The 114855-nt window shown below is 41.2% G+C and overlaps 3 protein-coding genes and 1 long non-coding RNA gene across 13 annotated transcripts; 1 reads left to right on the forward strand and 3 right to left on the reverse strand.

Annotated features, from left to right (window-relative positions):
• Window positions 1-671: 671 nt before the first annotated feature.
• LOC117660148 (cytochrome P450 2J5-like) lies at window positions 672-27059 on the reverse strand. The gene is made up of 9 exons (XM_087872420.1): window positions 26829-27059; window positions 14132-14294; window positions 10123-10272; window positions 9780-9940; window positions 8145-8321; window positions 5737-5878; window positions 3671-3858; window positions 3362-3503; window positions 672-1118 (listed from the first exon to the last, which is right to left on the reverse strand). The coding sequence occupies exons 1-9, from the start codon at window positions 26997-26999 to the stop codon at window positions 934-936; spliced, it is 1479 nt and encodes a 492-aa protein (XP_087728546.1). The 5' UTR covers window positions 27000-27059; the 3' UTR covers window positions 672-933.
• LOC148113000 (uncharacterized) lies at window positions 21815-39646 on the forward strand. The gene is made up of 2 exons (XR_015728558.1): window positions 21815-21932; window positions 35584-39646. It is a non-coding gene; the product is annotated as an uncharacterized LOC148113000 (long non-coding RNA).
• Window positions 39647-44078: 4432 nt separating this feature from the next.
• Window positions 44079-73601, reverse strand: LOC117679765 (cytochrome P450 2J5-like). Its single transcript, XM_060682890.2, has 9 exons — window positions 73323-73601; window positions 63978-64140; window positions 55719-55868; window positions 55350-55510; window positions 53726-53902; window positions 51180-51321; window positions 48198-48385; window positions 47889-48030; window positions 44079-44526 (listed from the first exon to the last, which is right to left on the reverse strand). The coding sequence occupies exons 1-9, from the start codon at window positions 73491-73493 to the stop codon at window positions 44342-44344; spliced, it is 1479 nt and encodes a 492-aa protein (XP_060538873.2). The 5' UTR covers window positions 73494-73601; the 3' UTR covers window positions 44079-44341.
• Window positions 73602-89230: 15629 nt separating this feature from the next.
• LOC132708857 (cytochrome P450 2J5-like) lies at window positions 89231-113329 on the reverse strand. 10 transcript variants are annotated; one of them, XM_060682887.2, is made up of 13 exons: window positions 113141-113300; window positions 112524-112605; window positions 111100-111356; window positions 110437-110599; window positions 105501-105650; window positions 103513-103673; window positions 100191-100367; window positions 99595-99648; window positions 98352-98493; window positions 93072-93259; window positions 92194-92335; window positions 89763-89969; window positions 89231-89676 (listed from the first exon to the last, which is right to left on the reverse strand). In XM_060682887.2, exons 3-12 carry the CDS (start codon window positions 111268-111270, stop codon window positions 89785-89787), a joined length of 1533 nt encoding a protein of 510 aa, XP_060538870.2. In that variant the 5' UTR covers window positions 111271-111356; window positions 112524-112605; window positions 113141-113300; the 3' UTR covers window positions 89231-89676; window positions 89763-89784. The 10 variants fall into 10 exon arrangements, with proteins under 10 accessions (XP_060538870.2, XP_087728552.1, XP_087728549.1 ...); XM_087872426.1 differs by lacking the exon at window positions 99595-99648 and having other exon boundaries at window positions 111135-111356; XM_087872423.1 differs by having other exon boundaries at window positions 89231-89969; window positions 111135-111356.
• Window positions 113330-114855: the final 1526 nt, after the last annotated feature.

The raw sequence follows: 114855 nt of genomic DNA on the forward strand, positions 1-114855 counted from the left end.
CAGATGCAACTGCAATTTCTAGGAGGCACCTGGGGAAAGGTCCCAGAAGCCTGGCAGGCCCTTCTGTTGGGAATCTACTCAGTCTCCAGAATGCAGGGATAACAAAGGGACTAGGCAGATTACTCTGAAGGGACCACTTTATTTACATTGATTCAGAGGAAGATCTTGAATCATCAAAGAATTCTGACAGAGGAATTGCCAGAAAAGACAACTGGAGCAAGACTGACAAAAAATATTTGGGGAAGGTTGTAGAGAAAGTGATTAGGCTGCAACTACAGAGGGCTTTAGATCACGGCTGTCAAACTCGCAACCTGCAGGCCGGATGTGTCACGCACTGGCCACACCCACCCCCCGGTTTGGTGAAGGGGATAAAATGTCATGATACGTCACGTGATGCTGCCGTGACAACGCAAGTGTGACACCCCTGCTTTAAATGAAGCTCATAATTAGATCCAGTTGAGGTTCAGCTGGGATGAAAAATGCATTGGCTGCTCTTGTCTTGTGGATGTTCTGCACTGGGATGTGATGGGAACATATTTTCTTCTTTTGCTAATTCTCTCAGCATCATTTCATCCCTTCAAGCATGGCATCATTTTGGTCTATCTACGAAATCTGGTTGGGGAACATGATCCACAGGAGAAATTTAGTAAAAATTAAAAAGATACCAAAAATAAAAGAAAATATGTTTTATTGGCACCCAAAAGGAAACAAAGATAAAGCATGATAACCTTAGTTTTTTTCACACACATCCTCCCAGTCTTTGGTTGACTTGTTAGGTATGTTGCATGAACCCAGCAATAGGTTGAAAAAGTTTCAGTATTGAGTAAATAGAAGCAAAACACAATATTAAGTGAATTGGTATATGTATGAAACATTTATCATACTGAACAGCTCTTCTGTATTTAGTGTTATGCTTTTTTGTGGTGTTTAGGTTTAAGCCTTTGTGGGAATAGCACACAGTTTATAAGGCTGTGGATGCATTGACACTTTTACAATAGGTTCTTCATTGAGTTCTTTCACTCCTTCAGGCAACTGGAAGCTGAAGGCCTTCAACAGGCTGGTCAGAAAGATGAAGATCTCAATTCTTGCCAGTTGCTCTCCCACACATACACGCTGACCTGTAGGTGAGACAAAGTATAAAGGGAATAATGACCACTTCTCCAAAATATACCCCATCAGCAAGGAAACATGAGAGAAGATTTGTAACGGATGAAACACATTTCCCTGTTGAATCTTGGTATCTTCTAGTATTGCTTATTATTTAGCATGTTATTATTTAGTCATAGGAATAGCTTTTGGGGATAGTGCTTTGAATCTGTTGGTGTGCTAAGCCATTGATCAAACTGCTTTGTTAAATCAGTTCATGAGCCATGATGACACAGTGGTTAGAATTCAATATTGTAGGCTAACTCAGCTCACTGCCAGCAGTTCGATTCTGACCTGCTCATGGCTGTCTCAGCTTTCCATCCTTCTGAGGTCGCTAAATTGAGGACACAGATTGTTGGGGGCAATATGCTGATTCTGTAAACCACTCATAGAAGGCTATAAAAGCATCATGAAGAAGTATATACTGTATTTTTCGGACTGTAAGACACACCTTTTTCCCAGTGGATGGAAATGTCTCTGCATCTTATAGACTGAATATGGCCCTGTTTTTAGCTTCCCAAAACATGGGGGGTGTTTTGGGAGGCCAAAAGCAGGGCCATATTCGAACGTCCTGTTTTTGACGAAAATGGGACACATGAAGAGTTTACAAGGCCTGCAGAGTGTTCCTGCAGGCTAGGGAGGGCAATACTGCATTTTAACCATTGCCCCACCATGGTTCAAGCTTTAGCTGAACTAAGCCACCTAAATTCTTTTTATTATAAGATGGATGGCATACTGTATTAATTACTTGTCTTACTATGACCTTGATGATGTATGCAAGATACTGCTTTTAATGATTGTTTTATAAAGATATGTATTTCCAAAATATGTATCAATATTTCTTTTTGAAATACATTTATTTTTCCCTGTTGAAGCATTTTGCCTTATTTTGATGGATCAAAAAGTTATTCAGTAATCTACCGGTCCCAAAGTCTCAGTTATCTGTAACACCAAAAAGCAATATTGAAACAGTTTACTCAGTCCCAAAATCATTTCTCAGGATGCCCAATATTTATAGTTATTTATAGTCCTCAACAGGTCAGTTTACTTCTAAGTTCTCCAAAAAGTTTTTTCTTCTTCTTCTTTCACCTCTTAAGCAATTATAAGACAATGTTTATAATCCTAGGTGATCCATCAGATTTCACCATGTCTTCTTAACTCACATAGTCAACTCTTCAATTTCAGTGATAATTCCTGGTATTTGTATCCACTCTACTTAGAAATCTTCAAAAAGTCTCACAATTTGTTCCCCATCAGTCGTGAACCAAATAAGTATAAAATAATATGCAAAAAGGCAGTCTTCCAGATGTTGTTTGTCTCCACTCTCTTTTCTGCCTTATCAGTCCTCAGATTATTCCAATGTTATTCCCAGCCTTGTAAAAATATAATATATATATTCTTTCACCAGTTGATTGTTGTTCCAATTTTCTTCAATTTCTTCCAATAATCAACCAAATATTCCCAGCATTTCAAAATGCCTTTTCAAAATATTACCAATAAAATATTTGAATCCAGTCTTTCTGTATTTTAAAACTTCATATTCTCCCCTTAGGTTTCACTTTCGCTAATCTTTCTCTAAGTATTTATTCGCCACTTTCTCACTGCTTTAGAGAGTCTTTGTTTTGGAATTTCTTTTCTTTGGAATTAGATCTCTAGTATAGAACTTGAAAATCACCCAGTTCCAGGCCACTGTTCACAAACTGCTCCAGCACATTTCCTTCTTCGGTTGTCCCAGCTTCTTGGTGGCCATAATGGGCACCTCTCCACTTCGTTGTTGGATGGGAGGGCACCTCGGATCAAGCAGAAGAGCCGCCGCTCTCCATGATCTGCAAGGGCCCCCCTCCTTTCTTTGTCATCCCTTCTGGGTGAGTTTAGTGCCTTAGGGCCCTCCAACGATGAGGATTCGGCCTAGGTTCACAGAGCCCCGTTACCCACGACCGTCCCGCAGCAATGCCAAACTGGAATTCCTAATCTTGTAGCTATCTTACAAAGCTCTACTGATTACAATCTAAATATAAAATCTAAATGTAATTAATATTTCTTTGTAGTTTAAACTTGGTAGCCCAAGAGGAATTTCAGACTCTCGTGGTTTTCAAACTAGAAGGAATTTAGATTCCTTGATTTTCTATTCAGTCCATGATGAATTCAGCACAACTCAATGATGGGGGTAGTGGGAATCTATAAGTGATAAACTGCTTTGGGTTCATATACGTACCCATTCCGAAGGGCAGAAACTCTTCTCTCTCTATGAACTTCCCATCCTTATCTAAAAAGTGATTTGGGTTGAATTCTTCAGGTGTCTCCCATTGTTCAGGATCAAAGAGAACAGAACGCAGGTCTGGGAAAATAATGGTCCCCTGCAAACAAAGAGATGATTAAACAGAGCAGTTTCATAAGGGAAAAAGGCAGAAAAGTTCAAACAATATTGATGAAACATTTGGTTTTAGTTTGCCTTTATGGACCCATATTTCTTCATTTCCAAAAACAGTTTCTGAGAGCAGTGGCTGTTCTTAGCATTTCTTACTTTTGGAATGTGGTAATCCTTCATCTTTACATCTTTTGTAGTTTGTCTGGGAAGCCCAGTTATCAAGATATATTTTAGACGCTGCATTTCATGAATCACAGCATTGGTGTAGGGCAGCTTCTTCCGATCCTGATAGGAAATTGACTGTGAGATGTCAAACACATCTTTAATCTCCTTCTGGACTTTCTCTAGAAAAAAAATGGAAATAGAAGCTTAATTTCCTTCATTTGTTTCCAAATTTTAATCCTTAGAGGCCTATTGCCACCAATGTTCTTCAGAGTATGTGATCTTCTCCTTCAATTTATTACTGGCTTCTGAATTCCTTATCTATTGGAATACCAAAGTTCACAACCCCAGCTAGGCCTCCAACCCCAGTTGCCAGCTCATTGACCTTTATGTCACCATTGTCCCTGGCCCACCTTACCAGAGGGCTCCAAATCCATCTCTGGTCTCTGGGTTTTGCACTCCTCCTTCCAATCTCTGACCTCTGATTTGGGACACATACTTCACTTCAAAGGCCCCTGTTGACTTTGGGCAAGTTCTTGCTTCCAGTCCCTGCCAGTGTGTCATCCTTCTGGGCTGGCTTCAGCTCCAGCTCCAAGATAGCTCTTCACTACATCTCTATCAGCCTTCCACCCTCAGGACACACTCTTTGGCATGGCTTCCAGCCATGCAACCCCTTCAGACTGGCACTAGATCACACTCTCTACCTCCCTCTACCTCCCACCAGTCCCTTAGGAGTGCAGTAGCACATGCATTTAGAATGCTGGGTTGAGCTCCTGTCATTTGCTCCAGCTCCTGCTGATGTAGCAATTTGAAAGCATGCAAACATGAATAGATAAATAGTTACCACTTTGGTTGGCTCATTTAGAGGATATGAAAGGCATCCCCAACTGGGCATCCCCCAGACAACAGTGATGGCACTGGTTAATACTTTTAACCTGGAAGCACCTCAGTACTTCCAACATTTTACGACGATGTACCTTGTCCCTTGTCCTGGTCATGTCCCTCAGTGCTTCAGACAATGGTCCTAGGTTGGCTCTCCCTCAGGGCCGGATTTAGATGAAAAGAGGCCCTAGGCTATTCCACTTATGAGGCCCTTTCACCTATAGTGAAAGTGTAATTTTAATTTTGCTAACAATTTGAATGTAGGGAATGTAGGCCCCTCTTGATCTTGAGGCCCTAGGCTGAAGCCTAGTTAGCCTATAGGAAAATCCGGCCCTGCTCTCCCTGTCCACCCCAAATCTTCACTGGTTGACAGGGTGAAAATACAAGTCTCAGCTGCCTCTGGACTCCAGATCAATCCCCTGTCTTTGCCAGGCCATCCCAGTTTGGTCCCTTCAGTCTCTGGACTCCAGTCAAATAGCAGGAAAGGCAGTAGCAGGGCAGGAAGAAGATAAGGTTAAGGGGAAAATTGAGGGCTTCCTTTGGTGCTCCAAGTGTTGAAGAATCTCCCACAATTTTTCCATACCTTCTCTTCATGGCAGGGAGCCTTGTGTCATGCATCTGCTTGCTCCCCCATCTTGATTTATTATGGTTTGGAAATTTAGTTTTGTATATGCAATTTAGTCCAGAAACAAGTAACAAATCTGAAAACCACGGTAGATTTCTATGTTGAACATGTTAGATGTTTCAGATTTGTATTGATTCCAGTTTTTAGTTCCTTGCTCAACATTTTATTGAGAAATCAAAGAAGGCTCTCAAATTCTTTCTGTGTATGTATATATGAACTCGATTGCAGAAAATATGACTTCAGCAACAGAATGGTCAATGCCTGGAATGCAATGCCTGACTCTGTGGTTTCTTCCCCAAACCCCCATAACTTTAACCTTAGACTGTCTACTGTTGACCTCACCCCCTTCCTAAGAGGTCTGTAAGGGGCATGCATAAGAACACCAACATGCCTACCATCCCTATCCTACTGTCCCCAAAAAGGATTTGTATCCTTTTTCTGAATTCATAATCATGTTTATACTTATATCTGTTATCTCACGTGTTTGACTAAATAATAAATAATAATAATGTTATGAGAATGGCACTTGTTCCCATTGCCAGATATGTCTCACCTTGGATGTCAGGATGATTGGTCAAGAGGAGCAGAGCCCACATCAGCGTAGTGAAGGTTGTCATTGTTCCAGCAGCAAAAAAATCAAAAATACACTGAGCCAGGTTTTCTTCATTGTAGGTAGAGTTGGGGTCCTTCTTGCTCTGATGTTTAAAATGGACAATGAAAATTACAACAATTCTAAGATTTTTTCTGAAATCTCAACATCTTTTTTGTAATGTGGTGACCAAAACTGGATGCAGTATTCCAGGTGTGGTCTTATTAAATATTTTTAAAATGGAACTAATACTTCATGTGATTTTGATTCTATGCCTCTGTTTATACAGCCAAGGATTTTATTAGCTTTTTTTGCCTCACACTGCTAACTCATGTTTAAATGATCATCCACTAGGACTCCAAGGTCCCTCATGGTTACTGTTTTCAGCCAGATTTCACCTAATCTGTACTTACTCAGGGGGGAACCCAGATTCGATAAATGATCATATGGTTCACTTAACCACTGCAGTGATTCACTTAACAACTGTAGTAAGAAAGGTCATAAAATGGGGCAGAATTCATTTAACAACTGCCTTGCTTAGCAACAGAAAGTTTGTGCCCAGTTGTGGATGTACATCAAGGACTAGCTGTACTGGATTCTTGTGAGATATCAATAAGCTTTCACCAAACCAGTGCAACATCATGAAGAGCTATGGGACAAATGACACAATGCAGTCCATCTGCCTATTGATGGAGAAGCATCTTGAGAAACAAAACACCATAGATACGGCAGTCACTGAGCTAGAAAAAGCACTTGATCATGTACCACATGACCTATTTCTTTCCCATCCATAAATGGTCCAACCACTCACCATTGCTCTTTATAATTAGTGTGGACACTGTGACCATAAAGCAACCGTGGATGCTGTTATATACTGATGATACCATGATGGAGAGTGAAAGATGAATTGAAGCACTGAACCATCCTTAAACCATTAATTCAAAGGTGGAAAATCTACCTTAATGGTTTAGGAATGGAGGTCAGTATTAAGGAGACTGTATATGGCTCAGTGGCTAAGACACTGAGCTTGTCGATCGAAAGGTCGGCAGTTCAGCGGTTCGAATCCCTAGTGCCGCATAATGGGGTGAGCTCCCATTACTTGTCCCAGCTTCTTCCAACCTAGCAGTTGGAAAGCACGTAAAAATGCAAGTAGAAAAATAGGGACCACCTTTGGTGGGAAGGTAACAGCGTTCTGTGCACCTTTGGCATTTAATCATGCCGGCCACATTACCACGGAGATGTCTTCAGACGGCGCTGGCTCTTCGGCTTTGAAACGGAGATGAGCACCGCCCCCTAGAGTCAGAAACAATAGCACATATGTGCGAGGGGAACCTTTACCTTAAATGTGGTGACCAGACCGATGGTCTACTCAAGACTGATAGTATCAAATTGTAAATAAAGTGATCCACTATAACTTCAAATCAATAAAAGTTGCTCTTTAAAAAATCAAATCTTTTTCTGAAAATGTTGGAGAGGAGGACCTTTAGTCCTTGTTTCAAACTGTTTTACATTTTTACTTATGGTCAAAGTTGTGGAAGGATCTGTCCTTTTCCGATCATTTCAAGATAAGTTTAAGTTTACTTTATTGTCATTGCACCTCGTACAGTGAAATTAAATGCCATCTTCAGTGTACATCATACATAAGAAAACTATAAATAAAAAAAACATCCTTTACATTCTATACAGTTAAATTGAGGACCCCTGATACTGCATTAATATTACATTATACAGTGCAACAAGTGTAATAAGTATGTGTGTATGTATGTATGTATGTATTCGTCTAGGGCAAATAATTTTTTTTAAAAATTATTTATTTTGTCAAGCATGTACAAGATAACAGGGATAAGTATAAGCATGAATAAAAAAGTACCCATTTCATGAATACATGAAATGGGTACGAATAAATGGGGACAGTAGGACAGGGATGGTAGGCACGTTAATGAGCTTATGCACGCCCTTTAAAGACCTCTTAGGAATGGAGTGAGGTCGACAGTAGACAGTCTTATGTTAAAATTTTGGGAGTTTGAGGATGTAACAACAGAATCAGGTAGTGCATTCCAGGTATTGACCACTCTGTTGCTGAAGAGGAAAGAGTGATAGGCATACATGAGAGGATTCAAACAAAAATAATTCTAACTTCCCCTTACAAAGAATTTCTCTTGTTTAAGTTTAAGATTGCAGAGGTACAATATAGCCCCCTATTTAGAAGCAATCTGAATTAAAATGGGCTAAATTCAGAATAGGAATTGAATGAAAAAGAAAAAAAAAATCCAGTGAAGACAATTTCAGTAGCCTTGCTTATAAGCCTGTTTGCTTATAGCAAGGAATATAGTGATTCCATTTTCATGTATTGAACCACAGTAAACCCATACCTTCTCCATCTGTAGAAGGTAGTGATCAATGAAATCTTGAGGCTCATGCAGAGCACTGGATTCCTTGTGTTTTTTTATTTCTTGCTTGGCAAAGGAATGGATTGTCTCTGCAGAAGCCAAGGCCTCCTTGTGAGGGCCTGGGAGGTAGTTCATTAATCTTGGGAACATAATAAACATCTAATAGAAATGGAAAAGGAAAAGTTTATTTATTCCCCACTACAAATAAAGAAGGCTCTCAGAAGCTTACAGTAATAGACAGCACTTAATACCTAAAAAAAACCCACTACAAGCACATTAAAATATGGCAAACCATGTTTTAGTGTCAGACTTCAAAAGTCCTCCAGAAAAGCTGTTCCCAAATTCTTCCAGAAAAGAATTATGTTAGAGGCAGATTGATTTTTATAAAGCTATTATAAAATTCTCTCATTCTCTCCAGGAGCCTTTCTAAATATGGTTAACCATGGCTAACTAAGCCATTCTTCAAAAAATCTGGATTCACATGCCAAGCTAAAAAATGAATTAACTACATGGATTGGATATTCGGTTTGCTAGGTTTTCATAAGAGAATAACAGAGTTGGGAGGGACCTTGGAGGTCTTCTAGTCCAACCCCCCCCCACTTTATCTGAAATGATAAAGACTCTTTATCATTTCAGACAATAGTTGTCCAATCTCTTCTTAAAAACCTCCAGTGATGAAGTACCTGCAATCTCTTAAGGCAAGCCATTCCACTGTTTAATTGTTCTTCCTGTCAGGAAATACCTTCTTAGTTCTAGTTGCTTCTCTCCTTGATTAGTTTCCATCCATTGCTTCTTATCCTGCCTTCAGGGGCTTTGGAGAATAGCTTGACCTCCTCTTCTATGTTGCTGCCCCTTAGATATTGTAACACTGCTATCATGCACCACTACTCCTCGTTTTCACTAGACTAGATATACCCAAGTCCTGCAGCTATTCTTCATATGTTTTAGTTTCCTGCCCCCAATCATATTTGTTGCTCTTCTCTGGACTCTTTCCAGAGTGTCAAGATCTTTTTTATATCATGGCGATATAAAACTGGATGCAATATTCCAAGTGTGGTCTTACCAAGGCCTTGTAAACTGGTACTAACCCTTCACGTGATTTTGATTCTATCCCTCTGTTAATGCAGCAAAAGAAGTTCTGGATGGAAGCCATGAGTTTAAATCAGAATGAAGCAGATGTTGGTTTGGTATTAGGAAAAAACTGTAAAAACTGTTCAATGACGGACTGACCCAGGAAGTGGTCATCTTTTCTAGAACTGTTTAAATATGGAATGGACAGCCAACTGCTGGTGAATATTGAAATGATGGATTCCTTCATTGGCAGAACCACTTTGGTACAGTGGTTAATGCACAAATTAGAAACTGAGTTTTAGTCCCAACTCAAGCACTCAATCAATTGGGTGAAACTGGACCAGTCCCTCTCTCTCAGACCCTGGGAAGTGGGCAATGGCAACCTACTTCCAAAATCTTGACAAGAAAACTTAAAGACTTGTCCAATCCACTGGGAATAATAGTACAAAAGATGATTTCCAAGGCTTCCTCCATGGATTCCATTCATGATTACATGAAAATACTGAGGGAAACAGCTTTGCCTCTTTAATAGAAAAAATGACTCACCAAATGAAAAAAGCGACCACTGAATTTCACAATATTTTGAAGGGCTTGAATTAATTTCTGGAAGTTTTCATCTTCAGGGGCAAACTGATGCCCAAAACTCAAAGCACATATGACATTAGAAACTGCATTTATTACTGGAATTGAAGGGTCAAAGGGCTGTCCTGCAAATGAAGATATTTCATAATGAATTATTAAAGAACAGGACTACTACAGGATGAAAAAAAAATTGGGAACTCTTATCAATTTTTTCAAAAATGTAAAAAAAAAATTCATATCAAATACACATTTCTTGTTCAAAATACACAGAATGAAAAAATGTGAGCCATTACCCTAAATTACATACCTTTTGTTTCTCTAAAGATCTCCACCAATGTCTGAGCTGCGTCTTCTATTTGATGCTCAATGCTTTTCTTGCCCAGGCCCAGCTTCCGCAGAGAAGTGATGCCAATGTGTCGCTGCTGTTTCCAGGTGTGGCCATTGGAGAAAATAATTCCTGAGGGCATCAGCAGACAATGATAAATGATTCCTTATAACGCTCATATTTTTTAAAAAAAACCTTATAACATTGTCAGTATTTGGAAAAGAGACCAGAAAGACAGCAGAATGGTTTGGGTATCTGGATCCGAGAGCAAAGCTGCAGCCAATAATCGTTAGCACATCTCCTGGCTGGACTTTGCTATGAGCAGCTCGCAGAACCTGTAGGTTGCGCTCACTGTAACAGGCTTTATATGCAATTAAAGCTCTCATTTTTTCCTCGATGGCTGGTGTCAACTCCTCCGAATGGGCTTCAAACCAATCTGCTGTCTTTCTGATCTCTTTACCAAATACTGACAAGGCGGTGTTATAAACAGCATTCTTGAAATATTCCCATCGTTCAGATACATTTACTTCAGCCTGGCCTGGGAGAGTTTCCTTGAGTGCTTGTGCAAATTCCTCCACTTTGCCCTGACTGTGCGTCTTGTTGATGTCAATTCGTGGTCTTCCCATATTCTTTGAGTGATGCAATATCTTTATTTGCAGTTTTATTCTGCTGCACACCAAGGAGTGGTCTGTATTGCAAGCAGCACCCTGATAGCTGCGTGTGCTTGTAATATTGGGGTAGTTGGAGCGCCTGGTAAGAATCAAGTCAAGCTGGTGCCAATGCTTCGATCTTGGATGTCTCCAAGAGACTCTGTGTTGAGGCTTTGTTTTAAAGTATGTATTGCTAATGCAAAAACCATATTAGCAGCAAAACTCCAGCAGGCATTGGCCATTTTCATTCATTATTTCATTCATAGGGCCTAGCTATCTCCGAGACCGCCTGCTGCTACCGATGTCCTCCCATCAACCCATGCGCTCCCACAGAGAGGGCCTCCTCAGGGTGCCATCAGCCAAACAATGTAGGCTGGTGGCCCCCAGGGTGAGGGCCTTCTCTGTGGGGGCTCCCACCCTCTGGAATCAGTTGCCCCTGGAGATAAGAAGAATCCAGGACCTCAATGCCTTCCGTCGTTCCCTGAAAACCTATCTTTTTCAACAAGCCGGGTTGGCTTAAGAAGAAATTTTAAAAAAATTTAAATTCTTTTAATTAGTCTGTGATTCTTAACTTTCGGGCCAAAATTTATATATATTTTTAAATGTTTTAATATTTGTATTCTATGTTTTTTATCTTGGCTGTACACCGCCCTGAGTCCTCAGGGAGAAGGGCGGTATATAAATTGGAAATTAAATTAAATTAAATTAAATCTTCCTGACACCGAACTGACCTAAACAAGTGGGCCAAGGTTTGAGATCAGAGTTTTCCTTCACCTACATGAGTTGCCTTCCGAGGCTGATGGACACCATCTAACTATTCCCCCCCCCCCCCGTACACAGCTAACAAGACTTCCCACTTACACTCAATCAAACAGCCACTCTCCCCTCCTCCTAGAAACAAGCAGATTCATTCATGAGGTGAACTGGAGCACTTTCCTCCCTGCAGTCACTTGATTCACTCTCTCAAACAGACACTCCCCTTTCCCCTAAAACAAGCAGATTTACCCATGAGGAGAGCAGTATTGACAGCAGTATTTCAGTATTTGAGGGGTTGCCACAAAGAAGAGGGGGTCAATTTATTTTCCAAAGCACAAGAGGGCAGGACAGGAAAGAATGGATGGAAACTAATCAAGGAGAGAAGCAACTTGGAATTGAGGAGAAACTTCCTAACAGTGGGAACAATTAACAAGTGGAACAGAAGTTGCCTTCAGAAGTTGTGGGTGCTTCAACACTGGAGGTTTTTAAGAAAAGACTGGACAGCCACTTATCTGAAAGTGAGCAGAGGGCTGAACTAGAAGAACAAATGCCAAACTAGAAGAACAAATGCTCTGTCTTATACATTGGCAAAAATAAATAAATAAATAAATCAGAACACCAAATACAAGCTGGGCGGATACGACTTCATAGACAACCCTCACTCTGTCAAGGACCTTGGAGTACTCATGTCAAATGATCTAAACACCAGAGCTCACTGTAATAGCATTGCCAAAAAATCATTAAGAGTTGTCACCTTAATCTTGCGAAGCTTCTTCTCCGATAATATTGTACTGCAAACTAGGACATACAAAACCTTTGCTAGACCAGTTCTCAAATACAACTTGTCTGCTTGGAATCCGCACTGTATATTGGATATTAATACAATTGAGAAAGTCCAGAGGTATTTCATAAGAAGAGTACGCCATTCATCTACTTACAACAGAATACCTTATGCCACCAGGCTTGAAATTTTCGGCTTGGACAACCTAGGACAATGCCACCTACAGTCTGACCTAAGCGTAGTACACAAAATTATCTTCTAAAATGTCCTACCTGTCAATGACTACTTCAGCTTCAATCACAATAATACACAAGCACACAATAAATACAAACTCAAGGTAAACCACTCCAAACTCGATTGCAGAAAATACGACTTCAGCAACACAATGGTCAATGCCTGGAATGCACTACCTGACTCTGTTGTTATATCCCCACCCCCCATAATTTTAACCTTAGACTGTCTACTGTTGACCTCACCCCATTCCTCAGAGCTCTGTAAGGGATGTGCATAAGTGCACCAGGGTGCCTAGCATCCCTGTCCTACTGTCCCCTTTTATTTGTACACATTTCCTATGTTCATATTTATGTTTATACTTATACCTGTTATCTTGTACATGTTTCTCTAAATAAATAAATAAATATCCCTTCCAGCTCTGTTATGATTCTGATTCTGATGTTATATGCTTAGAGCAACTCTTTCCCCAGGCAAGTTTTCCACCTTGCATTTATCAGAAAACAAAAATAGTTGATGCATCTGGGTGGTCATGGATGATGGAGAGTGCTGTTACTTTCTCATTCTGTCTGAGGTTTAGGAGCTCCAATCCAAGGTAAAGGTAAAGGTTCCCCTTGCACATATGTGCTAGTTGTTCCCAATTCTAGAGGGTGGTGCTCATCTCTGTTTCAAAGCCGAAGAGCCAGCACTGTCCGAAGACATCTCTGTGGTCATGTGGCCAGCATGACTAAATGCCAAAGGCACATGGAACACTGTTACCTTCCCACCAAAGGTGGTCCCTATTTTTCTACTTGCATTTTTTACGCACTTTCGAATTGCTAGGTTGGCAGAAGCTGGGACAAGTAACGGGAGCTCCCCCCGTTATACGGCACTAGGGATTCAAACCACTGAACTGCCAACCTTTCAATTGACAAGGTCAGCGTCTTAGCCACTGAGCCACTGTGATCCTCAATCCAAGGTATTTAAGTGTTTAAATTGTTTTCTTGATTTCAGGTAAAATAATTAAACTGCTGATTTTATTCCAATTTTGGACATTTTATTAGCTTAGAACAGATCTCAACTAAATCTAATTCTTATACATAGAAAGTACTGAAAGCTGATGGTTCTGTATGTGGGTAGTCAGTATGAAATTATTGCCTTTAGGTGGGTTGACCATATAGAGAGAATTGATAAAAATCCAAGCTGGAGAAAGTGGCAAAATTTGAAGGAAGAGGCAATTTTTTTTAAAAAAAGGCAAAATATGAAACAAAGGAAAGGATTGAAGAGGCAAGGGAAGATTGAGAAAGTTTTTGTTGAATGGGGATGATGAGAACCTGAAAAAGCAGGTAGATATTTAGTGAAAAAGAAGTCATGTCTAAGTCAATGTATGAATGTAATCGACAAGATAAAATGCAATTGAGACATATAATAATTTGGTGAAAACTGGATTATAGCTATATTTCTTTTGCGTACCTCATTACTTTAAATTATTTTGTTAACTATACCTTGCCTATTCCCTCCATGTTATGCATATTATACAAATTGTAACAGTGTGATGGTTTTTCATATACAATTCCTTATTATTTGCATTTACCCCTTTCTTTCCCTAAAGCAGTGAAGAAAGCATCATCTGATCGACCAGAGAATTCTTCTGGGAAGCTGGTCATTGTTTCTTTCACAGTTTTGAATCCAGACAGCACTACTACAAAGCGATGTCCAAGCCACATGGAGTATATATTTCCATATTGTTTTGCAGGCTGCCAAGTGAATCAAAGTTGAGAAATGTTACAATCAAATAAAACAGATTATTTATAGTTAATATGCCACTTACAGGCTTTCCTAAATCCTCAATTCTAAGAATTTTTATTTTTATTTATTTATTTTTTTATATTTACTTACTTACTTATTTATTTTTATTTATTTATTTATTTATTTTGTCAAGCATATATAAGATAACAGGTAAAACTATAAACATAATTTGAACACATGAAAAGAGTAAAAGTAAAAAGAAATATTAGGACAGGGACGGTAGGCATACTGGTACACTTATGCACGTCCCTTACAGACCTCTTAGGAATGGGGTGAGGTCAACAGTAGACCGTTTAAGGTTAAAGTTTTGGGGGTTTGGGGAAGAAACCACAGAGTCAGGTAGTGCATTCCAGGCATTGACCACTCTGTTACTGAAGTCATATTTTCTGCAATCGAGTTTGGAACGGTTTACCTTGAGTTTGTATCTATTATGTGCTCGTGTATTGTTGTGGTTGAAGCTGAAGTAGTCATTGACAGATAGGACGTTGTGGAAGATAATTTTATGTACTAGTCTGTGAGTCATATCCTTTGAACGCTACTGTTTGGATGGTTATCAGAGGCTTTCTCAATCTCTTTGCCTTCTTTTTTCAGCCATCAATTCCTCAAATTTCCAACTGCAGTTACATTGACAGAGCTTGGTGGTGCATGAGCCATGATGGTGCAGTGGTTAGAATGCAGTAGAATACCAGAAATTAGGCAGTTCAATTCTGACCGGCTCAAGTTTGACTAAGCTTTCCATCCTTCCGAGTTCGGTAAAATGAGGAACCCAGATTGTTGGAGGCAATATGCTGACTCTGTAAACTGCTTAGAGAGGGCTGCAAAATGATATATAAATCTAAGTGTTATTGCTATTCTAGGGATTATGGACTGCCCTGAAGAATTGTTCGTCATAGCGAGGGGCACTCCGACCATTACACCATCCTGCCACCAACATTGTTTTTGGGATTTCCTGTGCGGCCAGGGGGCAATGACCCACTTGGAGAGGGCCCACCCCTGGTCGTTTCAGAGGCTTCTCCCATCCTCCTTATGTGGATGGGGGTGAGCTAGAGCTAGAGGCATTGTGGACCCTATTGGCCGTGAAATATCTCTGGCCATGTCTTCCGTGCCTCGTATGGTCCATTTGCCTCTGTGAGGCTACTTATCACCTGGAGGTGACCTCTGGACAATATGACAGCTTCCTCCCATGGATTTTTGGCCTCCCGATCCGCCTAAGGTGCAGCTACCGGAGTCTCTTCCTGGCCTGGGGTCCTGTAGATTGGTGGTTGTCATCAATTGCTCTCCTATTGTAGAGGGATATACCCTGGATCTCAAGTCTGTTATGGAGTCGGACGATGACTGCGGTTCTTGGCCCTTCCCAGCTTTTGTGAGAGGCCAGCTGGTGTTGACATCTGGCCATGAAATGGCTTAAGACTCCATCCACTGCTGTGAGAGAGCAGTGGAGTTACTGACTTGGACATGATTGGATATCCCTTTTCCGGATTTTGGAACAACTTGATTGACCCCCTGGCCATGGGTGTCCCGCGATTATTCAGATGTATTCACCAGCGGAGCTTCTTATTCTGTGAGACTCCCCCCTCTCGCAGGTGTGGCCCTCCACTCTATCGAGGGCCTACCTTTATGACGGGCTTTGGCACCCCGAGAGGTGGCATGCTGCAAAAAGGGGATTGAGGGGTTTTCTGGAGAAATTGTTAGACAGATTTTTAAGGGGTTTTAAGGGGCGGGAGGGTTGTATGGGTTTGGGGATTAACCCACGGGGGAGGGATCTGGCTCAGCTGTCAGTCAGGCCATGGAGGGTGCGGTTTCCGGGGGTAAGGGGGGCATTAGTGTTCATTCTTCCGAGGGCTTTACCATCACTACGCTGAGTGGGAGGGGCAGATATGGCAGGAGCAGGGGACCATATCATGTGGTGGGGGCGCGCACTTGCTACCTTCGAGCGGTGGCACGCACCAGTCCCCATAGCCCTTCTCGTTCCCTAGGCTGTTCAGACTCTCAGGGCCCGAGCCTTCAGCTGTTGTTGTGCAATGCCAGATCTGTGGTAAATAAAGCCCCCCTCATCTGTGATCTTATTCAGGAGGGGGGAGCGGACCTGGCAGGCATTACGGAGACCTGGTTGGGCCAGGAGGGGGGAGTTCCCCTCATAGACATGTGCCCACCAGGCTTCCGCGCATTCCACCAGTCGAGAGCTCAGGGCAGGGGTGGGGGGGGGGTGGCGTTTATCATAAAGGAAGGTCTTGATCCGAGGGAGACCACTGTTCCACAGATAGCCAGATGTGAGTCCCTTCTTGTGAAGTGGGGCCATGGAGTGCAGATGGGTTTGTTGACCACGTACCTGGCTCCCTGCCATGTGGCAACGACCCTGCCTGAGCTGCTTAATGTCATAGCCAAGAGACAAACTGTGCATGTCCAAGATGGTGGAGTCTGCCTGAGCCGCAGTTTGTGGATGGGGGCTTTTGCCCCAAGGGTCCCTTTGGGGGTCGTTTTGGCAATTTCTGACCCCTGGTTCGGCTGGGGGAGTTCCCCACCGCCTGTTTGAGGGGGTTGTCCCCCTGGGAGATCGTGGCTGGATGGGACAGCGATGGCGGTGCCGGAGAGATCCGCTGCGGGTGCACCAGCTGGGCGGCGGCGGCATTCCTCTCTGCTGGAGCCATTTGGAGGTCGAAGCGGTGATGGTCCGCTGAGGTCGTCTGCGGTCCGGGCATGGCCCCAGGCTCAGAGGTTTTCCTGGACTCTCTGGTGACCTTGGGGACACTGCCAGAATTCCTCCTTTGGCAGCGGCAGTGGAAGCGGCGTCAGCGGTGGCTGCGGCTGCAATGGCGGCCACCTGGCGATGGCAGGGAGGAGAGCATCGGCTGTCAACCCTGCTGAGGTGGTCGATGGGGTCAACGTGGCAAAGTGGAACACTGACCGTCCAGGCTTGGCGAGGATTGGCGTGAGGGCTGCCCTGTCGATGGGTTAGTTCCTCACGGTCACTGGGAGGCCTCCGTTGGATTTTGGGGGCTGGGGGTGGGAGTTTTCTCCCCCCTATTTTTCCATCGTTCCCCTGACATCATGCCTATCTCGGACTGGCTGCCATTTACGGACTCACTGGCACTGAAGTTTGGCTCATATCCATCTGAGCCCCCCCTCTTGCCATTAAGGGGACTGTAAATTGTGTTGGGAGGTTATGGGAGCCGGTGTATTTCTTCCATCCCACCAGCAGAGGGGACTGACTATCCTACCAACCACTGTGAGAGGGTGGTTTTGGCTTTTGTGCCCCTCGGGCTGAGTCGATATGGTATTACCTGCATTTCACCAGCAAAGGGAATTGACTATCAGACGAACCATCATGAGAGGGTGGTTGTGGACTATTAGACCAACCACTGTGAGAGGGTGGTCATGGACTTTAACCCCTTGTGCTGTGTTTGATATTGTAGTGGTTCACTACTTCCATCTCACCAGTAGAGGGGATTGACCATCAGACCAATCACTGTGAGAGGGTGGTTGGATTGTATCCCCCTTGAACTGTGTCGTCTTGGCAAGAGATCCTACCCACTGTGGTGAGGGGACAATGGACTTTGGACCTTGGACTTTGGATGCCCCCATCTTATTTGTCCTCCCTGGACCTCTTATTCTCCATCTGGACCCTTGGGACATGGTCACTTATCCTCCTGTGGCAAGATGTATTTGGCAGCTGAGCTTCTTGTTCTGTGAGACTCCCCCCTCTCGCAGGATTGGCCCTCCACTCTATCGAGGGCCTACCTCGATGACGGGTTTTGGAACCCCAAGAGGTGGCATGCAGCGAAGAGGGGGCTGAGCGGTTTTTTAAAATTGTCATTTGCCAATTTTTAAGGGGTTTTGGGAGGGGGGAGGGTTGTTTGGCAAAGGATAGGGAGGGTGATTTGTTAGGGGGAGTGCCAGGCCCGGCACAGGGCCGCGTTAGGGGAGGTGCGGAGTGGGGATCTGAGGGGGTGGGTGTTGCGAGGGAAGAGGGCGATGTCATCAGTACTGTGGGTGGGAGGGGCAGGTATGACGGGAGCAGGGAGCCATATCATGTTGTGGGGGCACGTACCCGCTGCCTCCAAGCGGTAACATGCTCCAGCACCCAATGCTCTTCTCGTTCCCTGGGTTGTCCAGAGCCTCAGAGCCTGGGTCTTAGGCTGATGTTGTGCAACGCCAGGTCCGTGATTAATAAAGACCCCCTCATTTGTGAGTTGATTCAGGAGGGGGGAGCGGACCTGGCGGGTATTACAGAGACCTGGTTGGGCCAGGAGGGGGGGGTCCCCCTCGTAGAAATGTGCCCACTGGGTTTCTGCGCATTTCATCAGCCGAGGGCCCAGGGTGGGGTGGGGGGGGGTGGCGGTTATTGTAAAAAAAGGTCTTGATCCTAGAGAGGCCGCTGTACCTCAAATAGCTGGCTGTGAGTCTCTCCTGCTGAAGTGGGGCCATGGGAGGCAGATGGGCCTACTGGTTGTGTATCTGGCTCAATGCTGCGTGGCAGCGACCCTGCCTGAGCTCCTCAACGTTATAGCCGGGGTGGCGGTTGATACCCCCAGGCTTTTAGTCATGGGGGATTTTAATCTGCCTTCCATCGGTGAAGCGTCTGAGGTGGCTCGGGAGTTCATGGCTTCCATGATGGCCATGGACCTGACCCAATTAATTCAGGGCCCCACTCACATAGGAGGAAACATGCTGGACTTGGTTTTTGTCTCTGATCAGTGGTTGAATGGCCTAGATACAGGGGATATAGTCATTGAACCCTTGTCATGGTCAGACTATTCCCTCCTTAGACTTGACTTTCTAACTGTTACACCCCACCTCAGGGAGGCGGAACTGAACAGGTGGTTCCGCCCCAGGCGCCTGATGGAGCCTGATAGGTTCCGAATGGAGCTTGGGCCATTTCCTGAGACTCTGGCTCACGACTCAACGGAAGACCTGGTGGCCGCCTGGGATAGGGCGGCCGCTGGTGCTTTAGATCGGGTCATGCCTTTGTGGCCTCTGACCCGGCACCGAATCTGCCCAGCTCCTTGGTTCTTCGAGGAGCTGAGGGGGATGAAATGCCAGAAAAGACATCTAGAGAGTAGTTGGAGGGCCAGTCGCTGCAAATCTGACCGTACACTAGTGAGGTCTTATATCAAGACCTACTTAGTGGCGATAAAGGCGGCGAAGTGTAATTACTTTTCCGCTCTTATCGCGTTGGCAGATAATCGCGCAGCTGCCTTGTTTAGGGTGACCCGCTCCCTTCTCCATCTGGGAGTGCGGGAAGACCCCTTGCAAGGACGTGCTGAGGATTTTGCGCATTATCTGCATGATAAAGTCACTCAAATTTGGGAAGGCTTGGACTCTGACTGGGTAGGTACAGGTGGGTTGTCCGAGGTGTGTCTTGAGACTGTTACCTGGGATGAGTTTGACCCTGTGACCCCTGAGGACGTGGACAGGATGCTTGGGAGGTTGAACGCAACCACATGTTTATTGAACCCGTGTCCCTCCTGGTTGGTGCTGGCTACCTGGGAGGTTACACGAGGCTGGCTCCAGAGGATTATAAACGCTTCCTTGAGTGAGGGTTTCTTGCCTCCCACCTTGAAAGAGGCGGTGGTGAGGCCCCTCCTCAAGAAGCCCTCTCTGGACCCAGCTGTTTTGGCAAACTATCATCCAGTTTCCAACCTTTGCTTCTTGGCAAAGGTTGTTGAGAGTGTGGTTGCACAATAGCTCCCACAGTACCTGGATGAAACCGTCTATCTAAATCTGTTCCAGTCCGGCTTCAGGCCCGGATACAGCACAGAAACGGCATTGGTCGTGCTGGTAGATGATCTCCGGGTGCCGTCGGCCAAACAATGTCGACTGGCGGCCCCCAGGGGGAGAGCCTTCTCTGTGGGGGCACCTACTATCTGGAACGAGCTCCCCCCCGAGATACGGAGGATTCCGGACCTGCGTACCTTCCGTCGCACGCTGAAGACATTCCTATTCCAGCAAGCCGGCCTGACCTAAACTTCTCCTCTTTTAAATGGGAATTTTAAATTTGGTTTTAAATTATTGGGGTTTTAAATATGGTTCAGCCAAATTTATCTAACTTGTTTTATTTCTATTTTAAATTTTGTATTTATATGTTTTATTTCATGGCTGTTCACCGCCCTGAGTCCTTCGGGAGTAGGGCGGTATACAAATTTAATAATAATAAAAAAAAAATCTCTGGAGGGCTCAGGACAGAGGTTGTTCCTCTGTTCTGGTCCTATTAGACCTCTCAGCGGCTTTTGATACCATCGACCATGGTATCATGCTGCGCCGGTTGGAAGGGTTGGGAGTGGGAGGCACTGTCTTATGGTGGTTCTCCTCCTATCTCTCTGACCGGTTGCAGTCTGTGTTGGCTGGAGGGCAGAGGTCGACCTCAAGGCACTTGGTTTGTGGGATGCCACAAGGGTTGGTCCTCTTGCCTCTCCTGTTCAACATTTATGTGAAGCCGCTGGGTGGCTTTGGGGTGGAGTTCCATCAGTACACTGATGATACTCAGCTGTACATCTCCACCCCAGGCCACCCCAACGATGCCCTTGAAGTGATGTCCCGGTGCCTGGAGGCCATGCGGGCCTGGATGGGGAGAAACAGGCTCCGACTCAACCCTTCCAAGACCTAGTGGCTGTGGCTTCCGGCGTCCCGATATAGCCAGCTGGTGTCATCACTGGTTATTGGGGGCGAATCATTGGCCCCCACAGAAAGGACTTGCAACTTGGGCGTCCTCTTGTATACATGGCTGTCTTTAGAAGAGCATATGACGGCCGTGGCCAGGGGGGCTTTTTATCAGGTCCGCCTGATACGCCAGTTGCGTCTCTTTCTAGATCGGGACTCCCTACGCATGGTCACTCAAGCACTCGTCACTTCCCGTCTGGACTACTGCAATGCTCTCTACATGGGGCTCCCCTTGGGGTGCACCCGGAGGCTCCAGTTGGTCCAGAATGCAGCTGCACGGGGGATTATGGGAGCGACAGGGCACTCCCATGTGACACCTCTCCTGCGCTAGCTGCACTGGCTTCCTGTGGTCATCAGGGTGCGCTTCAAGGTGTTGGTGACCACCTTTAAAACGCTCCATGGCTTAGGGCCAGGGTATTTACGAGACCGTCTTCTGCCGCCAATAGCCTCCTACCGGTCAGTACGCTCCCACAGAGAGGGACTCCTCAGGGTGCCGTCGGCCAGACAATGTCGGCTGGCGACCCCCAGGGGGAGAGCCTTCTCTGTGGCGGCACCTGCCCTCTGGAACGACCTGCCCCCAGAGATACGCACGATACCAGACCTCTGGACTTTTCATAAGGCCCTGAAAACACATCTTTTTCACCTAGCCGGGCTGGCTTGATCCCATCCCTTCAATATTAATTTGTAATTGGTTTTAACCCGGGTTGTTTTAATTGGATAGCCAAATTATTTAATGTTTTTAAAATGCTTTTAATTTTTATATGTTATGTTTTACCATGGCTGTTCACCACCCTGAGTCCTTTTGGAGAAGGGCAGTATACAAATTAAATAAAATAAATAAATAAAATAAATAAATAAAATAAATCTGATGGATTGTAATCTGAATTAAAATTGGCCACAAGAGCAGTACTATCCATATAAATTATTGGGTGAGTAAGTTGTTAAAACAATTGATTCACTTTCTTTTTTTCAGTTCTATTTTTATTTTATTCAAAAGAAAAGTTAAAATACAAAGCTCAAAAAAAAAAAGGAAAACTACAAAACAAACAAGACATTTTAAAAAGTGCATTACAAAAAGAAAAAACAACTCACACACATAGACATATTATTCCCCCCTAGTTGTATACTGATTAATTCTTTTTTTTTTATTTTTTTTATTGAGTTTTAAACAGAGATATAAAGACAATACAAGAAATACAAAGACATTACAAAGACAAACGAGTTCCCACCACCAACCTACCCACACCATACTTTACATATATGTTTTGATCATCATCAGAATATATATTGCTTTATAGGTTAATACATAAGTAATACATTGTCAATTCAGATGTTTTAGATTGGAAATAATCTTGCATCTCCTCTTTATTTATTTATTTCCGGTTTTATTTTTTCTACCCTATTTTCTTTCATCTATATTTGTACTGATTTTCTTTTCCAGCCATTGATACCACTGGTGCCACACAAGATAGAATTCACTTTCTTCTTTATCTTGGAGTTCTAGTGTCAGTCTATCCATTTCGGCACATTCTGTTATCTTTGAGATTAATTTGTCTTTGGTTGGGAGTTGATCTGATTTCCAATTTTGCGCAAACAGTAACCGTGCTGCTGTCAAAATGTGTATGATGAGGTATTTTGTCTCTTTGTTGTGTTGTGTTGTTATCATTCCAAATAAAAAGAATTCTGGAGTGTTTTCTACTTGTTGGTTTATTATTTCTTCAATAATTTCCTTTGTGTCCTTCCAGTATTGTTGGGCCTTTGTACATTTCCACCAGGCATGGTAGTATGTCCCCTTTTTTGTTTTGCACTTCCAACATCGTGGGGAAGTGTTTGGATATATTTTGTCTAGTTTGGCTGGTGTTAGGTGCCATCTGTAAAACATTTTTATGAGGTTTTCTTTGTAGGGTATGGCTCTTGTCATTTTGATGTTCTGTTTCCCCAATTTCTCCCAGTTTGCCAGTTGGATGTTGTGCCCTATGTCCCTGGCCCATCTTATCATATTTTCTTTTACTGTTTCTTCCAGTAATTTATATCTAAGTAAGTAGTTATATAATTTGGTTATCATTTTTTGTTCTGGGCCTTGTAAAATCTTATCCAATTCGCAAAGTATTAACCTATCATCTATATATTATATTAATATATATATATTATATTAATGACAAAAAGTTAACAAGAAGAACAATAATAATAAAAAGGCAAGACTAAAGTTTCAAAATGCTTTGTAAACAAACTGTTATTTTAATCAACTCGTAGAAAATTTATCATGGCATCATGGCTATCCGAAATTTATTTATTTATCTTATTTATTTGTCAAGCATGTATAAGATAACAGATACAAGTATAAACATGATTCTGAATACAGGATAAGGATACCAATACATGGAGACAGTAGGACGGTAGGCACGTTGGTGCACTTATGCACGCCCCTTACAGACCTCTTAGGAATGGGGTGAGGTCAACAGTAGACAGTCTAAGGTTAAAGTTTTGGAGATTTGAGGAAGAAACCACAGAGTCAGGTAGTGCATTTCAGATGTTGACAACTCTGTTACTGAAGTCGTATTTTCTGCAGTCTAGTTTGGATCCGTTTACCATGAGTTTGTATCTATTGTGTGCTCTTGTATTGTTTTGGTTGAAGCTGGTAGGACATTGTAGCAGATGATTTTATGTACTATTCTTAGGTCAGACCAAAGACAGCAAAGTTCTAAATTGTTTAAGCCCAAAATTTCGAGTCTGGTAGCATAAGGTATTTTGTTGCAAGTAGAGGAGTGGAGGATTCTTCTTGTGAAATATCTCTGGACTCGTTTGATTGTATGACTGTCCGATATGCAGTGCGGGTTCCAGACAGGTGAGCTGTCTTCAAGAATTGGTCTGGCAAGAAAATTTTATGCCCTAGTTTGCAGTTCAATATTACCAGAGAAGAAACTATGCAAGATTAACAACTTTTAATGTTTTTTTTGCAATCCTATTACAGTGAGCTCTGGCCCTTAGATCATTTGAGATGAGTACTCCAAGGTCTTTGACAGAGTGAGGGTCATCTGTTAGGTTGTATCCGTCCAGCTTGTATTTTGTGTTCTGATTTTTTTTGCCAATATGTAAGACAGAGCATTTGTTGGTTGAGATTTGGAGTTGCCAACTGTTTGACCATTCTGACACATAGTCGATGTCTTTTTGTAGAGTAGCAGCATTGTCAGTGATGTTGAATAGTTTTACATCATCCACAAAGAGGATACAGTTGCTTATAATATGATCACAAAGGTCATTTATATAAAGTATAAAAAGTGTGGGTCCTAAAATGCTGCCTTGGGAGACACAGCTGTTAACAAGTGCAGGGTTTGATAGGGCACTCCCTATTTTGACTACTTGTTGCCTGTTTGATAGGAACGCAGCTATCCACTTGTGCAGGGATCCATAAATGCCATACATTTTTAGTTTTAGGAGTAGTTTGTTATGTACCACTGAATCAAAGGCCTTATAGAAGTCTATGTAAATTGAGTCTATTGCTTTGCCCTGGTCGAGTTGTGTAGTCCATATGTTTTTGCAGTGTAAGAGTTGCAGATTACAGGACAAATTTTTCCTGAAACCAAATTGTTTGTTAGAGAGTAGGTTGTTTGTAATTTAACCATGATAAATAAGAGAACACAGGAAACACAAAATGCTGAAGCAAAGTGAAGAAATAGATATTGAAGCAGGGAAAATATTTTCTGGATATTTCAATTTAAAGTTAAAAGAAAAATTTAAAAAATAAACTTCAAATATTTTGCAAATTAATAAAATGCAAAAACTCTCTGGTGAGAGTCAAATATAAATGTCAATCAAATGAAAGCACTTCCACTATCCACGAAAATGCTGTGTTTCCTTACAGAAAAGCAAAACTTATTCAAAACAACCACATAAATCAGAGGGAAAAAGAAAAAAAGAACTGATAAAGTCCGACAAGGGATTAAAATAAATCAGCATTCAGCCAGCCAATTAACTTTTAAAGATAAAAGGAAAGTGAAAGAAAAGATTCAAACAGTGAAGTTAAAACCCAGACACGCCTAAGAAAACAAACTGCTAAGAGGAAGATGGATGATCTTTCTGACTGCTCCCACAGGGACCTGAAATCTTCAATATTCCCCTTCCCAGGAGAGTCCATAGCTGTTCAAAAGCTGTCTTGGGTCATTCCTAAGTGATCTCATTCAAATCCAGGGAGCAGCACTGCCAAAGAACCAGCTTTGGCAACAAAATCAGCAGATCGTCAGCAGAAAAATGAGAAATTCCTACCATTCAGCAGCCGTCAGGAGGAGGAAATACTTCCTTGTAATACATGACTCATGCAGTTAGTGGAAACATTTGTCAGCGTTGAACACAGATCCATAAAGCTTTTGAAATCATTATACAATTGCAGAATTAGCAAGGGACATTTAGGCTATCAGGTTCCACCTATTGTCTACTGCAGGAATATAGAATAAAGCATCTTCAACAGAAGAATGTCTAGCTTCATTTGAGCAGAATGAAGGAGAAACCATCCTCTCCTCACTCTCTCTGAAGAATGGGTTCCATTATCAAACATTTCTTGGTAAGACTGAACTAGAATTTGCCGCCTAAAAACTTAGCCCCATTATTTCATATCCTGCTCTGTGAAACACTGATAAGCAGGTCTTGATCTGGATATACTGGCATGATGAGGAAAATAACCAAGTGTCATCACTATCATTTGATTAATTAAATTTCTCATTATGCAAAAACATTTTACTAGGTTAATACATTTGTATATAGTTATGGTACAGAGAAAATAACCGAGAATGTTTTTATATCATCATCTTCTTCTTCTTCACTTAACGACTCCATAATCCCTTGCGGGGTAGAGTCTGGGCAACTGAATGGAGCTAACTAAGTTTTTATGGCCAGATGCCCTTCCTGTCACCAATGCAGAATTTTTGTTCAGCAGATATATTCTCAGTGTGCCCAGAGAGAGAAATATCTGCCTCCACCTAGGATCAAACTCACAGCCTCCTGATTGTGAGGCGAGAGCTCCACCTCTAGGCCACCGCACCACTCCTGAGAATTATTTTATATATTGTTGGTTAATTATTTAGAACAAAATACCTTACGAAAATCATCTTCATGAACCAAAACCCATAAGCCCACAAGATCCCAATGAGAGGTAGAGCCAAAGTCTTTGAGCCCAAAGTTGTCTCAGGAAGAAGAGAATCAGCAGAGCAAGCAGCAAAACAAATAAAATTGTCCCTATTGCCATCATTGTCCAGTTGGTTCTTTTTCTTTGATGCTCATTAATAGATCTGGAGATGGTTGTATCATTTCATCTCATTCTTTTAACTTTTCTTCCTCTTTTATATACTTTATTCAACCCCGTTATTTCACACAGTGTTCTGTGAAACAGCTATAAGCAAATCTTACCTAAATATTCTGGTACCATGAGGAAAATGATCCACGGTGAGAAAATGAGTGGTTAGAGTACAATACTGCAGGCTACTTCTGCTGACTGCTGGCTGCCTGCAATTTTGGCAATTTAAATCTCACCAGGCTCAAGGTTGATTCAGCCTTCCATCCTTCTGAGCTTGGTAAAATGAGAAACTGGATTGTTGGAGGCAATATGCTGACTGTAAACCGCTTAGAGAGGGCTGTAAAGCACTGTGAAGCGGTATATACTGTAAGTCTAAGTACTATTGCTATTGCTAAAAAAACTAATCACATTCATCACTAGCACTTGAAGAAATGTATTCCTCATTGTATTTTACTTGATTAAGTACATTTGTCTATAATTTTGATATAAAGAAAACAAGTGAGAATTATCTTGCATATTACTGGTTAGAATTAAATACCTTAAGGAAGTAATCTTCACGGAGCCAAAGCCCACTTGCCAAGACAGATCCAATCAGAGGCAGAGCCAAAGGACCAGGAGGCAAATGTCTTCGGGACCAGAGTTCTTTCAGGAAGAAGAGAATCAGCAGAGCAAGCAACAAAACACACAAAAATATCCCTGTCACCATCATTTTCCTGCTTTTTCTGGTGGATCTGAAGATGACTGTATGCTTTTGTCTGATACTTTTTTCTTTTCTTCCTCTTTTATATATTCCATTGATGGGAAACTAATAGCAGCATGTGTGTCTCATTAGTGATGGAACTTTGTCAAGAAGATACTATCACATTAATTCGGGTTAATGAGAGTACCTCTGACCATGTGCCACCCAAATAACAGAGGAAAAAATTCAATCAAGGGCTGTGTAATCCCTTTTGCCGTAAACATGACAGCGTACCAGAATCATTTCAAAATCATACTGTATCACATGCCCATCAAATCTATCTGAATATAAAGGAGAATCTTTTTGGGCCAGGGAGGGATTATCTAGTCCAGGATTATGTCTCATGCAAAGTCATGTAAACCTAGCAGTGGGACATTATCATAAAAAAAACTTCACTCAACTTTGCTTTCAAACGGATTTGACCGGAAGCATCGCGGCAAGACAGATGGGGAACAGCGGGCTCTGATGAGCCTTGCGAAATCCCGGGCTGACAAACCACTGTCGAGGGGTCTTCAGACCAGATCTGTCCTGTAGGGATGGAGAAGAAGGAGAGGCACCTCGGACGACCAAGAGGAACAGGCAAGTTCCTCAGAGGTCAGAGGAAACTCTTCAACTCAGCGGCGGGGGCGGGGGCCATTGCGGCCGTCATAAAGCTGGTGCAACCGGACCACGTTTTGAGCAGGAACGGTGATTTGAATGGAGTACTGATGCTGGGTGAGTGATTGCCAGCTCATAGGCAAAAAATAAATATTTTTAAATTGTTAAAAGGTGCCCCAGTGAAATAACAGCAGCTAATGGGCCTGAGGGAAATGAAGGAAGAAGAATAAAGAGGAAGTTTAAAGTGGCAAAGCCTGAAACAAAACTTGATTTTTGGATTAAAATGCATAGAGATAATTAAAAAATTAGAAGAAGAAAAAAACCCATAATAGGTGTGAAGAAGATTGGAAAGAATTTAAAAAGATTTTTGTTGACTGCTGAGGAAAGAACAAAGGGAAACTTACAATTAAAGCTCTGTAATAGAAGATTTTTTTTAAAAAAATCTCCATGCCAGAGAGTTGAAAGGGACATTGGGGGCACAGTTGGTGATAATAAAGGGACTCATATTGGTTCTCTGGCTGTGTTGCCTTTGTGTCACGCCCTAGGTCATCACAGCTTATCTGTGTCATCAAGATCTTCTGAGTGGTGCAAATGGGTGTGGAGAACTTCTCCTTAGAACTTGAAAGGACTGTGTTGTACACTGGAGATAGATGATGCCATAACACTCTCCCTCTGTTGAAAGAGGGCGGTTCAATTTTGACATAGATGTCCTCCTTGACCCATCTTTCAAACCAGCAGTCCTCTCTGTCCAAACTGTGGACTTTGCTTTCTTCAGAAGAGTGGGCTTTTCTTTTAAATGAAATGGACTGCTGAATCTAGTCTTGATGGGTTTGCTCTTGTATGTTCTCCTGCAAATGACCAGCTGCCTGCAAGGAGTATAAATCCTTCCATTCCCCACCATCCAGTCAGAGCTGAAGAAGCTTCTTGGCTCACGGTCACTTGATCAGAATTCAGACGCTTGGCAACAGATGTCTATTTACAACAGTTGCAATGTCCCTCCATCATGTGAACACCTTTTGCAAGTTTCTGGCAAGCAAAGTCAATGGGGAAGCCAGATTCTCTTATCAACTCTGTTACTAAATTAACAACTGCAGTGATTCACTTAACAGCTGTGGCAAGTAAGATCATAAAATGGGGCAAAACTCACTTGACAACTGTTTTGTTTAGCAATGGAAATTTAGTACTTGATTATAGCCTTAAGTTGAGGATTACCAGTATTAATGATATCCCAAAGTCCCTCCGTTCAAACAATATGTTTATCCCCAGGATTAAAAATAAACATGTAAACCTTCTGTTCTATGCAGATGAGGTCTTATTAATGTCATGCACAGGTAGGGATGACAAAATTGCTGCACAGGTTTAGTTCACATTGTGCACCCAATGACATGAAGATCTAATGTAATTGTTTTGAGGAAGAGGTGGAGTGGAGTATGGATAATTGGAGCCTGGGTAGGGAATGTACACATCAAGTTAAGATCTGCCCACACAAAGGACTGGTTTTCACAAAAAGCAAGGTCTTTTGCTCCCACATTTTAAGAAAAAGGGCTACAGCCTGTGCCAATCCCATAGGGCAGCTTGTCAACTATAGTTACTTGTGTTGTCTACTTCCAGTCATCAAAATATATAACAGCAAAATAGTGTCAATGATGACAAATGGCACAGAGCTGTGGGAATATATAAATGCCCCTTTACTGGAAACGATGCAGTCTACTTTTCTGAAATGTATCCCGGGGGTGGATAACTCTACACTGTTTCCAGCAATAAGGGTTGACTTGAATATACCTCCTATACAGGTAGTTCTTGATTTACAACAGTTCGCTTAGTGACCATTCAAAGTTACAATGGCACTGAAAAAGTGATTTATGACCATTTTTCACACTTATGACTGTTGCAGCATCCCCAAGGTCACATGATTTACATTTGGATGCTTGACAACTGACTCATATTTATGACGGTCGCAGTGTTTCAGGATCATTTGATCACCTTCTGCACCCTTTTGACAAGCAAAGCCAATGGGGAAACCAGATTCACTTAACAACCGTGTTACTAGTCTAAGAACGGCAGTGATTCACTTAACAAATGTGGCAAGAAAAATCGTAAAATGGTGCAAGACTCACTGAACAAATTTCTTGCTTAACAACATAATTTTTGGGCTCAATTGTGGTCATACATTGAGGGTTATTTGTACAAAGCCATCTAGTAATTAAAGTATTCAACTAGAAAACTTGGAAAACATATTGTGGCTGAAGATCCCCGTCTGTAGACCCAGATAGATTGCCTGAGCATGCTACTTCGCAATTGGGCTAACCAGTTTTCAAAAGTCTTCACAATGTGGCTTCTCTATCCAAATTTCAGTCCAATTTTATCTAAAGAAGGAATGCCTGAATCCTTCAAACTAGGTTACTCCACATATATCTCTTAATAGAGTTAACATGGATCAATGGAATATCAGAAAGAGAGATTGTTTTATCACTAAATCAACATCCTGACAGTCAGAACAATTAATCAGTGGAACAGCTTGACTCCAGAAGTTGTGAATGCTCCAACACTGGAAGTTTTGAAGAAGAGATTGGACAACATTTGTCTGAAATAGTATAGGGTTTCCTGCCTGAGCAGGGGGTTGGACTAGAAGACTTTCAAGCCCCCTTCCAACACTGTTATTCTAATTCTGATTCTAATGTATGGTTGAGGAACTTGGTTGATGGATTATGAATCCCAGGGCCCTCTACCCTCTCTCTACCCTTTATCATATTATCTGGGACTTCATGGCACAGTAGTTCAGAAATATATTCAGAAATATGGAACAGCTTGCCTTCAGATGTTCTGGGTGCTTCATCACTGGAGGTTTTTAAGAAGAGACTGGACAGTCACTTGTCTGAAATGGTATAAGATCTCCTGCTTGAGCAGGGGACTAGAAGACCTCGAAGGTCCCTTCTAGTTCTATTTTGATTCTGATTCTGAAAATATTTGGAGAATTTTAGGTTTCCCAGTAACCAGTTCCTAGCTCAGAATATCTAAATCTAATAAGGTAAATCCTTGCTTATGGAAGTTGTACAAGACATCTCCTCTGTTAACTTCTTCTAATAGGCCCCAAAAAAGCAGAATGACTAGCCACTAAAAGGGAAAATAAGATTTTTGCTGATATTTAAAAGCTGTACTATACCTTGAATATATCAGGTCCTCTTGATCTCAGATCTGTTGATGATTGACAGAATGGGATACATTACAATCCATTCCTAAAAAGCTCCTTTTAGACAAGAGTACAAGTAAAGTAGCATTTGGAATTATTCAAGAGATCAATTCAAATTTATACATCTCAACAAATACACATTATTTTTAATGGGAGTAATGGTGATTTAAATGAGCTGTGTGAAATCCAAAAAGGGATGAAACAAGGATGCCCTCTTTCTCCACTGTTGTTTATTTTAGTGCTGGAAGTTTTCAACAAAGAAAAATAATTAAGAATGAAAATTAAGAATGAAACATATAACTGAGAGCTTTTGCTGATGATTTAGTTATTTTTCTATAAGATGTCAAAAGTGATATGGAATATCTGATGAAGAAGCTGAACAACTTTGGAGGTTTAACCAGTTTCAAAATAAACAAACAAAAAACAAATATGCTGGTAAAAAATCAAAATATCCAAGACTGGACTTCTGATGAAGAAGTCAAGTTTTAAGGTGGAGAAAAGAGTTAAATACCCTGGGATCATGCTTACAAATACAAATTCTAAATTGTTCTAAAATAATTTAGAACATTCATCAAAATCAGGTGTGCCACTCTCTGAGATTCTCCAGCCAGGATTTCAGCTCTTACACCAGCCATGACTCCTCTGACATGAGTCAGAGGAAAAGAGATGGAAATGATCCTCTGGGAGAACATTGTGGTATCAAGATGCTATGATCCTTACATAGCTGTTTGGGGGGGGGGGCGTGCCTAAGTTCCTAACAGTGAGGCAATTAACCAGTGGAACAGCTTGTCAGATGTTCTGGTGCTTCATCACTGGAGGTTTTTAAGAAGAGACTGGACAGTCACTTCTCTGAAATGGTATATGGTCTCCCCCTTGAGGAGGGTGTTGGACTAGAAGACCTCCAAGGTGCCTTCCACCTCTATTCTGATTGATTGAATATAAGGAATCAAGTATAAACTTTGAATACTGCTGCTGTACTGTCTTCCTTGTTGCCCAGGCCTTTGACCTCATTGCCCTGATGTTGGCAAATTCATCCAAATTTCTTATATTCCAAAATATCAGTCTCTAGGCCATCAGAGCAAGGTCTGAGTGACTCAGAAATTCATGACCACCAAGACAAAACCAAAAAGTTATCATGATGCTCATCACACTGGGAGCAGCATAGACTTGGTCTGGTCTTTTTCTTAACTAACATGTGATCTGAAGATCTAGGTCATTCATGTCACTCATGGTGAGAACACTTCCCCTATACCAGGAATCTTGCTGCTATCACCCACCACTTTATTTAGATCACATCATTCAGATTCAACTGGTTTTCAGGAAGCACTTGAGGAAAGGTCTCAGAAGCCTGGCAGGCCCTCGTTGGGAATATACTCCAGATTATAGGGTTAACAAAGAGACTAGGCAGGATTAACCCCAAGGGACCACTTTCTTTGCATTGATTCAGAAGAAGATTTTGAATAATCAAAGAATTCTGGAAGAGGAATTGCCAGAAAATACAAGCGGAGCAATATTGGGAAAAATGTCTCCTATAGAAAGTGATTATACTATAACTAGAAAGGGCTCTAGATGAGGCATTTGGATCCAGTCTACATCCCATAAGTATGGGATAAAAAATGCATTGGTTGCTCTTGTAGATCTTCTGCCCTGGAATGTGGGTGGATAGAAGCCCCTTTCTTCTTCTGTTAATTCTGTCAGCAGCATTTCATCACTTCAAGCATGGTATCATTTTGGATTATCTCTGAAGTTTGCTCTGGCTGGAGAATGTGAAGTCCACAAGAGAAATCTACTAAAAATGAAAATAAGTACTAAAACTAAATGGAAAGTAATATGTTTTATTGGCATCCAGAAAGAAACAAAGGTTAATAACAAGCTTAACGTCTATGGAGATTCCCAATCATCCAGATCGTGGTTATTTCAGAGATGCTTTATTCCAAAAGACAACTGAACTTAATTGGTTTTTTTTTTTTAATTTGAAAATATTTCACTTCTCATCCAAGAAGCTTCTTCAGTTCTAAACTGACCGGTGGGGAATGACTGCCAGCAGCTGCTCACATTCCCCACCTCACCTGCCACCGCTGCAGCTCAGCAGTCCGATTGTCCTGACTGAAGCTGCTCTGTCAGGCTGGTGCCCTCCGCGCCCCAGTCCACCTCTCTCTGAACCTCCATGGTGTCTTTCCCCAAAATGTCAAGACCCAGCTCATCCTCCTCCTCCTTTTCTGTTTCATGTCCAGAAATGAGTCCATATGCAGGTCCGTTACACTTATCCTGGTTGTGTCCCTCAATGCTACAGACAATGGTTCTAGCTCGGCTGTGCCCCTTCCACTCCAAATCTGTGGCCCGGGGTCTTCACTGGTTGGCAAGGTAAAAAAAATACAAGCCTCAGCTGGATCCCAACTCTGGACCAATCCTGTCTTCGCCATCCCATGCCATCCCAGCTCAGTGCCTTCAACTTCTAAGTCTCCAGTCAAGTAGCAGGCCAGGTAATAGTAGAGCAGGACCCCCCCCTTTGGGTCCAAACAAATATTTCCCTCCTCGAGTCCATTCAAAGCCAGTTCTTACGTCACCTAATGGGGTCCCCCCCCCCCCCCGTGTGAGCAATGCTGCAATCCGCCTGGAACTGGGCATACCATCACTCGCTACTGTTCTGTGGAAGCGTGCTATTGGCTACTACCCCAGATGACGTAGACAGGATTCTGGGTAGATTGAATGCGACCACATGTTTGTTGGACCCGTGCCCCTCCTGGTTAGTGCTGGCTTCCCGGGAGGTGACGCGAGGCTGGCTCCAGGGGATTATAAATGCTTCGTTGGGTGAGGGTGTCTTCCCCGCCGCCCTGAAAGAGGCGGTGGTAAGGCCCCTCCTCAAGAAGCCTTCCCTGGATCTGGCAGTATTGGCTAATTATCATCCAGTCTCCAACCTTTGCTTTGTTGCGAAGGTTGTTGAGAGTGTGGTTGAGCGACAGCTTCCCCAGTACCTGGATGAAGCGTCGTATCTAGATCCGTTCCAGTCGGGCTTCAGGCCTGGGTACAGCACGGAAACGGCATTGGTCGCGTTGGTTGATGATCTCTGGAGGGCTCGGGACAGGGGTTGTTCCTCTGTCCTGGTCCTGTTAGACCTCTCAGCGGCTTTTGATACCATCGACCATGGTATCATGCTGCACCGGCTGGAAGGGTTGGGGGTGGGAGGCACCGTTTTACGGTGGTTCTCCTCCTTTCTCTCTGACCGGTCGCAGTCTGTGTTGACAGAGGGGCAGAGATCGACCCCAAGGCCCCTTATATGTGGGGTGCCGCAGGGATCGGTTCTCTCGCCCCTTTTGTTCAACATTTATGTAAAGCCGCTGGGCGAGATCATCCGTGGTTTCGGGGTGAAGTACCATCTGTATGCTGACGACACCCAGCTGTACATCTCCACCCCGGACCACCCCAACGATGCCCTTGAAGTGATGTCCCAGTGCCTGGAGGCCGTACGAATCTGGATGGGGAGAAACGGGCTCAGGCTCAACCCATCCAAGACCGAGTGGCTGTGGTTTCTGACGTCCCGATATAGTCAGCTGGCGCCATCGCTGGCTATTGGGGGCGAATCATTGGCCCCCACGGAAAGGGCTCGTAACTTGGGCGTCCTCCTGGATTCACGGCTGTCTTTAGAAGAGCACTTGACGGCCGTGAACAGGAGGATTTTTCATCAGGTTCACCTGATTTGCCAGTTGCGTCCCTTTCTAGATCGGGACTCGTTACGCACAGTCACTCATGCCCTCGTCACCTCTCGTCTGGACTATTGTAACGCTCTCTACATGGGGTTCCCCTTGAGGTGCACCCGGCGGCTCCAACTGGCGCAAAGTGCGGCCGCACGGGTGGTTATGGGAGCAGCGTGGAGCTCCCATGTAACACCTCTCCTGCGCGAGCTGCACTGGCTCCCGGTGGTCTTCCAGGTGCGCTTCAAGGTTCTGGTTACCACCTTTAAAGCGCTCCATGGCTTAGGACCTGGTTACTTACGGGACCGCCTACTACCATCAATAAGCTCCCACCGACCAGTACGCTCCCACAGAGAGGGGCTCCTCCAGGTGCCGTCGGCCAAACAATGTTGGCTGTCAGCCCCTAGGGGGAGAGCCTTCTCTGTGGGGGCACCGACGATCTGGAATGAGCTCCCACCAGAGATACGGAGGATTCCGGATCTGCGCACCTTCCGCCGCGAGTTGAAGACTCTTTTATTTCATCAAGCTGGCCTCGCCTAAATCTTCTCCCTTTTAAGTGTAAATTTTAAATTTTTACTATATTTTAAAATATGGGTATTTTAAATTATGGGTATCAATTCAGCCAAATTTATTTAATTCATTTTATTCGATTTTAAATTTTGTATATGTATGTGTTTTATTTTATGGCTGTTCACCGCCCTGAGTCCTTCGGGAGTAGGGCGGTATAGAAATTCAATAAAATAAAATAAATAAATAAATAAAATAAATACTGGCTGACCCTGTGGGTCAGACTTCCAGATTACTGTTTAGGCTAGTGCTTATGGCGGGACGACTTCCACAGTCCTTGGGCCAGCAATATTCACACCAAACTTATGAAGATAGGTATTCCCCCTATTGAAGCCCTTATGCTTGGCCCAGATGCAGCCAAATCACTGATATTCCAGCGATTGGATGATATTGAAAGACAACAGAATCTGGTATTTGGTGTGGGAGTATGTTCTCCGTTTTCTCTCGGTATTACTCCCCGAACACACACCCCTAAATATCTCTCTATGCTATCCTTTGTCAAATACAGGTTGGACTTTCTAAAGGCATGTTTTAATGTGATCCCCTCGAATGTCCTAGAAAGCAAGTGCTTAGGAAGTGTGAAATCCACCCACTGTTCATGTGACGGCCGATCTCCGGAATCGTTGGCTCACATCGTATTTATATGCCCCCATTATCGGGAGGTAAGGTCAGAACTTATTTCTCCCATTTGCCAAAGATTTCCTGGAACATCTGAAAATCTTAGCCTTCTCTTCTTACTCCAGGATACTGATTCTAAGATTACATTAAAGGTAGCAAACATTTTTGCTGCAGTATTGGTATGTAAGAGTCAGGGGAAGGGACGGGCTGGACCCATTGACTGAGGAGAGCCTCACTGATCGTCAGCAGTTGAGCTAGCTGGTGGTTGTATAAAGTGCCGATGTGTAGATTTTATGCAAATTGCAATATAGTATTTTCTACCTATGTATAATTTTAATCAACCATAGTCCATATAGATTGGAGCTAAAAAAATTTATAACACATGAACTATGAGCTTGACAGAGTGGTTTTCTACCACTGATCTTGTTGTCGTTTTGCACTTCAGTCTGGTCATGTGCCAGCTACGTGCCTTGGATGTTTTGGTTTTTTGGTCTATGACCGCAATAAAGTATGCTGTTGCTGTAGAGCAGGAAAAAGGTAGGTTTAAGGAAAAGATTGAGGGGTTTGTTTGGTGTTGTGAGTAGCAAGAAACCCCCTACAGTTCTCCCATCTCTTCTCTTCATGGCAGGCAGCATTGCACTGTATAGCTGCTCATGCCCGCCATTTTGATTTTTTTCTATATTCATTACCAGTGGTGGGTTGCACCCGGTTTGGACCGGTTTGCAAGAACTGGTAGTAAAACCGGCGGGAGGCATGTGCAGAAGCAAGGCACGCGCGAGAGTGAAGCGGTTGCACATGCGCGAGCCCATTGTGAACCGGTAGTAAAGGTAAATAGAACCCACCCCTGTTCATTACCATGCTGAAATTTGGTCTTCTATATGTAATTTAGGCCAAAAGCAAGTAACAAATCTGAAAACCATGGTAGATTTCTTCATTGAAAATGTTAAATGTTTCAGATTTGTACCGATTTCCAATTTTTAGTTCCTCACTGAATATTTTACTGAAGATTCAAAGAAGGCTCTTGGTTTATTTATTTAGCCCAAGGCAGGCTCTCTGTATATACATTATTTGCTTTCCTTTAATCCTGCTAAATTCATACATCTGCTTATAGAATCAAGAACCTACATAGGAAAATTATTATGAAGAATAGATTTCAAACAATTTCTGTGCTTTTAGGACCTGAGAGTAACTCTTGTTCCACTAGCCATGTCTGTCTCACCTTGGATGTTGGGATGATTTGTCAGGAGAAGTGCCCACATCAGAGAAGACAAGGTTGTGTCTGTTGCACCAGAAAAAAAGTCTAAAATACACTGAGCCAGGTTCTTTTCATTGTAGGTAGATGTTTAAAATGGAAAATTACAATGAATTCTATCCAGTTTTTCTGTCATTTTTACTTCTGTATCTCAAGTCTAGAGAATAAATACATTCCTAGTGGCTATATAGGAATACCAATGCAGAAGAGTAATAATTAAAGTGGTAGATTCACACTGAGACACTTATCTTAAAATAGACAAGATGAAAGATAGCCTGAGGTTCTGAAGAACTTTAATGTGTTTTGTTTTAATTGATAGATTACTTCAGGAAATGTTTGCATGTGAAACAGTGACTAATCTGTACTTACTAGAGTGAGTCACAAAAATTCAGAAGCAGCATTACTAGAATTGCTGCATGCATTCAGACATTTAAAGTCATGCCCAAATTGACACCTATGACTGCTCTAACTATGAGATTTTGTGGCCATTGTGCCATATCACAATAATTTATGCAATTTTTAGGATACGGGTAGTCCTCGAGTTACAATCATTTGTTTGGTGATCGTACCAGCATCCCCATGGTCACTTGGCAACTGGCATGCTTTAATTGCGTTGTCCTGGGATAATGCAATCACCATTTGTAACCTTCCCAGCTGGCCTCTGACAAGCAAAGTCAATGGGGAAAGCCAGATTAGCACATGATTCACTTAACAACTCCAGTGATTCGCTTAACAGCTATGGCAAAAAAGGTCATTAAATGAAGCAAAATTCACTTAGCAACTGCTTTGCTTAGCAACAGAAATTTTGGGTCCAGTTGTGGTTGCAAGTCGAGGACTACCTGTGTTAGATTCTTGTGAGATAATATTAACCATGCACCAAACCAGTGCAATTTCACGAAGAATTGTGGGACAACTGACACAATACAGACCATTTGTCTAGTGATAGAGAAGCATCTTGAGAAGCAAATCACCACAGATATGGCAGTCACTGAGCTAGAAAAAGCATTTGAAGAATTATCACATGATCTATTTCTTTCTCAAGCACAAATGGTCCAATTCTCACCATTGCTCTTTATACTCAGTACGTACACTGAAACCAGAAACCTTCAATTGCAACACCCACGGATGCTATTATATGCTGCTGAACATGAAGCAACCTTGAATCGTTAATACAAGGGTGGAAAACCTGCCTTAATGGTTTAGGAATGAGGGCCTGTATTAAGAAGATTGTATATCTTGAATGTAGTGACCAGAACAATGGTACACTCAAGACTGACAATGCCAATTTGTAAATAAAGTGACCCAGCTCAAAGTCATTTCAAATCGATAAAAGTTGTTTCTAAAAAACAAAAAAATCAACTTTTTTTTCTGAAAACATTGGAAAGAAGGATCTTTTATCCTCGTTTCAAACATTTTACTTTTTTACTGATGGTCAAAGCAGTAAAAGTATCTGTTGGGGAAAATTGTGCAGCAGTTGTCTAGATGAAATCAGAGGCACTAACACAAAAGTGTAGTCTTTTATATGTGTACATAATATATATTTAACATTCAACATCCCAGAAGGAGAAAAACACAAGAGAGTCAGGAATATCATGAGGTAAATTTTGCAATATACAGAACACAGAGAAGAAAAAAGGCGGGAAAAATGGGAAATGCCCCCCCCCCTTTATACTTAAGGCAACCAATCATAGCGTAGATTGCCTCATGCATGAGTCAGCACCCTCTAACTAAGCAATTTTCAGCTACTAAATTCAATATCCTAACAGTATCTGTCCTTTTCCCAACTTTTCAGGGAAATCGTTCATTTAAATATGAATTAATCAAAAGTCCCTGTTAATTCTTTTCCTTCTTAATGGAATTTCTTTAGAAAAAGGGGAAAGAAGTGATAGGGAAACATGAGCCGATGGTGAAATGATAATAAATCTAACTTCCCCCACAAAGAATCTTCCTTGTCTAACAAGAGTTTAAGATTGCAGAGGTACAAATATAGTTTTTATTCAGAAGCAATTCAGAATAGGAGCTGATTGGGGGAAAAAAAATCCAGTGAGGATAATCTCAGTAGCCCCTCATTTTTACTTATAGCAAGGAATATAATAATTCCTTTTTCATGTATTGAATCACAATAAACTCATACCTTCTTCATCTGAAGAAGATAGTAATCAAAGATAGGTAGGTAGATAGGTAGACAGACAGACAGACAGACAGACAGACAGACAGATAGATTAGATAGATAGATTAGATAGATAGATAGATAGATAGATAGATAGATAGATAGATAGATAGATCGATCGATCAGAGTTGGAAGGGACATAATAGGTCATCTAGTCCAACCCCCTGCCCAAACAGGAGACCCTACACCATCCCCGACAAATGGCAGTCCAATCTTCCCTTGAAAGCCTCCACTGATGAAACTCCCACAACTATTGAAGGCAACTTCTGTTCCATTGGTTGATTGTCTTCACTGTCAGAAAATTTCTCCTCATTTCTAGGTTGAAGCTCTCCTTGATCTGTTTCCATCCATTATTCCTTGTCTGGCCTTTCATTGAAATTGTGTGGCTCGTGCAGAGAGTAGGATTCCTTGTGTTTCTCTATTTCCTCCTTTGCAACAGAAGTGATCACCTTTATAGAAGCCAAGGCCTCTTTGTGAGGGCGTGGGAAGTAGCTCATTAATCTTGGGAACACAACAAACATCTAATAGAAATGGAAAAGGAAAAGTTATTTATTTCCCACTACAACGAAAGAAGATGCTCAGCAGCTCACAGTAATAGACAGCATTTAATAACCAAAAAAAAAAAAAAAACATTGCAAATTCATTAAAACATGGCAAACCATACATGGTGTCAGACCTCAAAAATCCTCCATAAAAGCTGTTCCCAAATTCTTAAGAATTATGTTGTAGGCAGATAGATTATCATAAAGATATTATAAAATTCTGTTATTCTCCTATTCTCTCCAAGAGCATTTGTAAATATGGTTACCCACAGCTAACTGATTTAGACCAACTGGATTCACATGCCAGGCTAAATAATGAATTAACTACATGGGTTGGATTTTTGGTCTGCTTGCTTTTCATAACAGAATAACGGAGTTGGAAGGGACCTTGTAGGTCTTCTAATCCAACCCCCTGTTCAATCAGGAGACTTTATACCATTTCAATGTATACCTGTCCAATCTCTTTTTAAAAACTCCAGTGGTGGAGCACCCATTTGGAGGCAAGCCTGGTTATTCTCCTGCTCAGGAAATTTCTCCTTAGTTCTAGATTGCTTCTCTTCTTGACAAGTTTCCATCCATTGCTTTTTGTCCTGCTTTCAGGTCCTTTGCAAAACAAGGCTTGACTCTCTCTTCTTTGTGGCAACCCCTTAGATATTGGAACACTGCTATCATGTTATCCCTAGTCCTTCTTTTCACTAGACTAGACATACTCAATTCCTACAAGCATTCTTCATGTTTTAGCCTCCAGCCACTTAAATCATCTTTATTGCTCTTCTCTGCACTCTTTGCAGAGTCTCGGGTGTTTTTTATATCGTGGTGACCAAAACTGGATGCCTTATAAGGCCTTATAAATCAGTACTAACCCTTCGTGTGATCTTGATATCCCTCTGTTAATGCAGCCTAAGATAGGACTGTTTTTTTGTTTGTTTGTTTGTTTGTTTTTGGTGGCTGCAGCAGAAGTTCTGGATGGAAGCAATGGGTTTAAATCATAAAAAAGCAGATGTTGATTTAGTATTAGGAAGTTTGAAAGAACTGTTCAATTATAGATTGACCCACTTAAGACTGATTCTTGAGTTAAGACTGATTCAAGGACAGACACACCTATTGGGAATAATAGTACTGTCTACCCTGAAGCTGACATATATAATTTCTAAAGCTTCCTCCATGGATTCCATTCATGATTACATGAAATTATTGATGGAAACATAGGTTTGGGGGAGTTTTAATATAAAATATGACTCACCACGTGAAAAAAGCCACCAGAGAATTTCACAATAATTTCAAGGGCTTGAATTAACTTCTGGAAGTTTTCATCTTTGGGAGCAAACTGATGTCCAAAACTCAAAGCACATATGACATTAGAAACTGCATTTATTACTGGAAAGGAAGGGTCAAATGGCTGCCCTGCAGATGAAGATATTTCATAATTAATTATTAAAGAGCAGGAATTCTAAGGGGATGAGGAAAGAGAATTGGTTCAAAACTTTTAAAAAATAAAAAAAATACTGTACATCTTCTTTTGTTCAAAATACACAGAATGGAAAAAAATTCAGCAGATGGGGACTTGAGTCATTACCCCAAATTACATACCTTCTGTTTGTCTAAAGATCTCCACCAATGTCTGAGCTTTGTCTTCTATCTGATGCTCAATGCTTTTCTTCCTCAGGCCCAGCTTCCACAGAGAAGTGACGTAAATGTGTCGCTGCTGTTTCCAGGTGTGGCCATTGGAGAAAATAATTCCCGAGGACATCGGCAGACAGAAATAAGTGATTCCTTATAAATTTATGTTTAAAAAAAATCTGTTAGATCTGATCTTCCAAACATCTTTCTGGATTTCAGGTAGGAATATCAAAACCCTGTGACATTTTGCATTTTATATGATTCTGGCTGTTTTATTTTTTCTTTAAAAATATTCATTCGTTTTGGGAATCACAAGGACACGGGGTGACATATGTGGTATGGTGACCACAGGAGCATTGCTGGCCAACCTCTATCTTATATGCGTTCAAACTGCTAGATTGGCAGGGGCCGAGTCAAGTGATGAGAGTTCACTCCTTCATGTGATGGTAGGACTCAAACTGCCAGAGCACAGACCTTCTCTGGCTCCTTTTAAACCACTGAGCTTAAAATGGGGTATTAATTGTCCTTAAAACCAAAGTATTCACATGTCGGTCTTTTATCCACCTCCATAGAGTAGATCTGTTCTTTGTTATGTTGTCTAACTTTAGTGGTCTTCTGATCATTCTGGAACTCCATAATGAAATGCCTAATGCAAGAATTGATGTTTCTTCTATCATGGTTCATTAGTGATAGTCCTCAACGTACAACCACAATTAGGACCTCAATTGTTAAGCAAGGTAGTTGTTAAATGAGTCATGTCCAATTTTATGATTTTTTTTAATAAGGTTGTTAAACGAAGTCATTTTTTTTTTCAGTCCATTGTAACTTTGAATGGTCATTAAATAAATGGATGTAAGTGGAGAACTATTATAATTGTTCCCTTCTAAAGCTCTCTCTTTCCAGTCACTTTTCCTCTCACCTGAGAAGATTTCTTTGTACGTGTAGTCGGTTACATGCTCAGAACAATTCTTTTCCTAGGCCAGTTTTCCACCTTGCATTTAACGGAGAACAAAAATGATTGGCCTGTTTGGGTGATTATGGATGGAGGACAGTGTTGCTACTGTACTTTCTCCATTCTGTCAGAGGTTTAGGAGTTCTTACTGAAGGTATCTAAAAATTGTATCTGAAATAGTATGAGTCTTCTATTGCAATGTTACAAGAAACTTGTAAAGCAGAAATTTCGGATTTCCAGTCAAAGGTTAACATATACGCTGTATTTGGAATATTTTGAGTCTTCTCCTGCAATGTTATATTGTAAGAAACTTGTAGACCACAACCTACTACTTGGTAAGCTAAAAAAAAAGTGGGATATCACCACCAGATGGATGTGTAACTGGCTTATCAACCATACTCAATGAGTAGTCCTTAATGATACTATATCTACATAGAGGGAAGTAAGCAGTGGGTACCACAAGGTTCCATCTTAGGCCCAGTACCCTTGAATATATTCATAAATGAATTAGATGAGGGACTAGAAGGGGAACTCATCAAATTTACAGATGATACTAAACTGGCAGGAATAGCCAACACCCTAGATGATAGGCTCAAGATCTAGATTGATCTTGACAGACATGAACACTGGGACCTATCTAACAAAATGAAATTCAACATAGAGAAAAGTAAAATCTTACACTTAAGCAAGAAAAACCAAAGTTACAAGTATAGTTTAGGTGAAACCTGGCTTAATAGCAGTAACTGTGAGAAGGATCTTGGAGTCCTAGTGGACAATCAATCAAATATGAGTTAGCAGTATGTGGCAACAGCCAAAAAAAGCCAATGCAATTCTAAATTGCATTAACATAGCGATTGAATCAAGATCACGTGAGATGCTAGTACTGCTTTATAAAGCCTTAGTAAGCCCACACCTAGAATACTGCATCCACTTTTGGTCACCACATTATAAAAAAAGATGTTGACACTCTACAAAGAGTGAAGAGAAGAGTGACTCAGAAATTCAGGGCCACCAAGACAAAATCAACAAACAATTCGTCTGGTATGTTGTTGTTTTTTTCTTAACTAACGTATGATCTGAAAATCAAGGACATTCATGTCACTCAAGTGTGATCACTTTCCGTATACCAGAAAGCTTTGCTGCTACCACACACCTCTTTATTTAGATCATATCATTCAGATGCAACTGCAATTTCTAGGAGGCACCTGGGGAAAGGTCCCAGAAGCCTGGCAGGCCCTTCTGTTGGGAATCTACTCAGTCTCCAGAATGCAGGGATAACAAAGGGACTAGGCAGATTACTCTGAAGGGACCACTTTATTTACATTGATTCAGAGGAAGATCTTGAATCATCAAAGAATTCTGACAGAGGAATAGCCAGAAAAGACAACTGGAGCAAGACTGACAAAAAATATTTGGGGAAGGTTGTAGAGAAAGTGATTAGGCTGCAACTACAGAGGGCTTTAGATCACAGCTGTCAAACTCTCAACCTGCAGGCCCGATGCATCACGCACTGGCCACACCCACCCCCCCCGGTTTGGTGAAGGGGATAAAATATCATGACACGTCACATGATGCTGCCATGACAACGCAAGTGTGACACCCCTGCTTTAAATGAAGCTCATAATTAGATCCAGTTGAGGTTCAGCTGGGATGAAAAATGCATTGGCTGCTCTTGTCTTGTGGATGTTCTGCACAGGGATGTGATGGGGGCATATTTTCTTCTTTTGCTAATTCTCTCAGCATCATTTCATCCCTTCAAGCATGGCATCATTTTGGTCTATCTACGAAATCTGGTTGGGGAACATGGTCCATAGGAGAAATTTAGTAAAAATGAAAAAGATACCAAAAATAAAAGGAAATATGTTTTATTGGCACCCAAAAGGAAACAAAGATAAAGCATGATAACCTTAGGTTTTTTGACACACATCCTCCCAGTCTTTGGTTGATCTTGTTAGGTATGTTGCATGAACGCAGCAATAGGTTGAAGAAGTTTCAGTATTGAGTAAATAGAAGCAAAACACAATATTAAGTGAATTGGTATATGTATGAAACATTTATCATACTGAACAGCTCTTCTATATTTAGTGTTATGCTTTTTTGTGGTGTTTAGCTTTAAGCCTTTGTGGGAATAGCACACAGTTTATAAGGCTGTGGATGCATTGTCACTTTTACAACAGGTGCTTCATTGAGTTCTTTCACTCCTTCAGGCAACTGGAAGCTGAAGGCCTTCAACAGGCTGGTCAGAAAGATGAAGATCTCAATTCTTGCCAGTTGCTCTCCCACACATACACGCTGACCTGTAGGTGAGACAAAGTATAAAGGGAATAATGATCACTTCTCCAAAATATACCCCATCAGCAAGGAAACGTGAGAGAAGATTTGTAACGGATGAAACACATTTCCCTGTTGAACCTTGGTATCTTCCAGGGATGAAATGTAAAATTTGTTACTACTGTTTCTGTGGGCGTGGCTTGGTGGGGGGGGTAATGTGACTGGGTGGGCGTGGCCAACTTTTTTTTAAAAAAAGAGGTTGCAGAAAAAAATGCTTTAAAAGCCTCTGATGATCCCAGCTGTATTGTCTGATCATCAGAGACTTTTCAAAGCATTTTTTAAACCGCCTCTTCCCCGGAAGAAGTTGCAGAAAAAAACGCTTTGAAAAGCCTCTGACGATCCCAGCTGAGCCTCACGATCATCAGAGACTTTTTTTTTACTTTTAAAAGCATTTTTTCGGGGGAAGAAGTTGTAGAAAAAAAGCTTTGAAAAGTTTTTTTAAATTTTTATTTATTTATTTATTTATTTGTTTCCATTTCTATACCGCCCTTCTCCAATAGGACTCAGGGCGGTGAACAGCCAAAGTAAAAAACAGAGCATACAAAATTTAAAAACAGTATTAAAATAATTAAATATTTTGGCCGTAAATTAAAACAACCCAATTTAAAATCAATTTAAAATTTAACTCATTTAACTCAAATTTAAAAAGCCTCTGATGATCATGATGACACAGTGGTTAGAATTCAATATTGTAGGCTAACTCAGCTCACTTCCAGCAGTTTGATTCTGACCTGTTCATGGTTGTCTCAGCTTTCCATCCTTCTGAGGTCGCTAAAATGAGGACCCAGATTGTTGGGGGCAATATGCTGACTCTGTAAACCACTATAGAAGGCTATAAAAGCACTATGAAGGGGTATATACTGTATTTTTCAGACTGTAAGACACACCTTTTCCCCACAAAAAAGTGGGTGGAAATGTCTCTGCATCTTATAGACCGAATATGGCCCTGTTTTTAGCCTCCCAAAACACAGGGGGGGGGATGTTTTGGGAGGCCAAAAGCAAGGCCATATTCGAACGTCCTGTTTTCGCCAAAAACAAGCCTGTTTTTGACAAAAATGGGACACATGAAGAGTTTACGAGGCCTGAAGACTGTTCCTGCAGGCTGGGGAGGGCAAAAATGGGACACATGAATCGGGAGGCCAAAAACGGGCCTGTTTTTTCATGAAAATGGGCCCGTATTTCACAAAAATGGGATGTGCAGAGGGTTTGGGAGGCCTGCAGAGTGCTCCTGAGGGCTGAGGAGGGCAAAAACTGGATGTGTGGAAGCCAAAAAACTATTTTTTTCTCGTCATCCTCTTCGAAATCTAGGTGCATCTTATACTCTGGTGCGACTCATAGTCCGAAAAATATGGTAAGTGCTAAGTGCTTGCTATTCCTAAATAGACAGAATGCCAATTTGAGTAGACCATCTGTTTCCTGCTCAGGAATGCCTGACTATAAAGGTGATCCTTGCATAGGAAGGTTTATAGTAAGGAAGAATGCTATTGGTAATATTGATAAAATTTTAGTCTACCTTGTAACCTTTCACTTATAACCTTTAGCACTAGCTAAACCTTTAAGAAACCTATTGTTCTTAGTTTTATATACTACTCCATAAGGGTTTACTGCATTCTGGGAGTGATTTACAATGTCAGCACATTGCCCCCAACAATCAGGCTCCTCATTTTACTGACCTCAGAAGGATGGAAGGCTGAGTCAAATTTGAGCCAGTCAAGATCAAACAGCTGGCTGTGGGCAGAGTTTTCCTGCAGTTTTCCTTTCTAACCACAGCCACACCATGGTTCAAACTTTAGCTAAACTAAGCCACCCAAAGTCATTTTATTATAAGATGGATGGCATATTAATTACTTGTTTTACTATCACCTTGATGATGTATGCAAGATACTGCTTTTAAATATTGTTTTATAAAGATATATATTTCCATGATTTGTATCAATATTTCTTTTTGAAATACATTTATTTTTCCCTGTTGAAGCATTTTCCTTATTTTGATGGATCAAAAAGTTACTCAATAATCTACCAGTCCCAAAGTCTCAATTATTTGTAACACCAAAAAGCCAATATTGAAACAGTTTACTCAGTCAAAATTATTTCTCAGGATGCCCAATATTTATAGTTATTTATAGTCCTCAACAGGTTAGTTTACTTCTAAGTTCTCCAAAAAGTTTTTTTCTTCTTCTTCTTTCACCTCTTAAGCAGTTATCAGACAATGTTTATAATCCTAGGTGAATCCATCAGATTTCACCATGTTTTCTTAAGTCACACAGTCAACTCTTCAATTTCAGTAATAATTCCTGGTATTTGTAATCCACTCTACTTAGAAATCTTCAAAAGTCTCACAATTTGTTCCCCATCAGTCGTGAAGCAAATAAGTATAAAATAATATGCAAAAAGGCAGTCTTCCAGATGTTGTTTGTCTTGATTCTCTTTTCTGCCTTATCAATAATCAGATTATTCCAATGTTATTCCCAGCCTTGTAAAAATATAATATATATATTCTTTCACCAGTGGATGGCACAGTTGATTGTTGTTCCACTTTTCTTCAAACAATTTCTTCCAATAATCAATCAAATATTCCCAGCATTTCAAAATGACTTTTCAAAATATTACCAATAAAATATTTGGATCCAGTCTATTTTAAAACTTCATATTCTCCCCTTAGGTTTCACTTACGGTAATCTTTCTCTAAGTGTTTATCTGCCACTTTTCACCGCTTTAGAGAGACTTTCTTTTGGAATTTCTTTTCTTTGGGATTAGATCTCTAGTATAGAAGTTGAAAATCACCTCACCCAGTTCCAGGCCACTGTTCACAAACTGCTCCAGCACATTTCCTTCTTCAGTTGTCCCAGCTTCTCGGTGGCCATAATGGTCACCTCTCCACTTCATTGTTGGATGGGAGGGCATCTCGGATCAAGCAGAAGAGCCGCCGCTCTCCGTGATCTGCAAGGCCCCCCCTCCTTTCTTTGTCATCCCTTCAGGGTGAGTTTAGTGCCTTAGGGCCCTCCAACGATGAGGATTCAGCCTAGGTTCACAGAGCCCCGTTACCCACGACCGTCTCACAGCAATGCCAAACTGGAATTCCTAATCTTGTAGCTATTTTACAAAGCTCTACTGATTACAATCTAAATATAAAATCTAAATGTAATTAATATTTCTTTGTAGTTTAAACTTGGTAGCCCAAGAGAAATTTCAGACTCTCGTGGTTTTCAAATTAGAAGGAATTTAGATTCCTTGATTTTCTATTCAGTCCATGATGAATTCAGAACAACTCAATGATGGGGGCGGTAGAATCTATAAGTGATAAACTGCTTTGGGTTCATATACGTACCCATTCCGAAGGGCAGAAACTCTTTTCTCTCTATGAACTTCCCATCCTTATCTAAAAAGTGATTTGGGTTGAATTCTTCAGGTGTCTCCCATTGTTCAGGATCAAAGAGAACAGAACGCAGGTCTGGGAAAATAATGGTCCCCTGCAAACAAAGAGATGATTAAACACAGCAGTTTCATAAGGAAAACAGGCAGAAAAGTTCAAACAATATTGATGAAATATTTGGTTTTAGTTTGCCTTTATGGACCCATATTTGTTCATTTCCAAAAACAGTTTCTGAGAGCAGTAGCTGTTCTTAGCATTTCTCACTTTTGGAATGTGGTAATCCTTCATCTTTACATCTTTTGTAGTTTGCCTGGGAGCCCCAGTTATCAAGAAATATTTTAGACGCTGTATTTCATGAATCACAGCATTGGTGTAGGGCAGCTTCTTCTGATCCTGATAGGAAATTGACTGTGAGATGTCAAACACATCTTTAATCTCCTTCTGGACTTTCTCTAGAAAAAAATATGGAAATAGAAGCTTCATTTCCTTCATTTGTTTCCAAATTTTAATCCTTAGAGGCCTATTGCTACCAATGTTCTTCAGAGTATGTGATCTTCACCTTCAATTTATTACTGGCTTCTGAATTCCTTATCAATTGGAATACCAAAGTTCACAACACCAGCTAGGCCTCCAAACCCAGTTGCCAGCTCATTGACCTTTATGTCACCATTGTCCTTGGCCCACCTTACCAGAGGGCTCCAAATCCATCTCTGGTCTCTGGGTTTTGCACTCCTCCTTCCAATCTCTGACCTCTGATCTGGGACACATACTTCACTTCAAAGGCCCCTGTTGACTTTGGGCAAGTTCTTGCTTCCAGTCCCTGCCAGTGTGTCATCCTTCTGGGCTGGCTTCAGCTCCCGCTCCAAGCTAGCTCTTTACTGTACCTCTATCAGCCTTCCACCCTCAAGACACACTCTTTGGCATGGCTTCCAGCCATGCAACCCCTTCAGACTGGCACTGGATCACACTCAGGGCCACCTCTCTACCTCCTACCAGTCCCTTAGGAGTGCGGTGGCACATGCATTTAGAATGCTGGGTTGACAATCACAAGCCTGTGTTCGAGACCTGAGTGCTGCTCTATGCTTGGGTGAGCGCCTGTCATTTGCTCTAGCTCCTGCTGATGTAGCAATTTGAAAGCATGCAAACATGAATAGATAAATAGTTACCACTTTGGTTGGCTCATTTAGGGGATATGAAAGGCATCCCCAACTTGGCATCCTCTGGGCAACAGTGATGACACTGGTTAATACTTTTAACCTGGAAGCACCTCGGTACTTCCAACATTTTACGACGATGAATAGTCCCTTGTCCAAGTCATGTCCCTCACTGCTTCAAACAATGGTCCTAGGTTGGCGCTCCCTGTCCACCCCAAATCTTCACTTTTTTTTAATTTTAAAAAACAAACTTTATTGAATTTAAAAATTTAAAAATACAAAATTATACAAATTTTTCTCAATCATAAAATTGCATATACAATACATAACCCCACAGACAAACTAAATATATGTACCTATGTGTACATATATACATACATATATAAACAGTGATTTATTTCTTATTCTATCTACCTTATGGTGCTTATTTGTTACATTTGATTTTTCCTAAATTTAGTCTTTGCCCTTTTTTCTTTTGATCTATCCACTTATACCATTTATTCCATACTTCAAAATATTTTGAGTCTTCCTTGTCTTTTAATTTTAAGGTTAATTTATCCATTTCTGCACATGCGTAAATTTTTTGAATTATCTCCTGGTCTGTTGGCAAACGATCTGTTTTCCATAATTGTGCTAATACCAATCTTGCCGCCATAATTATGTGTAGTGTTAAGTATTTTATGTCCTGTCTAATGTTCCTTTTGATCATGCCTAATAAAAAGATTTCTGGTTCTAATTCAATTTCTTGATCTGTTATTTCTACTATCCATGTTTTTATTTTCCTCCAATATTTCTTGATTTCTGGGCAAAGTCACCATGAATGGAAGAAAGTACCCTGAGCTTGCTTACATTTCCAACAAGCCGAATTTACATTCGGGTACATTTTCGCTAACCTTGAAGGAGCTAGATATCATCTATACCACATTTTATAATGATTCTCAATTATACTGTAATTGTTTTCCCATGCCCTTTCCCATTCTTCTAGCTGTATACTGTGCCCAATGTTCCTTGCCCAAGCTATCATCTGTCCCTTGTCCTGGTCATGTCCCTCAGTGCTTCAGACAATGGTCCTAGATTGGCTCTCCCTGTCCACCCCAAATCTTCACTGGTTGACAGGGTGAAAATACAAGTCTCAGCTGCCTCTGGACTCCAGATCAATCCCCTGTCTTTGCCAGGCCATCCCAGTTTGGTCCCTTCAGTCTCTGGACTCCAGTCAAATAGCAGGAAAGGCAGTAGCAGGGCAGGAAGAAGATAAGGTTAAGGGGAAGATTGAGGATTGAGGGCTTCCTTTGGTGCTCCAAGTGTTGAAGAATCTCCCACAATTTTCCCATCCCTTCTCTTCATGGCAGGGAACCTTGTGTAGTGCATCTGCTTGCTCCTGCCATCTTGATTTTTTTTTTCTATATTTATTATTGTTCTGAAATTTAGTCTTGTATATGTAATTTAGGCCAGAAACAAGTAACAAATCTGAAAACCATGGTAGATTTCTATATTGAACATGTTAGTTGTTTCATATTTGTATTGATTCCAGTTTTTAGTTCCTTGCTCAACATTTTATTGAGAAATCAAAGAAGGCTCTCTGTACTTACCTGGCCTTCCTATAATGTTGCTAAATTCATTCCCCTGTTTGTAGGGTCAAGAATCCACTTAGGAAAATTATTATGAAGAATAGATTAAGTTCCTCATTCAATAGCTTAGTATTTCAAATTCTTTCTGTGTATGTATGTATGTATGTATGTATGCATGCATGTATGAACTCGATTGCAGAAAATATGACTTCAGCAACAGAATGGTCAATGCCTGGAATGCACTACCTGACTCTGTGGTTACATTCCCAAACCCCCATAACTTTAATCTTAGACTGTCTACTGTTGACCTCACCCCATTCCTAAGAGGTCTGTAAGGGGCATGCATAAGTGCACCAACGTGCTTACCGTCCCTATCGTACTGTCCCCAAAAAGGATTTGTATCCTTTTCCTGAATTCATAATCATGTTTATACTTATATCTGTTATCTTATGTGTTTGACAAAATAATAAATAATAATAATGTTATGAGAATGGCACTTGTTCCTATTGACAGATGTGTCTCACCTTGGATGTCAGGATGATTGGTCAAGAGGAGCAGAGCCCACATCAGAGTAGTGAAGGTTGTCTCTGTTCCACCAGTAAAAAAATCAGAAATACTCTGAACCAAGTTTTCTTCATTGTAGGTAGAGTTGGGGTCCTTCTTGCTCTGATGTTTAAAATGGAAAATGAAATTACAACAATTCTAAGAGATTTTTTCTGAAGTCTCAACATCTTTTTTATAATGTGGTGACCAAAACTGGATGCAGTATTCCAGGTGTGGTCTTATTAAATATTTTTAAAATGGAACTAATACTTCATGTGATTTTGATTCTATGTTTATACAGCCAAGGATTTTATTAGCTTTTTTGGCTGCTGTCTCACACTGCTAACTCATGTTTAAATGAAGTCCACTAGGACTTCAAGGTCCCTCTCACGGTTACAGTTTTTAAGACAGATTTCGCCTAATCTGTACTTGTTACTTTGGTTTTTCCTGCCCAGGTGTAAAACCTTGGTTTTCTCATTTATGTATTTTTTTTAGTCCTCAATTTATAACTGTTCATTTGGTGATTATTCAAAGTGTCCTCAGCACTGAAAAATGTGACTTATGACCACTTTTCATATTGTTGCAGTATCCCCATGACCATGTGATCAAAATTCAGGTGCTTGGCAACTGGCATGTATTAATGATGGTTGCACTATCCTGAGGTCATATGATCACCATTTGTAACCTTCCCAGATGGCCTCTGACAAGCAAAGTCAGGGGGGAACCCAGATTCGGTAAACGATCATATAATTCACTTAACCACTGCAGTAATTAACTTAACAACTGTAGTAAGAAAGGTCATAAAATGGGGCAGAATTCATTTAACAACTGCCTTGCTTAGCAACAGAAAGTTTTTGCCCAGTTGTGGATGTACATCAAGGACTAGCTGTACTGGATTCTTGTGAGATATCAATAAGCTTTCACCAAACCAGTGCAACATCATGAAGAGTTATGGGACAAATGACACAATGCAGTCCATCTGCCTATTGATGGAGAAGCATCTTGAGAAACAAAACACCATAGATACGGCAGTCACTGAGCTAGAAAAAGCACTTGATCATGTACCACATGACCTATTTCTTTCCCATCCATAAATGGTCCAACCACTCACCTTTGCTCTTTATAATTAGTGTGGACACTGTGACCATAAAGCAACCGTGGATGCTGTTATATACTGATGATACCATGATGGAGAGTGAAAGATGAATTGAAGCACTGAACCATCCTTGAACCATTAATTCAAAGGTGGAAAATCTACCTTAATGGTTTAGGAATGGAGGTCAGTATTAAGGAGACTGTATATGGCTCAGTGGCTAAGACACTGAGCTTGTTGATCGAAAGGTCAGCAGTTTAGCGGTTCGAATCCCTAGTGCCGCATAATGGGGTGAGCTCCCATTACTTGTCCCAGCTTCTTCCAACCTAGCAGTTCGAAAGCACGTAAAAATGCAAGTAGAAAAATAGGGACCACCTTTGGTGGGAAGGTAACAGCGTTCTGTGCACCTTTGGCATTTAATCATGCCGGCCACATTACCATGGAGATGTCTTCGGACAGCGCTGGCTCTTCGACTTTGAAACGGAGATGAGCACTGCCCCCTAGAGGCAGAAACAATAGCACATATGTGCGAGGGGAACCTTTACCTTAAATGTGGTGACCAGACCGATGGTCCACTCAAGACTGATAGTATCAAATTGTAAATAAAGTGATCCACTATAACTTCAAATCAATAACAGTTGCACTTAAAAAAATCAAATCTTTTTCTGAAAATGTTGGAGAGGAGGACCTTTAGTCCTTGTTTCAAACTGTTTTACATTTTTATTTATGGTCAAAGCTGTGGAAGGATCTGTCCTTTTCCGATCATTTCAAGATAAGTTTAAGTTTACTTTATTGTCATTGCACCTCGTACAGTGAAATTAAATGCCATCTTCAGGGTACATCATACATAAGAAAACTATATAAAAAAAACACACACACAAACATCCTTCACATTCTATATAATTGAATTGAAACCCCCTGATACTGCATTAATATTACACTATACAGTGTAATAGTATAATAAGTATGTTTTTAAGTAAGAATTAATCAAAAATCCCTGTTAATATAGTGAAGGATATGTGTTTGTGCTTTTTTTTATAGTTATAATGTACACTGAAGATGGCATTTAATTTCGTTGTACAATGTGCAATGACAATAAAGTAAAGTAAACTAAACTAATTATTTTCCTTCTTAATGGAATTTCTTTAGAAAAAAAGAGGAAAGAGTGATAGGCAAACATGAGAGGATGACAAACAAAAATAATTTTAACTTCCCCGACAAAGAATCTCTCTTGTTTAAGTTTAAGATTGCAGAGGTACAATATAGCCCCTATTTAGAAGCAATCTGAATTAAAATGGGCTAAATTCAGAATAGGAATTGAATGAAAAAGAAAAAAAAATCCAGTGAAGACAATTTCAGTAGCCCCTCCTGTTTGCTTATAGCAAGGAATATAGTGATTCCTTTTTCATGTATTGAACCACAGTAAACCCATACCTTCTCCATCTGTAGAAGATAGTGATCAATGAAATCTTGAGGCTCATGCAGAGCGCTGAATTCCTTGTGTTTCTCTATTTCTTGCTTGGCAAAGGAAAGGATCGTCTCCATAGAAGCCAAGGCCTCCTTGTGAGGGCCTGGGAGGTAGCTCATTAATCTTGGGAACAGAATAAACATCTAATAGAAATGGAAAAGGAAAAGTTTATTTATTCCCCACTACAAATAAAGAAGGTTCTCAGTAATAGACAGCACTTAATAGCTGAAGAAAAACACTATAAGCACATTAAAACATAGCAAACCATGTTTTAGTGTCAGAACTCAAAAGTCCTTCAGAAAAGCCATTCCCAAGTTCTTCCAGAAAAGAATTATGTTAGAGGCAGATTGATTATTATAAAGATATTATAAAATTCTCTTATTCTCTCATTCTCTCCAGGAGCCTTTCTAAATATGGTTAACCATGGCTAACTAATCCGTTCTTCAAAAAATCTGCATTCACATGCCAAGCTAAAAAATGAATTAACTACATGGATTGGATATTCGGTTTGCTAGGTTTTCATAAGAGAATAACAGAGTTGGGAGGGACCTTGGAGGTCTTCTAGTCCAACCCCTGTTCAAGCAAAAGACTCTATATCATTTCAGACAATAGTTGTCCAATCTCTTCTTAAAAACCTCCAGTGATGAAGCAGCTGCAATCTCTTAAGGCAAGCCATTCCACTGGTTAATTGTTCTTCCTGTCAGGAAATACCTTCTTAGTTCTAGTTGCTTCTCTCCTTGATTAGTTTCCATCCATTGCTTCTTATCCTGCCTTCAGGGGCTTTGGAGAATAGCTTGACCTCCTCTTCTATGTGGCTGCCCCTTAGATATTGTAACACTGCTATCATGCAGCACTACTCCTCGTTTTCACTAGACTAGATATACCCAAGTCCTGCAGCTATTCTTCATATGTTTTAATCTCCTGCCTCCAATCATATTTGTTGCTCTTCTCTGGACTCTTTCAGAGTGTCAAGATCTTTTTTATATCATGGCGATATAAAACTGGATGCAATATTCCAAGTGTGGTCTTACCAAGGCCTTGTAAAGTGGTACTAACCCTTCATGTGATTTTGATTCTATCCCTCTGTTAATGCAGCAAAAGAAGTTCTGGATGGAAGCCATGGGTTTAAATCAGAATGAAGCAGATGTTGGTTTGGTATTAGGAAAAAATTGTAAAAACTGTTCAATGACGGACTGACCCAGGAAGTGGTAGACCATCTTTTCTAGAACTGTTTAAACATGGGATGGACAGCCAACTGCTGGTGAATACTGAAATGATGGATTCCTTCATTGGCAGAACCACTTTGGTACAGAGGTTAATGCACAAATTAGAAACTGAGTATTAGTCCCAACTCAAGCACTCAGTCAATTGGGTGAAACTGGACCAGTCCCTCTCTCTCAGACCCTGGAAAGTGGGCAATGGCAACCCACTTCCAAAATCTTGACAAGAAAACTTAAAAGACTTGTCCAGTCTACTAGGAATAATAGTACAAAAGATGATTTCCAAGGCTTCCTCCATGGATTCCATTCATGATTACATGAAAATACTGAGGGAAAGAGTTTTGCCTCTTTAATAGAAAACATGACTCACCAAATGAAAAAAGCGACCACTGAATTCCACAATACTTTGAAGGGCTTGAATTAACTTCTGAAAGTTTTCATCTTCAGGGGCAAACTGATGCCCAAAACTCAAAGCACATATGACATTAGAAACTGCATTTATTACTGGAATTGATGGGTCAAAGGGCTGTCCTGCAAATGAAGATATTTCATAATGAATTATTAAAGAACAGGACTGCTACAGGATGAAAAAATTTATTGGGAACTCTATCAATTGTTTCAAAAATGTAAAGAAAAATTCATATCAAATACACATATCAAATACACATTTCTTGTTCAAAATACACAGTGGAAAAATGTTTGTAGACAGAGGTTTGAGCCATTACCCCAAATTACATACCTTTTCTTTGTCTAAAGAGCTCCACCAACATCTGAGCTGAGTCTTCTATTTGATGCTCAAGGCTTTTCTTCCCTAGGCCCAGCTTCCGCAGAGAACTGATGCCAATCCGTCGCTGCTGTTTCCAGGTGTGGCCATTGGAGAACATAATTCCTGAGGGCATCAGCAGACAATGATAAATGATTCCTTATAACACTCATGTTAAAAAAAAAAACCCATTAAAGTCTAGTTCTTGCTACACATCTCCCTGAATTTCAAGTGGGAATACCAAACTTTTGTGCAACCTTGCCATTTTGAAACATTTTGGCTATGCTAATTTTTATTATAAAAACATTTATTCATTTTGGGAGTCACATGGACACCAGGAGATACATGTGGTCATTACATATAGTAACCACAGATGCCGTGCTTGCCATCCTCTATCTTATATGATGGACATCAAAAGCTTCTAAGATGATGTAAATGTTCAGGTAAGAGAACATACATTAAAGGCACAAGAGACAAGATATTCTCAGGTGTGGCATTTGTAACTTCCTCCTATAAGATTAAAACTAACCAGCAAAAATGCCTTTTTTATTCACCAAGTTTAATCAAGTTACTAATGAAGAATATTTGTAGCTCAGGGTTGAAATGAGATGTCCTTGATGTTCTCTGAGCTTGGTTGTTTTCTTGCAGATGTTTCATTACTGAAACTACGTAACTTCATCAGTTCTCTCTTTGATAAGTTTCCAGTCATTACAAGTAGTCCTTGACTTACAACAGTTTGTTTAGTGACTGTTCAAAGTTACAATGGCAGTAAAAAAAAGTGACTTATGACCACTTATAACCATTGCAGCATCCCCATACTCATGTGATCAAAATTGGATACTGACTCATATTTATGACAATTGCAGTGTCCCAGGGTCCCAGCAAGTCAATGTGGAAGCCAGATTCACTTAAAAAACATGTTATTAATTTAACAACTGCAAGGATGCACTTAACAACTATGATAAAAAAAGCTGTAAAATGGGGCAAAACTCACTTAACATAAATTTTGGACTCAATTGTGATCGTATGTCGAAGACTATGTGGACTTCTTGTCCTGTCCCATGGTACCCTAAAGAACAATTCAAATCTTCAAGTACTGGAAGGCAATTGTCATGTCCCCCCTAATCCTTCTCTTCGATAGGCTATACCAGTGATGGCTAACCTTTTTGCCATTGCGTTCCAGGGGGGCAGGAGAGGTTCACACATGTGCGTGCCCGCACCCATAGTTCTATGTGCCCTGCCCTGTGCATGCGCATGCAAACACCACCCCCAGCTCCTGCCACGCGATGGCCTGGTAAGCCCATTTTTCTTTCTCACCTGGCTCCAGATCCTCTCTATGCATCTGGGGAGGGCGAAAACAGCCTTCCCCACTCCCTTGAAGGCCCTCTAGAGACCTGAAATGGCCCATTTCCCAATTCCCAGTTGGACAGGAAGTGACGTTTTTTGCTGTCCCCAGCCTCCAGAGCCTCTCTAGGAGTCTCTGGAGGTTGGGGACAGCAAAAAAAATCACTTCCTGTCCAACCGGGAGTTTGGAAATGGGCCCAAAAACCAGTTGGCCGGCGTGCACATGCATGCCAGAGCTGAGCTGGCGTGCCCACTGATATGGCTACGCATGCCACCTGTGACACATATACCATAGGTTCACAATCACGGGGCTATACATACCCATCTTTGTACAATTTAACCTCCAGATTCTTTATCATTTTTATTCTCTTCTCTGCACATGCTCCAGGGTTCAATATGTATCGTGGTGACCAAACCTGGATGCGGTATTTTATTTTATTTTTTATTGAAAAAGTTTTTCAAATACAAATTTTCCCCCCTTTCCCCCCCCCGCTCCCTAACCCCCCCTCCCCCTCCCCTCCCCCCATGGCTTCTACAAGATGAAATCCAAATTAATATTACATTATATAATACTTTACCACCCTTTTACACCACCCCCTATGTGCTAAACATTTCTTTCTAACATTATTATTATGTCCCCTGTATACTATACATTTCAAAACAGCATTTGGCGACTTCCGGTTTGCTGTTTGTCGCTGCCAGACGTTCCTTTGGGATCGTCAGCTTCCATCGCCTGTCAGAGCCGCCTTCACAACGGAATGGCGGCTCGAAAAAACTCCGTTTCCATGAGGAAACGGAGATAGAGCCGGCAGGGATGGGTAGAACTCTCTGCGGAGTCCCAAAAGTTTTTCCTTTACTTTTGGGACAGAGCGGATGAGATGCCCCGCATCCCCAGCCGCCGCTCTGGGCTTTGGGAGACCTCTGCTGATGCAGAGCCAGGCGTCAAAAGCAAGCCTGCAAATTTAACAGACTACTCAAAGAAAATGTGAGCTGGACCTGTAATACTGAACCGCAAGTATTTTACTGATTTTTTTAAAAAAAAATTACTTAAGAGAGAGGAGGAAAAGAAAGAGGGAAAAAAGCCTTTTAAAATGGCGTCGGCTGGAGGAGAGGCTGAAAGGGAAAGTCCTTCCGTTTTTTATTACTACAATGTAGCGGAATAAATACCACTGGCTACATTTGTAGACAAAACTTCGCTCCTGTGTCTTTTTCTCCTTTTTTTTTCCCTTGGAGACCTGATATTGTTGTTGATTGGAAAGAACCAAACCCACAAAAAGAAAAGAAAAAAAAAAGAAATAGGTGGCATAAAAATAGAAATTTCTAAATCAGGCAACAGTGAAGCCAGTGACTTTAAAATATGAATGATTATGTGTAAACATGGAAGAGGCGACGTATTGGTTAATATCATCCTGAGGATTGTGGCAGATCTCTGCATGGCCGTAATTTGGGGACGTGAAACGAGCCTTAACCTGATGGATTTGAATTATCCACTTTGGAATTTCTTTTTGTGTTGATAAACATATTATATTATCTTGAATCACAAGGCAAGAGAATTATGCTGGGGCATGCAGAAGATCGGGTTGTTACCCACTACAATGATGGGAATTAATAATCCTGATGAAACCCATAATTATTACTATATGGAATATAATTATAATGTCACTCGGGTGGTTGTTTTTTACTTTTATACATATAAGAAGATATTTACTACTGATGGGGGCAGATATGATTGAAGATCCTGAATAAACTGTTGCACCAGCAAGCTATGTTACCCGATTATGGATGTTGGTTCTATCAATCCAGTGGAAAGACCTCAAAGAAGATACTATATGGATTATAAATTTAAAGTCATTGTCTTTTCTTTTTTTTTTATTTAGATATATTGGAAAATATAGACATATTTTTAAGTAGTGTGGGCAGTGAATCAAAGATATTAAGAAATGTTGTGTATGGTAATTTTGCATGATAGTGGGTGAATAAGCTAGTTAGTAGATTGATTAGTCTAAGAAAAGGGATTTTTAAGTGATATATTTAGGGGAGTGGAGGAAATGGATAGAGTGGAATAAATGTTAAACTAGATTTTATGGGGAAGGCCGCTTTGAAATGTTATAGTAATATATATAGAAGATTAAATGTTAAAGTAGGACTTATCGTATAGTTAAGTGGAGAAGTTATTCTATAATGTTATAGTATAATGTCCTTTTTTTTTTCCCTTTCTTTTCTCTTTTCAGAAATGTATGGATAAAGGGGGATGTTATAATATTAATAATATTTTTAGTAATTAAAGGTCAATATTTAGAGGAGGGAGTAAGTAATCTGTTATGAATTAGGTTTTTTTTTTGTTATGAAGAAGTCACAGGGGGGGATGGGTGGGGAGGGGGGGTTAGGGAGGGGGAGGGGGAGGGGGGAAAAAAAGGGGGAAAAATTTGTATTTGAAAACTTTTTCAATAAAAAAAAACAGCATTTGGCTATAAAATTATGTAATAAATCCTAATTTGGCATTTATTCTACTCATAATCTACCCATTTCCTCCACCCCCATACATATATCTCTTAATTCAAATCTTTTAAGTATATTAATATCTAAACATAGCATCCCTTTTCCTAAACTAAGCAATCAGTAACGTTACCTATCACCTTGTACCATATCAATTTTATTTCACCCACTTTCCTACAGGTCTACCATACATAATATATTTAATATCTTTATTCTTCTGCCCATATCACTAAAAGATATTTCCATATATAAATAAAACTCTCAAATGACTTTAAATTTGTATTCCATGTAGTATCTTCGGTAATGTCTTTCAACTAGATTGTTAATTCCATCGACCATGTTACGGTAACATCAAGTCCTGCTTCCAACAGTATATTCAGTATCTTCAATTACCATCTGCCCCCATCATTAATAAGTATTTCTGTATATAAAAAAAAACCCCTGAGTGACTTTATATTTATATTCCATATGGTATCTTCTGTAATGTCTTTTATCTAGATTATTAATTCCGACAACCACGTTAGGGTAACAGCCAGATCATCTGCATGCCCCAATTCCATAGTTCTCTTGCCTTATAGCTCAACATATATGTAATCCATTTTTCAGAGAGTCCAAAGTAGAAAGTTCCAATCCGCTCAATCACAGGCCATCTTCCACATCCCAAAAACACCAGCACTGCAGAGATCTGTTATTCTTCTCAAAATAGTATAAGTCTGCAATTTGCCTCAACTATATTTTCATGTATCAGCCTTCTATAAATCCCGCTTATTATATTTAATCGTCTCTTAAATAACTGGCATTAATCTGTTGGCTAAAAAAGAATTGTAGTTTAAAAATTTTTAGTTTTGTAGAACCTGCTTCTTCTTTTCTTAACTTGTTGTGGTTTAGATCTCCACCCTGGTTGCCTTTCTAGGACTTGTATATCAGTTGATTGAATTACATGCTGGTCTTTAACTTGATAAGACATCAAATCAAGATCCAAAGCCGCCTCTCTTATATTTATAGGTGATCCAGCTATAGCCTCTGAAGGAGAATCCAAAAGCGACTCATCCAAAAAGCCCTCTATAGCTTGTCATTTTTCCATTACCTCCATCTCCATTTGCTTAGCCTGAGTTTCAATCTGTTGTTCATTTTGCTTTTCTTTATCCCCCTCCTGTATTCCTAACACTGATGGCATACGTGGAGATGTTGGGCCCATTTTAAAAACCTTGTTGTAAAATTCTTCTGCTTTTTCAACAGTGTTTAATTGACATCTTTCTCCTTGATATCTCAATATTATACCAACTGGAGCATCCCACCTAAATGGGATGTTTTATTTCTTTAGCTCAGTCACCAAAAATCCAAAGTCCTTTCTATCTTTTAACATCTTGGACGGCAGCTCTTTATATATCCAGATCTTCATTCCATTCATTTCTAAAGTGGAGTTGAAAGACTTTTGCACAATATCATTTCTTATTCCTTTATCAGTAAAATAAATCACCACATCTCTAGGCACTTGTCTTTGCTTTGCCACCCAGGAATTTATTCTGTAGGCCTTATCAATCTTACAGAATACTTCTTCAGAGCTGACCTTTAAAATCACAGCCAGAACTTCAGCAGACATCTTTCTCAAGTCTTCTCTGCTATTTTCCTGTATTCCCCTCATTCTGATCGCAAATTCCATAGATCTGAATTGCATCATTGTAACTTCGTTTTCAATCCTTTCCTTTATATTATCTACATTGTAAATCTTGTGATTAGCTTCCTTCATTTTAGACTCTACTTCTGAGCTATTTTCTTGAATCATTGTCAAATCATTTTCAATTCTTTGTATTTTATTATCCAAATTATGAATCTTATAATCAGCTTCCTTCATTTTAGACTCTATTTCTAAATTGATACCTTTATTCATCTGTACAATTATTTCTGAAAAGCTTTTCAAAGCTGTTACAATATAGCGCTTCAGGTTATCATACTTTTGTTAAACCAACTCTTTAATTTCCTGTCTAAATTTTTCAAGATTCAGGTTCATAATCTCATCATGTCTTGCCAACTCCTCCATAACAAATTCCTTTAAATCTTTAAAACCATTCTTCTGCATCTGCAAGCTCAAAAATTGCTCTTGTGATTTATAAATGGGGGAGCCCCCCCCCCACAGCTTGGTTGTCTGGCTTTGTCAGTTTTAACGCCATCCTGCCACACAAACAGACTCTTTTTAAAGAAAAAGTCTTCTCTCCACACAATATCAATATCAAGTCTCTAAGAAAGGAAGAAGCATGAAACAAAAATTTTTTCTCTTCTCTTGTAGCCAGCACTATTGCTTCAAATACTTTGTAACATATTAAACCATTCAAACGGAAAGACTTTCGCTTTCAGCTTTCTTCTCAAGCCTCAGCCAGCCGCCATTTTAAACTTTTTTTCCCCTTTCACTCTTTCTTCATTCTTAAAATCAATCATAGGGTTGTAACAAATACTTGCAGTTTAGAGTCCCAAATCCAGATTTCATCCTGCTTATTCAAGCAATCTGTTAGTTTTCGCTAATTAGGTTGGTCACATCGTCTAGCTCTGCAAAGCGCAGAGTTCTCCCAAAGCCCGGAGCAGCAGCGAGCTGGATAGGGAGCCTCATCGTGCTTCCTCCCCAAGAGTAAAAAAAAAACTCTGGGGATTTCGCAGAGGGCTCTACCTGCTCTTGCCGGCTCACCTCACATTTCCTTAAGGAAACAGAGTTTTTCGAGCCGCCTCCCAGCTGTAAAGGCGGCTCTTTACGGGCGGCGGGGGTGGTGGTCCCAAAAGACCGTCTAGCGACAACGGAAGCCAAACCGGAAGCCCTGGATGCGGTATTTTAAATGTGGTCTCACCAGAGTGATGTAAAGTGGTGATATCAGTTCTCATTGTCTTGATGCTACCCTTGGGTTGATGCAGCCTGGAACTGCATTCGCTTTCTTGTCAACTGCAACAAATCTCAGCTCATACTTAAGAAGTGGTCCATTAGGACACCTAGTAAGAGCAACCAGAGCCGGCTGCAGGTGCAGCCGGGCAGGCAGGTGCACATGCAGTGGGGCGCAGGCTTAAGGTGCCACCTCCATGCAGAGGGGCAACCCGATGGTATGGTAGGTGCGTTGCTGCCGCTGCCACTGCGCATCTACCGAGAGAAAGAGGGAGGGACTGCCTCCGACCGCTCCAGCAAGTCATTTTTATTTAATTAATTTAATTAAGAATGCTGCAATGGGCATCTTTTTTTTTTTTTTAAATTTTTAAATGTTTAATTGGTTTGTGGTTTTTTAAATTTTGGGCCAAATTTATATAGATTTTAATTGTTTTTAATATTTGTATTTCATGTTTTTAATTCTGGCTGTGCACTGCCCTGAGTCCTCAGGGAGAAGGGCGGTATATAAATTGAAAATAAATAAAATAAATAAATAAATAAATGATGACCGGTCAAAAGTGTGAGGACCTGTCAGAAATCACTTTTTTCAGCCCTCTGGGTAGTCCCTATGTGCATATGGACTACTCAGAGGGCTGCAAAAGTTATTTTTGACAGGTCCTGACACTTTTGATCAGTCCTTGCACTTACGACTGTCCTCACATTTTACCTTTTGCTCCCTATCTTGTCACCATGGTTAAGAGAAGTAGTTGTGAAATGACTGACATGGTTGTTAAGAATGCTGCAACGGGCATAAATGTGAGGATGGTCATAAGTGTGAGGACCGGTCAAAAGTGCGAGGACCAGTCAAAAATGACTTTTTTCAGCCCTCTGAGTAGTCCCTATGCACATAGCCATGCTCACCCGGTCACATGACCAGCTAGCCATGCCCACCCAGTCACATGACCCCCCCAAGCCACACCCCCAACTAAGCCATGCCCACAGAACCAGTTGTTAAAAAAATTGAATCCCACCACTGACTAAATCTAATTCTTATACACAGAAAGTACTGAAAGCTGATGGTTCTATATGTGGGTAGTCAGTATGAAATTAGTGCCTTTAGGTGAGTTGACCATATAGAGAGAATTGATGAAAATCCAAGCTGGAGAAAGTGGCAAAATTTGAAGGAAGAGGCAATTTTTTTAAAAAAAAGGCAAAATATGAAACAAAGGAAAGGATTGAAGAGGCAAGGGAAGATTGAGAAAGTTTTTGTTGAATGGGGATGATGAGAACCTGAAAAAGCAGGTAGATATTTAGTGAAAAAGAAGTCATGTCTAAGTCAATGTATGAATGTAATTGACAAGATAAAATACAATTGAGACATATAATAATTTGGTGAAAACTGGATTATAGCTATATTTCTTTTGCATACCTCATTAATTTAAATCATTTTGTTAACTATACCTTGCCTATTCCCCCCATGTTATGCATATTATACAAATTGTAACAGTGTGATGGTTTTTCAGATACAATTCCTTACTATTTGCACTTACCCCTTTCTTTCCCTAAAGCAGTGAAGAAAGCATCATCTGATCGATCAGAGAATTCTTTTGGGAAGCTGGTCATTGTTTCTTTCACAGTTTTGAATCCAGACAGCACTACTACAAAGCGATGTCCAAGCGAAATGGAGTATATATTTCCATATTGTTTTGCAGGCTGCCAAGTGAATCAAAGTTGAGAAATGTTACAATCAAATAAAACAGATTATTTATAGTTAATATGCCACTTACAGGCTTTCCTAAATCCTCAATTCTAAGAAATTTATTTATTTATTTACTTACTTACTTATTTATTTATTTTTATTTTGTCAAGCATATATAAGATAACAGGTAAAACTATAAACAATTTGAATATATGAAAAGAGTAAAAGTAAAAAGAAATATTAGGATAGAGATGGTAGGCACTCTGGTGCACTTATGCACGCCCCTTACAGACCTCATAGGAATGGGTCAACAGTAGACAGTTTAAGGTTAAAGTTTTGGGGGTTTTGGGAAGAAACCACAGAGTCAGGTAGTGCATTCCAGGCATTGACCACTCTGTTACTGAAGTCATATTTTCTGCAATCGAGTTTGGAGCGGTTTACCTTGAGTTTGTATCTATTATGTGCTCATGTATTGTTGTGGTTGAAGCTGAAGTAGTCATTGACAGGTAGGACATTGTGGCAGATAATTTTATGTACTACTATCAGGACGGCCTCCTTTCATTATCCAAGAAAGAAAAAACCCGACTCCATTTTCATAGAGAAAGGTAACTTTTACTAGATAAGAACTGAATGCAGTCAAAGAAAAGCAAGGTCTGAAGCAAAGGCACGAAAATCACATATAGAAAGCATCCTCCCCAACTGTCCATCATCCAATCCACAGGTTCTCCAGGGGTCATGTGGGAGCAAACGTCTGGCAATGTAATCCTCTTGCTATGCCACAACCGTTGACCTGGAGACATTATCAGCCAGCTTCAAAGAAAACCACTGCAGCAAAGTTTTACTTTTGTTTCTCCTCCAGCTCGCTTCCCCCCTCCCAAGAATTCCAATAGCTTCCCCCTCCCCCCGTTTCATGGCAGCTGAGCAAGTAAGCAATGAGCAAGAAAGCAGTGGCTGACATTCGGCCCTCCTGCAGAAGAGGCATTATTCCCACAAGAAACCAAAATGACATAAAACAGATGATCACAGAAATAGAGCATGACATAAAAAACAGATTACAGTTTATCAGGATATTTGGAGTGAAACAATTGTACTTTCTTAGGAGCGCGAACATCTCATTTATTCACCCATTCAGCCTTAGATAATGGGAAATGTTTCCAGGCCACCAAATACTGCACCTTACCTCGATACTTTCTAGAGTCTAAGATCTCTTTGACCTTAAAAATGCTGTTCCCCTTCGATTAGTATGGGGACAGGAGGAGGTTCTTGGTCTGGACGTAAAGAGGATGAATGCTCCGGTTTTAGCAAACTTACATGAAACACTAGATGAATTCACCTCAAATTTTTTGGTAACTCCAATTGTACTGTGATTGGGTTAATGATCCGAACTACCGGAAAAGGACTCACATATTTGGGACCAAGCTTTTTAGACTTTTGGACAGTTTGCAAGTATTTGATGGAGAGGTAAACCATATCACCAACTTTATAAGTCCATGCTTGAACCCTCTTCTTATCGGCTTGGGCCTTATGAGCCCGATGTGCTTCATTCAGTGCCTTGCGAGTTACAGACCAAGTGGCATGTAACTGTTCAATCCAATCAACCAAGGAGGGGTTTTGTGGTTTTTCCTGAGGCAACTCTGGAATGGGCACAAAATCTTGGCCAGAAGCCACCTTGAAAGGGGTAAACCCTGTGCTGCTATGTATGGAGTTATTATAGGCCACCTCTGCAAACAGCAATAAATCTGCCCAGTTATCTTGCTGATAATTTATGTAACATATCAGATATTGTTCTAAAATGGAATTGGTTTTCTCACAAGCCCCATTAGTTTGGGGGTGGTGGGCGGAGCTTAACCCTTGGATGGAGCCTATCAAGCCTAGGAACTCCTTCCAAAAATGGGAGGTAAATTGAACTCCTCTATCTGAAATTATATGTTCTGGAGCTCCATGTAACCTGTATACATGTCGGACAAACATTTTTGCAAGTGTTTTTGAAGAAGGGATCTTGGGACATGGGATGAAATGCACTTGTTTGGAAACCAAGTCAGTAACCACCCAAATAACTCTGTTCCCCCACTTTCGGGCAATTCTACAATAAAATCCATGGAGATTTCCTTCCATGGGGCACCTGATCTGGCAACACTTTGAAGCAGTCCAGGTGGCTTTCCAGGAGGCCTCTTGGCCGAAGCACACATGGGACAACTGGCCACATATGTCTCTATATCCTTCTTGAGTGCGGGCCACCAGAATTGCCGCTTAACTAGATGTAACGTCTTCACAAACCCAAAATGCCCAGCAACTTTGGCATCATGAGTGTGCTGTAAAACTATTGTTCTCAGACTGGCGGGTACATATAGCTTGGCTCCCATCCAAGCAAGTCCTTCCCGAAGTGTACACTCATTTGAATGGGCCAGAAACCACTCATTGGTCTTTAGGGCTTCTTGTAGTTGCTTAGTCAAGTTGTCCGACAAAGTTGGATCTGCTTTCGCCTGGGCTCTAGTAACTACTGGTGCAGCTAGTTGTATTGAGGGGATAATTGGCCGAATCACCTCCTCTCTAACACTATTGTATTGCGGCAGTCTAGAAAGGGCATCTGCCATGAAGTTCTTCCCTCCAGGAAGGAAGCGCAGGGAGAAATTAAATTGGTTGAAGTGTTGAGTCCAGCGGGCTTATTTTGGGGACAGTTTATGTGGCGTTTTCAAAGCTTCTAGGTTTTTGTGGTCAGTCCACACCTCAAACAGGTGCTTAGCTCCTTCAAGGAATTGTCTCCACGTTAACAGTGCCCAATGAACTGCAAAAGCCTCCTTCTCCTATATGGCCCACCTCCCCTCAGTCTCCATTAGCTTACAAGAGGTATAGGCACAGGGTTGCAGCTTTCCTTCTGCATTGGCTTGTAGTAATACTGCCCCTACTGCTACATCGCTGGCGTTAGCTGGTACAACAAAAGGGGCGTCCATGTCAGGATGTTTAAGGACCGGTTCAGCAGCAAACAGCCGTTTTAGTTTCTCAAACGCCGCCTGACAGTCCATAGTCCATTCGAGGGGCCAGGAGGGCTTTGGTTTCATTTCTCCTTTCGTCTTCAGAAGATTTGTAATTGGCAATGCGATTTTGGCGAATGAGGGGATGAACTGTCTATAGAAGTTAGCAAAGCCCAGGAAGCTCTGTAGTTGTTTGCGGATGCGGGGTGGGACCCATTCCAAAACTGCCTGGACCTTTTCCGGATCCATCTCTATTCCCTCATGCGAGATGCGGTATCCCAGATAGTCAATTTTGTTTTGGTGGAATTTGCACTTGGATAGTTTGGCATACAGTTCAGCAGCTCTAAGTTTTTTCAGGACGGTCCTCACCAACTTTACATGGTCATCCATGTTCTCGGTGTAGATAAGAATGTCATCCAGCACCCCCTTGTACAGGTGTTCATGCAGTACTTTGTTGATTAATTGCATGAACACAGCAGGGGCTCCTTGCAGTCCAAAAGGGAGCACTCGAAACTGGAAACATCCCAGCAGGCAGTTAAAAGCCGTTTTCCATTTATCCCCTTCCTTAATCCGAACTCTATAATAGGCCTCCCGCAAGTCCAGTTTGGTGAAAATTTTCCACTTGCCTAGGTGGGCTAGCATGTCCTTCATGAGTGGCAGGGGGTAGACATTTTCTACACAAATGACATTCAGGTTTTTGTAGTCAACCACTAAGTGAAAGGATCCATCCTTCTTTTCCCAGAAAAGTACTGGTGCTGCCACCCTTGGCCTAGCCGGTTGGATAAAACCCCGTTTTAAGTTTTTGTCAAGAAAGTCTCATAGTTCCCCCATCTCTCGGGCGGTCATGGGGTAGATTTTTGGCTTAGGGAGTTTTAGTCCAGGGAATATTTCAATGGTACAGTCTGTGGGCCAGTGGGGGGGGCAACACATCTGAGGCCTTCTCGCTGAACACCTCCCAGAGGTCCCAATACTCCTTTGGAATCTTTTCCTCCCCCGCAATGTGGTCTGTTGCCATTGCCACCTCCTCGTTTTCCACTCCGTCCACCAAATAAGGTTCCTCCCCTTCCTTCCCTGTCTTTTTAGAGCGAATGCGCAAAACTCCCGTTCTCCAGTTTATGTGTGGGTTCCATTTATGGAGCCAAGGCAGTCCAAGTATGAGAGGCCACTCCATGCTTGGGGCCACTATAAAACTAAGAGTCTCTAGGTGATCCCCCATTCGCATCTCGATTGGCTCGGTCACAAAATTGGCTGGGCCCCCTCCTGCCACCGATCCGTCTAGCTGACAGAATGCGATGGACCTTTTCATCGCTTTTAGACTTAGGCCCATCTTTTCAACCACGTCTGGGCTGATTATGCACCTGGTGCATCCGGAGTCTAGAAGGGCTGGCATCTGGCCATGGGCCCCAGTGGATAGTACCCTTAGTTCTACTGGGATGGTCATGGGGCCCCCATTGTGACTCACCAGATCTTTGTCTTCGGAATCGGTGTCAGTCTCGCTGTCATCAGCGATGGTCAGAGTTCCCAATTCACCCGGTTTCAGGAGATTGAACTCAACGACTTCTCCTTTCAGGGCGGTCTGCCGGGCTTTTGCTGGTGCTTTATCAGTCCTCTTTCCTCTGACAAAGGTCACCTTGGGCGCTGGTTTGGAGAAACACTCAGCGGCTCGGTGCCCCTCCTTTCCACATTTGAAACACGTGGAGGATTTTGGCTTGGGCCCTGTCTTCCCCATTGCTGCCTTTGGCACCCCCTTGTGGAGTAAGGAGAGTGGCTGATCCCAAGAGCGCCCACCACGGAGCCGGCTTCATGCCAGATCGATCTCCACGTCTGCTGCTACAACGTATCAGCTCTGCAGATCTTCAGGGACCCCCCACCCCCCCGTGAACTGCAATCTTTGTAAATGTCCTCATTCAGCCCATCTTTATAATTCTCTAGTAGGGCCACTTCTGACCACCCTCTCATGTAGGGCGCCAATTCATGGAACTCTTGGGTGTATTCTGCCACCAATCTCCAGCCCTGGTGAATGCCCTTCATTCTGATTCTCGCTTTTCACTTGGCTAAGGGGTCCTCAAAACGCGCTCTGAGGGCTCTCATAAATTGATCATAATTTCTCAGGAAGGGAGAGTTATTATTGAGGAGTCTCACCATCCATTCAGCTGCTACTCCCTCTAGGGCTTTGGTAACACACCTCACTCATGTGGCATCTGAGAGGAAGTCCTCTCCCCAGTCCTGCATATGGTTCCATACTTGGGTCAGGAAAAATCCCAAAACCCCTCCTTCAACCCCTCAGCTACACGTAGGTCAGACTGAAGTCAGCATAGTTCTAAGTTGAAGCCCAAAATTTGAAGTCTGGTGGCATAAGGTATTTTGTTGCAGGTAGAGGAGTGGAGTATTCAAGAATTTTCACCACATGCTCTTTAGAAATTTATTTCACACATCTCCAAAGATTCCTACCAAGTACATTTGTGCTTGTATATCATTTATTTTCCTGGGATGTGGCTTTCTCTATGTTTCTGCTTGAAATCCACCGTCTCTTATCCATTTCCTCCATTCCCCCTTGCCATGGATGAGAGGTGGCCTTCTCTCCACCCAATCCTTCTGTGATTGACAGATATGTGAACCACAGCTAGTCTGTGAGTCACATCCTTTGAACGCTACCATTTGGATGGTTATCAGAGGCCTTCTCAATCTCTTTGCCTTCTTTTTTCAGCCATCAATTCCTCAAATTTCCAACTGCAGTTACATTGACAGAGCTTGGTGGTGCATGAGCCATGATGGTGCAGTGGTTAGAATTCATTAGAATGCCAGCAGTTAGGCAGTTCAATTCTGACCGGCTCAAGGTTTGACTAAGCCTTCCATCCTTCTGAGGTAGATAAATTGAGGGACCCAGATTGTTGGGGGCAATATGCTGACTCTGTAAACTGCGTAGAGTGGGCTGTAAAGTACTATGAAATGATATATAAGTCTAAGTGCTATTGCTATTGCTATTCTAGGGATTATGGACTGCCCTGAAATATCGTTCGTCATCTGATGGGTTGTAAACTGAATTAAAATTGCCCACAAGAGCAGTACTATCCATATAAATTATTGGGTGAGTAAGTTGTTAAAACAATTGATTAACTTTCTTTTTTTCAGTTCTGTTTTTATTTTATTCAAAAGAAAAGTTAAAATACAAAGCTCAAAGAAAAGCAAAACAAACAAGACATTTTAAAAAGTGCATTACCAAAAAGAAAAGAAAAAAAACAGCTCACACACATACAGATATTATTCCCCCCTAGTTGCATATTGATTAATTCATTGCTGCAATATTAGTTTCCCACCCATTGAAAAAGAGGCTCCCGAAATTTTTAAACTATTTGCAAAGTATTAACCTGTCATCTATATATTATATTAATATATATATGTTATATTAATGACAAAATAGTTAACAAGAAGAACAATAATAATAAAAAGGCAAGACTAAAGTTTCAAAACGCTCTGTAAACAAACCGTTATTTTAATCAGCTCATAGAAAATTTATCATGGTATCTTGGCTATCCCAAATTTATTTATTCATTTTATTTATTTGTCAAGCATGTATAAGATAACAGATATAAGTATAAACACGATTCTGAATACAGGATAAGGATACCAATACATAGAGAGAGTAGGACAGGGACGGTAGGCACATTGGTGCATTTATGCACATTCCTTACAGACCTCTTAGGATTTGGGTGGGGTCAACAGTAGACAGTCTAAGGTTACAGTTTTGGGGGTTTGGGGATGAAACCACAGAGTCAGGTAGTGCATTCCAGGCATTGCCCACTCTGTTGCTGAAGTCCTATTTTCTGCAATCGAGTTTGGAGTGCAACAGATGAAATAGTTTGCATCTATTGAGTGCTCGTGTATTGTTGTGGTTGAAGCTAAAGTAATCATTGACAGGTAGGACATTGTGGCAGATAATTTTATGTACTACACTTAGGTCAGACCCAAGTCAGCATAGTTCTAAGTTGACTAAGCCCAAAATTTGAAGTCTGGTGGCATAAGGTATTTGGTTGCGGGTAGAGCAGTGAAGTACTCTTCTTGTGAAATATCTCTGTACTTGCTCAATTTTATTAATGTCTGATATGCAATGCAGGTTTAAGATAGATGAGCTGCATTCAAGAATTGGTCTAGCAAAGGTTTTATATGCCCTAGTTTGCCGTACAATATTACCAGAGAAGAAGCTTCACAAGATTAGGTTAACAACTCTTAATGCCTTTCTGGCAATGCTGTTACAGTGAGCTCTGGCAATTAGATCATTAGAGATAAGTACTCCAAGGTCTTTGACAGAGTGAGGGTCGTATGTTAGGTCGTATCCGTCTAGTTTGTATTTTGTGTTCTGGTTTTTTTTTTTTTTTGCCAATGTTTAGGACAGAGCATTTGTTGGTTGAGATTTAGAGTTGTCAATTGTTTGACCATTCTGACACATAGTCAAGCATCTTTGTAGGGTAGCAGCATTGTTGGTGGTGTTGAATGGTTTTTCATCATCAGTGAAGAGAATGCAGTTGCTTATATATGATTGCAAAGGTCATTTATGTAAAGTATAAAGAGTGTGGGTCCTAAAACGCTGCCTTGGAGGACACCACTGTTGACAGGTGCAGGGTTTGATAGGGCGCTCCCTATTTTGACTACTTGCTGCCTGTTTGATAGGAATGCAGCTATCCACTTATGCAGAAATCCAGAAGTTTTTAGTTTTAGAAGTAGCTTGTCGTGTACCTCTGAGTTGAAGGCCTTACAGAAGTTTTTGTAAATTGAGTCTATTGCTTTGCCCTGGTCAAGTTGTGTAGTCCATATGTTTTTGCAGTGTAAGAGTTTCAGATTATAGGACAATTTTTTCCTGAAACCAAATTGTTTGTTAGAGAGTAGAGAGAGGAATGTCAGCATTCCAGAAAACCCCAACTCCGAGTAAAGACGCGGAAGCAAGCATTTTCCAAAGTTCTCTTTACTAGAATAAGCAAACTGGCACATCTGGGAAAACCCGAATCTGAAAGGTCCGGGTTTTCCCTCAGTAAATCAAAACCCCCCAAACCATCCCCTCACTCCCCAGTCCATCACATGCTCCAATCCACATCCATCCCATCTCGACTCAGCACCCTGACCACTCCTTCTCCAGATGCTGGATCGCCCTGACTTTGACCGACAGGAAGAATGCTATTATATCTACAGACAACCCCTCTACTAAATCCCCCCTCCTACTTTCCAACACATGAGAAGGTGGCAGCATTGAAGCTTCCGGCCTAATATGGCTTCCAAAGCTGACAGGTTGTTTGTCTCTAAGTGGAGGGTAATAGATTGGTTTATGATTGATTCCATGACTTCCATGTAGGTGACGCAACATAAAAGAGTAACAGTGATTCAGCCTGGATCAAATATCCACATTTATTTCTAAATACCATCTGTTATCAATTTTTGTCTGGTTAAATATAATAAATTCAATCTCCAAGTCAGTCTATCTACTCAAAAACATCCAGGTGAAATTGTTTTCCAGTTAAGTGTGATAAATCCATTCCCCAAATTGCCTTCAATCCTACTAGGGAAAACCAATTTATTACTTCTCCAATTAGTTAGGTTTCTGCTGTTGTAAAATAATTCAGGCTTGAACTTCATGGAGGTGTGTGCAATCAACTCAGTTCTCAGTGTGTACAGTCCATATTTCTTTCCAATGAATCTGCCACTTTCAAATCACATTCCTTTTCTGAATCTAATTTATCTCCAGCTACATGCATCTGAATATTTTCAACAGCCATTATCATTTCATCAAACTTTTTAAAAGGCTTTCAACTAAGGATTGCATTTTACCAAACTTTTTTTCATATATCAGCCAGATTTGCTTGTCTGTAATCTGATACATTGTTGCTCGGTATAATTTAACAATGATAAATAAGATAACACAGGAAACACAAAATGCTGGCTCAAGGTTGACTCAGGCTTCCATCCTTCTGAGGTTGGTAAAATGAGGAACTGGATTGTTGGAGGCAATAGGTTGACTCGATAAACCGCTTAGAGAGGGCTGTAAAGCACTGTGAAGCGATATATAAGTCTAAGTGCTATTGCTATTGCTAAAATAACTAATCAAGTTCATCACTAGCACTTGAAGAAATGTATTCCTCATTGTATTTTACTTGATTAAGTACATTTGTCTATAATTGTGATATAAAGAAAATATGTGAGAATTATTTTGCATATTACTGGTTAGAATTAAATACCTTAAGGAAGTAATCTTCACGGAGCCAAAGCCCAACTGCCAAGGCAGATCCAATCAGAGGCAGAGCCAAAGGACCAGGTGGCAAATGTCTTCGGTACCAGAGTTCTTTTAGGAAGAAGAGAATCAGCAGAGCAAGCAACAAAAAACACAAAAATACCCCTGTCACCATCATTTTCCTGCTTTTTCTTTGATGCTCACTGGTGGATCTGAAGATGATTGTATGCTTTTGTCTGATGCCATATTAATGTAATGTACAGGTAGGGATGACAAAATTGCTGCACACCCAATGACATGAAGATTTAAAGTAATTTTTTGAGGAAGAGGTGGAGTGGAGTATGGATAATTGGAGCTTGGGTAGGGAATGTACACATCAAGTTAAGATTTACCTACACACAGGACTGGTTTTCACAAAAAGCAAGGTCCTTCACTCCCACATTTTAAGAAAAAGCCTGTGCCAATCCCATAGGGCAGCTCGTCAAGTATAGCTACTTGTGTTGTCTACTTCCAGTCATCAAAATATATAACAGCAAAATAGTGTCAATGATGACAAATGGCACAGAGCTGTGGGAATATATAAATGCCCCTTTACTGGAAACGATGCAGTCTACTTTTCTGAAATGTATCCCGGGGGTGGATAACTCTACACTGTTCCCAGCAATAAGGGTTGACTTGGATATACCTCCTATACAGGTAGTCCTTGATTTACAACAGTTCGCTTAGTGACCATTCAAAGTTATAACGGCACTGAAAAAAGTGACTTATGATTTTTCACACTTATGACCGTTGCAGCATCCCCAAGGTCACATGATTTACATTTGGATGCTTGACAACTGACTCATATTTATGATGGTCGCAGTATTCCAGGATCATTTGATCACCTTCTGCACCCTTTAGACAAATGTAGCCAATGGGGAAACCAGATTCACTTAACTGTGTTACTAGTTTAAGAATGGCAGTGATTCACTTAACAAATGTGGCAAAAAAATCGTAAAATGGTACAAGACTCACTGAACAAATTTCTGGCTTAACAACATAAATTTTGGGCTCAATTGTGGTCATACATTGAGGGTTACTTGTACAAAGCCATCTAGTCGTTAAAGTATTCAACTAGAAAACTTGGAAACCATATTGTGGCTGAAGATCCCGGTCTGTGAACCCAGATAGATTAGCTGAGCATGCTACTTCGCAATTGGGCTAACCAATTTTCAAATGTCTTCACAATGTGGCTTCTCTATCCAAATTTCAGTCCAATCTTATCTAAAAGCCAAAGAAGCTGTCAAAGAGTCATTGATGTGACTGCCCAATATGATATTGTAGCACTTAAATATGTTAAATCTTTGAAGTGGCTTAATTAGAATAGAATAGAATAATAACTTCATTGTCACTTTGAATGTACATTCATTGGCATACATTAAAAATGAAATTTTGCTGCAAATAACTCTTAAAGAGTCACTGCCTCCAATATTACACTACATAAACATGACTAAATACATACATACATACATACATACATACATACATACATACATACATACATACATAATTATGTATATACCAGGGGTCAATGATACCGGTTCGCTCCAGTTCGGGCGAAGACAGGATTTGAACTCATCATCCCTTGCTGTCATGGCCCCATTGTATCCCAGTTTGGAAGAAAAGGAGGAATTGGAACCGGGACCATCTGATGGGCACATAGAATAGAATAACAGAGTTGGAAGGGATTTTGGAGGTCTTCTAGTCTGACCCCCTGCTTAGGCAGGAAACCCTACACCACTTCAGACAAATGGTTATCCAATATCATCTAAAAAACTTCCAGTGTTGGAGCATTCACAACTTCTGGAGGCAAGTTGTTCCATTGATTAATTGTTCTAACTGTCAGGAAATTTCTCTTTAGTTCTAAGTTGCTTCTCTCCTTGATTAGTTTCCACCCATTGCTTCTTGTCCTACCCACAGGTCTTCCCTGGAGAGTCCAGGGGCTGAAGTCGATGCTATCCCAGGCCCCTCCAGCATTGGGGGAAGTGTTTGACAAGACAGGGAGTTGTCTGCCTTCACAAACATAAGCAAGGATCAGCTGCAAATAGACAGTAGTGATGAGAGGCAATAGATTCCCTTCTAGGGCTGCCACAAAGAAGAAAGGGTCAACGTATTCTACAAAACACCTGAAGGCAGGACAAGAAGCAATGGATGGAAATGAACCAAGGAGAGAAGCAACTAGAACGAAGGACAAATGTCCTTACAATGAGAACAATCAACCAGTGGAACAACTTATTTGTGGGTGATCCAACACTGAAGGTTTTTAAGAAGAGAGGACAACTATTTACCTGAAATGTTATTGGGCTTCCTGCTTCAGCAGGGGGTTGGACTAGAAGACCTCAAAGGTCCCTTCTGTTAACTCGTGGGCGGAAGAATGGACAGGACATGCAGTAGAATCAAACACCTTTTATTAGCTCCATAATCGCAATAGAGAATCCTAGCCACGGCAGCTCCTTTTATAGCTAGGAGTTGTCCGCGACGTCAGCCACTGACGTTACTCTGAATTTCCCACTCACGTCCCTGATTGTCCATTCAAATCTGCCATTCAATACTCAACATCTTCCAACTCTGTTATTCTGATGCTTCTTTCCAAGAATAGAATCCTGTAGATTGTGCATTATTCCAGCATCCCAAAATAATTTTACAGTTCTCAATCAGTTAAAAAGAATCTTCTAACACATCCTGAGTGTGTATGTGTGTGTATGTATGTGTATGTGTGTATATATCCTACATCTTGAGTTGTACAACTCGTTTACCTCTGATTTTCTGTTGAAATAGTGGAATCCAGGCAAAGGTAAATGTATGCTACATTGCTAAGAGAACATGGAGCTGGAGAACATGCCAGTAATGGAGATGCAGTTAAATTAGACATTATAAGTACCAATATCTAGGATAGAAAGCCGATATAACTGTCTGTTCAGAGAAACCTGTTCTATTCCTGTCTTCTCCAATCAGCTACATGTGAGTCATTATCTAAAATAGAAATTACTCTTCAGAACTCAGGCCCAGAAGATTTTGAAATTATTACACAATTGCAGAATTAGAAGGGGCCATTTGGGCTACAAAGTTCCACCTATTGTCCACTGCAGGAATATAGAATAAGGCATCTTCAACAAGAGAATGTCTAGCATCATTTGAACAAAATGAAGGGGGAATCCACTCTCTCTTTCTCTGAATAATTAGTTCCATTATCAAACATTTCTTGGTAAGATTGAATTAGAATCTCTCTTCTAAATATTCAGCCCCATTACTTCACATTGTTTTCCGTGAAGCAGTTATAAACAAGTCTAACCTGAATATTGTCTGTGGAGATTCTCAGTCCTCCAGGTCATGGTAGTCCCAAAGGTTCTTTTTCAAGCGGCAACTGGGCTTTCTGGTTTTTCTTTGAAGACATTTTGTTTCTCATCCAAGAAGCTGAGCTGAAGAAATTTCTTGGATGAGAGGTGAAACATCTTCAAAGAAAAACCTGAAAGTTCAGTTGCCTCTTGAAAAAGAACCTTGAAAAAGAATCTCTTGAAAAAGAACCAGCATTACTTGAATATTGTGGCATGATGAATTATATCATAATTGTTAAAAGAAAACAATTGAGAATTATCTTGCATATTACTGGTTAGCATTAAATACCTTATGGAAGTAATCTTCACGGAGCCAAAGCCTGTTGTGGCCCCACCCTCCGAGCCTATCTCATCGGAGGAAGAAGGCTCCGAACATGAAGAAGAGGAGTCGGCCAGGCCTCCCTCTCTAGGCCCCTCCCCTCTGGCACTGCCTCAAGTGCCGGCCAAGGAAGAGGAGATTAGCCAGGAGCCAGGTGTCTCCGATGAGAGCGAGGGAGGTGATCTGTCGTTCCTGGATCCACGCCAACGAAGGCGTGATAAACAGTTGCAGAAGTTAAGGAGGCGTGCCAGGGATTATAACTGAGTCACTGGACCACACCCCAGAGACTATATAAGAGAGTGTGGTGGCTGTTTAAGACTCTGTGACGAACAAACACTAACTCTGGCTAGTCACTTGAACAACGCTTAAAGCTGCCGAAGGTTTCTTGTTTGGAACTGGACTATTTGCAATTCGTATGTATTTTCTGTTTAACTGATGAAGTAAAGCCCTTGGCAGTCGATGATCGTATAGCTGCCAAGTTTTAGATAACAACCTGTGTGCGTGCCAAGTGCTTTCTTAACCCTCGGCTGGCTGTGTTTGTGTGTGTGTGGAGACGGGGACAGAACAAAGCCCAGTTGACAAGAAGGTCCCAACGAGTGGCAGAGCCAAAGGACCAGGAGGCAAATGTCTTCGAGTCCAACGTTGTTTCAGGAAGAAGAGAATCAACAGAACAGGCAGCAAAAAAATCAAAAATGTCCCTATCATCATCATTATTTTGCTACTTCTTTTTCCTTGAAGCTCACTAGTAGATTTGGAGATGGTTATATCCTTTTGTCTGATGCTTTTTGCTCTTCCTCCTGTATTCATCAATGGGAATAAATAAAAAGATGTTTTGATTATTAGTTTGAGTATCACTAGTATTTTGTCAACAAGTTATTATATATTAATCTACATGAATGAGGTTCCCTCTGACCCTGCATCACTCAAATAATAATGAGATTTCTTTAAAAAAGACTAGGACTGTATAATCCAATAAGTTCCTAAAATGATACTATGCCCGCATTATTTGGAAATCATGATGAAAATCATGGTGTTTCATACATCCATGAAATATACAGAAAACTCTTGTTCGGCCACAGAGATATTATCTAGTCCAGGATTATGTCTCATACTTTTTACCCTTGCAAGCCCAGCATCAGGACTTTAGCATGAAGAATCTCACTTCATTATCATGAAAAAGAAAAACTCACTCAATTTTGCTTACAAATAAGGGAATGTCTTCATGAAGGCCTCATACTGCTGAGAACCTCTGGTGAGAACCTCTGCACAGTCTCTGGTACTGTGCAGCCTTTTGCAACAAAAACAAGTGCAACCACCATGCTAATAAGGAAGGACTGTTTGCATAGATTCTGCAGTAGCTGTTAATGATTGAAAGGTGTCCTAAATCCAAGCAGCAAATTATAGGTAGAGAGCTATGGGTGTTTAGAAATACCTACTTAAAAATGTTGTCAAAAATCCAGCTGCCTAATCCATGACCACATCTGGAAATGATCCATGCTAAAGCTTTAGCAGAAAAAATAGCCCAACTTTGAAGCATCATTAAACCTAATAGATATCAGGAGGCTTGAGTTATCCATTATGATAGTGTGTTTTGTCTTTTGGCCCAATAGCAACAGCACTTAGACTTATATACTGCTTCACAGCCCAATCTAAGTGGTTTTACAGAATCAGCATATTGGGTCCTTATTTTACCGACCTCGGAAGGATGGAAAGCTGAGTCAACCTTGAGCCTGGTGAGATTTGAACTGCCAAATTACAGGCAAGCCAGCAGTCAGTAGAAGTAACCTGTAGTACTGCATTCTAACCACTGGGCCACCACGGCTCCAATACTTTTATTATTCTTTTTATTCCCCCCCACCAAAGCACGGGTGAAATGCTCCCAGTTCGGATGCTTAGGTCAGACCAAAGACATCTAGTTCTAAGTTGTCTAAGCCCAAAATTTTGAGCCTGGTGGCATAAGGTATTTTGTTGCGAGTAGTGGAGGACTCTTCTTGTGAAATATCTCTGGACTCGTTTGATTGTATTAATGTCCAATATGCAGTGCGGGTTCCAGACAGATGAGCTGTATTCAAGAATTGGTCTGGCAAAAGTTTTGTATGCCCTAGTTTGCAGCTCAATATTACTGGAGAAGAAACTACACAAGATTAGGTTAACAACTCTTAATGCTTTTTTAATGCTGTTACAGTGAGCTCTGGCACTTAGATCATTTGAGATGAGTACTCCAAGGTCTTTGACAGAGTGAGGGTCGTATGTTAGGTCGTATCCGTCTAGTTTGTATTTTGTGTTCTGATTTTTTTTTGCCAATGTTTAGGACAGCGCATCTGTTGGTTGAGATTTGGAGTTGTCAATTGTTTGACCATTCTGACACATAGTCAAGCATCTTTGTAGGGTAGCAGCATTGTTGGTGGTGTTGAATGGTTTTTCATCATCAGTGAAGAGAATGCAGTTGCTTATATATGATCACAAAGGTCATTTATGTAAAGTATAAAGAGTGTGGCTAGAGAACAAGAATCCATGAGTTTTAGCCCTGACTTATGCCTAGAAGCTGGCTGGGTGACTTTGAGCCAGTTCCTCTCTCTCGGCCCAACCTGCCATGCAGGAATGATATTGTAAATTATGAATGCCAGCCTTACCAGGTAGACCTGACAGGAAACACGACCAGATAAGCTAATTCTACTTTATTGTAAAGCTTTTGTTTGAAATGTTATAGGGCTTCCAGCCTAAGCAGGTGGTTGGACTAGAAGACCTCCAAGGTCCCTTCCAACTCTATTCTGTTACTCTTTTGTTATTCTTTTACAGCAGAACTCTAAGAATGACTCAGGTTTCACTTGGTTCCCAGGGTCCTTCCACAATTATCCCTTCATAGAACTTCCTTTATGGTAAATGGGTGCCAGGCCCATGCCTCAAAGATAAGAATCCCCCTGTTCTCTCTTTCAATCACCTTCTTGCTTGTTATTCATCTAATTATTTACTTCATGTATAAATTGTCTCATTCACCAAAGTGGCTCTTTCTTTCTCTAAGTGCTTTTGCTCCCACCCCACCCCATGTCCTTGATTTAAAAAATAATAATATCTTCCTCTGCTACTGAAGGTGCACATGGTCAGAAGTATGAGAATGAATGTGGCAATCTCTTGTTGACAAAATTTCAGCACTAATTAGACACATCATCGAAAGACACATTGCTATTAGTTTCCAATCAATGAAGTACAGAAACCAGGAAGAAAAGCAAAAAAAGTGTTAGATAAAAGGAAACAATCATCTCAAGGTCAATTTGGAAGCATCAGAGAGAAAGTTCCAGAAGGACAATGTTGGCAATAGGGACAATTTTGTCTGTTTTGCTCAGGAGTCCTCAAACTTTTTAAACAGGGGGCCAATTTACGGTCCCTCAGACTGTTGGGTGGGCCAGATTGGCTGGGAGGGCATGGTTAGGTGGTCATGTGACTAGGTGGGTGTGGCTAGGTCATGTGACTGGGTGGGCATGGCCAATTTAACAGTCCATTGAACAACGCACACAAATTAAACTTTAATTTGTTTTGCTCCTTTTGTTTGCATGTGGTTCTTTTGGTTGCCTTTTCTTTTTACTAGATCATTTTTTCAGTTGTTTAGGAGTCTAGTGGTCCACTTCAAAAAACTCAGTTTTGCAGCAATTCTTCTCAGCCCCAACAAGCTTGAGAAATCTCTCTCTGTCTCTCTCTATCTCTTTGTCTCTCTCTCTTTCCTTCTCTCTCTCCCTCTCTTTTTCTTTTTTCTCTCTCTCGCTTTCTCTCTGTCTGTCTGTCTCTCTTTCTTTGTCTCTCTCCCTCTCTCTCCCCCTTTCTCTCCTTCTCTCTCCCTCTCTCTTTCTCTCTCTCTGAAATGTGTGGGAGTAGGAATACAGATGAGAAGCCAAACTTCCAACAGCAATGTTTATTGTAAAACAAACATGCAACTTCCAGCTGATAGCCCCTTTTAAAGGAAAACTATCAGCCTTTAACCAATAACATTAAAATATGTCCCGCACCTGCATGGCAGAAGAAAAGTCTCTGCTCATGCCTGCACGGACATAACACTCTCTTTCTCTGTGTCTGTCTGTCTCTCTCTTTCTTTGTCTACCTCCCTCTCTCTCTCCCTTCCCTTCTCTCTCCCTCTCTCTCTCTATCTTGTGGAGGCAGGAAAAGTGAAAAACGGGCCGTTTTTGCCTGTTTTATTTGCCTCCTTTCACTTCCTCCACCTCCACAAGCATTCTGCAGGCTAAAATTAGGCAAAAACGGTTCATTTTTTGGCCAAAAACGGGCCATTTTTGCCTGGTTTTTAAGCTTCCTTTCACTCCCCCCACCTCCGCAAGCATTCTGCAAGCTAAAACCAGGCAAAAACGGTTCATTTTTTGGCCAAAAACGGGCCATTTTTGCCTGGTTTTTTTGCTTCCTTTCACTCCCCCCCACCTCCGCAAGCATTCTGCAGCCTAAAACCAGGCAAAAACGGTTCATTTTTTGGCCAAAAAATGAGTTATTTTTGCCTGGTTTTCTTGCCTCCTTTCACTCCTGTACGATGGGAACACCACCAAGGCAGTGCCAGATCAGTATAAACATATAAAACTCCATAGTAATTAGAATGCAGGATCAGCTCAGAAGAATAAAACTATACATATGTTTAGAAAAACGACCTTCCCAAATTGAAACACAGGAACATCAGGGCTATTAGGAAACAAAAGAGAACTCAGGAAGACAATACAAAGACCAGGACATGCCAGGAAATAAACTATTGAAACAGGGATAACAAATAAAAGAGATAATCAGCTCAGGGCAAAGAACAAGGATTTAATCATTAGCCCGAACGATCTGATAAGAGCTAAGCCGGGTGTGAGGGCTTGATCGATAACAACATGATTACATGAACAACAACATGAACTTAGAGTGAAAGACAGAGCAATAAGACATAGGAAGAATGGGAACACACGCCCAGATAATGCTTGAACTGAAACCTCACCCAGCATTACGTAAATCAAGAAAACTAGAATAAGAAAACACAAGAAGCTCAGCAAGCACACACACAAAAGGGACGCACACAAAAGAACAAAAGAAAACAAAGAACTTCCATTGTAAAATAGAGTATAAAAATGTATGCTTATCTCATATCGATGTCGGTCCACCCAGGAACGCTAATCCTCACCACGGATAGATCGGAAAATCAAGAAACCTCGCTTTCACGCCGCTCGCTTCCATTTCAATTTCTTTCACTACGCGGATAACACTCCACCACGTGAGTGACACTCTCCCAGCTGGGAAATTCAACACTTCCCCCACCTCCACAAGCATTCTGCAGCCTAAAACCAGGCAAAAATGGCTCGGTTTTTGGGCAAAAATGGGCCGTTTTTGCCTGGTTTTTTTGCTTCCTTTCACTCCCCCCCCCCACCTCCACAAGCATTCTGCAAGCTAAAACAAGGCAAAAACAGTTCAATTTTTTGGCCAAAAATGGGCCATTTTTGCCTGGGTTTTTTGCCTCTTCTAACACCCCCCCACACACACACACAAGCATTCTGCAGGCTAAAATTGTTGAGCTTACCTTTTGGTTCCAGCCCACAGATCTCCCGAAGGCAAGTCCTGCGCCCTGCTGAAAGGTGGGCGAGGTGATGTGGGCGGAGCAATCTCGTGGTGCTCCACGGGCCGGATTAATTGCTTTAGTGGGCCGCATGTGGCCCGCAGGCCGTAGTTTGAGGACCCATGGTTTTGTTGCTTGTTCTGCTGATTCTCTTCTTCCTGAGACAACTTTGGACTCAAAGACATTTTCCTCCTGGTCCTTTGGCTCTACCTCTCATTGGGACCTTGTGGTCTACCAGGATTGGGCTTCAAGAAGATATTTTAATAAGACGACATGATGCGATTTTTTAGAAGGCAGATTCTGGTTCAATCTTACTAATAAAATATTGATTACGGAACTAATTTCTCCAGAGAGAGGGTGATTTCCTTTTCCCTTTCATTCTTCTCAAGCTGGACATCCACCAACGGAGTTGTTTTATTTTGTATAGCTGTACTGGACAAGAGTCGAATGTGATAGCTGAAATGGCCCTTCTTAATTCTGCAATTCTATAATAATAAAATGGTAATATTTATATATTGCTTTTGAGATTATACAATCACTAGTTACAATGTCCAGTAAAATGGAAAGACTAGCATTAACCCGAAGAAATAGATGCAGGGGCTTTATCTGGGAAGAACATTAATAGAACTAAAATTATTAGAGGTACTGGCATGTTGCCAGTATTTTTCCCAGGTGCAATTCAAGGTATTTCTACACCTCTTAGCCCTTCATGGCTTGAAACCAGATTCCTGAGGGACTGTTTTTCTCCAAGCTGTTTCTCCCCATCCCATTCAGTCCAGCAGATTGGGCTTGTTATGGACCCTGTCAGCCAAGGAATGGAGATGTCCCTTCTCTGTGGTAGCCCCTGATCCTCTGGGACATTCTTCCCCCAGAGATTAGGATGCCCCCAACCCTGTTTAGCTTTCATAAAACCACCAAGACAATGTTACATGCCCAGGCCAGGAACCATGAGTGTGTTAAGGGTACCTGTTTTGTGCCTACATTATGGTATCTATAGCAGGAGTGAAATGCTTCCGGTTCAGACCAGATTGCCCGATCCGGTAGCGATGGAGGCGGGTGGTTCGGTAGCAAAAATCCCCGTGCCCCCCCCATGCCCAGCTGAGCCACACGATCATCAGAGGCTTTTTTAAAAAAACCCTCTGCCGATCAGGCAACTCAGCTTGGATCGTCAGAACCATTTAAAAGAAAAAAAGTTTTTTTCTTTTAAATGCCTCTGACGATCCAAGCTCTGATGATCCCAGTTTAGTTGCCTGATCGGCAGAGGGGGAAGAACTATTTTTTGAGACTTGCAAGATTCTATTAACGTAGCTTCACGATAAAATAGAATTAGATTATCTGGTCATGTTCCCTGTCTGTTCTACTTGGTAACATTAACATCAAATCTATTCTTATAATTTCTGTATGTCTACTTGGAATTAAAGTTCACTAAATTCAGCTAAGGCTAACTAAGCCTAAGGGGCTTACTGTCATAAAAGTATTTCACACAACCTCATCATATCCTTAAAAGCAAGAGGTATAACAAACATGACTTTCACATTCCAGTGAAGTCATGGCCAGCAGCTGACACGCCTAGAGAATCTCCTCTCTCTGGACTGTCATTTTTCCAACTCAACAACAAAAAGAGCAGGCTTCCTTTTGTCTGCTTGACTTTCTGAGGTTAAGGAAAGTCCCAGAATCATCCTTCAAGGTCCTCCAATAACAGCAACAGCCTGTAAACAGTTTTGGAAGCTAAACTAATAAGATAACTGGTGAGCTGAAGCTGGGGGTCGGGGTCAAAACCAGGGATGAAATCCAGAAGGTTCTGACAGGTTCTGGAGAACCGGTAGCGGAAATTTTGAGTAGTTCGGAGAATTGGCAAATACCACCTGGCCCCAGAGTGGGGTGGGAATGGAGATTTTGTGGTATCCTTCCCCTGCCATGCCCACCAAGCCATGCCCACCAAGCCACACCACCCTACCAAGCCACGCCCACAGAACTGGTAGTAAAAAAAATTGGATGTCACCACTGGTCAAAACCACATCATTGTTGGATAAAACAACCGTTTTGGAATTTCTGTTTCAAATGAACAATAAGCTGTGCCCTTCATTTCTTAAACGATTTATGAGACTATTGTTTTTACAAGCTAAAGAGGCTCTCTTTAGTTACAGTTTACAACCCTTTTTTGAAGCTTTGAATGCCATTTTTGAGACTTCTTCTTTGCTATAAAACAACAGGGAGAGGATTGCTAGAGGTACCCAAAATAAGAAAGCAGGGAATATTCTTTTGTTTGAAATATTAGGATAAAAGTTGTGGATTTAATCTACTACTTTTAAAATAATTAGTTGCTCTGTCTTGCTTTGTTGTAGGTGGTTGAAATCTGCCGATTTCTGCTTGGTTTGTGCTATAGTATGTCCTAGATATTGATAGTTATAAAGTCTACTTTAACTACCTCTCCACTTCTGGAACTCTTAGCAATGTAAGATGGCTAAGTTATTATTCAGAAATGGCAGAGGAGGTGGTCAATTTATTTTCCATAGCACCAGAGGGTAGGACAAGAAACAAGGGATGGAAACTAATCAAGGAGAGAAGCAACCTGGAATTGAAGAGAAACTTCCTAACAGTGAGGAAAATTAACCAGTGGAATAACTCGCCTTCAGATGTGGGTGTTTCTTCCCTGGAGGTTTTCAAGAAGAGACTGGACAGCCACTTGTCCCTCCCTCCCTCCTTCCCTTCCTTCCCTATAGCCACTTGTCTCAACCAGATTTCAATGTTTATGCCAGCCATGATTCCAAGGCAAGAGAAGAGAGATGGAAATGATCCTCTAGGAAAACTTGGTGGTATCAAGATGCCTTGTTCTATAGGTAGCTGGTATGATCACCTTCCATATACCAGGAAGTTGTCTGCTACCACCCTCCCATTTATTATTATTATCTCTTTTATTCATTAAACATGAAACTCAGTCAATTGAACATTTTAAAATGTGTCACAAATACCATTGACTGGTACTAACGGTTGATACGGGTTGCTGCCAGTGTCCTAGGTATCAACCAAGTATCTTCTTAAAATATACGATGTTCCGAGTACCACAGTTTTTAGCAGTTCCGCTGGTGTTATTGCAATTTCTTGAAGTGTGTTGAAAAATTCTTGGACATGGTACCAAATGCCCCGATGACAATGAGTATCACTGTTGTTGTTGTTGTTGTTGTTGTTATTGCCTTTATTGTCATTGTACATCATGTATACAATGAAATTGGTTTAGCCTCTACTGGTGCAATCCATAACAAAAATACAGGACAACATAAATAGTATAGAAAATAGTCCTTATGCAACTAATTAGGAAAAAAACTAGTCATACGTTTCCATATGTACGTGGAGTGATTGTGGTTGTGTTTAGAAGTCTGAGAGCCCATGGGTAGAAGCCAGTGATGGGATTCAAGTAATTTAACAACCGGTTCTCTGCCCTAATGATTTCTTCCAACAACCAGTTTGCCAAACTGATCAGAAAGTTAACAACCGGTTCTCCCGAAGTTGTGCGAACTGGCTGAATCCCACCACTGGTAGAAGCTGTTTTTAAATCTGTTTGTCCAGCTGGCTATACTTCTGTGTCTTCTGCCCAATGGTAAAAGTGAGAAGAGATACTGACCAGGGTGTAAATCTGTCAGCCCTGGAAATCAACTTTTTCTTCAGGGCTGCCACACTTGGTGCCTGGGAAAACAGGAGGGGGGAATTACAAGAAATCAGTGGAAATTTATAGCCATAACAACATTCTTTTCTCTGGGAGTCAAGGACGTTCATCTTTCACCTGGATGGGAGTAACTGGGGGATTGTCTCCATTTGGGATGATGAGATGATTGGACCATGTGATGGACTTGTGGGTGCAGGAGATGGATCTTTGACTTTCTTTTGGGTGGGGAAAACCCGGAACTCTCGGATTCAGGTTTTCCCAGATGTACCAATATGACATCTCTAATAAAATGGAACTTTGAGGAATTGCTGGCCTCAGAGTCATCTTTCATTAGGGGTGCTACTTGGAACTCTGGCATTAACCTGAATCTGCTTTTAAAACTCTAACCAGCTCCCCGATAGGCGGGGTGCTGTCTGGGGTTCTGAACCCCAAGTGCTGACCCACCACCTGGGTGGCACAAAGATTCAGGGAAGATGGAGGAGAAGGTGGCAACCAAGGAGGGAGCTCCTGGGACTGGCACAAGGGTCCACCTCGAGACCATCTACTCCCCTCCTGAATATGTGGTGCAAGCAGCAGAGGCCACCGAAGCAGAACGCCGACAAGGCGCCAGGCCCAAAGAGCCAATGCCTTGGCAACCCGCTCAGCCACATCCCTCCCAGTGGGGAGGGAGTGGGTCCTGCAGCCACCATTGTGAAGCCAGTCGCTGACGGGTCTCTGGGAGCAGTTCAACCAGATCAACATGGGCAGTTAAGTGCCGCCACCCCAGACCAGACAACCGGGATGGGTTCTGGCTCCACCCACGTTCACCTTCCCAGATCCAGGGTCCGCAAGCGCACACAATGTAGCAACAATGTCTTTTCACTCGGCCCGGGACAAAGCATGGCCCCGGGTCCCTCACCAGGCCTAATCTACCAGGATGACAGCTCCTATCAGAGTCAGAGTGGCACAGAAAGTGGAGCCGAGGGGTTTGATGAGGCCGCCCCCCCCTCACCAATTGGTTTTCAGGCTGCCACCAGCCAAGAAGATTCCCCCAGGCTGGGCTTTCTACCCCAGCCAGGGGTGGGTGCAGTGCCAATGGATGTCAGGGCCAGCATCGCTGCCCACCCCGGTTCCACCACCTATTCCACCAGCCACAGCCCCTGCCGCACAGCCGCCAAGGTTCAGAGCAGCTTTTGACGGAACCCCAGAAAGTTGGCTTACTTTCTCAACTGAATCTGGGCCTACATCAACCGCTATGGAGACCAATACCAAACGGACCACGATATAATATCAGCCATCGCCAACGGGATGAATGAGGGGGATGTTGTTGCAGATTGGATAGCCCAGCAACACGATGAAGATGCCCCTGAGTTAGATGATGCTGATGAGTTTGTCCAACTCTTCCAGCTCAGGTTTGAGGACATGTACCATAGGGAGAAGACTGAGGCCCAAATCAAGATTCTGAAGCAGGCAGGCTGCCTCCCTAAAGACTTTGTCTGGGAGTTCCGGAGGATAGCTGGGAAGCTTAGGCATTGGCCTGAATCACTCCTCATCCATTACTTCAAAGAAGCTATAGATCCAGAATTTAGGGAGGCTTGTGGCATTGGGAGGTTCCAGACTGACTGCAGGACTGGTATACTATAGTTGTGGCGATGGATAAAGAAATCAACCCCCAGCGGAAACCCATTCTGGGGAAGCCAGCCAGGAGAGTCCTAGGCCGCAGAGTCCCGGCGAAGCCAGCTGAATCACCACCTTCCGCGCTGGTTGGAACAATAAAGTGCTTCAGATGTGGCCAACTGGGACACAGGGTGTCTGAATGCCTAGCTCCCACCCCCGTTCCCAGCTTCATCCACAGCCCGGGGAAGGCGAATCCCAAGGAAGCCACTGGAAGAGCGTCTATTCGTGGAAGAGGCAATCCTCCAGCACCCTGACCCTGAGAGGCAGTTCATAGTCCAAGCTGATGCCAGCGACGCTGTGGTGGCAGCAATACTCCTCCAGTAGGACCCCTGGGGCCAGCTATTGCCCTGTGCTTACATGTCTAAAAAACTAACAGACACTGAGCGGCAATGGACGATCTGGGGAAAGGAAGTACAGTACTTCCATCGATTTAACTTTGAACTCAAATACATCCCGGGGGGGGGGAATCTGCTAGCAGATGCACTATCGAGGAAACCCCAATTCTATAGCCAGCGGGAAGAAGTAGTCCATGTCATAATTCCTTACTCACAAAACACGGTGCAGGTCACCACCAGGGGACAGACCAGATACTGAGCTGACCCCTTGGAAGGAAAATTAAACAATGAACTAAAAGCAACACTTCCAACTGATCAATGGCTCTCTGAAAACAGAGAAACTCTAACCATGAGAGAGGGGGTACCTGGAAGGTATCCAAGCTCTATGTCCCCAATAACTTGAGACTAGAAATCTTAAAGCACAACCACAATTCGCGGCTACCGACCACTTCGGATTCCTAAAAACCCTCCACTTGGCTCGGAGGCAATTCTGGTGACCAAAGATAAAAGCTGATGTGGAAGACTACGTAAAGAGCTGCACCACTTGTGCTATGATGAAAATAAGGCCAGGAAAACCCCCTAGGCTCCTCCAACAAGTAGCTGAACCCAGCCGAACTTGGGAAGAGATTGCCATGGATTTTATTATAGAACTCCCAGAGAATGGGGGAAACACCGTGATCTGGACTGTGACTGATTTGTTTTCTAAACAAGCCCACTTCACTGCTTTCTCTGGATTACCCTTGGCCAAGAAATTGGCTAAGATGTTCATCAGACAAATCTACCGGCTACACGGAGTGCCATGATGGGTGATTTCAGACAGAGGAGTCCAGTTCACCTTGAAGTTTTGGAGAGAGTTCCTGAGGTCCATCGGGTCATCTCAGGGACTTAGCTCGGCTTTCCATCTGAGTACGAACGGAGCCATGGCACGTGCAAACGCCATAGTGGAACAACCTTTCTTTTGACAGCAAGTGGAACTCTTAAATCAAATATCAATATTAACCACTTTTATTCAATTTTACTGGTCATATTCAAAAAGATAACTATGTTAGCTTTTTACATAAATAGTTTCAGCATTTTAAAATGTCTATCCAAAACCAACACCTATCCAATTTGAAAATCCAATTTTCTGTATTTTTGACCATTTTTCTGTTTTCTTCCCTTTGATTCTTTTTCCTTCCATTTTAAAATTTTACTCAAAATGTTAAGTTGCAGCTACTTTAAAAATAATTATGAGTCTCTCTGTTCCTGGATATTCTTTTGGGGTTAATCTTTGAATAAAAAGGATTCTTCTCCTCCAGTTCCAGACGCTGTTCACCAACTCTGCTCCAGCACAATTCTAAGATGTTAAGCTGTCCTGGCTTTTTGGAAGCCATCTTAGACTGCCTCTTCTCCTCGCCGTGGCATAGAGGGGAAAAAAAGCCCTTGGATTCTAGGACTAAATGGAAGGTAATATGTTTATTGGCACCCAAAAGGAAACTAAGTTAAAATGTAACAAACTTACTTAGCATATTATTCACACACTTTTTATGGTGTTTTTAAAAGTTTAAGCCTGTGTGGGAATAGCACATAATTTGTAAGGGTGTGGGTGCATTGTCATCTTTGCAACAGGTTCTTCGTTGAGTTCTTTCACTCCTTCAGGCAACCGGAAGCTGAAGGCCCTCAACAGGCTGGTCAGAACAATGAAGATCTCAATTCTTGCCAGCTGCTGTCCAACACAGGCACGTTCACCTATAGATGAGACAAAGCATGCATAAAGAGGATAATAATCTGTTCTCCAGAGTATACCCCATTATCATAAAACCTTTATAAAATCCTATTAAGATCATACTCGGAATATTGCAACCATATTTTGGTCACCATATTAAAAAAAAGTTGTTGAGACTTTGGAAAAAGTTCAAAGAAGGGCAATTAAACTGATCAAAGGCCTGGAGATTAAACCATATGAAGAATGGCTGCAGGTCTTAGGTTTGGCTAGACTAAAGAAAAGGAGAATTGGGGTGACATGATAAGAGTATTCCAGTATTTGAGGGGCTGCCACAAAGAAGAGGGGGTCAAATTATTCTCCAAAGCACCAGAGGGCAAGACAAGAAACAATGGTTGGAAACTAATCAGAGAGAGAAGTAATCTGGAATTAAGGAGAAACTTCCTAACAGTGAGGACAATTAACCAGTGGAACAGTTTGCCTCCAGAAATTGTGGGTGCTTCATCATTGGAAGTTTTTAAGAAGAGACTAGACCAGGGATGTCAAACTTAAGGCCTGCCAGACCAGCCTGGAAACAGTGAAGGACCGGCCAGTGGAGTCTCTGACAGCAAAAATGGAGTTTGGGTGGGCAGTGCACCAGGCTCCGTTTTCACTGGCAGTGGCTGCCGTGGCTGAAAACACCCCTTTTCTGCCTCTGTTTTTGCTGGCAAAGGGCTAGCAAAACAAACTAAAAACAAAACAAAAGGAGAAATGTTTCCCCTTTTGCATTTGAGCATCCAAGAAGGGGCAGGAAAGGAGAAAGGGAAAGAGGAAAGACAAAGAAAAAAAAAACATGGCAAGTTGTGAAGATGGGAAGGAAGGAAGGAAGGAAGGAAGGAAGGAAGGAAGGAAGGAAGGAAGGAAGGAAGGAAGGAAGGAAGGAAGGAAGGAAGGAGATTATAATGAGAGTGAGGGAAGTCCTGTTTTAGCACTTGACCCCACAGGTGCCCTCAGCACAAGTGATGTCGAGCTGGCCACACACACCCTGTCCCCCCAAGGTCAAACACAACTCTGATGCGGCCCTCAATAAAATTGTGTTTGATATCTCTGGACTAGACAGTCACTTGTCACTTGAGCAGGGGGCTGGACTAAGGTCCAGGTCCCTTTCGTATCCTATCCTATCCTATCCTATCCTATCCTATCCTATCCTATCCTATCCTATCCTATCCTATCCTATCCTATCCTACCCTACCCTACCCTACCCTACCTTACCCTACCCTACCCTACCCTACCCTACCCTACCCTACCCTACTCTATATTCTATTCTATTCTATTCCATTCCATTCCATTCCATTCTCTATTCTATTCCATTCCATTCCACTCCACTCTACTCTACTCTACTCTACCCTACTTTATATTCTATTCTATTCCATTCCATTCCATTCTCTATTCTATTCCGTTCCGTTCGGTTCCATTCCATTCCTCTCCACTCCACTCCACTCCACTCCACACTATTCTACCCCACTCTATATTCTTTTCCATTCCATTCCATTCCATTCCATTCTCTATTCTATTCTATTCCTTTCCGTTCCATTCCGTTCCGTTCCGTTCCATTCCATTCCATTCTACTCTACTCTATTCTACTATATTTTCCATTCCATTCCATTCTATTCTAGGAAATCTGAAACATTTGGTAACAGCCAAAATAGATTTCCATGCTGAATCCTAGTCTCTTCCAGCAGATTCAATTCTTAGGATGTTTCCTCCCATTTAACTGTTTGTTGACACCCAGCAGGGGGGGGTGACTTTAAGTCAGATTGTACTAGATGGTGCACCATTTCAAATGCAAAGCTATGCACCCATGAAAAATCTGATCTCACATATTTTTCCAGAGATTGGCCTACAAGAGGGAAGTCACTTTCTCACCTTCTGTCCAGCAACTTATTTTATGGTGCATCAGTAAGTAATTGGACCACATTTGACTTTTTTTTTGGTCAGGGACTTAAATATTCATGCTCATATTGTCAGCTCAGGAATGGTCCAGGATGTCACGTTTGTTATAGATCTGTCCCAATTACTAGAAGAAATTAGGATTCCTTGATTTCCTATTCAAAGCATGATGACCTCAGAACAACTCAGATGATGTGGTGGGAATCCGTAAATTGTAAGCTTCTCAGAATCACTTGCTAATCAGATGAGTGGAATATAAAATGTAATAAAAAAATAAATGAAATAAGAAATGAGTAAGCCACTTTGAGCTCATGGATTTACCCATTCCGAAGGGCAGAAACTCTTCCCGTTCAATGAACTTCCCATCCTTATCTAAAAAATGATTTGGATTGAATTTTTCAGGTGTCTCCCATTGCCCAGGATCAAGAAGAACAGAGCGCAGGTCTGGGATGATAAAGGTCCCCTGTAAAAAAAAAAAAAAAAAAAAGATGATTAAACAGAACAGTTTCATAAAGGAAAGATACAAAAAAGTTCAAACAATATTGATGCAACCCTTGTTCATAGCAATAGCAATAGCACTTAGACTTATATACTGCTTCACAGTGCTTTACAGCTCTTTCTAAGCGGTTTACAGAGTCAGCAGAGTTACCCACCTCGGAAGGATGGAAGGCTGAGTCAACCTTGAGCCTGGTGAGATTCGAACTGCCAAATTGCAGGCAGCCAGCAGTCAGCAGAAGTAGCCTGCAGTATTATCTAACCACTGCACCACCATGGCTTTTATTTATTCATAGCTTGCCTTTACGGATCCATGTTTGTTCATTTCTCAGAGCAGTTTCTGAGAGCAGTGGCTGCTCAACAGCTTAGCTTCCTTTCTCTTAACTAACCTCACCTTGTCTCTTGAAGAGGGGGAGAAAGAAACATGGCTAATACATGACTACAGTTCTGATCTCAAGTTCAGCCCCTAAACTCTTATCAACTTCCTAGGATAAATATAAAACGTTTAAGATTCTAGCTATAAAATCTGAGAGATGTTTGGAGTTAAACCCATCATTCATCCCTTGCTATTCTTGCTTATTTGCTACTCTTGCTTATTTAATTTTGCATGACTTATTGGCACTTCCCACATAGACATCAAGTGTCCTATTCTCTTTTTCCTTCCACGTTGGGCTACTGCAATGCATCCTGAACATGTTTCCCACCTTTGGAATGTGATATCCCCTCATTATCACATCCTTTGTGCTTTGCCTGGGAACTCCATATAGCATGACATATTTTAAACGCTGCATTTCATGAATCACGGCATTGGTGTAAGGCAGCTTCTTCCGATCCTGGTAGGAAATTGACCCCGAGGAACCAAACGCATCTTCAATCTCTTTCTGGACTTTCTCTAGAAAATAATGACGGAAACAGAAGCTTCATGTTCAATATTGTGTGTTTTTTTTATTCCTTTGTTCATTTATTTATCCATTTCCCAATTTTATTCCTCAGAAATATCAATCAATCCTTTATTATGATCACAGGCCAGAGTTAAAAATTAAAACTTTTAAAACAGTTAAACAGAACATGACATAATATTTTAACTAATGGTGAGATCATCAAGATATGGCCTAATTTTACCTTTTTATAGAATAATTTAGCTACATTCAAAGAAACGGTGTCATACTGATCCAATAGTATCACCTGGACATAACAGAGATGAGAATTTCCCAGAATGTATTACCAGGTAAGGAGTTAAAAAAGGAGTGCAGAATCCTTATAGACTGGAGGGAATAATATAATAAGGACTGAAAAGAGCCCTGGTAGCGCAGCAGACTAAAGCACTGTTACTAACATCAGCTGCCTTGCAATTACTGCAAGTTCAAATCTCACCAGGCTCAAAGTTGACTCAGCCTTCCATCCTTTCTAGTAGATAAAATGAGGACCCAGATTGTGGGGGCAATAAGCTGACTTTGTATAAAATATACAAAAGTATGAAGGCTATTGCTTAATGCATTGTAAGCCGCCCTGAGTCTCCGGAGAAGGGCAGCATATAAATCAAATTTTTTAAAAAAACCTGTAGTTTCAGTGGCCCCTTGTCCACGGGGGCACAATGGCAGTTCATAAAGTGTAAAGATCAAGGTTTCTCCTGTCCAGTCATGTCTGACTCTAGGTAGCAGTGCTCATCTCCGTTTCTTAGTTGAGCCATGTCTGAAGACATTTCCATGGCGTTTTTCCCAAACGCCATCACTCTGCTAAACAAATAGTTCCCTCAACACTGTCAAACTATTTACTAAATCTGCATTACTATTAATCTTCTCATCGTTCCCATCACCCATCTCCTTCCACTTATGACTGTATGACTGTAACATTTTTGCTTGTATCCTTATGATTTATATTGATATTGTTTCCTGATTGCTTATTTGTTCCCTATGACTATCATTAAGTGTTGTACCTTATGATTCTTGATGAATGTATCTTTTCTTTTATGTACACTGAGAGTATATGCACCAAAGACAAATTCCTTCTGTGTCCAATCACACTTGGCCAATAAAAAAATTAAAAAATATATATTCTATTCTATTCTATTCTATTCTATTCTATTCTATTCTATTCTATTCTATTCTATTCTATTCTATTCTATTCATGGTCATGTGGCCGGCATGAATATACACCGAGGCTCACAGAACACTGTTGCATTCCCACCGAAGTGATACCTATTTTATATAATATAGTTTTGATATGCACCACTTTTAATGGAGTTGTGGAAAATCATGTCTAAATATTTAAAGATTTTTATTTCTTCAGTATTCTGGATGTTTATCCTCCAGGCATGTGGTGAGGTCTCTTTACAAAAATGAAGATTTTAGTTTTATTATTGTGGAAATCAAAAATACTCCCTTGGAGCAATACCTGGTCAGGGCATTCAGGACTTATTTGAGTCCAATTAATGTTTGTGGGAAAGTACTGTGTTGTCTGCATATAACACACTTGTAATATGAATGTTTTGGAAGGTGATGTTCTAATCAATTCATTTTGGCCATAATTGGGTTAATAAATATTGTACATTAAACAACAGAGGACTAAAATATATCCCTGCCTCATTCCTTTGTGAGTTGGGATCAGTGGTGGGTTCCTCCCAGTTCGGTCCAGTTCAGCTGAGCCGGTAGCGGTGATGATATGACATCACCGAACCGGTTCTCCCCCCCCGCCGTCCCCCCCAGCCCCCCACCCCCGTTATTCTTACCTTTTATTTGGTCCTACCCCCAATCTATTGCTGCCTCCTGAGTCCCAGCTGATGACTAGAGGGAAAAAAAACTGTTTAAACTCTTGCTGCGGGGCTTCAAAGGGCCGCCCTACAGCTGATCAGTGTTAAAAGCAAACAAATGAATCGGGTCGTAAGTGCGAGGACTGGTCGTAAGTGCAAGGACCTTCCAGAAATGACTCTGACCAGCTAGCCACGCCCACCTAGTCACATGACCTCCAAGCCACACCCACAAAATAAGCCACGCCCACAAAACTGGTAGTAAAAAAATTTAGAACCCACCCCTGGTTGGGATTCTTTTGGCATGGTGGCCTTGTATCCTGAAGTGAACACTGAATTTAGAGTTCTTACAAAGATTATGTATTAGAAGTAATCATCTCTTAACGGTGTCCTCAGTAATACGGTAGTCCTTGAGTTACAACCATAATTGAGCCCAAAATTTATGTTGCTAAGTGAAACATTTGTTAAGTGACTTTGGCCCCATTTTATGACTTTTCTTGCCACAGTTGTTCAGTGAATCATTCCATTTGCTCAGTTAGTAACACGGTTGTTCAGTGAATCTGGATTCTCCATTGACTTTGCCTGTTGGAAGCTCGCAGAAGGTGACCACATGACCCCAAGACACTGCAACCGTCATAATTATGAACCAGTTGCTAAGTGCTTGAATGTGACCATGGGAATGCTGCAACGGTCGTTTGGAAAATGGTCATAAGCCACTTTTTTCAGCGCCGTTGTAACTTTGAATGGTCACTAAGTCAATGGTTGTAAGTTGAGGACTTCCTATACTTTAGGATCAGTGGTGAAATCTAAATTTTTTTACTCCGTGGGTGTTGCTTGGTGGGCATGGTTTGGTGGGTGTGGCAGAGGAAGGATACTGCAAAATTTCCATTCCCACCCCACTCCAGGGGAAGGATACCGCAAAATCCCCATTACCTCCACCCTCCTGGGGGAAGGATACTGCAAAATCTCCATTCCCACCCCACTCTGGGGCCAGCCAGAGGTGGTATTGGCCGGTTCTCCGAACTACTCAAAATTTCCGCTACCGGTTCTCCAGAACCTGTCAGAACCTTCTGGATTTCACCCCTGTTTAGGATGTATAAAAGCTTTTAAAGTATTAGATGATAAACCAAAATCACCTCCAATCTCCTTCTGCAGTTTCTCTAGGAAAGAAATGACGGAAATACAAACTTAGTAAATGAAGGCAACTATAAGTATCCAAAGATAATGTTGCTGGATCCAATCTGGGTCAGTCACCAGGACCAGAGGTTTAATCTTCTGAGATTTTGGACTTGTGTTGGAGCCCATCCTCAGGGATCTCCTCTCTACTGGAATGTAGACAACCCATTCGGATAGAGAGAACTTCCCTGAGGATGGTCTCTAGCATGAGTCCGAAAGCTGAGAAGACAAAGAAGCTCTGTTTCTGGTGACCAACCAAGATTGGATCTTGCTCCAAACTTTATTTTCAATATTGTTTTTCACTTATTTATTTCCCCTTTTTAATTCTTAGTCATACTTTAGGTTTTAGACTAACCTTCAGAGCATTAGGTGTAACCCCACCATCCTTTGAAGGAGTGCAAATTTAAAATTCCTGGGATATGACTAGTAAAGGTAAAGGTTCCCCTCACACATACATGCTAGTCGTTCCCGACTCTAAGGAGCAGTGCTCATCTCCGTTTCAGTGCCTTCCGAAGACGTCTCCGTGGTCATGTGGCCGGCATGACTCAACACCAAAGGCGCGTGAAACACAATTACCTTCCCACCAAAGGTGGTCCCTCTTTTTCTACTTGCATTTTTTATGTTTTACATGATATGACTAGATCCAGTCTAAATTGATTTAGAACATGGATGTAAATTGGTGATTTAATTCAAAGATTCCAATGACTCTCCTCAGACAAGTCAATCTCCAGATTTTAATTTCAACCAGTTTGGAAATCTGGTTAAATTTCTAAAAATGCGATAATTGTTTTGCCAATCATTTGGATCTTTTTTTTCCCCCCCAAAAAACCCAGCTATGTTCATTATCATCTCCTGATTTGGTCTCCTTCAAACAATTTAGGCTGGAAAAAAATTAAATAAAATCTGAAAACTTGGGTAGATTTCTGCATCTGTTTGACATTTGTACTGATTTCCAGTTTTTGGTTCCTCACTCAATACTTTATTGAGCATCTCAAAGAAGGCTCTCCGAATGTACCTTCTTTCAACCCTGGAGGCCATCTTTTTCTTTGGATCTTCAGGGCTGCCACACTTAGTGCTGTGGGAAACTGGGAGGGGCAAACTGGGAGCAACCCACCACTGGAATGCGGGTGTTACTTGGAACCCTGACACCTTCTATGCTTTCCTTTAATCCTGTTAAATTCATGTTCATAATTATAGGTTTGGGAATCCACAGGGAAATTACTATGAATAATAGATTCAGTTCATCACAGTCACTCGTCACTTCCCGCCTGGACTACTGCAATGTTCTCTACATGGGGCTCCCCTTGAGGAGCACCTGGAGGCTCCAACTGGTGCAGAATGCGGCCGTGTGGGGGATTATGGGAGCGAGGGGGCGCTCCCATGTGACACCTCTCCTGCGTGAGCTGCATTGGCTTCCAGTGGTCTTCCGGGTCTTCCGGGTGTGCTTCAAGGTGTTGGTTACTACCTTTAAAGCGCTCCATGGCATCGGACCTGGGTATTTGCGGGACCGCCTTCTGCCGCTGATAGCCTCCCACCGACCAGTACGCTCCCACAGAGAGGGACTCCTCAGGGTGCCATCAGCCAGGCAATGTCGGCTGGCGACCCCCAGGGGGAGGGCTTTCTCTGTGGCAGCTCCTGCCCTCTGGAACGATTTGCCCCCGGAGATAAGAAGGATATCGGATCTCCGGGTCTTTCGCCGTGCCCTAAAAACTTTTCTTTTCCATCAAGCAGGGCTGGCGTGAAACCCCCCCCCCCCCTTTTTTTTTTTTTTAGCTTTTTAAATTGTCAATGGGTTTTAGCTTGAATGTTTTAAATTCTGGGCCAAAGTCATGTAATTCTTTTAAAAATTTTAAATTTTGTATTGGTATGTGTTTTAGTTCTGGCTGTGCACTACCCTGAGTCCACTAGGAGAAGGGCGGTATACAAATTGAATAAAATAAATAAATAAATAAAATAAATAAATCATTCAACAGCCCTTAATATTTCAAAAAGTTTCAAATAATTCCTCTGTGTTTTAAAACCTGAGACTGGCCCTTGTGCCCATAACCCGAATTTCGCTCACCTTGGGTGTCGGGACGATTTGTCAGGAGGAGCAGTGCCCACATCAGAGTAGTGAAAGTTGTCTCTGTTCCAGCACCAAAAAAATCAAAAATACACTGAGCCAGGTTCTCTTCACTGTAGGTAGAATCGGGATCATTCTTGCTCTGGTGTTCAAAATGGAAAATGAAAGTTACAATGAATTCTATGTAATTTTCCTGTGGTTATTTTTGTTTCTGGGTTTCTGGGTGTTCTCCCCTAGACTCACAACTCCTGCTCAAACAGGAGGTGGCAGCCATAGCTAGGAGTATCTTTGTGCAACTTCACGTAGTGCCTTTTCCTGGATCGTGAAGTCCATGCAGTCACTCATGCCCTGGTCATCTCTTGGTTGGATTATTGAAACATGCTCTACATGGGGCTACCCCTGAAGAGTATTTGGAAGAGATAACAGGTATAGAATGTGTTGTTTATCATTATTTTAGGTAGTAAAACCTCATTATTCAGGTTAAATTGCTGTGTTGCCCTTTGCAATAAATAAGTGGGTTCTGGGTTGCAATTTGGGCATTCGGTCTCTAAAAGGTTCACCATCACTGGTATAGGGTTCCTGCCTGAGTGGGGGGTTGGACTAAAAGACCTCCAAGGTCCCTTCCAATTCTGTCAACCCTACTCCTTCTTTTCACTACGTCAGACATACCTAATTCCCTCTATGTTTTATCCTCTATCCCGATCATCCTAGTTCTCTTTTCTGCATTCTTTCCAGAGTCTCAAGATCTTTTTTTTATTCTGGTGACCAAAATGGGATGCAATATTCCAAGTGTGGTCTTACCAAGGTATTATTAAGGGGTACTAATGCTTCACATAATCTTATTTGTACCCTATTACTATCATTAAGTGTTGTACCTATGATTCAAATGTATCTTCTCTTTTTATGTATGCTGAGAGCATATGCACCAAAGACAAATTCCTTGTGTATCCAATCACACTTGGCCAATAAAGAATTCTATTCTATTCTATTCTATTCTATTCTATTCTATTCTATTCTATTCTATTCTATTCTATTCTCTGATAAGGAAGATACTGGGCTCTTACTTGACTTCTAATTGTGATGCACTACTGGATTACCATGCCTTGTGACTGTAGAATCACTAAAATCATGTGAAATGGTGAGCACAGTGCGAAGGCCATGGTGCCACAGTGGTTAGAGTGCGGTATTGCAGGCTACTTCTACTGACTGCCAGCGGTCTGGAATTTGGCAGTTCGAATCTCACCAGGCTCAAGGTTGACTCAGCCTCCCATCCTTCTGAGATAGGTAAAATGAGGACCTGGATTGTTGGGGAAAATATACTGACTCTGTAAATTGCTTAGAGAGGGCTATAAAGCAGTACATAAGTGCTATTGCTATTGCTAAAGCATTTCAAATTGAAAAGTTACTTCTAGAAAATCATTCTGGGTCTTTTCCCTAAAACATTGTAAACATTTTTACTTATGGGCAAGGCTATGAAGGTATCTGTCCTTTTCCAATATTTTCAGGGATTGAGTATGAATTAATCAAAATCCCTACCCTATTAATAATCCTTCATCCTTCATAATGGAACTTCTTTAGAAAGAGGAGAACAGGGGAACATGAGAGGCTAACAAACAGGAGCCATTGATTTCTGTTTCCCCCCATCTTCCATGTCTAACAAAGGCAGAGGTACAATATAGTTCTCATTTAAGAGCAAGGGATATATTCACAATGGGAGCTGAATAAACAAGAAGAAAAATCCAAGTTGAAGGAACACGTTATCAGTAGCTCTGCCTGTTTATTTACAGCAAGGAATATAATAATTCCTTGCCCGTGTATTGAACCACAATAAATCCATACCTTCTCCATCTGAAGAAGATAGTAATCAATGAAATCTTGTGGCTCGTGCAGACAGTGAGATTCCTTGTGTTTCTCTATTTCCTGCTTTGCAAACGCAAGCATAATATCCAGAGAAGCCAGGGCTTTCTTGTGAGGGCCTGGGAGGTACTTCATTAATTGTGGGAACAAATTATACACCTAACAGAAAGAGAAGAGGAAAAGTTATTTATTCCCTGCCATAAGTAAAGCAGAGAAGGGTCAACGCTTCATAAGTCTTGAGTCACTATGTGCCCACAAGAGAATGTCTTGAATGCCTTTCGTTACTCCCACAAATTTCCCTAGACCGTTAGCTCAGATTCTTGCAGAGAGCTTAAGCTTGCAATAAATCTTTACACTCATTTGAACTGCCTGTATCTCCTGATTTCCTTGGTGTTGACAGGAGGGTAGGGATGACTTATGGTCTCAAGCTGTGGGAAGCTTGAGAGGGATATTCCAAGCCATTTCAATAAACTTAGAGAGAGCTTGGGAAGGGTTCCATGGATGAGAATCCTCAAGGGGAAAACAAGTTAAGAAGCTTGGGAAATTTTGAAAAGTGTGATTATAAAAGACCAGTCTAGCACAATACCAATGAAGAAGAAAAATAATAGATCTCAAAAGAAACCAGCATGGCTGCATAAAGAACTCTCTGACAAATTGAAAGATAAAAAGGACAAGTATAAAAAGTGGAAAGAGGGGCACATAATTAAGGCAGAATATCAGCAAATAGCCCAAGCCTGCAAAGATGAAGTGAGGAAAGCTAAGGCTCACAACGAACAAAAGCTTGCAACAAAAGTAAAAAATAACAACAAAAAAAGCTTCCAACATGTTAAAAACAAGAAAAAAGTCAAGGAAACAATTGGTCCGCTAGTGGAAGACAGTGGTAAGAAGGTGACAAGCAACAGGGAGAAAGCAGAACTACTTAATTCATTTTTTGCATCTGTCTTTACACAAAGGGGAAAAACAGTCCAACCTATCTTCAAAAAAAGGGGGGGAAATAGATCCAGGAAACTACAAACCTATCAGCCTGACCTCAATAACAGGGAAGATTCTGGAAAAGATAATCAAGCAATGAATCAGCAAACACCTAGAAGCAAACAAGTAATAACCAAAAGCCAACATGGGTTTGTCAAAAACAGATCATGATAGACTAACTTTATTGCTTTCTTTGACAAAGTGAAAAAATTAGTGGACCAGAGGAATGCTGTCAATATAATTTACTTGGACTTCAGTAAGGCATTTGATAAAGTAGACCATAACCTACTACTAGATAAAATAGAAAAATGTGGGTTAGACAGCATCACCACTAGATGGCTTCATAACTGGCTGACCAACCGCATCTACATGGAGGGAAGTATGCAGTGGGGCACCCCAAGGCTCTGTTTTAGGCCTAGTACTCTTCAACATCTTCATCAATGCCTTGGACGAGGGATAGATGGAGAATTCATCAAATTTGCAGATGACACCAAGCTGGCAGGAATAGTCAACACTCCAGAAGATAGGCTCAAGATACAGAAGGATCTTGACAGACTTGAGCATTGGGCGCTATCTAACAAAATGAAATTCAATGGTGAAAAAAGCAAGGTTCTACATTTAGGCAAAAGTAGTAACTGTGAGAGGGATCTTGGAGTTCTAGTGGATGACCATTTAAATATGAGCCAGCAATGTGCTACAGCTGCCAAAAAAGCCAACACAGTTCTAGGCTGCATAAACAGAGGGATAGAATCAAGATCATATAAAGTGTTAATACCACTTTATCATGCCTTGGTAAGGCCATACTTGGAATACCGCATCCAGTTTTGATCGCCACAATGTAAAAAAGATGTGGAGACTCTAGACAGAGTGAAGAGAAGAGCAACAAAAATGATTAGGGGACTGGAGGCTAAAACATATGAAGAACAGTTGCAGGAACTGGGTATGTCTAGTTTAGTGAAAAGAAGGACTAGGGGAGACATGATAGCAGTGTTCAAATATCTCAGGGCTGCTACAAAGAAGAGGGAGTCAAGCTGTTCTCCAAAGCCCCTGAAGGCAGGACAAGAAGCAATGGATGGAAACTAATCAAGGAGAGAAGCAACCTAGAACTAAAGAGAAACTTCCTGACAGTTAGAACAATTAATCAGTGAAACAACTTGCTTCCAGAAGTTGTGAATGCTCCAACACTGAAAGTTTTTAAGAAGAAACAAATGGTTTTTAACCAGTTGTCTGAAGTGGTGTAGGGTTTCCTGTGTAAACAGGAGGTTGGACTAGAAGACCTCCAAGGTCCCTTCCAACTCTGTTGTTCTGTACTGTACTGTACTGTACTGTACTGTACTGTTCTATTAAATGGACTGAAATAGTCAAGTTATAGATTCATGGGGGGAAAGGACTGTTTAATACTATTCCAAGAGACTGAATTGGAAAATAGTCCCAATGCAGACCCACAGAGAGTTGTGTGAATGGAAAGGAAATCTCTCTCTCTTCCTCTCTCTCTCCCTCTCTCTCTCTCTCTCTCTCTCTCTCTCTCTCTCTCTCTCTCTCTCTCTCTCTCTCTCTTTCTCTCTCTCTCTCTCCCTCCCTCCCTCCCCCCTCCTCTCATAAGGTTCTTGGAATGAAAAACTTAAGAGGAACAATTGGAAGCAGTAGGTATATCCAGCCAAGAGAAAAGAGAGAAAGAAGACCGTCAGGGCATAAATACACACCTTATGTATTTGGAGGAATGCCACACTACAGTAGAAGAGAGGCAGGATAGTTCAGAATTATTCCAGAACACTTGACAGAAACAACAGGCTTAAATAATAAGAAAGTAGATGTTCAGTGTGTCTCCGGAAAAAAATAGCAAGAACCGTTCAATGATGGATTGACCCAGGAAGTGGTGGACTATCCTTTGCTAGAGGTGTTTAGACCTGGGATGGACGACCATCTGCTCCTGATACTGAAATGATGGATTCCTCCACGGGGAGAACCACTTTGGTGTAGTGGTAAAGACACCAGCCTAGAAATGGGGAGGTAGTACGTTCTAGTCCTAATCAGGTACTAAGTCAACTGGGTGACCTTGAGTCAATCTTTAGAAAGTGGACAATGCTAAACCACTTCCAAAATCTGGACAAGAAATCTGCAAAAACTTGTCCAGGTTCTTGCCAGGAGTCACTCTCACTGAAGGAACACACACAAACACACACTGGGAAGAAGAGTAGATGGGAGGATTTCCAAAACTTCCTGCATGATGTCTATTGTAGGATTCCATGAAAATACTGGTGGAAACATAGTTTGCTGAGGGAGGGGGGGGAGGTGTTTGCTTCCTTAGTAAAAAAAAAAAAAAATGACTCACCGCTTGAAAAGTGTCACCAAGGAATTTCAAAATAATTTGAAGAGCTTGAACCAGCTTCTGGAACTCTTCAGCTTCTGCAGAAAACTGATGTCCGAAACTCAAAGCACATATGATGTTAGAAACCGCATTTAGTAGTGAAAATGAAGGGTCAAATGGTTGCCCTGCAAAGTAAGATATTTCACAATGAACCCAGCCTCCTCTGTTAATCTGTTTATACTAGAATCAGAATCATATGGCTGGAAGATATTTCAGAGGTCTTCCAGTCCAATCCCCTTCTCAAGGCAGGAGTTTTATACCATCCCAGCCAAATGGTTATTCAGTCTATTTCAAAAACTTCCAGTGATAATGCACCCACAACCATGGAGGCAACACTGGAAGTTTTTAAGAAGAGATTGGACAACTGTTTCTCTGAAATGGTATACGGTTTCCTCCTGAGCAGGGGGTTGGACTAGAAGACCTCCAAAGTTCCTTCCAATTCTTCTGTTCTGTTCTAGTTCTAGTTCTAGTTCTAGTTCTAGTTCTAGTTCTAGTTCTTGTTGTTTTGACCCTATCCTTCTGTTGATGCAGCCTAGGAGTGTATTGGCCTTTTTGGCAGCTGCAGCACACTGCTGGCTCATATGTAAGATTTTAGGACAGCTAAATCTACACCTAGATACTAAAGATCAGGACTTCTAAGGTGATGTAATGGAATGTGAGAATGGCCTTGGAAAACAGGTGGGCGAAGAGATGCTGCATAGGAAATGATTATAGAAAAGGGGGAGGAGCCCAAACTGAGTAATGAGTAATGAGAAGAAAATGAAACTTCTAAAGGATTTTATCTAACTTATCAGAAACTGCAGCAGATTTGTACTTTCAAACTTGCACGACTCTGTTAATGTAGCCTTACAATAAAGTAGAAGTAGTTCATCTTGTCATATCCCTTGTCTCATCAATTTGGGAGATTGAAAGCTGGTGAAGGAAGAGAAATGAGAACTGTCCATTTAAAAAAACAAACAAAAAAACCCCAAATCAATACATCTATTTTTGTTGGAATACATGTTAGAATGTATTTTGTATTGCAACAACTACAGAATTATTTAGCTAGTAGATGGCAGTGTTTAGTGTGCATCTATGCTTATAATCTATGATTTCTTAAATGTTCTGAGGAGAGTTTCCTGTTTCCTGTTACAGTAATATAGTATTTTTTTAAATTTTATTTCTTTAAAAAAATACAAACAGAAAGTTTATCAACAAATAGATTGCGGTGAGAACCTTACACAATACATTACATTCAGTCCAAATATACAAATAAGAAATAAAAACTAAACTAACATTGTCCTCTTTTTATTCTATTATTTAACCAAATATACCATAGGTCCCAGCATTGGAAATATGTGGAGTTTTTTTGATCTCTTAAAATTTTTGTTAGCCTATCAGCTTCTGCACATTCCATAATTTTCCCTAAAATCATATCTTCAGACGGTAGGTCTTTACCCTTCCAATTTTGGGCAAGACATATTCTTGCTGCAGTTGTAATATAGACAATCAGATATCATTTGTTAGTGCCTATTTTATCTGGCCTAATGTTTAATAAGTAAAATTCAGATTTCAGTTGTAGTTTGTATCCAGTAATTTCTAACAACCACCTCTGAATAAGTTTCCAAAATTCAATTACCCTGGGACAGGTCCACCATATATGGAAATAGGTACCTAGCTCCCCACACTGTATTTTGTATTGCAACAACTACAGAATTATTTAGCCAGTAGATGGCAGTGTTTAGTGTGCATCTATGTTTATAATCTATGGTTTCTTATATGTTCTGAGGAGAGTTTCCTGTTTACTGTTACAGTAATATAGTTGAGCAGTAAAGCACATGGTGACTGTACTCCTTGTTTTCTCTATGTTGTACTTTATATAAATAGAATTTCTAACAATTTTTATTTAAAATACTCAAAATGGAAAAGATTTTGGCAGATGGGGATTTGAATCATTACCCCAAATGACATACCTTTTGTTTGTCTAAAGATCTCCACCAACGTCTGAGCCGCGTCTTCTATCTGATGCTCAATGCTTTTCTTCCCCAGGCCCAGCTTCCGCAGAGAAATGATGCCAATGTGTCGCTGCTGCTTCCAGGTATGGCCATTGGAGAAAATGATTCCTGAGGGCATCAGCAGACAATGATAAATGATTCCTGATTACCTTTGTGTTAAAAAAAACAGGTCTAATTCTTGCCAAACATCTGTCTAAATTTCAGGTGGGAATACCAAACCTTTGTGACATGTTGCCATTTTTGCAAAATTCTGGACATGTTATTTTTTCTTTACAAAATATTTATTCATTTTGGAATCCACATGGACACTGGGAGACATACGTGCCGTGGTAACCACAGGTGCAGTGCTTGCCAACCTCTATCATATATGATGGACAACAAAACCTTCTAAGATGGTGTAATTGTTCATGTACAAGAACAATTATGTTATAGCAATGATGGACAGGATCTTATCAGTGGTGGCACAATCCATCTGCACCTTCCTCCCACAACACTGAAACCAACCAGCAAAATGGGCAAATTCAAATTTTTTATTCATCAAATTTAATCAAGTTTCTATTGCATTTATGTGCCAAAGATTGACTAAAATATTTTAAATTGCTTTTATGGGGTGGAGTTTCAGGGGGAAATTACCAGGGGGAAGCTCATGGTTGCCATAGGGTTTATAATTCCTAAGCAACCTAATCCTTACATTCCCCAGTAAAATGTATTCAAATGGTTTCATGATATTTTTTCAGATTAACAGAGTTGGAAGGGACCTTGTAGGTCATCTAGTCCAACCCCCTGCTCAAGCAGGAAACCCTATACCATTTCTGACAAATGGCAGTCCAGTCTCTTCTTGAAAGCCTCCCATGATGAAGCTCCCACAACATCTGAAGGCAACTTCTGTTCCATGGGTTGATTGTTCTCACTGTCAGAAAATTATGTAAGAAATGGTTTGCTATCAGTGTGGGAGAGAGTGAAAGAAAAACATTATTTGAATATTCCAATGTGGCTTTCTACAATAGAAGCGGTGACGTACCCAAATATTGTGAACATGGGGAATATTGTTAGATATAAAGAAAGATTAGCTAAGATGTTTAAAGATAAATCAGCTAAGTGTTGGAAATGTCATCAGTTACGGGATCATACTATCATATGTGGTGGTTGTGTAAAGAAGCAAAACAATATTGGGTGAAAATACAAACATGGTTAGAGGGAATGTTGCAGCAACATATAGAGTTAAAACCAGAGATATTCTTATTGGGAATTTTACCAGAGAATTATAGCAAAGAAGATACATATTTGATTATTCATATAATAACAGCGGCTAGAATTGTATTTGCACAAAACTGGAAAGCAGATAAAATTCCATTGGAAGGGGATATTATAAAGAAAATTTTAGAATGTGCAGAAATGAATAGATCAATATTGAGAATAAAAGATAAAGAGGAGTCGATGTATTTCAAGACATGGGATAAATTTTATGATTGGTTAGAAAAGAAATATGAATAAGGACATAGAGATAAAACAGATAGCGAATAGATGGGAGAAAACAATTAGAAAAATAGATACCCAGATGATGCCAAGTAAAAGGAGAAAGGAGAGGGGGGTGTAAAAGGGAAAAAAGTGATATATTATAAAAATGTACGCAAATGATGAAATAAAAATAAATAATAATTGAATAAGAAATTGAAATGAGAATAAAGATAATTAGGAAATTGGGGCTGCCAGAATACCATTTTAGATTGAACTGAAAAGGGAAACAACAGGAGAGAAGGGAAGGAGTAGAAAGAGAGGAAGGGAAAAGAGAGGAGAGGAGAGAAGGGGAGAAAGAAAAAAGGGAAAAGAAGAGGAAGAAGAGGGGGGAAAGAGGAGTAGAGGAGAAGGTTAGAAGGGGGAAGAAGAGAGGAGTGGGGGAAGAGAAGGGGAAGTAGGAAAGAGAAGGAGACGAAGAACGAAGGAAGTAGGAGGAGAAACAGGGGAAGAGAAGGGGAGGAGAAGAAGAAAGGTTGGAGTCAAGGTAAAGGGTAAAAGAGCAGCCTCGAAAAAGTAAAAATTAAAAATGTAAGTTAAAAGAAAAGATGAATGAAAAATGATGGAAATGACTATACATGTAAATGTGTTTATGAAAAATAAAAATAAAAAACGTTTTAAAAAATGAAAAGAAAATTTCTCCTTATTTCTAGGTTGAATCTCTCCTTGATCAGTTTCCATCCATTATTCCTTCTCTGGCCTTCAGATGCTTTGAAAATACCTTAACCCCTTCCTCTCTGTGGCAGCCCCTCAAATATTGGAAGACTGCTATCCTGTCTCCCCTGGTCCTTCTCTTCACTAGACTAGCCATGCCCAGCTCCTGTAACCGTTCTTCATATGTTTTAGCCTTCAGTGCCCTAATCATCTTGGTTGCTCTTTTTTGCCCTTTTTCTACAGTCTCAACATCTTTTTATAGTGTGGAGACCAAAACTGGATGCACTATTCTAGGTGTAGTCTTACTAAGGCTTTATAGAGTGGTATTATATCATATCTGGATGACATCTTTTTCCAGATGGACCTAATATCTGCCAGCAATTATTGTTGCCAGAAGCCTGAGACCAAGGCTACTAGCAATCCAACTTCTATGACCCAAGAAATACTTATCACCAACTGCTGGTAAATTATTCTGGCCTGGCCAGCTCTAATCATCATTTGATTGCCATAGAAACCTGACCCATACTTCATAACTCCCAAACTATTTTACCGGTTTTGTCCCACTCATTTCATTCTATCTTACATACATCTCATCTCACCTCACCTCACCAATTTCAATCCAATATTAGGCTAAAATCAAAATAATGTTGCTGTGTTCCAACTAAATAGCAGATTATAAGAATGATCAATAGCCACAGTCCCATAAAAATGGAAGCTGGAAAATATATTTTTTATGGAAGGTGGAAAGAAATGGGCTGAAAGCATAAGCAATCCTCTCCTGAAGTTTCATTGGGAAATTTGGAGTAAATATAAACGCAGGTTGCTTCTGAAGAACTCTCCATTATCACCGGTAGTAATCTTGGAAAAGTTCCCAGGGAATTTGAAGAATAAAGTGAATAAAATTTTAAAAGAGAAAAATAAAATGAAATTAAGGGAATGGTTAGGAGGAATGAGGACATGTGGGGAATTGGAAGAGGTTCTAGGAGGAAAACGGTTGTCTTGGTTAAATTACTGCCAAGTGGAACAATGGACTAAAAATTGGATAAGAGAAAATGGAGAGTGTAGAGAGTTAATGAGGTTTGAGGAATTAATTGAGAAAAATGAAACTGTAAAGGAAGAAAATAAAGGGATAAAAGGCTTAATGAGTGGAATTTATAAAATATTGTTGGAGGAAGAGGAGAGGGAAAATTTAGGAAAGATGGTATGGGAAACCAATTTGAAGATACAAATAGGGCAACAGAGTTGGGACAGAATTTGGCAACAAAGAGTGTTGAGAAATATGTCAGTAAGAATAAAACAGAATTATTACAAAATGGTATGGAGGTGGTACTTAACTCCGGTTAGATTAAGCAATATGAATCAGCACTATTCAGATAACTGTTGGAGAGGTTGTGGGGAAAAAGGAACGTATTTACATATGTGGTGGGATTGTAAATTTGTGCAAAAACTGTGGAAGATGGTGTTTAAGGAGATTGAAGAAATTGTAGGAATAAAAGTAGAAGAGGCACCAAAGGTAGCATTACTCTCACTATTGGAAGATATAAAGTGTAAAAAAGAGACTAAAGAGTTGATAACAAATTTGTTGACCGCAGCAAGGTTAATGATTTCTAGGAACTGGAAGACACGAGGTGATTATTGTTTGGAAGAATGGTATAAGGAAGTATGGGATATTGCCATAAATGATAAATTGACTTGTAATATTAAAGTAAGGAGGGGCATAATGAAAGTAAATGAATTCAATGGAATCTGGAAACAGTTCCTAATATATGTGTTTTCTGGAGGAAGGGGGATACCACCACCAGAAGAAGCTTTAAGATTTTGGAAGCAGGAATGATCCCGAGGGGTGGGGAAGCACTCATTGATTGTTTGTATTCTGTATATTGTTACATATTATATATTATGATTCATGTATGTTATGTATGTTAATTTTTTTTAATAATAAAAAAATATGAAAAAAAAAGAATGATCAATAGCCACAGTCCCATAAAAAGAACTTTTTCTTGTAAAAGTATAGAAACTGGAAATTCAAATTTTGTAGAGAAATACTAATTTTGATTGTCAGTGCTAGTTATATGTGGTGGAATAAGAAATAAGTGTTTTTAAAATATCGGGGATTATGTATTTTAATAAATCCAATTGATTATTATGATCTTATTATGTATGTAATAGATATAGTAGTACATATTTGTTTGAAGTATCCAATGGAACAAAAATAAATATTTTCCATTCCGCATCAGAGCTCATCTCAAATTATTTAATGGATAGGTGACCGATTAATTGAATTAAATATATATGTTTGTTTGGCCAGTCAATATGAAACTGAAGCATTTAGGTGCATTGGTTAAAGGGAGAAAATGAGTAACAATCAAATTTGCAAAAACAGAAATATGAAAGGAAAGAAAAGAGATCCAGAGGAAGGGGGAGATGGAGATGGATGAAGTTGATGAGTTCCTCCCAAAAAAAGGAGAGAGAGATGGAAGTTTAATGAAAAAGGCAATGTCTAAATCAATATATGAATGTAACAGTCCAGATAGAAAGCTATGGATGTATATAATATTTTGGAATAAAGTGGATTAAGCAATCTTTCTTTTGCTGTTCTCGTTCTTGTAAATTGTTTTGTTTACTGCATCTTACTCTTTTTTCCCTGTGTGCTATGCATCATATTACCACAAATTGGAAGAGTTTGATGGCTATTAAGGTAGAATTGCTTACAATTTGCACTTACCCCTTCCTTTCCCTAAATCATTCAAGAAAGCATCTTCTGCTCGATACGAGAATTCTTCTGGGAAGCTGGTCATTCCTTCTTTCACAGCTTTGAATCCAGAGAGAACTATCATAAGTTGTCGCCCATACCACAAGGAGTAAATATTTCCATATCGTTTTACAGGCTGTCGAGTCAATCAAAGATGAGACATGTTACAATCAAATATGTGGATTATTCCCATTTAACACTGTATGCCATCCACAGGTGTTCCTAAATCATGAATTCTAAGATTTTTCACTATATGCAATTCTCCCTCTTTAGAATTCTTTTTTCCCCCTCTCCAAGATTCTTGCCAAGAATGTCTTTCTGATTTTAAAAATTATTTTCCTAAGAACGGACATCCTTTTATTTATTTTTGTTTTGTCTATTTTAATCACTTATTAAATTTCTACACCACCATCTTCTCACTGAAGAATTGGTTCCATGATCAAACATTTATTGGTAAGATTGAACTAGAATATGACTCCTAAAAATTCAGCCCCATTATTTTACATTTGCTCCCTCTGAAGCATACTATAAACAAGTCATACCTAAATACTGTGGCATGATGAATTATACCATAATTTTGGTATATAAAAAAACAATTGAGAATTATCATGATTACTACTGGTTAGAATTAAATACCTTACGGAAGTATTCTTCATGGAGCCAAAGCCCACCTGCCAATAAGGTCCCAAGGAATGGTAGAGCCAAAGGTCCAGGAGGCAAATGTCTTTGGGTCCAAAGTTGTTTCAGGAAGAAGAAAGTCAACAGAGCAAGCAGCAAAAAAATCAAAATTGTTCCTATCACCATCATTGTTCTGCTAGTTCTTTTTCTTTGATGCTCACTAGTAGATTTGGAGACGGTTGTATCCTTTTGTCCGATGCTTTTTGCTCTTCCTCCTGTTTTATGTATTCATTGATGGAAATGAATAGCAAGTCATCTTTTGATTATGTTTGATTGCCATTTTGTCAACAAGTTATATTAATCCACATGAATGAGGTTCCCTCTAACCCTGCGTCACTCAAATAATAAAGAGATGTCTTCTAAAAAAAAAGAACTAGGACTGTATAATCCAATAGGTTCCTAAAATAATACTATGTCAGCATTATTTGGAAATCATGATGAAAATCATGGTGTTTCATACATCCATGAAATATACAGAAAAAACCTGTTGTGCCACAGAGATGTTATCTAGTCCAGGATTATGTCTCATACTTACCCTTGCAAGGCCAGTACCACAACATTATCATGATATTTTAAAAAAACTCACTCAACTTTGCTTACAAATAAGGGAACATCTTCACGAAGGCCTCCTACTGTTGAGCCCCATCTCTGGTGCTATGCAGCCATTTGCCACTAAAACAAGTGTAACCACTATGCTAATCACGAAGGGCTGTTGTAATAGATTCTGCAGTAGCTGTTACTGATTGTCCTGAACCCAAGCAGTAAATTATAGGTAGAGAGCTGTGTGTGTTTAGAAGTACCTATTTAAAAACGATGTCAACAATCCAGCTGCCTAACCCTTGACTACATCTGGAAATGAAATGAGTAGCGCCTAGCCATCCTTTGTGATATTGTGCTTTGCCTTATGGCCCAATATTTTTATTATTCTTTTATTCCTTATCACCAAACTACTGATTGCCTTGATATGTCTCATTCTGAGCACAGCCTGAAAGCTGTATCTTTTAAAGACATTTTTAAGCTCACATCTGCCCTTATTTCTGGCCTCCAGATGTTTTTGTTTGTTCCTTGGGTGTACTGCCGAACTCTAAGAATGACTCAGGTTTCACTTGGTTCCCAGAGTCATTCCACAATTACCCCTTCATAGGACTTCCTTTATGCTAATTGGGTGCCAGGCCCATGCCTCCATGGATAAGAATCTGCTTTTGTTCTCACCCCACCCCATGTCTTTGATTTTTTTTTTAAGTCTTCTTCTGCTACTTAAATAGCACATGATTGGAAGTATGAGAATGAATGTGGCAATCTCTTGTTGACAAAATACCAACGCTACTTACACAGATCATCAAAAGACATGCTGAGTTGTATTATCAGGTTGCGGTACTTACATGGGTGAAACAGCGAATAAATTTTGACGCATAGATGATTATTAACACTAGATGGACATGCTCTTCAACTGGGGTGGCACGCCTTTTTATGGTATGGGAAAAACAAAATACATGGATATTTTCAAAGACGTTATGTTAGAAATGCATTATTGTTAATGTGGGCAAAAATTAAAGAAAAACATTATTTGAAAATACCAGTCTGGCTCTCCATGATGGAGGCACTGATACATCCGAATGTTGTTAACACGGAAAACATTACATGATATAAGGATATTTTGAATGAAAAAGGGGAAGTTAAAACTAAGCAAGAACTGACTAGTCAAGGATCAATTTAATCCTTGTCTGGCCTTTGGGTGCCTTGGAAAAATAGCTTGACCCCTTCCTGTCTGTGGCAGCCCCTCAAATATTGGAACACTGCTATCCTGTCTCCCCTGGTCCTTCTCTTTACTAGACTAGCCATTCCCAGTTCTATTCTGTCCCCTCCCACGAGTGGCTTTGCAGAAGCTCAAATAGCCCTGCAGTAACACACACAGGCTAGAAAGATTGAAGCTGGCCCTTTAATAAACAGTTCAGAAGTTATTGGCAATGTTCCAAAGGTATAGCAGTGCAGTAATTACCGGGCAATGTTCCAGAGGTCTTGGCAGACAGCCAGCAGGTTAATGCAGACTCCTTTTCAAAACTAACTCAAAACTAACTGTGCTAAACTCCAAAACGCCAACAAATTGTTCACCGTGCCTTTCCGGCCCAGCTACATCCCTTTTATACTTTGTAGGGTGTGGCCCTACGTCTCCTGACCACACCTCTTTGAACGTGGCAATAGCTGTTCTCTACGACATCTCTTACGTCTCTCTCTTGCATCCAATAAGGGCTCCTCTCCTCGTTACCGGCCTCTGTTTCCTCCTCAATGTGGCTGGGGTCCAGAGGCATGTCAGCAACTGTCAGTTCTTGCTGACTCACCAGTGAAGACGGCCCCTCCGGCACATAACTCGTGACAGCTTCCTCCTCCTCCATCTCATCTCCCGACTCAGCTTGCGAAGATAAATCAACCTCCGGGGCCAGAGTCACAACAGGTTCCTGTAACCATTCTTCATATGTTTTAGTCTCCAGTCCCCTAAACATCCTGGTTGCTCTTCTCTGCACTTTTTCTACAGTCTCAACATCTTTTTTATATTGTGGTGACCAAAACTCGATGCAGTATCCTAGGTCTGGTCTTACTAAGGCAGTGATGGCTAACCTTTTTTGTCCCCAACACATGTCATGCCCTCCTGTGCATGTGCCTGCAAACCCCCCCCCCCATTCTGGCCTGCCCCGCTGTACAGTTACACGCTCCCACAACCCGCTCCCCCACCCCCTTGCACATGCATGCACAACACACACACACACACCATTTTGTGCCTAGCAAACCTCCCTGAAGACTCCGGAAACCAAAAACGGCCTGTTTCTGTACTTCTGCGAGGCTCGCTTTTTGCCCTCCCTAGGCTCCAGATGCTCCGGAGGCTTTGCTAGAGCCTCTAGGAGGGCAAAAATGGCCTCCCCCGGCCCTCTGGAGGCCCTCTTGAGGTCGGAAATGGGCCATTTCCAAACTTACAGTACTTCCGGGAGGCCCATTTTTTGTCCTGCTGTTTTGGAGCCCCTGGAAGGGCGAAAATCACCTCCCCCAGCCCTCCAGAGTTCCTCCGGAAGCCGGAAACGGCCTGTTTCCTGACTTCTAGTAGGCCTTTTTTTCCACCCTCCCAGAGCCTCCGTGCGAGCCCTGTACTTACCTGGCATCCAAAACGAGCCGTGTGGAGACTCCTGGGAGGGGCAAGACAGCATGGGCATGCATGGGCATCTCCCGCATGTGCGGCAGAGACCCGAAAATCAGCTGGCTAGTGGGAGGCATGCATGTATGCTCAGTGGAGCTGACCTAGGGTGACTATTTGTGTGCCCACAGAAATGGCTCCGCATGCCACCTGTGGCACGTGTGCCATAGGTTCACCATCATGGTACTAAGGCTTTATAGAGTGGTATTAGTATCCCACTTGATTCTGATTGTATCCCTCTGTTAATGCACATTAGGATTGCATTGGCTTTTTTGGCTGGCGCCGCACACTACTGACTCACGTTTAGCTGGTTGACTGCTAAGACTCCATGATCCCTCTCACAGTCACTTCTATTAAGCCTGGTTTCACACAGTCTATATGTGTGCTTTTGGTTTTTCTTGCCTAAGTGTAAGACTTTATTTTTCTCTACATTGAATTTCATTTTGTTAGATAGGGCCCAGGATTCAAATCTGTCAAGATCCATCTGGATCTTGAGCCTATCATCTAAGGTGTTGACTATTCCTGCCAGC

Source organism: Pantherophis guttatus, chromosome 6, assembly GCF_059756535.1.
Source record: "Pantherophis guttatus breed Tessera chromosome 6, ASM5975653v1, whole genome shotgun sequence".
NCBI classification, from domain to species: Eukaryota; Metazoa; Chordata; class Lepidosauria; order Squamata; family Colubridae; genus Pantherophis; species Pantherophis guttatus.

Bases quoted from the DNA above. Each gene is read 5' to 3' on its own strand.
- LOC117660148 (XM_087872420.1), bottom strand. From the start codon at position 26,999: ATGATGGTGACAGGGATATTTTTGTGTGTTTTGTTGCTTGCTCTGCTG. The intron at 9,941-10,122 runs GTATGTAATTTA...CTTCATTTGCAG, and splicing joins GATCTTTAGAGAAACAAAAG to GACAGCCCTTTGACCCTTCA. The intron at 5,879-8,144 runs GTATGGGTTTAC...TTTAAACATCAG, and splicing joins ACCTTCTACAGATGGAGAAG to AGCAAGAAGGACCCCAACTC.
- LOC117679765 (XM_060682890.2), bottom strand. From the start codon at position 73,493: ATGATGGTGACAGGGGTATTTTTGTGTTTTTTGTTGCTTGCTCTGCTG. The intron at 55,511-55,718 runs GTATGTAATTTG...CTTCATTTGCAG, and splicing joins GCTCTTTAGACAAAGAAAAG to GACAGCCCTTTGACCCATCA. The intron at 44,527-47,888 runs GTACGTATATGA...TCTCACCTACAG, and splicing joins GTTTCTGCCCTTCGGAATGG to GTCAGCGTGTATGTGTGGGA.
- LOC132708857 (XM_060682886.2), bottom strand. From the start codon at position 111,270: ATGATGGTGATAGGAACAATTTTGATTTTTTTGCTGCTTGCTCTGTTG. The intron at 103,674-105,500 runs GTATGTCATTTG...CTTACTTTGCAG, and splicing joins GATCTTTAGACAAACAAAAG to GGCAACCATTTGACCCTTCA. The intron at 100,368-103,512 runs GTGAGTCATTTT...TCTTTCTGTTAG, and splicing joins TTGGTGACACTTTTCAAGCG to GTGTATAATTTGTTCCCACA.